General features: G+C 29.5%; 9 protein-coding genes across 19 annotated transcripts; 4 read left to right on the forward strand and 5 right to left on the reverse strand.

Annotated features, from left to right (window-relative positions):
- Positions 1–307: 307 nt before the first annotated feature.
- On the reverse strand, positions 308–14,444 carry LOC130898942 (zinc finger protein 420-like). The gene is made up of 13 exons (XM_057808560.1): positions 14,303–14,444; positions 14,154–14,240; positions 13,043–13,278; positions 12,819–12,984; positions 8,800–9,047; positions 8,561–8,717; positions 7,854–8,503; positions 5,974–6,081; positions 5,265–5,918; positions 5,038–5,200; positions 3,919–4,137; positions 1,518–1,924; positions 308–1,258 (listed from the first exon to the last, which is right to left on the reverse strand). The coding sequence occupies exons 3-13, from the start codon at positions 13,244–13,246 to the stop codon at positions 995–997; spliced, it is 3,240 nt and encodes a 1,079-aa protein (XP_057664543.1). The 5' UTR covers positions 13,247–13,278; positions 14,154–14,240; positions 14,303–14,444; the 3' UTR covers positions 308–994.
- On the forward strand, positions 14,146–15,957 carry LOC130898946 (protein artemis). The gene is made up of 2 exons (XM_057808573.1): positions 14,146–14,303; positions 14,378–15,957. Exon 2 carries the CDS (start codon positions 14,491–14,493, stop codon positions 15,874–15,876), a length of 1,386 nt encoding a protein of 461 aa, XP_057664556.1. The 5' UTR covers positions 14,146–14,303; positions 14,378–14,490; the 3' UTR covers positions 15,877–15,957.
- Positions 15,958–17,464: 1,507 nt separating this feature from the next.
- Positions 17,465–25,997, reverse strand: LOC130898948 (cell cycle control protein 50A). Of its 2 annotated transcripts, none has more exons than XM_057808575.1 (6): positions 25,707–25,997; positions 23,378–23,670; positions 23,132–23,324; positions 22,726–23,073; positions 21,151–21,316; positions 17,465–19,567 (listed from the first exon to the last, which is right to left on the reverse strand). In XM_057808575.1, exons 1-6 carry the CDS (start codon positions 25,726–25,728, stop codon positions 19,522–19,524), a joined length of 1,068 nt encoding a protein of 355 aa, XP_057664558.1. In that variant the 5' UTR covers positions 25,729–25,997; the 3' UTR covers positions 17,465–19,521. The 2 variants fall into 2 exon arrangements, with proteins under 2 accessions (XP_057664558.1, XP_057664557.1); XM_057808574.1 differs by lacking the exon at positions 25,707–25,997 and adding an exon at positions 23,977–24,136.
- Positions 25,998–27,311: 1,314 nt separating this feature from the next.
- Positions 27,312–34,592, reverse strand: LOC130898949 (ankyrin repeat domain-containing protein 29). Its single transcript, XM_057808576.1, has 8 exons — positions 34,298–34,592; positions 33,012–33,122; positions 30,385–30,483; positions 30,191–30,289; positions 29,347–29,445; positions 29,093–29,290; positions 28,938–29,033; positions 27,312–28,804 (listed from the first exon to the last, which is right to left on the reverse strand). Exons 1-8 carry the CDS (start codon positions 34,307–34,309, stop codon positions 28,607–28,609), a joined length of 912 nt encoding a protein of 303 aa, XP_057664559.1. The 5' UTR covers positions 34,310–34,592; the 3' UTR covers positions 27,312–28,606.
- On the forward strand, positions 34,574–35,742 carry LOC130898952 (40S ribosomal protein S21). Its single transcript, XM_057808581.1, has 4 exons — positions 34,574–35,227; positions 35,288–35,346; positions 35,402–35,593; positions 35,652–35,742. The coding sequence occupies exons 2-4, from the start codon at positions 35,297–35,299 to the stop codon at positions 35,659–35,661; spliced, it is 252 nt and encodes an 83-aa protein (XP_057664564.1). The 5' UTR covers positions 34,574–35,227; positions 35,288–35,296; the 3' UTR covers positions 35,662–35,742.
- A 1,506-nt stretch (positions 35,743–37,248) lies between these two features.
- On the forward strand, positions 37,249–77,420 carry LOC130898943 (phosphatase and actin regulator 3). Of its 8 annotated transcripts, XM_057808561.1 has the most exons (14): positions 37,249–37,406; positions 40,384–40,497; positions 44,418–44,450; positions 48,081–48,146; positions 58,004–58,165; positions 58,259–58,360; positions 59,177–59,443; positions 66,749–66,931; positions 66,985–67,230; positions 69,416–69,671; positions 69,737–69,769; positions 69,829–70,190; positions 70,244–70,520; positions 74,190–77,420. In XM_057808561.1, the coding sequence occupies exons 1-14, from the start codon at positions 37,301–37,303 to the stop codon at positions 74,203–74,205; spliced, it is 2,223 nt and encodes a 740-aa protein (XP_057664544.1). In that variant the 5' UTR covers positions 37,249–37,300; the 3' UTR covers positions 74,206–77,420. The 8 variants fall into 8 exon arrangements, with proteins under 8 accessions (XP_057664544.1, XP_057664546.1, XP_057664545.1 ...); XM_057808563.1 differs by lacking the exon at positions 48,081–48,146; XM_057808562.1 differs by lacking the exon at positions 69,737–69,769 and having other exon boundaries at positions 37,250–37,406.
- A 1,698-nt stretch (positions 77,421–79,118) lies between these two features.
- On the reverse strand, positions 79,119–90,832 carry LOC130898939 (lethal(3)malignant brain tumor-like protein 4). Of its 2 annotated transcripts, XM_057808555.1 has the most exons (7): positions 90,076–90,315; positions 89,730–89,870; positions 87,208–89,383; positions 85,056–85,284; positions 83,050–83,361; positions 82,767–82,989; positions 79,119–79,761 (listed from the first exon to the last, which is right to left on the reverse strand). In XM_057808555.1, exons 3-7 carry the CDS (start codon positions 89,377–89,379, stop codon positions 79,248–79,250), a joined length of 3,450 nt encoding a protein of 1,149 aa, XP_057664538.1. In that variant the 5' UTR covers positions 89,380–89,383; positions 89,730–89,870; positions 90,076–90,315; the 3' UTR covers positions 79,119–79,247. The 2 variants fall into 2 exon arrangements, with proteins under 2 accessions (XP_057664538.1, XP_057664537.1); XM_057808554.1 differs by lacking the exons at positions 89,730–89,870; positions 90,076–90,315 and adding an exon at positions 90,703–90,832 and having other exon boundaries at positions 79,121–79,761.
- A 79-nt stretch (positions 90,833–90,911) lies between these two features.
- LOC130898945 (protein-L-isoaspartate O-methyltransferase domain-containing protein 1-like) lies at positions 90,912–98,347 on the forward strand. 2 transcript variants are annotated; one of them, XM_057808571.1, is made up of 6 exons: positions 90,912–91,939; positions 94,264–94,478; positions 94,537–94,639; positions 94,690–94,883; positions 94,932–95,166; positions 95,222–98,347. In XM_057808571.1, exons 1-6 carry the CDS (start codon positions 91,240–91,242, stop codon positions 95,524–95,526), a joined length of 1,752 nt encoding a protein of 583 aa, XP_057664554.1. In that variant the 5' UTR covers positions 90,912–91,239; the 3' UTR covers positions 95,527–98,347. The 2 variants fall into 2 exon arrangements, with proteins under 2 accessions (XP_057664554.1, XP_057664555.1); XM_057808572.1 differs by having other exon boundaries at positions 90,929–91,939; positions 94,699–94,883.
- Positions 98,348–99,476: 1,129 nt separating this feature from the next.
- LOC130898951 (cytochrome c oxidase assembly protein COX16 homolog, mitochondrial) lies at positions 99,477–99,883 on the reverse strand. The gene has a single exon (XM_057808580.1). The coding sequence runs from the start codon at positions 99,845–99,847 to the stop codon at positions 99,548–99,550; it is 300 nt and encodes a 99-aa protein (XP_057664563.1). The 5' UTR covers positions 99,848–99,883; the 3' UTR covers positions 99,477–99,547.
- Positions 99,884–102,004: the final 2,121 nt, after the last annotated feature.

Raw genomic sequence — 102,004 nt, forward strand, 5'->3', positions numbered from 1 at the left:
CTTATATTTATAATTGTCAGTTGAATTTTTTTTTAAACTAAAGTGAAAACAAAAATTTTTCGTCGTTTTTTAAATTTTTTATTGTCAACACTGATGAAATCTAATGAAAGTTATAATTTCTTTTTAAATAATGTGTCAAAAATCATTTCAATTATGAATAATAATGAAATTCTTACAGGGTGGTTCGATTTTAGAATATTTTTATTTTTTTACCATTAGTTAAATATTTGAATATATATATATATATATATATATATATATATATATATATATATATATTACAGGGTGGTATAAAAAAAGACGAATGTAATGTTCTAAAAATTTAATTTCATATAATATAATCTAGACACCAAACTAATTAGAACAAAAAATAAAAATACGCTGCTGTACATAACGCAATTTCATATATATTTTTTTTTTAAAAAAAAAACAAGAAATATCAACAAAATAATTTTAAAAATATGTATATGAATTAGAAGGAAGTCTTTGCCAACTAGATTATGAGCGTTTTCGTAGTGGGATTGTGGCAAAATTAAACACCGAAGTGTACTAACTCTAATATATATCCGAGCTTTAGATTACTTATGTATTCTTCATCGTCTGGGTATTAATTAATTACAAATTTCGTTGTTTTCCTTAAAAAATAATAAATTCAACGCTTGAATTCGAATATTGTTGTTTGAAATCAACGAATTTAATATGTTTTAAAGGAAACAACGAAATTTTTAACAAATTAATTCCCAGAAGATGAAGAATACATAAGTATTCGAAGGCTCGGAATATATTAGGGTTAGTACAGTTCGATGTTTAATTTTGCCACAATCCCACTACGAAAACGCTTGTAATCTATAGCCGACAGACTTAATTCCAATTTAAATATGTATATATACATATCATGGTGCTTTTTATCCTAATTTCCATATTTATAAGAAAATTTTCGATGGATGCGCTACCCAACATATCGTCTCCCATTTTTTTTGCGTTACGCCTAACATCAAATGTGTATCGGTACGTGGACGAGTAATTGAGCCCTATCGGTAAACACTTCGCTACACATTTCGCATTTAAAAAGACTCTGCGAAGTCGCGTTGGCGTGTTGCATTGATATTTCGGCCAATTCGTGCAACGGACTCGGATCTAATATTTCTTGTTTCACCGGTTGTTGTAATTGGATCTGATCCGCCGGCGATTCGTTTTCCGATTCGGATTTTTTGTTACGAGCCTTCGATACTATCATACCTTCTTTGACGAGTCTCACCTGAAATTTTTCCTAGTTCAACGTTGTACAAGAAAAAGAAAATCACCAACTCTACATTTTTTTCGACATTATTCTCTTATAGCAACATTAGTGAGAGGAATTTTGTTTTAAGTTATTAGAAATTTCTAGAATGATCTGGAAAGTTTCAAAAACGACTACAATTCATTATGATCGATTCAGAATGTTCTAGAAATTTCTAGAATGATCTGGGATATCCAAAATGAGTGCAGCTAGTTATAATAAATAAACTATGACTTACTTTACTTCCGGGTCCGATGACGTGCCTACCCGGTTTCAAACTATTACTGTTACCAAGATTCCCGCTCCTCGATCTCGTCGTAACTCTCCGTATTTCGTAAAATCTTTCCGGTTCCTGTGCGACCGGTGGAGGCGGAACCGTTTCGCTTTCGACAGTCTGTTCGGCGCCGACTTCTGTCGGATGTTCCAATTGATCCATGTATATGACTCCGTTATTATGTTGCGGCGTTGCGGTTTCCTCTATAACGTGTTCCGGTTGGACTATAACGTTTTCTTGTTTCAATAGATTATCGACGGCTTCTTGGGTGGTATCTTTATCGGTGGCGACGTCGCCGAACGTCGCGACGGGAAATTTCTCTTGCAGGACGTGATAGTTGACGTTTTTCGTTCGGGGACGAATACGTTCACCTAAATTAAAGTTTTTTGAAATTTAATGTGATCATTTTTCGTCGTCTAATCACTATTTTTATATTATTATTTTTTTATATATACTTCCGTGTCTACTGAAAACTCGTTGGTATATCGTTTTCGGTATCGTTGAATCCATTTATGAAAAATCAGTACTTCCGGTTTTTTACAATAACTGGATTCATAAATTAAAATAGAAATTTTGATTTCAGGGGGAGGTATTTCAAAAAAAGGAGGGTCTGGCTGAGACGTATTGGACAATTTTCACTTAATATCGTTAGATTAATTTCACAGACACGATTTTTCTTCGGTACTATTCATTTTAACGTAAAATTAAAGCAGATCCGGCTTCGTCAATTTTACAATTAATATACTATTGCATATTTTTGATCACCCTGTATAATTTTTTCATAGAAAACTGTAACAATTAGTTTTTTCTCAACTATCCAAATTAAAAATCAATAAATTTTAATTTCAAAACCCTCTGATAAAGATAAATGTGATTGAGTTGATTGTTCGAATTTTTTGCGGACACCCAGTATTGTTTTTACTGGAAATTATAATCTCGAGAATTTTTTTATTAATATATAAATGCAAACACGATTTTTTTTGGTATTATTAATTAAAATGTAAAAAAAGCAGATCCGACTTCGTCAATTTTGTTATTTATATAATATTGTATATTTTTGATCACCCTGTATAATTTTTTCATAAAAAACTGTGATAATTGGAGATTTTTCTTAACTATCCAAATAAATAACAAAAAAAATTGGTTTCAATACCTTCTGATAAGGATAAAAGTGATGTTTTGATTGTTCGTATTGTTTTTAATTGAAATTATAATTTCGAGGAATTTTTTCTGAATATACAAACGCAGACACGAGTTTTTTTTTCATAGAACAGAATTAAATAAAAGTAGTGGTGAAGAAGGGACTAGAAACAGACGGAAGACACAAAAAAGACAGACAGAGACAAATGTACAGAGAGACGGATAAATATAGAAACAGATAAAAAGAAAAACAACGGCGATGAGCAACTAATGAAGACAAACAAAAGGAACATAGAGAACGAAACAGATAAATAATCAAAAAGATGAATAGGTATGGAAACAGATAAAATAAAAAACAAGACGAAGAGAAAAAAATAGATTGGAAAAAAAACAAGAAAAATATAAACCTAAAGTAACGAATAGGAAAAGAAGGGAAAAACAAATAGACAAAAACAAACAAAAAGAAGTAAACAAGAAAAATAAAAAATAAAAGTGACAAATAGAAAGAGAATAGTGACTGCAAAGGAATAGAGAGGAAAGAGGGGAAAAACAAAAGGAATAAATAGAGAAAGTGGGATAAAAACAAGAAAAATGGAGAATAAAAATAACAATTAGAGACTGGAAAGAGATTAAATAAACAGAAAAAGACAAAGAGGAACAAATAGACACAAAGAAATACAAAGAAAAAAAGATGAGTGGAAAATACAACAGATAAATAATGAAGAAGACGAATAGATAAAGAAATTGGAGTATAGGGGCAATATAGTGGATATTACAGGGGGAGTATGTAAAGAAGAAATTGAAATAATGAATTAACTGAAGATTTTACCAAGTATAGGACAAAAAACATTCCAACTGGTAGAAGAAGACGATCGCCTTTTGGGAGGTTAGTCCATTGATTGGAGGGCATTTCAGTATATCGGGGTCTAAAACCTGGAAGCGTACAGGGTGAAGATTCAAGTCAGTTGAAAAGTAGCGATAAATGAATCGAAGATAGTTTTCGAAATCTGAACGAAAAAGAAGAAGATAAACGCATTTCTTGTTTCTAAATTAAACACGCTCCCGGGTACTAATTGATACAAGTCAATGTCATAAAAGGAAAACTATATTACTGACTTTAGTCTACAACATGAAAATAAAAAAAAATCCAATATTTCCATTTTTTTCTATATATATATATATATGTTTCATTCTAATCAAACTAAATCTTCTTCTTTTAACTCACCGGTAGCCGATTTTATTTCCGCCGGTTGGGTTCTGGTGATTAGAGTTTTCGTCTTGTGTCTTACGCGACCGTCTTCGCCGGCTTCGACTGGCACGCGCGTCTTTTGCGTATGTATCATTTTCGGTCGGCTCGGTATCGATTGGTCCGTTTTCAATTTCTTCATTTGCTGTTTCGCCTTCGGTGTCGACGATTTCGAATTTACCAAAGAATTTATATTTTCTAAAACCGATAAACGAACGTCAATAAACCCACTAATAAATTTTTAAATTCTCGCTAAACGAGGAAATTAGAATCCAGTCGGTAAATCGGGAAGAAAAACCGAACTTATTTAAAAGATTGGTACATCAAACCTTGTCAAAAACCATCGATACGTTCAATGCAATTCTCTCCAGTTGATCTATTTTTACAATGTTTACCGATGATTTTGACAGATATCTCAAGATTTGATATTACAACGGGTACACAACCTGTAAATTAATGCAGCGGAAATTATAAACGAAATTGAAGGTGGTTCAATCTATTGAATAACCGTTGAATTGTATACAGACCGCTTCTAAAATAACAAACAGAACTGGAATAGGAATTTACGGATCTAGAATCAAACCTGTATAACACACTAAACGTTTTTTAAGGAGAATTGTATGAAATCCAAATTCGTTTGGGATTAACTAGAAAAATTAAAGGATCTAGACAAGAAAATTAAAATTACTCTACAATGGAGTGAAGGGAACCGTAATATCGCTAAAGTGAGGGCAGACGAGCCCTGAAACTTTCTAAGGTATCAAATACATAAAAGATATATAAGAGGTAAACCAATTATTGGGATAAAGTACAGGGGTTGAGACAGGCAAATACTCTTATGGGAAACTATATATACTAACAAGAGTCTTATAGCTCAGTTATTCAAAATGTCTCCCGGTACGGAGACCGGTCGCATAAATGGGTTGTACTTATACAAGATACATTATTTCAATTTATTATTATATTTCTAGAAAATAAATATCGAAAAAAATGCGTGTGGGATTTTCCTCGACGGGCCGATTTTCGTCGATAGCTGTTTTAAAACATAGCGAAATATAAAATACAATAAAATTTGTGCGGTAATGTATCACAATTTACCTATGGTCGACGAAACGCTATTATATAATTCGGCGTAAGTATCAGGAACTATTTCCTTCGAAGATTCCGGCGATTGCGACTTTTTCGTCGGTTGTTGTTTTCTTATATATCTTCTTTTTCTTTCTTTTTCCTCTTCCGAATCGGTATAATTATCGCCTAAATCCTGTAACGAAACGAATGTTTAAATGAAAAAATGTATAATTAAATCGGTATGCGAATGAACTAACTTCTGATTGATCGTTATCCCCTTCTTCAACTCTAGTTATCAATTCCAATTCGTGCGGTTTCAATTTCCTTCTCCTTTTATATTTCCTAGGACCTATTTGAGGTTGACGTTTCATCGCTGTATTCATATCGCAATGATGTATCAAATGTAATATCAAATCTTGCGAAGTGGTGAACATATCCGAACAAACCGAACAACAATACGGCGTCATACTATTGGAATATTTTGGATCGGGACCGGAATGATGGGATCTTATGTGTTCCCTTAATACGACGCGTTGATTAAAAGCTCGAGGACAAACGGCGCACGCGTACGGTTTCTCGCCGGTATGTATGCGTTCGTGTTTGCGTAACGTACCGCCATCGGCGAAAGCTTTCCAACAAAATCTACAACCGTACGGTCGTTCGCCCGTATGTATCCTGATGTGTATTTGTTGGGAACTTCTCGAACCGAACGTTTTACCGCATTCCCTGCAAGGAAATTGCCTACCGGAAACGTTGCTGTGACTGTGTCGGTGATTCATCAACGAACGACCGTCGGGGAAATCTTCGCCGCACACGTCGCACGTTACCACTTTGTTTCTGTGCGATAACATGTGACGTTTCAATCGAGCTTTATTATGAAAAGTTTTGTCGCATTTCGTACAAGCGAATATCTGAAAATTTATTTATTTTTAATTCTTTAGGATAACTAAACTTACTTTTACATACCTTTTCTTTAGAATGTTCCCAGGAGTGTTTAAGTAAGGTCCTACGGTCTTTGCAGGACCTTCCGCACAACATACAAGTATTTGGCGGTAGATTTTTACCGTGTTTAGCCTAAAAATAAAACAAAATTGGAAAAAAAAATAATAAAAATAAGAAAAGCTATGAGACACAATAAAAAATGAATAGGAATAGTAACAAAGAAAAAAACAAAAGACAAATAAATAAAAACAGGAATATACAGATAGACATAAAGAAAACCGATAAATACTAACAAAAAACAAACTATAAGTGAAGATTTTCAAACAAAACAGAAATAAAAGGAACTGACAATCGAACGAAGAAGCAGAAAGAATCAAAAAAATTATAAACAAAGTAAAATAAACAAATATTAAAATGGAAAGAAGTACGAACATGAAGAGATTAAAAAAAGGAAAAAAAGAACAAAAATAAACTGTTATAAAACGAAATAAGCATAGAGAAACAGAAAAAGAAAAGACTAATAGTAATTAATAAATAGAAACTGAACAAAGAAAATAAATAAATAAAAATAGATAGTGACATAAACAAAATACGGAAAATTAAAAAGAAATAGATTTAAATGGATAAAAATAAAAAGACACAAATAAAATTAGTGATCAAAAAGGGAACGGAAGGATCAAAAAAGACATATACCTACAAAGAAATAAATAATGTTGCATAGGAAATTAAACAAACAAATATACAAAAAGACAAACAAAATAAACAAAAAAAGGAGAGAAAACAAAAAAAATAGTGAATATAAGTAACAAATAGGAAGTGAATAAAATAAACATAAAGACAGACAGAAAGAAATACTGTCAGAAAAGAACAGATACATAAAGAATGAAACGTATAAACATTCAAAAAGACGGATGGATATAGAAACAGATGAAAAGAGAAAACAGGCGAGGAGAAACGAAATAGACAAAGACAAAAAAGGGAACGTAAAGAAACAGAGAAAAAACAAGAAAAAGTAACAAATAGAAAGAAATGGAAAAACTAAGACTAATGGAGAGAAATGAAGATAAAATAAAGAAAAACAGATTGGAAAAGGAAAAAATAGAAATAGTAAAAATAAAAGATAAAAAACTGAAAACAGATCAAGACAAGAACACAAAGAAAAACGGATAGAAATCCACAAAAATAAGAAAAAAAGAAAGTAGAAAGGGGAGAAAAGGGAAAAATAAACTGATGAAAAGTTGAAGAGGGGCGAGGAGAAACAATCTAATAAAACCACACAAAAGGAGCATAGAGAAAAAGAAGTAAACAAGAAAAATAGAGAATAAAAATAAGTAATAGAAAGATAATAGAGATTGGAAAGAGAGAAGATAAACAAAAAAGACCAGATATGAGTAGGAATTGATTGAAACAAAAGAAAAATAGAAACGAAAATGCCTGATAAAGATTTATAAAAAATGAAATAGGAATAGAGAAAATCAAAATAGTCTGAGATAGATAGAAAGAAAGAAATTGAAAAACCAAGACTAATGGAGAGAAATAAAGACAAAATAAAGAAAGACAGATTGAAAAGGGAAAAAATACAAATAGTAAGACACATAATGAAAAACAGACAAAAAACACTAAGAAAAACGGGTAGAAATCCAAAAGATAGAGACAGAAAAATGGTGATATAATAAGAGAAAGAAACAAAGTCAGAAAAAGAGAAATTTGGAAACACAGATAATATACGGAGATAGAACAAAAAGATATAGACAAGGAAAGGAGGAAATACGAAAAAAAAAATAACATTGAAAATGAAACGGATGAAAATAAATAAAGGAAATTTTATTTAAAGGAATAAAATTTTTTCGAAACATTATAGGGAAATTAGAAACAAAAGGGGGATAAATAAATTGCTCAGTTACCTGTACGTGAACCGCCAAAACGTGCTCATCCTCTGCCAATTCTCCGCAAATCATACACCTATACTCGAGTGTCCTGGCGTGTACTTCGGCGTGCGCCAACAAATCCAAAGCTTCCTGAAAGGATTCCCCGCACACGTTGCAGATGTGACCGAATTCGTGTTCGTTGACAAATTCCTCTTTGACGTGTATCCTTTGATGTCTACGAAGATTATCTTGTCTGTGAAATGATAAGCCACACGTCGAACAATAATATGTTCCGTATTTGGTATCCTCTTCGGAATAATCGTCATCGTCGTCTTCATCGTCATCGAAGCCTTCGACGTCGCCGTGTTTCTCTTTGGCATGTTCCTTCATTTGAATCAAGTCCCAAAACATCTCGCCGCATCTTTGACATTCGAAAGGACTGTCGCCTTCCGAATGCATCCTAAGATGGGACATCATGGCTTTCTCTCTAGCGAATCCTACACCGCAATGTTGACAAACGAACGGTTTTCTAGGATCCGTAACGGGGTAACGGGATTCACTAGGTTGTTGCACTTCTTCTTCTTCTTCGTGTATATAATCGTAATCGTGTTTTATGTTATTAGACATTTGTTCCATCAGTTTTACGTCTTCTTCGACGTAATTGTAACCGCGAGAACTGGACGCCCCTAAAAAAAAATTAATTAATTAATAACATTAAATTCATAAACACGTTTGATATTTACCTAAATCATCTTCGTATTGATCATATTCCTCTTTGATTTTCTTCTTTTTCTTAATCTGTTTAGTTTTTTTCTTTTTATCTGTATTATCATCCATTTCGTCCATCTGTTGAATATTTTGTTCTTCTAGACCGTCTGCGTCTGGTATATAAGCATGAATCTGTAATAAATTATCAATTTTTTTACACTATTTTTCCCAAAAAATATGAAAAAAGTCTCATGTTTATAGGTAAAAACCTCACCTTGAGATGGTTCATTAAATCGCATTTTCTTATATACCGAACACCGCACAAATTGCAACCGTGCGGTCTATCAGTTTGATGTGCCACCATGTGATTCATGAGATTCGCTTTTTTCCTGAATCTCCTACTGCAAAAATCGCAAGGATAAGGTCTGGCTGCTGTATATTCGTCTTGGTCAGTCGGTAGAGGTATATCGAAATCTTCCCGGTTACCGTCTTCTGTACCTACTGCTTCTTCAGAACCCACAACTACAAAAAATGATAAAGGTACTACCAAAATTGGGTTTATTTAACTATGATATATAATATCCACAGAAGTTACTAGATTTGCTGCTAACGATGCAGAAGAACTTTATATGGTTTTAATTATAAATTCACAACATCAAATATAAAAAATTGGTCATATAGTCGCATAGCTTGAAGTCTCTCTACTGTTTTATTTTTCAATTCCTTCTGTTTACAGCTGCATTTATCCAGTTTACTATTTCTAGGTTGTGTAAGTCTTCCTTACATGAATTTATCCTCCTCTTCTTGTTAAGGCTCTTTTCTTCCATTTCTGGCTATATGCCCCAACAAAAGCAGTCTTTTTGCCCCCACTATATAGCGGATCTCTGCTTGACCATATTCGTTCTTCTCCATTAATCTTGTTCCCACCAAAAGTTTTTCTTAACATTCCTCTTTTAAATACGTTAAGTCTGTTTGATTCTTTCTTATTCACGACCCATCATTCACCACCGTTCAATATCATAAATTGATTAACTGTCCTGTAAATTCTAAGATTCGCTACCCTTGAGATATGTTTGGACCTTAATATGTTTCCTGGAGCTCCAACTGTTTTATTGTCTTTTGCCAATCTCTTATCGAATTCTTTCATTATTTTTTACTGTCACTTCCATCGTTTTGCTCTGTTGTGATTTTTAACTTTACTTTTTACAGAGAAAAACGTGTAAATCGAAAATTAAAAATTTTCAAGTCAAAACCGTGTAAATCGAAAAGCTTGCATAAAATGCATAATTTTGCTATTTAACAGTTATGATTTTTTTCAATATTTTTAGGTGTACACAGAAATAAAAATAAAATGCATTGACAGGTTAAAATAAGTAATATATTTTTATTTAATTACAATACATCAAACAGAATAACAAAAAATAAAACCAAAGGTGTTTTATTATCCTTCATCACTGTCAGAAATTACTCCATTCTTTTTTTCAGAATCGAAGGTTCACTTTCATCACTCGAAGTTATTTGTGCCGATTCGATGTTTGAAGCAGAAATATTTACATTATGAGAGATGGTAATAAAATCGGTTATTAACAATTGCTTCGAATTTTTTGTAAGATCTTTGTAAACTTCTTCATATTGAGCCTAGCAGCGATTTATGTCACGTTGGAATCGTAAAGCCCTTTCAACGTTTGTGTCATTTTGTATAAAATGATTACCCTGCTTTCTTCCCAATACGAGTCCTTCGCGGATGACTTTAGCAGTGGTACTAATTCCTCTTCATCAGATTTGTCAGGCTCACTTTCGCAAACTAAGTTAACTAAATCATCCTCACTTTATCAGCCATTAATTCTGTGATATCATCAGTAAAATCATCAAAACCTTCTCCGCCCAATGAATGCGCCATGTGTACTATTTGCGAATATTCATCATTTAACGTTGAAATGGAATATTCATTTTTGACTACATTTGGCCACAATTTTTTCCAACAGCTATTGGGCATTGTTTGCTTAATTGCAGTGTATGATAAGGTGATATGCTTCACACAGTCTAATATTGTAAAATTTTTCCAAGCACTTATAACTGTTAAAGATTCATTGTTCTCCATTTGTTCCAAAATATATGTAAAGGCTCGTTTTATGTACAAAGCTTTAAAAGTACAAATTATGCCTTGGTTCAATGGTTGTAATAATGAAGTTGTATTTTTTGGTAAAAATTGTACTTCAATTTTCTCATATTTTAGATCATGTGGGTGCCCAGGCGCATTGTCAATTAACAAAAGCACTTTAAAAGGCGATCCCTTTGAACTTAAATATTTTTTGGCATCTGGGATAAAACATTCATGAAACCATTCAGTAAACATTGCAGCAGTAACCCACGCTTTCTTATTAGCCCTCCAATAAACGAGAAGATTATTGATGTTTACTCCTTTAAAGGCATGGGGCATTTTTGATTTGTTAATCACTAATGGTTTCATAATATAATCTCCTGAAGCATTGCTACAGAAAAGAATTGTTATGCGATCTTTTGCTGCTTTATGACCATTCGCTGATTTATAAAATTTTGAGACATAAGTTCTTTCAGGGGTGTATGAATTGTCGTTAATAATTTCTGCAAAATTTGCTGGATATTCTTGGGCATATCGCCAGAAGCAAGTTCACCTTTTAATTTTAAGCTGTGTAAAGAATGTCTTATTTTAAATCTTTCAAACCAACCATGACTTGCCAAAAAATTTGGCTTCTTTTCAGTTGAAGAAGAAGATGGTAATGCTCCACAATTTTTTCGTGAATTCATAATGCTTTATTTGTCATTGCGCTTGTATCAATGAGTACTCTTCTATCCAAAGCATTAACGCTTTCTCCATTTTTTCCATTGCGTTATTTCTGGTGTATGATGTGCCCATACTCGTGGTATTGCTAGCTGCAACACTCTTTCTAATTGTGTTTTCATTTGTTCTAATAGTTCTTATTGTAGTTTCGTTCATGCTATATGATTTTGCAACATCTACTACTCTATCTCCCTTTCGTAAGGGATCCAGAATTTCGATTTTAGTTTCTAAAGAAATAACTTTTCTTTTAACTTCTTTCTTAGTTTTAAGCCTATAATTTTTTTTAATTAATGCTAATTCGGCTGTGATTAAAGTAAAATTCAGAGGGAAAAAATGCGGGAAATTTTGGAGGGAAAATTAAAAACTTATTAAATTATTAATATTAACATTAAATATTTATTTCTTTATTATATTTTTAATAAAACTTTATCAAAGCATAAGAGAATTCTATCTAATGTTTATTGAGTAACTAAAGAAAATCAACAAATTATATATTATAATAATTGTTTTTTTCATTAAATTACAAGTACTAAGTGCCAAATAAGAACAAATTTATACCTTTAATAAAAGAGCCAGTTGTTTTAATTCACCATAACTAGACTGTTTAACAAAAGTTTAATAATTAATTTTTATTCAAATTAAAATGTTTCAATTTTTTATTTTAATTAAACCTATTTGGTAAATTGCCATCATTTCTCTTCAAATTTCCCGCATTTTTCCCTCTCATTTTACTTTAATCACAGCCATTAATTTATAATAATCTAAATTATGCACTCACTTGTATTTTACGAATATGGAAAATTAAATCTTTCTGAAACTGTGAAACTTTCACTCAAATACAATTTTCCATAGATTAAACTTTAATTTTATGCGAAGAAATACAGACACAGTGTGCGTGTGCACCCTGTGGTACACCAACTTCACATGAGCTTCGATTCATTTAAACTTTTCTTTAAACTTTACCTTAAACCACATTCGGCTTTGTGAAATTATCAAATATGCCTTTGGGAGTGTAGCTGCTGCTTCATGGTCTGCAGAATCTTATTTTTTCAGTATATGATTCATTCAAATTTTTTGGTTTCTTCCCTTCAAATAAGGCTCATCAAATCCTAGATACTGCAGATTTATATAAAGATCATAATTCAATACATCAAACGCATTTAACTAATCTAGGGCTCTTATTATGTTAACATTAAGAAAGCGGATCATTTTTACATTAAAAAAAGTCCAATCTAATCCCTACTTTACATAAAGTAAATGTAACATATTTTCAGTTTAAAACAGGAATTAATAAATAATATTATTCATCGTGTGTAAATGTGTCATTTTACGCCCCTAATAGTTTCAAAGTTTTGTAGCACTCCTTCAAAACTATTATGATATCTATTATATCTTCCTAATGGCTAATAACTGTTTACTTGCTCAATGTTTGAAATGAAATCATTTAAAGATAGGAATTTAGTTAAACTTACCAATTTCTTCTGCACAACTTTCCCCCCATTCCCCAGTAATGATCTCTTCAGAAACTTGACAATCCATTATCTGTCCTTGATAATCACTTCTGCCTTGATCATTAACTACAAGCATATTACCATCTGGTAGGTACATAATACCATGATCAACATTTTCTTGTACTTCCTAAAATTTAATCCACAATTGTAAAAAGTAACGATATTTAATTGTTTACTTTTTATACCTGTGTTTCTTGTATATCCGGTAATTCAATGACTTCCTCTTTTTCTTGTATTTCTATAACTTCGTCTGTAACTGTCTCTTCTTGAACACCAGTGAATTCGACATTTTCCGAAGGGAGGATTTCATTTTCTATACCACAAATTACCTCTTCGGTTTGTACTACTGTGGATGAATCCTCCCATGTTAAGTCAAATGATTCTTCCATTTTAACGTTAAGTTATAAGAAGCATTATTGAACTAAACATAATACAGATATATAAGAATGAATTTAACTTATATATTTTATAATGAATCATTAAACAACTTAAACTCAACAAAAAATGTCATATTGATTAAATTACTACTAATAAATGTAATAAAAGACGAATGTATATAAAAATGTTACACCAAAATTATTGAAAAAATATAAATTGACTAGTTTGTTCTCGAGATATTTCAAATTAAACAGAAGCATCTATTAACTTCACTTCAGATACAAATCAATAAGCTAAAATTGACAAAGGAGTTCAGGATTCGGCATTTAAAAGTTTGATATGCATAATATAAACCTCATTTAGTAAAAATCTATGATATTTCAACCCAATGTAAGCTAAAAATAGCATAATTTTTCGTGATTAGTAACTATTTACGAGGAAATTGAAAATAAAAAACGCGTACATTAGAACACACCCTGGCGAAAGTCTTTGACCGCACGTATCAAAAACTTCTATGTATAATTTAAAATATCGCAATAATAATTTATAATAATGATAAAATAAATATTAATGGCCTAATACTAGATTTAAGGTTATTGATATTTTGACAAGTATAGGTTATGCTAAAAATTGAGGTTAGTAAAGTTTACAAATTTCTAGAAATGTAAACAAAAAAAAATCATTTAATTATGTTAATAATTTTATATAATTTGATGAATCATTGCGCCATTGAACGCTGTCGTTTTTAATTCTAGAACTGCTACGCACCTTAAACCTCCATTACACAAAAGGAAAGGAAACATATAATTACATCACGTTACTTATTTATTGTAATAACAGCTCAAATAGGTAATATTATAAGCAAATTATGTTATTTTTCTTATTAAAACTAAATTAATACACTATTTAGATACTTACATGTTAAAAATTATATGATTTTGACAACCTAACCAAGCTTTGCGATAGGCTAACGTCGACCTTCACTTCGTTGGTGGCAAATGGCCGCTGTTACACAGAAACCTTCGTTAAGTTTACACATAAAATCACTATTTGAAATTTATACAGACCGTGAGTATAATTTTATTATTTGGTAATTAACGCACGTAAATAAAAATTCGTTATCAACAAGACGATTTTTTTAGTTCTGAAGTTTGGAATAAAAATAGGTTAGCGGATAAATAACCTACAACTTATCTACGACCGCCAAAACAAATGCTCATTTCCGGTAACGAACGCGGTAATTTCAAACTACAGGATGAGGACTTTTAGCGGGAAAATACAAGAAATTCCAAATATTAGCGTCGATAGATTTGTTGAAGAAAATCTAAAATCGGAAATTTTTTTTCTATCGCATTGTCACACTGATCATATGGTGGGATTAGATTCGTATAATTTTAAATCCGAATTGATGGATAATAAAAAATATTTATACGCTTCGGAAATATCCTGCACAATATTAAAAAATATGTTCCCTCATTATGGGGATTGTTTGAAAATGTTACCATTAAATACTCCTAAGATATTTCAATTAAAAAATAGTTCTTTTGCTGTTACGCTCATACCTGCAGGACACTGTCCTGGTTCTGTTATGTTTTTATTTGAAAATGATAAAAAAATTTTATATACGGGGGATTATCGAGTGAATATTAATGATATAAAAAAATTTGCCGCTTTTTATAATACATATGGTTCCGTTAAAATAATGGATAAAATATATTTAGATACTACGTTTTTTTTGAAAAATTATCCGAGTTTTCCTAAACGCGACGAAAGTCTTGAGCAACTGTGTGATATTTTAAAAAAGTGGTTAGAAGAAAATGCCAGTGTTTTTGTACACGTAAAAACAAGTGCTAAATACGGTTATGAATATGTTTATAAAGAGATATTTAAAAAAATCGGCATGCCAGTACATGTAAACAAAGATGTTTACAAATTTTATAATCTCGTCCCTGAATTAGATGGTACTGTAACTTTAGACCCAACTAAAACTCGAATACACGGTAATTGCGGTACAAAACTTGCATATAACTGCCTTTCCGATGAAAAACTACTCGAGATAAAAACCGTTAAATTATCGGCAATGATGTGGAATAAAAATAGAAATTACGAACCTAAAATCGGAACACACTGTATATGTTATTCTACGCATGCTTCGTACGAAGAAGGCGTGGCATTAATAAACTTTCTAAGACCTAAAGATATCGAAATATGTGTCGAACATGAGAATGTTTGTATAAACAATGAAATAAGAAAACTCGTTCAACATCATTTATTAAAAATACGAAATGTTGAACCAAGTAATCAATCTGTGGAACCTAAATCATTCAACACCGGAAAACGAGAAGAATCTTTGAAGAAAAATATTAATTATGAAATATTTGAAAGTTCGAATTCTGAAAATTCTTCAAACACAACTGATTTAAATGTTGTAAAACACAATGAGTCACAAAGGGAAGAACAGTTTTTAGGTACAGTGCAAAATAGTGATGACGATAAAAATGTGTTATATAAAATAATGTTTGGATCACCTGAAATTACCACAAATAAAGTAGTAGACATTATTCCAGACGTATCTGATGAAGAAGATAGCGTAATATACAATATCGTTAATTGGTCCCCTAATAAAAAGAAAAAATTATAGGATATAGTATATTATAATAATTTACTAAAGAACTGATTTTGTACCAGTTGTATTTTTACTTTCAATAAAGTTAAAACAAAACTTTTTTTTATTGACACGTCAAATAATATTTTTCCTTGTTCTTGTTGATATAATAAATGAACATAACGATCATTTGAACTCGGAATAGATTTACAGTGTTGCCATGAGATGTAAAAAGAAATGAGATTGTAAAAAATCGTTTAAACGAAAAAAATTATATATAAATATATAATAGTTTCACTTTTTTTGTTCATAATAATTATAATTTAATAATATTGAGTATTTTTTATAGCTTATTACAACTTTTTTGGTACTGTTGAAAATTTTATTGGGATATGGAATAGGAACATGGCAACGTTGTTTTAGTGGCATAGAATATGAAAAACGTCATTTAAAACGTTGACCATAATTGCAAAACGTTTAAAATACTAAAATTTGAAATCATCTAAATTATTTATATAGATCAGTATTGATTTTTTTCATAAATAGTGTTATTTAAAATTTTTATTATTTATAATTGGTTTTATTTTTACTGATTGACATTTTCATTGTATATTGTCAATTGTCATAATCAACTGCCGTGGGGTAAACAAATGCTTCTACCATAAGTTTTTGTGTAACCTACTCATGTTTTATAAATATAAAAAATATTACGAGAAAGATAAATATATACGAGAAAATCAATTACTTACCCCACGGCAGCTAGCTTGACGTGGATCAGCTTTTTTGGATTCTCTAATTAGGAAATACCGAAAATAAATATAAATATGTCAACACTGTTTTATTAATCATAAATGAAGTTCTTTTAACAATGAGAATTGGAAAAAAGGAGATTAAAAAACAATCCTCACAGCATTGCCTAGAGTTGAGTCGTAAAAAGTAGTAAAATTTATAACCATACCAAAAATTATAAATTAATTCAACTATTTGTATCAATATCTTTATTATACCGGTTCTAATAAAATCCATTACAAGTTAATGTTTATATTTTTTAAAATAAAGTTTTACGAATGACATTTTTCCAGTTACAACTTACTTTATTCAAGATCTCTCTATAATTTCAACTCAATCCAGCCATTATTTTGGTAGATATGATTTTTTAAATATGCGCATGTTTTAAATCGATATTTGTGTACAAGTATTTCCGAAAATGGTTGAGCCTGCGACTTATTGATTTTTCTCCATTAAACATTACTAAAGTAAGACTCTATAATTTCAACTCAATGCTACAATTAGTTTGGTAGATATGATTTTTTTAACTCTATTTGTATAAATATCTTTATTATACCGATTCTAATAAATCCATTAAAAGTTAATGTTTATATTTTTTAAAATAATTTTGATTTAATTATTACTAGTATTCTATTGACAGTTTCTTTGTAATAAAATTTTGGTAATAAAAAGTGAATATGACAACGCTGTGTTGTCTACACAGAACCATAAATTGTTTATTCCCTGTTGCAGCCTTCCCTACGTATTAGCACGTCGCATATTACTTATCAAGTAGTTGAAATGTCCAAGATTTTTTTTAGGTTTTTGTTGTGAAGGATAATTGAAACATGTTAAAAAGCATTGTAACCTTTAATAATTATATTCCATAAAATATACAAAATATGTACAACAAAAAATATTATATCTAAAATCACAAATACATAAACGAATTCAGCTACAGCTAATAATAAATACATTTTTTAAAATATAGCTAACGAGTTTGAAGTAAATCTAATAGTTTCGCAAATTGATAAAGAAACACAGGATAAAGTGATGGAAAATGCAGATGAAAATAATTATCGAAGTATTAGTAATACACTGAAAATGATTTATTTTTAAAATAAAAATTATTTACTCAGATAACAGGCAAGTACATGTCAGATTTGCATTATTTGTTGTAATAAAAATAAAATTGTAGTCAAGTCAACAATTCGCCATATTAATTATTTTTTTTTATAATTTGTACTGAATCTATAACTAGTTTTAAATTGTTAGGAAACTTTTTTTTATCAAAAATTTTGATATTTAGTTATACCAGGAATTGTTAACCGATTTAAAAAAAAACCAGATCAATTATAATTTAAACTGTATATATATAAAGTATTTTTTTATTATACCTATATCTAACATCGAAGGCCACTTTGTGTTATCTATAACCTAGAAATGCGATTTAAATATAGATTAAACTCACGATAAATTTATTTAATAAAAACTATTGGCTTAAAATATTAAAAAACATTATTCTTATATTAATTTCTACTAAAATCACGTTAGTTTAACGTTTTAGAGGTAGCAGAATCCATTTATCGACATTACAGACCTCAGATTCTTCTAACAACTTGATTATTGAACTGGAGTTATGAATTGAACGAAAGTTTTATTCGGGGGATGCCATTTTAAAAAAATGGGGCTTGGGTTTTTATAATACACGTTAGTTCAACGTTTTCGAGGCAGCAGAATCCATTTATCAAAACCACAGAACTCACATTCTACTAAAAATTTGATTCTTAAGCTGGAGTTATGCATTGTACGGAAGTTTTATTCGGAGGATGCCATTTTAAGAAGATGGGGCTTGGTTTGTTATAAAAACACGTTAGTTTAACGATTTCAAGGTAGTAGAATCCATTATCGATATCGCAGAACTCAGATTTTACTATTAATTTGAATATTGGACTTAGAGGTCGGTTTCTTTAACTGGAGTTACAAATTAAACTAAAGTTTCATTTTTGTAGAACTATTTCGAGAAATAGTTGCTCAGTTGAAACGTACATTAAAAAAATTCAGTTATTTTCATTTGAACATGAAATTTTCTCTTGATATTGTTAAATATAGCAAGGAATGGATCCATTTTCAGATTAGGTTAGTTAATTGATGAATAACGAGGAGAATAAAAATTTTTCTATGGAATTCCATATATTTTAATAAACAAAAGGAACTTTCGTTGCATTGAATTCATAAAAAAATGTCAAAAAGTCGAATCGGAAGATGAATAATTCAATAATTGGTTAGTACAAACATCTAGACCCTCCAAAACGCCATATTAACCGTGGGGAATTTTATTTTTCGCGTTTTTGGGAACAAGAAGAAAATTACTATTCTTTGAGAAACAAAAGGCAAGTGGAATTGTCTAATAGCCCGATTTTCTTAAAAAAAAATTGATTGAGGTATTAAAATTTGGGTTCCGTCATATGAATTAACGTATTTAGAGAGTTTGGGATACAATTGATTCAAATATGATGGAAAGCTGGTAATGTCGCTGGAGGTAAATAAATAATACCAAGTATAAGTGGAATTATTTGAGATAAAATTGATTGGAAATGAAGAAATTTTTCTGTAATGGAAGTTATTTCATTTTTGACTAAAATTTTTTCTGTAGTGAAAAATTAAATAAATCTATCGAAGTGAAATGAAAATTTGAATTATTCCATCTAGTACCTTAAAAAATAGGTCTGTATGCCAACAGTTTTTTTACAAAATATCAGTTTTAAATAAAGAAATTTCGAATCATTTTAGTTCGTGTCGGAACTATAAATTTTTTCAATACTGGCCTAAATAATTTATTGTAAAAAAGCGCGGCAATAACAGACAAATAAATATTCAAAAAAGTCGAAAATAAAAACTTTTCCAAGTTTTCTATTGATATGGCGTTCTAGGGTTTACGTTTATCATTTCACTAGTACTGAAAGAGAAAATAAAATCGTATTGTTAATTCAAACAAATATTTTTTATAAAATCTTCAGTATAATTCGTATTTGTTATAAACAGAAAATATTACAAACAAAAAACGAAATTGTAATAATCATACTCGATTAATTCGGATTATTGCATCTTTGCCAGTTTTATTTGACTATATTTGGAAATATATTGTCACAAATAATAGAATTCGATATATTTTGTAAAAATATTTTATATTATAGTGATGAAAAATTGCGATTTGATTCAAATGATTCCATAAATTTCACATCATTTGTGGAATATTAATTAAAAATCAATATTTAATAAAAAAAATGTAAGGATGTAAAAATAGTAGATATGGCAACGTTACGATCTTAGTTTAGGAATTTAGATGTTACGGTCAGTAACCTTCTAGATAATGGCGGAGGGTTTGAGAGAGAGAAGACGAGAGAAATACACGTCATTGAAGGAAAATATAAGTAATGTTTTAACAACGTTGCCAAATTTATAAAATAACAAAAATTTAGTAAATGTAAAACAATGGGGTTATTGAAAATAACAAATTTAACGAAATATTAACACACAAATAATATGTATAAATAACGTAGTAGAAATAGTAGATATGGCAACGTTACAATCTTAGTTTAGGAATATCCAGATGTAGTAACATTGACCGGAGGTCAATAACCTTCTGGATAATGGCGGAAACTTTCAGAGAGAGAGAGAGAGAGAGGACGAGAGAAATACACGTCATTGAAGGAAAATATAAAGTAATGTTTCAACAATGTTACCAAACTTCAAAATTTATGAGAAATTGAAGAAATATAAAAAAACGGGGTTATTGAAAATAAATTTAACGAGACTTGAACTGAATTGACTTGAAAAAATTATGTATAAATAACGTCGTAAAAATAGTAAATATGGTAACGTCACAATTTTAGTTTGAGGATTTATATGCTAAGTTCAATAACCCACGCGAAAAGAGGAAATGAGATGTATATACATGTCATCGAAAACGGTTATAAAATCACATTTCAACAATGTTGCCAAACTTCCAAAATATAAGACACATTGAGTAAATTTTACGAGAAAAATAAACTAAAAATTATTTTAGAATTCATTTATAATAATCCGAAACTTAACCTCAAAATATTCAAATCGATTCGTTTTTTACAATATGGCAATGTATAGTCGTAGAGTAGACAATAAAAAAACGATTTTTTTCGTCGCCATTACAGAAAAGTCGCCATCTTTTACAAGACCCACCATTATTTTATCAAAGTGACGTCATCTATCAGAATCAAATGGAACGTACCTTATAATTGATTAAATTAAAAATTTTGACACTTTTAAGTTTATGACAGATTTAATTCTTGTTTCGATACTGGCCTAGAAATTTTTTTATATAATTCAACTTTATTGATATATTTTTTAAAAATGTTGATAATTTAACGAAAATATATGAAATTTTGTGAAAAATAATTTGATTTAATCATGATTTTAAACAAAAAATATAAATTTAATTGAATATGACGATTTTTTATGAAATTATTGGAGATTTTATTAAAAAAAATGTATCGGACTTACCTTTTTCCGCATTTGATGTGTATAAACAACAATCCGATACCTAAAAGTAGACAAACACAACCGACAACAATGTAAGCTATACCGAGGAAAGGATTCTTTCCACCCAATATGGAAGTTGTACTAAGGATCATCCGTTTCGTTGAACTAAACGTAGATACATTATAATCTGTAAAAAATTTCACTACTATAACACATTTTTCCCATAATAGAAGGGAGAAATAAGAAGATACTATAAAATAAAATCGAATCCGATAAAATTAAAAGCTGCTTTTTGAACCGTCTCATGGATTTGTACCCATGGGACAAGAACCCGTCCTTGGTGTAGTCTAGTGACCGGACACTGTCATCTAAGACCTCACCTTCAAACCATGGGCATCACGGATGATCTGGAATGCCTGATCAGCTTCTCAAAGGACATCGGACTTAAATAAAGTCAAGTGGGGTATCCGAAGGCTTCTCGACCGCCCAGAACTATGAACTATAGATATGTATGACTACAACCTTTACACCTTTACTGTGTACCTGGACGCTACAAAATGGAAGAAAAATTTAAAGTATATATATATATATATATATATATATATATATATATATATATATATATATATATATATATATATATATATATATATATATATATATAGAGGATAGGATATCCAGATAAAAATGATTTTATAATATCTCGAGCAATTTGAGCAAGGATCAATATAAAATAACGAATTCAAGATAAGATTCCTGAATGAAAGTTAAGTATGAAAAGACTGTAATGGAGAAGAAGAAGAAGAAACGAAAATCTGCTTTGTGTTGACGGAAAAATGCCTGGGAACGTTATTGTAGATAGATGAATCAGACATAAAAAATGAGAAGAAAAATTGAAGATGGATATGGCAACGCTGTTTTATTAGAGACGAGTAATTCAAATATCCCACCAACCGAACACTATTCTATCAATAATTCTGTGATAAATTTATATCAATATCCGAAAAAAAAAGAAAAAAATGGATTCTAAGAAACTTTCATGCAATTTAATTTGTAAAAAATTGGAGAACAAACATTTTTAAATGATTTTTTTTCAAGATGTTTTGTATGTAGATTACTAAAAAAAATTTATGAAATTCATTAGATGCTTTATATAAGTTATTTTTAAAAAAAAAGTACATTTATGATGAAAATTGAAATCTCCAAATACGATATGTCCCATAATTTTTTTCATAAATCCGCAAATCCGATAATTTTTTGAAATCTAAAAAACCGCAATAGGATAACTTCATTCAAATTTAATCTAATGTTTCATATAAAATTCAATCTAATCAAATTTATAGCGCCCCACTTATAAAAATCGTTTAATTAATATATTTAATTATTTCTACACATCCTGTATAGCTAGAAATAATTTTGAATTCCCCTTAAAAGCTGTACAAATACAACTGTCTCACTCTGTAAAAATTGTTCAATTAAGTTATTTGATTATTTGGATACATCCTGTATAGCTGAAAATAATTTCGAATCCTCAGTAGAAACTGTATGAATATAAATGGTTCACCCTATATATAATAATTAAGAGAATTCACTTACTATATTCAACTTGCAAAATGTAAGTTCCTCGCTTCAAACCATTGGTAAAATTTGTCTGAGAATGATCGACCCTGCGGTATAATTTCCTGAAAGTAGGCAAAGCAGCGGTTCTCATCCAAACTATGAAATCCTCGTTTTGGAAACCGTTATTATCAGGATCGGTATCCAATTCCCATATTTGTTTTTTCCAAGCTTTCGGTTTGGCGTAACCAGCAAAAGCTTTCTCCAAATCATCACCTGGCGGATTGTGAAACTTGATCTTCTTATCAGATTCCCAAGCGATGCCTTTCCTTAACAAAGGAACCGGTTCAGGTTCGTCGTTATTCAAAATATATAAAGTCAAATTATCTGAAATATATAAAAAATTAAAAAAAAATAAATAATGATTAATTATATTTTTACTAACCGTTAAACATGGAATTGGCAATGGCTCCACAGGGTGCTATAGGGGTTTTATTACCATCGAAAACAAAAGGTAAACAATCTCTTGATGGTTCTTTGCTTAATATACCTAATAACTGACTATCATCCCTAGATTTTACGTACCTTCTATGATTCTGATAATAATTAGTTAAACCGTAATACATATAAACCGTACCCTAAAAGAAACTGTAAATAATCTTTAAACAACATCGGGAAATAATTATCTTACATTAAAATCACTGGTGAGGTTAAATTTAATCCTGCAAATACAAGTTTCACTGCTATTATTATTAATAGCGTCAGCGCAAGTTTCATTAGATTCGTTCCAATTTCCAATATAACCGGTGGTTTTATTACAATTTGTATAATCGATGACATATTCCATTACTTCGTCAGAAAAATATAATAAACCTATACCTACAGGTATAAACGCAATACCGATTATAAAAAACGATGGAAGGACTGTGCCTGCCGTTAAAATAGGTTGCCATGCTGGAAGCCGTTGTTGTTTAAACGCACTATCTAATAACATTAAAAAAAATGAACTATATTAAATATTTCTTTATATATAAAATCGTACGTAAAGAAATTCCCATAGACGAAAAAATTATTGATCAGATATGATTTTAATAATTATTATAGCTTCTAATTTATACCAAACGAACGTATCTATCGGTCGACGAGTTTAAAATAAAATTTAGATATCCTGTATAATGATATTACTACCTTATTGAATAATGTAAAGTTTAGTTTCTCAAATCAATAAATGGGAGTAAAAATATAGGTTCGGCTTTTTACAAATTTTATAAGATCCATTTCGGTACTCACCGGATGGTTTTTTAGTTTTAGTCGGTTCTGGCGTTTCCTGTGCCATAATTTTGAAATCTAATTACTCGATTAAAACCCTTTAATTACTAATAATAAATTGAACCCATTTCACAAAAAAATGAACATAAATGTCAAATTTTTGATACTGTCATATGTCAAATAAGAACACCAAGTTTAAATCGGAAGGGTCAATGCAATGAATTTGACACTTATGACGTCAAACATCTAAATATTTTTTTCATAATCTAGTTCGTTTAGTTTATAATAAAAAATCACCTCACAAAATAACGGTATTATCAAAATCAATTTTTGAATATTTGTAACCATTTTCAAAAAGAAAAAATATTCATGGTTATGTCAAACGGATCTTGAATAGAGCATTAAGTGCAAATAAACACACGGAATCTTAAAACTTCTTTGTGCAACCTAATCTAACTTAACCACAAAAACAAATAAAGATATATATCAAAAAATGTGAGCAATAAAAAACGTGCCAACGTTTCATCGGTGTTACAGGTTTACCTGTAACCTGAAAAACTTATTTATCAGTAAAATGGCCGATGCAACGGAAGCTATAACTTTCCTTACACATTACACCTTACTCAATACAATCCAAAAATTTTTTATATCGACAGGGTATTGCGTTCATTGAGATGAGTTTGCCTATTTCAAGGAAATTCCTGAAATATACCATATCCCGCATAAAAATGTCCCTATTTTCCCCAACTAAAGAAAAATAGGTTTGTTCTTGGTAGCTGCACTGGACCAGTGTAGACCAGTTCATGAGTGTATAGTTCGATCGGATACAGAGAACGGTATAGTGCAGAGAGCAATTGAGCATTTGTTGATTGTACATTCATCTGATGACGAAGATGTAGTGCCACCGTTTCCAGATTACACTTATTGCACTGTCTTGCACTGCACTGGTTGAACTGACTCTAGATCCAATGCAAGCAGTATAATGTACTGGATGAACTAGTTCTCTTGCACTGCTACTAAGAACAGTGACACTAGGGCTGGTTCTACTATAAAGAACGCTTTAGTGTACACTTCCCGAACCAGTTCTGCCAGAGCAGCTACAAGAACAAACCTAATAGCTTTTGATTGGTCAGTTTTTAGGCGCTAAAAGTTTTCTCGTTTGTCTACGTTGCTTTTACCAAATCAGCATATTAAATAACAGTGTAAATAAAAGCAAATTCTGTTTATCTAAAGAAAGTATTTTAGAAAATTTAAGGTTGGTTAACGTTTTGATTTTAGTAATAATTAACAATATTTTAGTAACATCTCTTATATCCTAACCCTACTTAATAAGTCTTTACATAATTATGTTCTTAGAGAAATGGTCCTTTATGTGTCATTAAGAAATTGATATATTGATTAATTTCTGCAAAGTATGCCAGATCTAATAAATGTTTTAATTGTAAGCATTTTCAAGGATATTTATGAGAATACAAACTAATTAATAATAAAAAACAAATATTTTTAGTTATTCCCATAGGTATTTGTAAAAATCTAATTATGAAAATGTTTAGTAAATTAATTTTTGTTTGGTGTATAAAAAAATGATTTGTACGACGTATTTAGAATAATAAAAATTATGCAGAGAAAAACCTTGATATTTGTTACTTTATTGAACAAATTGATTTCTAACAGTACGACCTTGTTCAAGCATAAACGTAAATAAGTAAAAACTTATTTTAAAACATATTTAATAGATATTTCGTACTTACATGTTTCGTACAAGTTAGTCATCTTCTTTTAAACATTCAAACATACTTCATTTAAGTATTGCTTCGTATATTTCGTTATTTAGGCAAATTAAAATTTTTTAATCACTTGAACAGATTTAACACGCAAGTTGTATCCGTATTGGTATAAATGTTGTAAAGATACGGTATGTAAATATATACAAGGGTATAACAAAAATTATAACTAATAATACCGCACTTCAATAAATTTAGCACTGTGACATTATTATTTATTAAAACTTACATGAAAATCTTGTAGCATCTCCATTCGATATCGGTCTTTTCGTAACCATTTCCAGAACTATTGAAATTAGACAATTTCATTTACGATTTAAATGATTCGTTATCGATTTTAGATTATTTGAAAAGAAAGTTTTTCCATCCCTGGTTACAAACAAAATGAAACTAATTGATTTCTTTGACCTAGAAGAGGAATCTCATTCCTTCACAATATCGGAACATTAAAATATTATTAGATTCGTCAAACGTATTCGATTTAGAAACTTTATTGCAATAGAATATTGATTATTTAAAAAGTTTCTCGTAATAATACTGATTGTTTCGTACTTTGTTAGTCGTTGTCTTATTAAGTCGATAGATTTTCTTATTTTTTAGGTTAATTTTAATAATTATTAATTTACAAAAAAAGTTAAAGAGTATTATAAATTCGGCTAATATCTGTTGTACATCTTTTATTATCATCAATTAATGATAGTGGAATTATTGAATCTTTAAATAACGTTTATATTCTCAAAAGTTACATAAAGCAAATAAAATCGTTTTTAATAAAAGTCTAATTCTCTTTGGAACAATCTAAGTTATTTAAGGGTAAGTTCGCATGTTACCAAAGTCATAAATTAGTTTGCGTTGTTGTAATGTTGTTTAATAGAAAACATAATAATAACATACCTAAATTCTGTAAAATTCAATTGCTTTAATAAAATGATTATAATGAGAAAAACAGACTAATCAAAAATCATTTAGTTTACTCAATAAATTTATTTAAATAACGTTTATAGTTTTAAAAATCACTAAAACAATTTGACACCGCCGCGGCTTCGCTTGGAATCAGTCCAAGTTCGTATGTAAGTTCGCATATTTTAAAAACGTTTCAGTTTTTAAAAGACGACGTTATCATGTTGTGTGAAAAACTATACATCAACTACAATGTCTAAGTCTTAATATTTAAAAAAAAATTGCATATTAATTTTATTATACTACTTATTGTTTATTATCTGTATTCAAATATAGGAGGCTGAGTACGAAACTAGCAATTTTTTATTAGGATCGAAATTAGGCAAAATTGCAATTTTTATATGCTTATCTATGATAATTGGATAATTTCCCCAGACCACTGGAGGAAAGCAACACCGTAATTTGTAAATATTAATGTATTATAATAAGAAACAACTTTTCTTGTTTGAAGAAATAATTTTTTTCGATATCACTGCGTATTACGTCAGTACGTTAATAATATTGTATCAGCTGACGAATTGGCAGGTCCGGCCTTACTTGATATCACTCACATTGTATGACACAGACGAATTATTGTTTTGGGTACGTGTAAAATGAAAATGCAATGAGTCAGTAAACAACGTTTTTAATACAAAATTGCGTTAATAAAACTATTTAGCATAATAAATAACAGCACCGAAAATAATTCAAATATTTACATAACTAACAACTTTTATGGATATAACAAAAAAAAATATTTAACCTATATAGATATAGGTTCATAACAAATTTATTTCGAAGCAGTACTAGTAACTGAAAAAAAAGTGTGATGTCAAAAATATTAATATATAAATTTCCGTGATGTAAAAACAGCTGGTTGAATAAAAGAATATTGTATAAAGTAACAATAATAATACTGGGAATTGACAACATGGCGGTTAAACATATTTTTACTCGTGATTTGTCCTAAAAGATACATTTGGCAATACCGCAATGTATATATACGTTTGTACACATTTGTTTTAATTTCTCTATATTCGGGAAAAATGGGAGTTTGGCAATATCGGAACCTCTATACGGCCGTCTCTAACTTTCCCTAGATCTGAAAAAAGTTACATTTGGCAACGGTACAAATCGAGGATAATAGTAGATAATTTCTTAGATTATACAAAAAATTACGTTCAGCAACACCGCATTTCCTATTTATTTCTGTATGATGATTTCTAGATTTCCGAATATATTATGAAATATTACGTCTGGCAACATCGCAATTCCTATATATTTTTGCACGATGATTTCTAGATTTTCGAATATATTATGGAAAAGTACGTCCGGCAACACCGCGATCTATATATTGCATCAGTTTAATAGTATTTCAATTTTTCCCCATATAATATGAAAAATTCCATTTGGCAACATCGCAAAGTTTATATTATTTGGATATTTCTTCGGGTCTTTGAAAGAAATACTACAACGGCAACGGCAACATCGTGATATATCTGTGCATTTGATAAAAAATCTATCAATTCTCCCGTAATTCTACGAAATATTACATCTGGCAACATCTCAATCTTTGTATCCTTCCGAATAAAATATCCTATATTCACACTACTATACTATTTATAAAAAAAGTCCGGCAACACCGCTATATAAATTTTATGAGAGTGCATGAAATTATTTGTTAATACTGATATTAGTATGGGGAAGGCACGATGACTAAGTCTTAAGTACAGTCTAATTTAAAAATTTTCGTTATTCACATCAAAAAATGAAAAATTTTCTCCTAAAAATATTTTCCCTGACATATAACATGGATCATCAACTCCCAGCACCGACACAAAGATGGCACTGCAGTGCTATTTTTTAATTATTAGTCCGGGGGCTTAATGACCCATGCGTATTAAACAAAAAACGACAAGACGTAACTGTTATTTCTTAGTGTGGCCACGATTTTCACAATTTCTCAAATAATCGGCAACACCGTTGTATCTGTGCATCAAAGCTATTTCTGCAGGAGTGTGATTCTCTTGATTTTTCTGACAAGGATTAGCTCCGGCAGCTATTAGCTGTTTACAAACAGGAAGGCTACCTGAAAAAGCGGCCGCGTGTAAGGCCGTTTCTCCATTCTGAAAAAAAATTATTTATATGCCTATCAATTAATCATCACTATAGTACTTGTCAATTTCCCCCAGAGGTAGAAAAAAAATAGAAGTTTGGCAACAGCGCTGCATTATCACTTGATTTATTACGTATACTTACTGGTAGGACATCTAAGGAAGGTTTGTATTTCAATAATTCACCTACTACTGCCGAATGACCTTTGTGCGATGCTTTGAAAAGAGGCGTTGCTCCATCCTGCGAAAACAAAAAAAAATTCGTAACAAATAAGCATAAATCGTGATTTTATTTCTTACATGCCTGGCAGCGTCAACTTTTGAACCGGCCCTCAAAAGCTGCGCTACTATGTGATCGTGTCCCATTTGCGCCGCTATCCACAATGGCGTCGCCCCGTCCGTTCGTCTCGAATCGATTTCGGCTCCTTGCGCCAATAAAAATACTAATATTTTATAATGACCGTTTTGAGCAGCTATGAAAAGGGGACTCGCTTTATCCTATATATAAAATAAATAATCGATATAATAAATATTAAAATTTAAAAATTATTTACCTTCATATGAGTATTAACTTGGGCCCCTCTATTGATCAATTCTTTAACTACGTCTATGTGACCGCATTGACAAGCTACAAATAAGGGACTACCACCATCCTATAATAAAAATCAACGTGTAGTATCCTTTTTTAACCACATCAAAAACTTCCTCTAGTTATACATAGATGGCAGAAGCGAAGTGAATATAGGTAATTATGACTACATTACGTTCGATTCGTGGCGCTACGGTAGCGCTGCGTATTATGACGTGGAATTTTTTCTAACTATATCATTAATATATATTATATAATGGTTAAATAATTTGAAATTTTTTTTTAGAAGGAAATTACGCATTTCTATTTTCCGATAATTAAAAAATTGACTTCAGGGATATAAAAATATTTTAAGTATGGAAGTCATTTGTCAAATTATGTCATAAATATTCATTCCACATGCACAACATCGTTTGCAAACATTTTAAATCGGTTGTAATAGGAAGAATTCCAGTGATAATTTTTAGAAATCAACAATGTAGTGAAGATTCGTTTAAAAAAAGAGGTAAAGCCTTCGAGGAAACTTACATGAGGAAAATAACTGCTCAACAACTTGAAGATTTAAGAAAGAAACTACACGACAAGAAAAAACAATATATAAAAGAAAAAATACTCAAAGAAGTAGAAGAAGATATCAAAGAAACAGATGAAACGCCAAAAAATGAACAGTAAAATACATATTCATTCAATGCAATAAAGAATTTATAAAAAACGAGGTGAAAAATTTATTTTTTACGGCGGTTAAACATAAATATTTTTAACTATCTTATTTATTATTTTGCACGGGTCTATTTAAAAAAAATACTTACTACGCTTAAAGAGTCTACTGGAGCTCCTTTATCCAATAGATATTGGACAATATCCAGAAATCCTCCTTGAGCTGCGAAAAATAATGGAGTTGTGCCTGTCTAAAAATATTTTACATGTTAATTTAATTATTTTTTACAAATTCACCACCTCTGTATACATTTTGAACATAAAAAAGTGTCTACAAAAAGCTTACTATTCTTTTTGATTTCGGATCCGCTCCCTGTTCTATAAGCTCTTTTACGCATTCGTAATGTCCATTGGCAGCCGCTAATATCAACGGTGTCGTTCCATCCTATGAAAAACCGACAAATCAAAAAGTTTCAATCAAAACTCCAGCTTCAAAATAAGCGTATCGTTTTAGGCTAGTACGGACCTGTTTAAAATACATTAAACAGTGTACTATCATTCTTAATTGATTCCCTAAAATTTTTCTCTTTCCACATACTGCTATGTGAATATTTTTATAATCTTAAACGTTTTATTTCGTTTCAAAGGACGTCAACACATTATATCAACAAAATACAATGAAGTACAAAAATCTCTAAATTGACTTTAGAAATTACACTAATGTTGCCAGATTTCTGTGACGACCTCCTTTTCGAGGAACAGAAATCTTTCACATTTCACATCCTTTAAAACCGTGGTAGGTGGACCGACACTCAATAATTTGGTAACAAAGATCCATTTTGTAATTTATTACCTACAGTGGCATTTCGTATTTTGTTTTGTGCAACTAGTTAATTGAGTACAATCAGTTGGCTAAATTATTAGCATATTGTAGGAAATTATTTAAATCTGGCAACGATGAATTATGATTTCCAACTGTCAAGGATACCGTATAATTGGTTGCCTACCTATGAAAATAAACTCTAACTGTCATTATTAGTGGAATATAGGTATGCAGAAATTAATTGAAAACAATTAAAATCTATTTAACAGTTATACGTAAAAATATGGTAAATGTATTGTTGTTACGAAAATAACGAGGTCAACAGCGTAATAAAATTTGTTATCAAACAGGTTTGTTTTTTCGATGTCTAGTATTAATTAATTTACATTCTCCATAAACCGTCAATTTTTACTTTCCAAATTGAGTGTACAGTTATTTATTATCAATTTTTTCGATCAAAATTATTTCATATATTTGTGAAATAAATTTAACAAATAAAACATTCGTAAACAAATAGTGACTTTTATGGTTCCTTAATTACTAACAATAGAAAGTTGTCTTAAAATAACGAGTTATAGATACACGCAAAAAAATGATTTGTAGCTCTAAAATATATGTATATAGACAACGTTTTTGAATTTTAGAAGTTATTGATGAATATAATTTATATAATGATCAAAGTTATACAGGGTTGATTGTTTCTTTTTTAATTTTTCTGAATTTCAAAATGTAATGTAATTAATTAAGGAATATGTTAAAGATTCCTATTATTACTGAATTGATACAATCGGTATTATTTGCTATACTATTTTTATTATTTTCTGTGTAAGAATGTACAAAAATAATGATCGACATCCTAGAGAAATCAATGGAGCGAAAACATAATAAAACAACCTACATAAGTAGGTATAAGATGCGATATGAATAATTGTTTTCATTTGAAACCGCAATTATTGACATGCATTCGACTGAAAGTAGAATGAATCAATTGCTGTTTATTTGTTGAGAAATCGCTTCCTGTACGTGCGTCACGAGCATAAAAGTTTAATTGCATAGATTTTTTTTCTGAGTCTAGTGTTATTTAAAACATAAACATTGTGTTGCTATGTAAAACATTATTTTTCATCATCTACATGTACCTCCAAAATACAAAAAAAAAGCAAATACATTTTATTCCTTAATCTGCCAATTTCTATTAACGAGTTTGTTCAACTAATTCATTCTTTAAATATTTACACATTTTATGACCTTACAATTTTCTCAGTCATGCGAAATGATTTCTACATTATCGACGCGGAGCGCGGCAAAATTTAGAATTCAACCCTGTTATTGACGTCACATATTTTTAAAAATTTCCTGTTTCATCAATACCATAAACTAAAAACGTACTTTGATTTTAAGTTTTTTTTATGTACTTAAACATGTATGAAAACCTAATACAGATTCAAGGTATATTAAAATTTTAAGTTTTATTCCATTATGTCAAGTTTAAAGCAATATGGCCGACAGGACAATGAAATACCCGGAAACTGTGCATCCGTAATTTGTGTAATGAATTAAATGAACTACAAGTGCCTTTGTGGGATTAAAAGCAGTGTTTATGTATCTATATATGTATTTATTTGGAATACCATTATTCTGGCTAGTTTCACCGTTTCGGAAATGTTTAGTTGGACTCTATAAAATATATTTAAAAATAGAGATGGGATTGTAACCTTGAATTTGATATTGTAAACAAACTGACGTTAGTATAAAACAAATAAACTTTTTATTATAAACATATAAAATAAAACTTTAAATGTTTTTTGAGTTCAGGTATAATATCAATATTTAACGGGATCAAAGTTCACAATCGACAAACCATCTTTTTAAGTGCAGTTCTAAGGCTTCTAGATTCTATGAATATACGGGGTGATAATAGAAGATTCAGTAAATTTAAATCGTTATTTTTTTAACGTCATACTATACAGTATGATAATAATTGATAATTTATGTTAAATAACGATTGAATCAAGTTAGTTTCGATGTAATGTTGCACAACTGTATATTAAGAGAATATTTAAGTATTATTATATAGGGTGATTTATCTATAAGTGTGGAATTTAAAACAATTTAAATGTAAAAAATATACCATGTCGACTGAAATTTACCTTATCTCTGGAATCCACGTGGACTTTTCCACTATCTAAAATTTTTCTAAGTAACGAAATGTCTCCATTGAGCGCGGCCAAGTGCAACTGTACATCTGATAAAGATTCTTTCTGAAATAAATCAAAATTAACTTGTTAATAATAAAAAAATTATAGTTGAAATGTATTTTTATATATTTTTTTCGGTGTATACACGTCACAAACAGGAAACTTGAGTAAATACCAACTTTATACATTCTATCTCTTTCTATTGGCATAGAAACACGTTTATTTCAACTAGGTCCTGTTAGATGGTTTTGTATAGTGTTAAAAAGAGATAGCTACAAATAATTTTTCATTGTATACAGTCGATTACGTCACGTTACTAACAAAAAACATAAGCAAACACAAACTTTATATATTCTATCTCTTTCTATTGGCAATAGTGTACATACAATACGTTTATTTCAAGTAAAAACATACGTTCTCTTAGATGGTTTTTTTATTATTGATAATAGATTTACGTACGTTCCTTTGGATAGTTTCTTATAATGTTAAAAAAAGGAGTACAAAGAATCTTAATCAAATGTATTACTTGTGATAGACGTCACTTTGAGCTGTCAAATTTTCAAAACGTTTTCTCGTTTGAATTGAGATAGATTCTTATTTTAAGTTGAAATAATAACCTCAAAATATTTATTTTGATTCGATTTACATTTAGAATTATAATTTATAAACATGATAAATATTTTAATATGAAAAATCTGTTTTATTTTTATTTAAATATGTTTTTATCCGATGTAACCTCAAGATATTTATTATTCCTTAGAAATACGATTATTAACGAAGTTTGTTTAGAACATTCAAAACTGATTATATGACGTAATTTTTTCTAAAAATATCTATCCACAACTAAACTGCGGTGAAAGGTGTGCATAAATCCAATGATTAATTCCGTTTTGATTAATATTTATAGCAACTCGTAACATAAATTATAAATTGAGTTCGATCGAGATTTAACTTTAAGTGTTATTACTCATTTTTTTACCTTGAATAGACTGTATTTCAAAAATGACTAACATATCCTGTCTAAATATGAACACCCTTCACGTAAAGTACCAAAATTACATACGTAAAACAAAATAGTGCAAAATAAAATTTAAATTAAAAACAATACACAACAAAACTTTCACTGTTCATTTTATGACTTCTACAAATAACTTTGGACTTCCTTCAATTTCTATTTTAATATTTTAAACGCGGATAAACGTTAATAAAACAAAAATAGAAATTAAGGAGAAACTAACCTTTAGAGACATATTTATTAAAAATATATCTGACCCAGTTGTGTGTTCTTTAGTTCATGTCTTGGGTTTACCGGATCTACACGTCTCGCTAATATAATACAACTACAATAACACCAAGTTACGTTTCACCAATTTCTTCGTTGTTTCTTATGCAACGGTAAACTCTAGACTACAATTTTTAAGAATAAATGCAATTTGTATGTTTATACCACGTAAACTGGTGAATGAGGATAGTATTTCGCGTAGTAGTGGTACAATATCGTGTTGTGAATGTGAAAATTTGTTCGTGCGTATTGAACTGTAAGTCCACGGCGCGCGTATTTTCAAAGATAATTTGCGCATGCGAGCTTTTATCGAAAAAATTTCATTTGTTTTGGATTAAAAATGGATGCCATAACATGGAACCTTGCTTTGACCATCCGATAGTAGATGGCAGCTCTGAACTTTTATAACTATTGTTCATTGTATTGCTGGGAGTAATTTTTTTTTATAATTAGTATCAAAAATAAACAAAAATATAGAATACGATTATATCTATTATGTTACAAATTACACTACGAAATATGAGAGGTACAAATATTTATAATAATATCTTAAACTAAATTTATATACTTCACTACTTTTATGAACGATACCTATAGTGTGTTAGTTTGTGATTTAGAAATATTATCAATTTAATTGAATGACTATTGCAATGTGTTACGTACTGTAAAAAATGTATCTCGTTTATATAAAAAATATAAACAAACAATAGTTGCTTGGTTATAATATTAATTTCATTTTATATTGGAAGTGCTATAGTATGTGTTTTAAATACACAACGAAACGTACTTTTTATTGACAGTCGACATACGACGCAAGTTATTTATCCCTTTTTGAAGTCTATAAAGTAAAAAAAACCTTGTTTCTCCATTTTTTAACAAAATAAAAGTAAGTTAAACTTTTAATTGTCTTAATTTATCAATTTAATTCTATTCGTTATAATTTCAGGTATAAAATATGGAAAACGACGCTGGAGAAACTGTTGATTTATACTGTCCAAGAAAATGGTGAGGTTACTTTTAACACGTGGTTGATATATTGTTATACGTTTCCTTATTTTAGTTCTGCTAGTAATAGAATTATTCACGCTAAAGATCATGCTTCGATCCAACTAACCATCGCCGATGTAGACCCAGTAACTGGAAGAATGACCGATGGTTCGAAAAGTTACGCTCTTTGTGGAGCTATCAGAAGAATGGGAGAATCAGATGATTGTATCGTAAGGTTAACCAAAAAAGATGGAATTCTAGCCAAGTGAGGAAATTTATTTGAATTGTTAACTGGATTTTACTAATTTTTTATTTTATTTCAGGAATTTCTAATGTCTTAAGACTTTGATGAAGAAGTTGTTTATGGAACGATCTGTATACTGATTTCTTCATTTAATAAACGTATTTTTAAAAGTTTTTTGTGTTTTATTTTTATCAAACCACAACTCTATATTATTGATTAAAATTCAAAATTTGATTATGATGTTTTGTCGAAATATCCAAAAAAAACTGAAGACCAAAATTAGCTACCTGAAATATATATATATATATATATATATATATATATATTATATTTACAACTGAAAATGTTTATTGCCAATAAAAGAAAACTTGTTAATAATAAAAAAAGTTATATTTGAAATGTGTTTTATACACACATTTTAATGTATACACGTCACAAACAAGAATCATGAGTAAACACTAACTTTAAACATTCTATCTCTTTATTGACATAGAAAAACGTATGTTTTAAGTAATGACATGTTATTTTAGATGGTTTTGCATAGTATTAAAAAGAGATTGTTACAAACAATTTTTTAGTGTATTGAGTCAGTTACGTCACGTTAATAACAGAAAACAAAAGTAAATACAAATTTTATACATTCTATCTTTTTCTAGTTATAACAGAAGTACATTATTTTAGATAGTTTCTTATAATGTTGAAAAGAGATAGCTACAAAAAAATATTAATCAAATTTATGACAGACGTCATTTTGAACTGTCAATTTTTTTTTGCATTTAGACAAATTCTAAAAACTAACCCATTTAATTGAACCCTATCAGAATGTTTAAAATCAAGCTCAAAATTTCATGTAAATTTTAGTGAAATTTACAAAACAAACTGAAGATTATTTCCTTTACTGTATAATATACCCTCAGGACCAAATAGCAAAAATCTTTTAAAAAGTAGATTTCAAAAAAATAATTGATTTCTCAAGTATTCATGTCAAAAGAAACGTTCTTTATAAGAATTTTTCTCATATTTTTGTGGATATAACTTGAAATAATCATTTTTATGCTGTTCGATTAATTTTGTTCTAAAAAATAATTACGTATATTTATTGAAAAGTATATATTTGAAACTGCAAATACTTATTGCATTCCTTACCACTCCCACTGTATATAAATCGCATATTTAGATTAGATCGTTTAATGATTCGATTTGAAAAAAATATATACTAGTTTTGTAAAGGACAAATTGCAAATAAAAAGTGAAAGGACATACAATTTGCGACATTTCTTAAGAGGAATAGTATCTTTATTCGAAATTACCAATTCACAATTAAATGAAGTGTCATTACGAAAAAATTCATCCCCGAACGAAAGTTATATGATCTGAAATATTCCGGATGTTTCATATTATTTATGATTATTATATATATTTTATTATATTTAAAAACCTGTACATATTATATAAACATTTAGATAAAAACAATTAATTATAAGTAAATATGTCATTGAAATATTTTCCTATTAAGACATTTTTGCTTCAATACTTATTGAGATATATTTCTTATGGGATAGCGAATTAATTATTTTTTTATTAATATTTCCAAGGGACAATCCTCTTAATGATACCAAGGAAGTTTTCTTTAAGACGACCTAGTAAGTGCCGACCCCTATCTTAAGTCAGCAATAACTATATTCAAAATAGCCGAACAGTTGCCAAATACGGAAGTTTAAATGAAAGATGGCCGCGTGTAGTGTTGGTGTAGTGTCAAATGACATAAATACGAATAAACAAATAAATCCGGTGGAAAATTTGGAAGGAAATAAAGAAAATAAAACAGATAACGGTAAGTAGAACATATTAACATAATTATTATCTTTCAATTACTAGATAATTGTTCGAACAGATGTTTGTTTGTGATATTTTAAAAACTTTAAAACTAATAAAAAGTTGGACGTCGTATAATTCGGAAGGCAATGCTATCTTTTTAATTACGTATTTTATAAATTAGAATAATAAAAAACACCAATATGAATAATAAATTAGTCGACAAAAAATATAGGTTAGATTGTTGTATGACTCATGTTTAATTGATAATTTATTTATAACCTAATAATTATTACTAAATCGGAATATAGACGTTGTAAAAACCCAATAAATTATTAATTATAGATTATTTTAACGCTGTTTTTAATAATATTTGAACAAAATACGATGTAGAAAGTGTTGCAGAATCAACAGGCTGTTGTTATTATATATACAGCGCGTTGACTCACAGATTTTATTATAAAATAAATTTTACGTAGAAATAAAATGACGACATTTTATTTCAGCGATGGATCCTATATTTATCGATGATTATCAAAACGAAGAACTACCCAAAACAATACGATACCTAGTAAAATTTTTAGAAGAATCGGAATCGCAAGCTTCAAGAAACGACATCTTAGCGGGCTTGATCTATATTTTAATGTTAGAAACTGGGTTTGTTCCTTCGGATTACGAAGAAATCACAATGAGAGGATTCGAATTGAACAAACTTATCAAATACGTAAAAAAATTACCGAGCGATTGGAAATTGTGTTCTTCGTATCAGTTCACGTTTTACGAGCCCGGATACAAACAGCATCTATGTAAAATCGTATGTTGTCCTTTAATAGACGATCTAGTAGTGAACTGTTACGTGCAGGATATTGAAAACGCCAAATTCACCGTTTACTTAGATACTTTGTCGTATTTTTCTAGTTCTAGTGTATCTGTGCGAAATTTGAGACTACAAAATATGCGCGGACTCTCGTATAAAGTTAAAAGTGCTATATGCTATCCAGCTAGACAAGCCGTATTAAAACTATATTCGCAATTTGATAAGTGCTTGGAAGCCCTACCAGACGAGCTGATTATCTCCGTAGTGGATAAATTAGACACTAAAAGTTTCGTTCGATTTGGTACGACTTGCAAAAGGTTCAACGGCATTATGAAAATGCCTTTCCTGTGGAATCGGAGGATGAGAAGAGATCTGGGGCTACGGCTTCCCAATGGAAAGAATATCAGTTGGTCGCAAATATACGAATTGTACCAAATGAGGAAATCTCATCACAATAACGTCATTACTTACCCCATTTTTTGGAAAAGACTCTTCCATTAATTTTTTGTATTTTAATAACGTGTAAACTAGTCAATAAACGATGTTCAATTCAATGCCATTTTATTCCAATATTTTAATCGAAAATCAACTTATTTTTTCAATATCTCCTGTATTATAACCATAGAGTTGATTTTAAAGATAGAAATAGACGCATTTAAATGGAATTGTACTATTAAAAGAAAGAGAAAGAGCATCGGTTCACCACTCCCTAATTCTATTTTTCCTCCAATCAAATCAAATCTTGTTCTCCTCCTTTACCGATCTCACCTCTCGAAACTTCAACACCAACGAGATCCAATCGGAGTAAAGTAAAAAGAGATAGAAAGTGGTATATCCATATATGTAATACTCAGTTGGCATGATAAAAACGTCTCTACGTTACGGTGCCGTCAATATTCATTTTCTCTTTCGTTCGAGACACTTTATCTATACTGCGCATGCTTGAGAATGCGCAGAACCGAGCTGGAACCTCCTTAGAACAGTTTCCATTTATTATTATTTAAAATCATTCGATTTTCAACTTGAATTTCATTATCCCCTGTATTTTATTATAATTGACCAAAAAAATGTATTAATGACGATCGTAATATTTTGGCTTACGTGAAAGTTAGGTTATATTATTAGTTTTTTTTATGCGATTTTAATTCATTTTATAGAAATATTTCATTAAAAGAACAATTCAACTAGAATTTTAAGTTCGTTTCAATATCCCCGGTATTATAACATGATTAACACGAGAAAATGTATTAATCACATTCTCTAAAATTTTGACATAGGTGAAAATTAGATCAATTAAGAATATATAGAAAAAGAAGAATTACATACGAGGAGCTATCCAAAAAATAATCGTGGATTATTGTAATCATAACAAATAACCTCTAACTCATACAATATTTTATGTAAACAGTCTTCAAAAGCAATATATTATAATAATTATAAATAGATTTGTAAGCTTTTTTGAAAATCTAAACTTGTGTAATATTCAAAATATTTCGCAACAGTTATTATAAAGGATATTTCACTATAATAGCCGGTATGAATTCAACGTACGTTTTTGATTATAACTTGTATATTATATATACGGTGGTATTAAAAGTGCTAGTTTAGTGATTCAAATTTATACGTTTAACAGAAAATTAAATATATTTTGCATTAAAATATTATCACGACTATTAATTAAGAAAATATTTTATGCCCCTCATTAAAAACAATATGATATGATAGTCAATACTGAGATGTACATATACATCATAGATGATAAGTTTGGTTGAAAGTCATTAGTTTGATTATGAAAAATTCGTAATATTCCTATAATTATCTTCAATTAAAGGAAAATAAGTTTTTCTTATTTCACGTCATTGATTATGCGCGTGCGTTATTACTATATACCTATCAATATAATAGATTTTAAACGTTGACTGAATAGTATATAATGGTATGGTCAATATTGAAGAAATTTTATAGGTTAAAATATGAAATAACAACTTGTGAAGATAGTGTCTTTTGATAACGATTTAACGAATAAAAAGTGAATATTAAAATTTTATATATCGTAAATACATTGCGTATTACGTTAATTTTGTATATAATTTACCGTTTTATCGAGAAATGGAGAGTTCCTTAGATGACGATCGTTAAGCGTAGTTGCCACTTTTGTGACATATGAATTTATTTACAGAAAGTGAACCGCCTCCCGTTGACAACATTTTGCAAAGTCCGCCTCACGCGACAAGCACAGGAACCACAGGTGCCATCTTGGATGTTCATTTAAACAAAACTAACGGAGGTTCGAGTAAGTACAAATTTATATAATTTCGATTGATGAATTATATATTTTTTATAATTGATTTATCGTAAAATTAACCGATTTGGCAACGTTAAATCGTCGACCCATATTATACGACCCATTTATGTTTTACATCTACCATTGATCCACTATGGAAATTGAAAATCCTTTTATTCCTTTTTTTACCTCTAAAATAAAAATTTTATGTCGCCAATTCCAAAGTCAATTATTTAGGTACTTTTGTAATTTTATTGACGTTGCTACTAGTCGTTATATATATATATATATATATATATATATATATATATATATATATATATATATATATATATATATATATATATATATATATATATATATATGTATATAGTGTGTCTAAAAACTTTTTCTTCAAAAGTGAATGTACACATTTAATTATTATTGGGTTACACATACGAGGGTTATTAATATATTAACTTCTAAAAATTGTAAATGATTTTCTTAATAAAATAATTGATATGTATGATTTGGCAACGTTGATCTTGAGAGGTAATCGGCATATTCTAGCAGTAGAGCGCGTTGCATCGTCGTCGCGTCACGCGACGGTGGGCTGAAGCTGGGCCATTTTCTTTTGTTGTTGAGAACGGGGTTTGTCTCGCTGGATTTTCCACAGTTTTTATTATTTTTCACGACTGTTTTCAATGTTATTCAAACATTACGAGCTAATTTTCTAATTTCTCAAGTATTTCAATTGAAATATTTGACGAATGAAACAGACATTTGATATCATACAACGACTTGGTTTTGAAGATAATTATTTGTAAACCGGTTTCGTCCTTACTGAACCTCATCAGAGCATAATCTCCATATAAATTCTTAATTTGGAAAGAAAATAGTTTTAGAGTTGAATTTCGCTGCGATTCTGATGAATTTTTGTAATTAAAAAAATGTGAAAGGTTTAAATTTCATTAAAACTCAATACAATGCTAATTTTTTTAATATTGTAACAAAAAATGCGATCTATTCATCATTTTCATAACATAATTCAATAAAAACAAAAATCTATTATTACTAAAGCGGTTTCGACCTTATTGAACCTCATCAGAACATATTCTCACTCTATAAACTTCTAATTTGGAAAGAAAATAGTTTTAGAGTTGAATTTCGCTGCGATTCTGGTAAATTTTCGTATTTAAAAAAAATGAGAAAGGTTTAAATTTCATTAAAGTTCGATACAATGCTAATTTTTTTAATATTATAACAAAAAATGCGATCTATTCATCATTTTCATAACATAATTCAATAAACAGAGAAATCTATTATTACTAAACCGGTTTCGACCTTATTGAACCTCATCAGAACACATTCTCACTCTATAGACTTCTAATTTGGAAAGAAAATAGTTTTAGAATTTAATTTCGCTGCGATTCTGGTAAATTTTCGTATTTTAAAAAAATGTGAAAGTTTTAAATTTCATTAAAATTCGATACAATGCTAATTTTTTTGATATTATAACAAAAAATGCGATCTATTCATCATTTTCATAACATAATTCAATAAACAGAGAAATCTATTATTACTAAACCGGTTTCGGCGTTATTGAACCTCATCAGAGTATAATCAAAATTATGATCATTATTCGAAATGAAGGTAAATATTCAATAGCTATTAAGTCCCACTTTTGATTTTATTTTTCCATTAAATTTCATTTATTTTTGATTGAAAATTGAATATAACATTTTGTAAAACTGAAATTTGTGGTCTTACTTCGTATTTCACGAGATTTGTTTTAATTAAATAAGCTAAAACAAATGAGAAGCCTTTTAAATGATATATGTAAACCTATTTGTATTTATAGTCAATGAGCTACATGGAAAAATTATCTTTTGTTGAAAAAGTTTTATTTTTCAATTTGGTTTCCATTTCCAACTATGTTAGCAATAGATTTTCGAAATCTAATTTTTTATTCCACTATGTTTTCATAGAAAGAGAAATCTATTCTTACTAAACAGGTTTCGGCGTTATTGAACCTCATCAGAGCATATTCTCACCCTATAAACTTCTAATTTTAGAGATGAACTTATTTTTAGTAAACCGGTTTCGGCGTTATTGAACCTCATCAGACCGTTTATCTATATACAAGGTCATGGCGTTGGTTTTTTTTTTCATTAAAGCAACGTCAGATTTGACACATTCATATCGGCGTTGTCATATTTCAAAACTTGAATGCAATCTTCGTAGTTTTATTTGTTTCTTTATTTTTATCTTTTATTTTTTCTTCAAGTTTTGTTATCTATTATGTAGGTGTTTTCATTATATACATTTGTATAAAATAATTACGTAGTAATTAACCTTAACATAATCCAAACAACGAAATAACAACAAACAATATATTTTAACAAATTATTGTTGTATTGGCCCACATACTAGTCAAGTGCAAACATCAATCTTGAAATAAAATTTAAAAAATAAAAAAAGGAACGAAGATACCGAGTCGTTTATTATAGTTCGCGACGAGATAAGATACAATGAAAAAAAGTAGATTAAATATTTAGTGTCGGTTTCTAAGGTGTGAACACAGGTGTTTTGTGATATGTGATCCACAAAATGGCCCAATTGATGAGGAGGATATCCAGGAGTAGAAAAAATCTGAATAAGATCGATTCCCAAGATGCCCTAGACGACGAAACTCAATCTAACATCAATCAAAGTAGGTTTCTTTTATGATAAAATCTAAAACTGAGTTTTAGAAATCAAAGCATCTGATTGGCTTCTCAAATAACGTCAACTGGGGCCTATTTGAAGGCATACGTGCTCAACGACTCCTTGCGGGCGTTGGAGCTTCGAAATGCGGGTTAGAGCAATCGAAAATTGACTATTTTACGTTCAAACTATTAAAGAAGGAAATGTTCTATATGAGAAAATATAGAAAAATTTTTGAGTTATTAATTTGTATGTTTGACCGTTGCAGACCCTTACAAATTATTTTTTTACAAGGATACCCTTAAAGATATGAAAATGGTGTTTATTCGGTTGCTTTTAGCAAGGCCAGACGTATTTGAATCTATGTTGAAAATCTTTACATTTTATATAGGGTGTGTATAAAATGTGTTCAAAGTTTAACTTCATAAATATCAAATTTCTCCATTTTTTTAAATGGAGCCAAACGGTTTTTTCTATTTTAATGCATTTAAGGGTAAAAAATAAGGCAAATTCATGTATACTTTCCTATACCTAAACCTTACCGTTATCCAGATATTAAATGCTTTCTGTAAATTTTTAGAGACGTATTTGGACACTTTTTATACCCACCCTTGTATAAAATGAAAAATTTTTCAACTATTTAAGTTTCAAATACGTCTGACCTTGCTAAAAGCAACCGAACAAATACCATTTTCATATTTTTAAGGGTATCCTCATAAAAAAATAATTTATAAGGGTCTGCAACGGTCAAATATCTTACAAAAAAATTAATAACCCAAAAACTATGCATTTTTTGAAAACAGTTTTTAGACCAAAGTATACTAAAATTTTATGTAGATTTCAAAAATGTATTAATATGCAGGTTGTTCCATTCAAAATAACAAAGTTACAGTCGACTTCCGGTAGAACCGGAAGTCGGCCATCTTTGAATATATGTTTTAGTTAAAAAGATCGTATCCGAAAACCCAAACGTAGAAATTTTCATGATTTTACTATAAGTAATTTACCATATACAGATAGTTTTAACTCTTCGTGGGACATCTTGTATAGATTATATAAAAAAAACATGGTTTCTAATATTTTTGGGTTAACAGTTAAAAAAGATATTTTTTAAGTTATAAAAAAAATGTCAAGATATATTAATTATTGTAATTGTTTGGTCAAAGATGTTTTCTTATTCAGATCGAACTTTTTAAGTAATCCCCGTATTTATAATAATAACAACCATCTTCGTTTTTTTTTAGGTACGTGTAGTGACGAATCATCGACAACAGACGGTGAGTTTTCTTTTCGTTAAGAAGCTTTTGTTAAGGCCGTTTGACATGATGCAAGACGTGATATTTCTTGATCATAAGCATGCGCAAGTTGAAATGATTGTTTCATGCAAGATCTTGACATTATCGGTTTTGTGCTATTTTTATTGCGTGCAAGTTGCATTTCTAGGGAGAAATCTAGTTACTTTTCGCTTAACAGATCAGCTGACTTTCGACTTTGTTATTTTCATTGTTGAATTGTGTACAAAATATCAGATAAAATTTGAGGTTAGGAATTTGTTTACTTTTACTGTTTACAGAGACTTGCATTCAATTCCTTTTCACTTTACGTATAAAATTCATATTATAATAATATATGAAATCACGAGATTGTTGATGCTTTACAGACGAGATTATTATAAAAAAAAGTTTCAATGAATCATTCGACTAAATGTGATAGAAATTGCTGCTGCGCCAAGTAGAATATTGAACAGAACCGTACTGGCCCAATAAATAGTGGTAATTCAGTCTCGAAATCAAATTCGTGAAATATATAACAAGTAAAACCACATAAAACCAGAAAATATATAATTTCTAAACCTTATCCATGATCCTTTAATATACATTGAAGATAACATAATTTTATTTATATAAAATTAGTAAATAGAATTTTTACGACATATTAATTACATATTTTTATTATTATTTATAATCACACGTTTTTTTGTAATGTCTAGTTATGAAATAAAATATTTTATTCTAATACGGGGGCCATACATAAAGTAAATAAAGTTCTGGTAGAAATAAAACTAGAAGATAAGATTTGAAAATTGATATTGGAGAAATTACGTCGATAGAATGATGGAAGATCGATGGAATAACTAAAGTTAACTTTAAAGAGACCTTCCGGTTGTCCTTCCAAGAGATGGTACGACATCTACTTCTCAAGAACCTGAATAGTAGAAGAAACAAGACCAAGTCTTGAGAAAAGAAGAAGAAGACTTAATATTATTAAAGAGTGGGGTGCTTTTTATGAATTTTTTATCCGTGTTGGGCCAGGTACTTCTCGAACCATCCTCTTAGGTCCATATACCAAAGGCACTTATGTATATTTCACCGCCTTCGTGTATTCAACATAATCTTTTATTATTAAATCTTCTACCAATCACTTTCGACTAGTAGTGTATAAAATTATAAAGCAAAAAAATGACGATAAGGATTATATATTGGATTTTTAGCTATTTTCCGACGTTCGAGGTCGTAGACTTTTTAGGGGTAGCTCGTTACCCTAAGGCATATCTGCTGATATATAACTAGTTATTTCAGGCGGAAATGGGGAAAATTCTACAAGGGTACGTCTGTTTCTAGATATTTTCAACACGTGTGGAAGTTTTTATTATGTCTTCATTTAAAAATATCTGTCTGGAATATAAATAGCTATTCGTTTCGTTGTTTAAATTTAAAACATCTGAAGTTAAATTGAAGTAGGCAACATCGCATTTAAATTATGGAAACTAAATCTTTATTACCGGTTTTTTTATCCACCCGGTATACTCGGTGAATTGCGAAATTTCCTCGTGTAATAATAATATAATAAAACTTATGGAACTTCTCCCGTATACTGAACTATCTAATACTAGTTTAATTAATCCTATTAAGCCACGCCCATCGATAAAGTAGCTTTTAACGGTCACCAATTAATGAAAAACAACGTCAGCGTTTTCTTTGGAAATTTATCATTTTACCGTCGTTTGTACTAAAATAATGATTATTTTCGAATGTGATGGTTCCAGACAAATTTCCACTTCCTTTCGGATACATAAAACGAGTTTCAAATGCTTATATTTAGAGGAAGAAAGGGAAAATGAAGTGAAAAGTATTTCCCCTCGAAAGACGAATATTTCTGTCTGGCGGTCCATCACAATGAAAATGCATATCACCATAGTTACAGGCAATGTTGTCAACACTTAACTAACTCTGATTGATGTTCGTAGAAGACGTGGAAAATCATTGATTGCATTTATAAAAAAAATTGTATACAATAAAAGAGAAATTACGTGATTAACTGTCAATAAAAAGTTTCACTTCATTATATTATACTTATAATTATAATTATTATTAAACGAATTGATTTTTTAATACCACTGAATTATTTAAAATCCGGCAACGTAGCGTACGCATTTAGTATTCTTGTGTTCATCATACACGTGCCTATTGTTTGTTGTCTCTGTCTAATGGTAATAGAAAACAAAGACGCAAAATAACGCTTCAGAGAATTCAAAATAGAATTGATGATGCTACAGAGACGGACCGCAATAAATCAATAACATTTTATATTTAAAATATATAAAGAATTTTATTTATATTGATAAAATATACTGTAATAAATTGAACAATGAATTAGATAAATATAAACATATTTTTTTTATCAATCTTGATTTTGGGGCTATTTTTGACGTTTTGATATAATTTGATATTGATTATTACATGATCTAATGTCAAAAAATAATATGTTTTAACCGTACAAGGATTTGCTATTCTTAATTGACAAATTTTTATATACGGAAATAAGCAGCTGTCAATTCAAACTATCGATACGAACTCGTCCACTGATGTATGTATGTGTGTGTGTGTGTGGGAGTAGGGATGACAATAGACTAAGTCTAGTGGCAACAGACTTTTTTATATTCTCTCATCCACTGATAAATATTTAAGCCGGTCCTGTTCTAATATGTGAATCGAATTTTAAGTTTGGTGAATGCGCCGGATAATTTTTTTCTCTGTTTATGTATATTTTTGTTATCTGTTTACATTATGTTTATACAGGGACAAGTTCTAGTAAGGTCTTTTTGTTGTTTGTATCAAGAATCCGAATTATCTAGAAAATTTTTGTATATATATACATATATATATATATATATATATATATATATATATATATATATATATATAAGCCATAAATATTTATAAAACGTGGATCTTCTTTTGTAGTTTTTTGAATGCTATAAAAAATACAATTTCAGGCTGGAACGTTCTTTAGCGATTAAAAAATATATATATATATATGTGTGTGTGTACTGAAAATTAAATTTCTATTTGGTTTTAGTCCGTCCCTTGCGTATATTTCCCTCGGTCGTGATCGGCCTCCGTGAGCTTGCCGCCCGACCTCTTGTCTCTCTCGTTTGGAATGCACCGTTTACCCATTTCATACAACCACATTTTGCATTTGACATTAGTTCGAAATCTCTTTTCGTTTGAAGAGTAACCGGAGGTTTCACACAAAAACATGATATATTTAAAAAAAACAAAACAAAAATGTGAATAAACGTTCATTTAATTTCTAGTGATATTTAATTTTACGGTGATGCCGTTTTGGACTAGTGACCGTTCATTATTTATTTTTACTACAGGTGTTGTTCACATTTTGATTTAAAATGGTGGATATGTTTACCTGTTGGGAAATTCTAGTTTAACGTATACGATATTTTATGTGATCTAGTGTTTAATTATTGAATATGCACGAAAAAAATGGCAATAATAATCCTCCGAAACAAAAAACGGTCGCGATCGTCGCACCGACTAGGTCTAATAGTTTGGATTATTTAAATTTCGAAGAAAAACGTAAATTGATCGCTTCTTCTTTATCTTTATCAGATTTTTTGACAGTTGGAAATACCGATACCAAAGATTTTAAAGATGGAGTTACTACGGTTATTGTCGGTAAGTACGATAATTTTTAATAAACATAACCTCAATTTGTTAGTGTCATTGACTTATTAGGAATACTCAATAAACGATTTGTTTACAAACATATTCGTGTTTTTTATATTTTATTATAAAATTATTAAACATTATATGAAAAGATATTTTGGTTTTTACAAATAATTACACGCATATTTTCAACGATTCAATTGTAGTAAAAGATTTCTGTAATTAAAGAAGAACATTTTAGTTTTTATACAGGGTAGGCGGAAGTTTTTATTTAATTTAGTTTCTTTTTTAACTTTTTCACGTTTTTATTAAAAATTCAGTTAAGGTTTTTTTTGTATTAAAATCTTGTATGTTATAATAATCACATTTAAATATTTGTTGTAAATGAACACAACTTATCATCTATTGTCTTTTTATTATCTTCATTCTTTGTACATGTTAAAAATTGTTATTGTAGGTCGATACAAGATAATTTCTATCAATAATTTTTCATAGTTAGTCATAGATATGGATTTATTTGTTTGTTTCGTACAATATTCCTCGATGTTTCTAATTTTAGAATACAGACGATCTTGTAATTTATTAATAGCGAACCCCGCAGTATAGAAGCGAATTTCCTATGTTACTTTTAATTGTACGTATCGTTTATAGAAATCTTTCGTTTGTTTTCAATGACCGGAAACGTTGCAAAAATCCCACGGCTATATTATACCAGAGATTGTTTTTTATTCTTTTCATTAGATGAATTAATTCCATGATTGAACGGGTGGGTAGCGGAAACGTTGAGAAAACAATAACGGGAAAATTACGATAATATTTACGAGAAAAACATTTTTATTCCGATGGATTTCCTTGAAAAATTTCAAATACAGAGAATTTTCATTATACATTAAAAAAATTATTTTTCTACTGTATCTTCTACAGAAATGTGAAACATTTTTCTTTTATTTCCATATCAAAAAGGAACTCGAGGCCATTGCTGAGCTTGTACAGTATTTTTTTCATAAATTAACAACACGAAAAAATTGTTTTGAATCCATTGTTTTGAAAATAACAAAAGAAACTGTCAATTTTTTCTATCTAATCAAAATTTTACACATAGTTTTTACAAGTTGGTACTTTGTATGGATTTGACATTGACAGTGCCATCTGTGAGACAGTTCTAAGACTTATTGAGTGATGTAATGTATAACTCGCTTTGTATGATCAAGAAAAAGTTGTCATATTATTTCTATGATAGAATCGACATTCCTTTTCGGATTTTCTTGTATTGCAACGTTGCAATTCCACTGCTGTAGTTACTGTGAATTTAAAAAAAAAATACTCAATGTTTAATCCTGTATATTTCTTACAAATATTAAACTGAAGGAATCTAATGTAAAAATTAAGTTGGAGATTGATTTTTTGGATTGATTCATGTCAAAAATAAATCAATATCTCAAATGGTTTCGGAAATATACAATTTTTTTATACAAACGTGTCAATTTTTTTTTTAAATTAAAAGTATGAAAAAAACTATGAAAAACTATGTATTTTTTTCCAAAAATCTCAAAAATTATGATAACTTTCGGATAAAACGTATAGTTTTCCGGATAATCTAATTTTCATTAATTTTTCCCAATTTTTTGCCTTTAAGAATTTTTTTGAACCCCTCGTTTAAAAAAACTCCTTTTTAGAGAAATTTAACGAAAAAAAATATGACAGGTTTAAATGTCAAATTCTTATCAGTCTCTAAAAATTATAAAAATATAAAAAAGTTATTTATATGTAATAAGTATGTAAAGTAGCCTTTTCTCGACGAATTCGATAATCAAATGAGTCGAAGAAACGCCTTTACACACGAATTGCATAAAATATTTTTCGTACTGGCGAAAATTTATCAAAATACCGAAAATTAATGATAATTTTTTTCACGCACATCTCTTGTATATATAAATGTCACTTAGAAATAATTTTTACTGCATAAGTAGAAAAAAAAAATTGGAATGAGCGTGGTTTGAGCCCCGTATTCTAACCACTACACTACAGAGACCTTAATAATACGTTTTTCCCCGAGTTTTACGCACTCGAAAGTGTGTTTTTTACGCACAGTAATAAAAAAACTGATTAAATCAGAATATACCTAAAATCAAGTCGATTCAGAAACATTAAAATATTCAGTTTAGTTTCGACGGTTGATTTACCATCGTTCGAGTAAAACAGAGTTAATTATTTTTTGTATGTGTTTTATGGTTTGTCCGTACGAGATTTATTATTTTTTCTAATGGAATTTCCCCATAATCAATTCCTAATATAATTAATGACTCACGTTTTTGGTTCGTAATCTTTTGTTGTTGTGTAATTTTTGTCGCCGCCTTCGTTATTGTTTTCGGTGGGAGTATGAATAAAATAAAATTCGTGTCGATGATCCCGTAAATTCTAAGAAAGTTTTGTTCATAATTTTAATACTTTTTTTATCAAACCAAACCGAAAGATATAATGTTTCTGATATATTGTACAAGGATTGTATGAAAAGTTTACGATCACAATTTTTGAACCATTTTGGACTATCCTTTGAAGTTTTTTCGTGAAAAAGGGAAAAAAACAGTATTTTTGAAAGACAGAACCCCTATGAAAATGAAAGTAAAGGGTCTCTGCATCTTTCTGAATTTAAACGTGGCTGATTTATGAAACGCCTTGTTTAGAGATCATATATATCGACTAACTAACTAATAAAACCCCAAAAAAAAAACAAAAGGCTTTCAGATTAAGACAAAACACCTTACAAAACGTAAGTAATCCATCAGTTTCTGTCATCTCTTCTCAAATTCGATGTTACCTCCATTTTGTTTTCGGCGTGCCTTATCCCAACCAATATGAAAGCTGAACTAGTTTCTAATCTGGGTGAGGCTGCTTCTAATCTAACCTAATGAGATGATGACTCCAGAATCTGATCTCAAATAAGGTAGATTTAGCCCCATCGGATTATTTTCAGTTCCCACACTTGGTGGTCAAAGATTTTCCAACAATGAAGGGCGATGTCTGCAGTTAATGATTCTTAATCTAGAAAGGGTATCGAACTTCTTATACATCGCTTGGAAAAGTGTATGGAGCTTCTGATACCTCTAGAACTATCCTCCTAGTACAGTCTAATCATTGTTTATTATTTAATTAGTATCACACTCGTATTTTTATATATTATTTAATGGAATCTTCAATTTAACCTCTACTGAGGATTTTCCATTTACAATTTTGAAAAAAATTACACCACAAGACATAAATAACGAAACAGCTGGCAAAACAGTAGGCTTTTTATAGTGAATCGATCGCAATGACCACCAAGGAATGTTTATCAACCAATAAAGCTATGAAGAACTTTTTTGTGCAAATCACCAAGACATTGTGAAATTTCCATGGCAAAAATACACGAAATCGTCTAAAAATTGTTCTTTCATCCGCACTATCGTCAGGATTTAATCTCAAGTGACGGTTTCTCATTTCCAAACTCAAAGAAATGACAAATCGTTCTCTCATCCACAATATTCGAAGGATTTAACCTCGAGTGATGATTTTTCTTTTCCAAACTCAAGCTGTTGAGTTTAAGAAGATCTTCGGAATCGATTCTAATATGTAGTAACAACAACTGATGTGAAGGATCTGATATTGTGGACTTGAATTTTATATAAATCACAGGACATGATATCTTCATAAAATAATTTACGAGATTAGTCATTAGTCAAAGTAGGAATGGCGGGAGCTGCTTGTAATATCACTGTATTAGAAAGACGTTGTTTGGTATTTGTTTGGCAGCCATTGATAGTGACCTCAACCCAACCAATATAAAAGCTAAAATAGTTTCCACTCTGGGCGAGACATTGCGGTACAGGACCAGCATCGCAGTTGTCGACCAAATGAAGTGAAGAATCCGAAAATGTTGAAGAAAATCCACAAAAAGTAACTGGATGTCACAATGGAACAAAAATAGAGTCGCGAAGATGTTTCCATCGAATGTTTGTCAATGTTTCACACCCGAGGGTCCATCACTTCATCCCCAAACCAAAAGACCAATTAAAACAATGAGCTGAAAAGGGAGAAAGAAAACGAAGATTGTTCTGTTAATTGCAATGGCCAAAATTAATGAATTAAAGTTTGAACTGCTACCTCATGCGCCCTAGTCACCAGATTTAGCCCCCTCGGATTTAACTTGAAAAAATAGTGTTTTGATGTTTTCTTTGTTGTACCAAGTACATCTGTAGTTGTTAGCTCTTCTGTTATTGGTAGATTAGGTTTTAAAACTTTTTAATTGGTTATTAATAAATCGAAGAGCTATTACTATTATTTTATAGACGCTCTGTATAAACAATTAAATTCTAATAGTAACCAGATATTAACGCAAATATTAATAAGATTTATTACCAGAATCGAGATATAAATAGATATAAATGCAGTAAATAATCAAGTTAAATTGAATTTACGACCATGACCAATTATGAATACGATCCCCATCATGTTTTATTGAACGTTTCCTATTTCAATGTCATTCATAATACAAAAGATTCTTTTCCAAATTGTCATTACTAGTTTCAATAGTGAAGATTTAAAAAATTGTTAAAACCGTTTGGATCTTGACAGTACAGAACGAAGGACATTTTTTGGGGTTTAATCTAAACAATCGTACCCAAGCTAACGATGCCTGTAAAACGAAATGCCGAGCTCCTCGTCTCCCGAGAGCTCTGTGTAAACAACTAACCCCAAAGTATCGATATCGAAACTTTCACCGGTGCTTTTGACAAGGCTCGCAACATCAGTAGTGCCAAGAAATAAGAAGAAAGGAGTACCAACAGTAACGAGACTGTTTCGATTTATAAAGGATCTTAAAGTTAGCTTTCAAATCTTCCTCCTCCATGCAGAGTTTCCAGTTCAATAAACAACGAGTTGATTTCGAAAGATATGAAACAGCACCCGCGTTTCAATTTGCTTTCAAATAAATTCGTGAATATTATGTTTTGAGATCGAAGTTTGATATATTATTAACCTTGACTTTGTTTCTTTCGAATGGACGTATCAAAAATGTGTAAAATTTGCTATTTCGTAACTAACAAATTGTTCTGTTTGTACAATCACCCAGTACACCCACGCCTCCTCTTAATGACGCCAAGGTGAATTCGGTGAAAACATAAACAACATTGTACTTACAATGACCGGATATTTCGTCCTTGATCTATATACGACGAAATTATCAAAAAATAAAACATAGTTTTCCAAAAAACTGCATGAAAAAAAACTATTTTTTATTGTAGCTCGATAACTTCATCAAATCGTAGAATTATATTTTTATTACAAATAATCCTGAAGACGTCCCAGTCTAGAATGCCCTCTCGGAAATAAACTGAATATCATACTAAAAAAATTAATATTTTTCATTGTAGCTTTCAACCTTCATTAAATTATATTTTTTACGAATTATCATGGAGACGTCCCTGTCTAGATTGCCCTCACACAATTATTCAATTCAAAAAATGACAGTAAAAAAACGGTAGTCGGTCATATCTTAGGAAAGGTTTATATTAGATATACAGAGATGGCGCAACTAGTAATAAATCCATATGATTTTCAATTATCGCCAACCTTCAAAAGTCACATCAATAAATTTGAAAGCTGTCATATTATTAGTTTAAAAGTTTAATTAATTTGAGAAGTAACACACAAATGACGCAACTAGTAATAAATCCATATGATTTTCAGTTAGCTATAACCCTCAAAAGACACGTAAATAAATTTGACAGCTGTCATATTATTAATATATGAGTTTAAGCAGTCAAAAGTATATGAGATGGACAATTTCGAATCTCCCTCGTAAAACAACTTATTAAATATCTGTATATTTATAATATATTCACGTTGCCGATGCATCGAGTATTTAAAAAGGTGGCAAACATTTTTTTCGTGTGTTTGTTGCGCAAGCAAACAAATCCAACGTCCTCGATGACGTCACGCATTCCACGGTCGGGCGGTACATATACACCAGAAGCTGGTTTTGATGACCTCCGTTGCCGAGTCGGAGTTTATGATCATCATAGGTAGAATTTAATGCAAAGACCATTATACTTAATCAACTTTTCGTTTAGAAAAAGTAATAATTCATAAACTAAGCGTACAAAATGTATCTTTAACACGTTAACTACCGCGTGGATCATAACTTATCGGTTAAAGTAGCCCCCTAGTGTACGAGAATGACCCTTGAAGTACCTGGCGCAATAAAAAAACTCAAATTTATACAAGAAACCTTTTTGTGTCCGGGTTTCTGGTTGGTACACTATGTATATTAACCATTTGAATAGAAAATGAGATTTTCTACATCGATAGATAAAAATACCCATCGCGTGCCTCAACAATTTAAAAACATAAACGTAAATTTATGTCAGCAGATGATACGACAATTTATATTACGAAATAATTATTGTATTTGTTTAAAACAAATTTTATCGAGATAATTTTTAAATATAACGAAAAAAATTATCAACAAATTACGTTTTAAACGTAAAAATATTAAAATGATTAGTTTTAGGTTTAGTTTCCCTGTTTGGTAGGAAACTTTTCTGAAAATATAATTAATATAAAATAATATTCGTTGTCTCTCTCGTTCGAGAGACTATACTGCGCATGCTTGAGAATGCGCAGAACCGAGCTGAAACCGGAGGATAGAGAAAGCGTTATCATTCTGTAATAAACTTATGTAGTAGTACTTAACCGCGTTCGGTCCTTACACAATGTACGATTAGAAAATTGATTAGTCCAAAATAACAAGCAAAGTTCTATGTAAAGGTGAAACATTAGATGAAATAAATTGAAACACATAATCCCTCTTAATTTTCAATAGATAAATACCGATCTTAAAAATATTCTGGAGTGGGCTGGGAGCAATCTGATTGAGTTTAATGCAGCAAATTCTTTGGTTGGGTGTCCAGGTTGGAATCAATATGTCCTGGTATAGTCACGGGAATTTTCCATTTTTTTGTGCTTGGTTTTTTCAAAAAAATCTACAAGCACTTGATTTAAAATTTTTCACGTATAGTTAATATAGCTGACCAATTTTGTTCGTAGTTTTTTTATAAATTCATCAAACAACGCGAGATCCTTGTAATTAAATGCATGATGTGCAGCTTAACCTTGTACCTCGACTTTGAAATAACCGTAAAAAAACTACAATTTTTTTTTATCAACTATATACGTCATAATCAATTCTTATGACTTATATCCATAATTTAAAGTCACGCCGATCCTGCCTATTTACACTTATAGAGAAGTTATCAACGACATACGTACTTCACAATTTTAGTTATTTAGTTTTGTTATTGTTATAATAATTCTCCATTTCTTCATTACCCTCTTCATAAATAATTAACATTTGAATAAATTTATATACTGATAATGAATGTTTAGTTTCTGAATATCGTTATCCATATATAATAACTATGATTTAATTGAAAGTTGGCAACATTGATGTGTATTCTTCGAATATTTTTTAATAGACCCACTATTCAATTCTTTCCACGAAAAAAAAAATCAAGGAATGCAACGAAACGCAACTAAGATATATTCGTCAAACAGTTAATCACTTAGAGCCAAAATAAAAAAATAATCGCCGTTTCTATTTTCATTTGTTTCTAGTGACACATTGTGAAACGACAAGCGAATGATGTCGGTCGATTTACTATTCCACCTACGATTAATATCATCGTGTACTTGGGGTCGAATGTTAAGGAATTAATTATAACAACCTACGGCTGTAAATGAACGAAGCTTGTATTTTGAAATAATTTTTTACTCTTTAAACTATCATCTGAAATTTTTCATCTAAATAATTAAAAGAATACTTCTTTGTAAATCTGACTAATTTATCAGGTAAAAACGTATTAAAGCGCATGCGTTTATCGGGAATTTCATCTACGGATTCAAGTGACGTCGTCAAGGCAACACTCCACTTATTCTTCCTCATGGGATACATACACTATTACAGTGTTGTTAGAATGTGATGATTTTCTCAAATAAGTATAAAGTAAAATTTGTATATCATAGAATTGAAGGTTTTTATTTATATTTTTCAAGTTATAATTGTGTAAAAAAAGTTTTTATTAAAATTTAACAATTATTTCAATAAAACGAAATGTAAAACTAACTTTAAACATTTACAAGTTTTTTTCTTTTCAAAAATTTGAAACTAGGTACATCGATGTCAATTAAGGGTGTATTACACGATATGGAAATTGTGACAATTTTATGAGAAAAAAATATTCTTAACACATGCAAAATAAAAAGCTCGATGTTAATTAAAGGCTGACTACACGGTACGGTGGTTTTGACGTTACATGATTTTTATTAAGTTCAAGAACTGCAAACTGAATACTAAAAATGAATTAACCAACTCAAAGTAAATATATGGATGTCTATTAAGGGTTTATTACACGTTGCAGTAATTTCCGATTGTGCAATGGATTTATGAAAAAATTTTTTTGTTTATGGTGTATTATATGGTAATTGCCTATTCCCAATTTATAAAAAAAGTTTTTTTCCTTTCCAACAATTGAAATATATTTGAGTAAAACAAATTTTAATTATTATTTCAATAAAACGAAATAGATCGTTAAAATCTTATTATTTTGAAGATAAAGTTGAAGGAAGATTGTAGAAAAAGTTCGGCAACACTGTGTAACAGAATCGAGTTTCCGATCTCGTTGGCGCTATCTGGATAGAAAACTTCTCCACCAACGGTCGTTTAAAATCGAATTTCATTAACACTTCCAGATTTAATCAGAAATATATAAATTTGTGGAAATAATAGAATTTTTTTTAAATAAACACTAGAAATCATTAACTAGTATAATTTACATATCTGGATCCAATAAACATGATTCTAATATGACGTATTGACATCAATATTCTGGTTGTACAATTTTTCTGCAAATACTCGAGGCTGGAGACGAAAATGTAAAGGATTTAAATCGGGAGATAAAGTTGGCAACTATTTTCTCAATTTTTTGATGATGGAATGTGTCAGATCGATACATCAAGATGATTTAGTTCGTTGTTTTTAAGACACCGTGTATATACACTTATATTAAATAAAGCTATAGAAAATGTTTTGCTAATTGTTTATTTTCCCCGTAAGAATTAAATTTTATAATTTCTGCGAGTATATTAACAATTTAATGATTTATAAATACTTATATGGAATCTCGTAAATATTTAATGACGATTCTATACAAGCTCTAATTCCTTTTTCTACTAAATAATAATTAAAATAAACTATTCATTATCGTGGTAAAAAGTTAAACATAATAACATAGATGTTTTAAAATAATGGAACCTACAAACTTTCACAATCGCTACAACCACTGACTATGACTTAACAGTCCTATCTTACGACTTGTTGAACATGGCGGAAGATAATAGAATCGATTTAGACAAAGAGAAGCTCAACTTTTGAAGGTCATACAAAGTTAATTGTTATTCAAAATGGCGTAGATACCATGCGACCCCACATTGCTTCGCCATATTTTAGAGCTCTATTATAACCGGACAGGACCGGCTTCACGGTCCACGACTTGGACGAAGTCGTAAACATACTTTATAAAGGCGCGATTCCACATTGCCCAGATTTAGATCCGATAGAACATGTTTGGAATGAAATGCGACGATCTTAATTATTTTTGCATCAACTAGAACAATAAACAGACGTGAATAACCTAAAAAAATAACAAAGAATTATGTAAATTACTTTTTGTTCGAGAGTGTATTTTAAATAATTTGTTTCCTTGGAAAACTCATTTTTTTATTTATTCACACTGTATGATGAAAAAGTGATGATTCTAGAATTTTTATTATAGCTAAAAAACATAATGGAACCGCCTTTAGGACCAACAGTCTCGGTAGTGGTACGCGTAGTCCACCAGTGGAAAGAAAAAGCAAATTTTCAATAGGTAAATTACTGAGGCCGTGGAAATGGAAACGGAAACGGAAATCAGACAAGATGGAAGCCGTTTCCAGAAGTAAGTTTCGCGTTTTGATAATAAAGTATCAATTTTTTATAGAAAATTTTTTTTTTTCATATATAAAACATTGTTTTTTTTCCGTTATTTCAGCTTTAGAAAGAAAAATATCAGTCCGAGCCAATAGAGACGATTTAGTAATGAAAGGTATTCTTTTACCAGAAAGCCCGATGACTCCCCCAAAATCCGACCTAGGTTCGTAATTTTTGACTAACATAGGTTGTTAAACATCATTAACCTCTATATCGAATACGAAACGCCATCTATCGTTCAAGATATAAAATTTTACGCTCGTCGGTATGAACAGTCACTGTACATTTTATTATAAAGTTCGTTCCAATGTTCGCCGATAGATGCTACCATTAAGTTGATTTAACATCAAAATTGAAATATCGATGTCTATTAACCGGTATATCACACAGTACGGAAATAATGCCGTTATATAATTCACGTTAAGTTTATCAAACTAAAAATTTATTAATATGAAAAAAATATTCTTATTAGATGAATGAAAAAATAATTTTTTCTTTTCAAAAATTTGAAACTAGATACATCGATATCAGTTAAGGGTGTATTACACGATATGGAACTAGCCGCGTCACGATTTACGACAAATTAAAAAAAATATATTTTTAACGCATGTAAAATGAAAGCATTGATTTTAATTAAGAGCCTACTACACGATACGGCAATTGATGTTTCTAATTTATGGAAAAAAATTTTTTCTTAATTTAAACGACATCTATTAAGGGATTTTTACACGGTACGCTGATTTCCGCGTTCATTTAATAAAAAAATTTTTTTCAACAACTTTAAAATAGAAAAATCGACGTCTATTAAAAGCGCATTACACGATACGGTAATCACCTCTTCTAAATTCACTCACGATAAGTTTATATAGAAATCTTCGATACGTATTAAGGACCTATCACACGATACGGTAATTACCGCTTCGCGAGAATTTTACATAATTTAAAAAGAAATTAGGTTGTCAATTTGATCGTATTTCAGAAGAACCTCCATTCCCTCCGAGCGCCGCCCAACAAGTACCGAGCGGCGACGGCGGTAATATATCTACAGGCAACGGCTGCGGTAATTTAACCCCGCAATCGAATCAAATCGGTACCGGCACGTTACCCCAACCGCCCCCTTATCCCGTAGTACCGCCATCAATAGCTCAAATGATGCCCATCAATTACAACCTCCTCCAGCAACAGCTACTGCAGAATCCTCAATTTGCACAGGCCAGCGCCAACGCCAATAGTATTAGTAATACAGGTAAGTTGTCCCCCTTAAAACTATCTAATATCAAGTTTCGTTTATGTTAATGTTGTTTTTCAAATTTTTTTTGATATTTATTTAGAATTGACTCTCCAAAAATTTTTTCTTCGCGTGGAAACTATTTTATTAGGTAGAGGACATATGTTTAATGAGGTTTTATAAAAAAACAAAACGATTTTTAAGTTAGGTTCGGTCGCTCCCAAAAAAAAATTCCCATCTTGTCATTTTATTAATGATATTTAAGCTACTCCTATACCTGAAAATCGTTTTTTTATCAAACCTCATAAAACATGTCTCCCCTACCTTTTAATGACCTAAATGTACGTAATTCTATCAAAATAAAATATTATTAAACATATCTGAAAAATAATTAAATGTGGCAACATAGTAAACCCATATAATTATATCGAGCGTTATAACCTAAAAATTATATATATAATTAATAAGTATTAGAAATTATATGAAATAAAAAAAATATTATATTTCATTTATTAATTTTCAAATAATTAAACTTCTATTTTTGTATAAAAAAGATTTAAAAAAACTACTGTAGAATATATATTTACATATAAATAAGAAAGTTTCTGTTGGCGCCTTTAATGCGCTCGTAAACTTTCTCTTCCCACCGCTTGAGGTCGCTCTACGCCAACTTCGGATGTCTCGTGATTTCAACTCCCGCAGTCTCGTTTCTGCTGCCCTCGCGAGATTTCCCACAAAATTGGCGCGTCGACTCGCCGTCATCAGCCACCGGTCGATTCGATCCTGCAAGAGACCAACGATATTATCATCTGTCGTTAACCTAAACAAACGTCGTTTATTTTTGTTCATTTTCTATTTCGTATAAACGTGAAAATGTTGAAAATGTTGGTGAGTCGCTTAAAGATGTTGTAGTGGTTCGTTATCAGGGCCCTCTCGATGGGGGCGAGGTGTACAAGGGCCCCACGTTGACAAGAGACGGGGTAGCCCCGTCTGGGATCCATGATGGGCTACATCATGGGGTGTACGTGCTTTAAAGGTACATCATATTTTATTTTTCGAATTTTTTTTCAAAGTATAAATAATTTGGCGCTAATTATAGTTGTAAAATGACTAAGTAGAATGTTTCGGTAGTTCTAAATACTTTCTAGTGTTTTCGAAGTTTTTTGGAAATGTTATTTGGACAAATTTAGTTAAAAAAAAACAACAGACTGGCCCGGAGGCGTCTGACATCAACATTTATATAGTTGTATTGCATTTTAATCGTAAATAGAAACAAATTCTATTTGTTCTATTACTGAATTGAAAATTTTCAACTATCGTTGTTTTGTAACGTTGATATAATTGTTAATGCAACTTTCCAGAGCGTTTTAGATGTTATATACCCGGTTCCTGTTGATTAAGTCTAACGAACGTCTTCACAGTTATAACTAAATATCTCCTAAAATATTAACTTATTTTTTTGGTTGTTATAAAGCAAAATATCTCGTCTGGTGTCAAATTGACTAACCTAACCTATTTTCTTGCCGACATATTTTTTAGCCAAAAAAATAGGTTTACGAAAAAAATGTATAACAACTTTTTTGTAGATTTTCTTATCTTTTTATTTTTTGTTTAAAAATTTTTTTTCTAAAATTAATATTTTCGGAAATATTTAATGAACATTTCATTTTTTTTACGTTGAAGTTATTTAAATTATTACTGTGACGTTCCAGAGCATTTTAGATGCTTTTTTTAGAACATTTTTTTAGTAAACCTATTTTTTTGGCTGTTATGACGCAAAGAATGACTAACCTATCCTAACCTATGCTCTTATCGAGATATCTCCGAAAATATTGATTTCAGAAAAAAATGTTTTAAACAAAAAAAGAAATTCATAAAAAGCTCTAAAAAGATGACCGAGGTTTCCATGGACCTCTAGGGACTTGGATCACGTCACCCTTGTTTAACTTCCCATCGAGATAATCAAAAGTCTTTATGCCCTTCCAAAGCCACAATTATTCAAATTGTTGTAAAAATTTAAGAAATTTGTTACAATCTCATTAAATAATTATAACTTGATGATATTTTCGGATTAAGATATGGCAACAATGCGATCTTGCATCACCAAATTAATCGCGGCATTCTAACTCACCCTGTATATGAGTCATCAGTTATAAAAAAAATTTTTATGTGATAAAAAAGCAATTGATACAAGACACTCCTTTAATTATGTTTTTTTTTTGTTTATTCACTTTCGAAAGTAATAAATTTTTTTCTAATTATATTAATATCGCCATATTGCCAACGAAAGTATAATTGATAAACATACGCGGGCGATCAGATTGTCCAACGCGATCTGATTAAACACCTGATCGCTTTCTATAAATTTTATTGTTTTTTAATTTTAATTACTTATACGACCGCGATTTGTGACCTTAATGATGACATTCCCGAACGTAGCAAACCCAGAAAACGAACTTCCCTTTCCTCTACTTCATTTCCGGTTAAGTAATTAACATTCCGAACCGTTAGTTACAAATTGGTATTCAACGATAACGTAGTACTTATTAAAAAATAATCGTTTTAAGAATTGTGTATATGAAAACAAACAATGAATTATCTAAATTAATATAACAAATTCATTTCTTTTTAACATTCTAATTACGTATTGTCTTCTCAAACATCTCTCGATCGATCGGAAGAAAAGATTCCTACTTTATCAACGTGCAATTCAAAATCGTAGTAAAACATTTTATAATTTGTGTTATCCGTAAATTGATTTAAATACGTTATGAAAATTAAAATTAATGAAAATAACATTTTTTTATTTTATATAAACGGAAAAAATGAATACAAACATTTGTTTTAATGTCAATAACTCAACCACTTAATTAATCTAGCAACCCGCGAAACACTTGAGAAGTGTTATTATAACATAGAGTTTAAAAACCAGGACCGTCTTCGTTAATCTTTCATCAAGGAATTACGTGAAAATTATAATATTTAATTTTCATATTGGATAATTATATACAAAAACGAATATTATTATTCATTATATCGTTTGCTATGGTGCCAAATGTATCTATTATTTCTAGGTACTTTATCACAGTGCAAACTAAAAATTAAATCGCAGAAACTGTTTTGGCATTTCGTTGTCTCTACAATTATCCGTAAATCGTTCGTGCAACTACCTATTGTATTATAATAACATTAAAAATAGATTTTAAAGGTAATTAGTTTTGTTAGTGTACGAAATAACAACAAAATTTGATAACGGGCCAAATTTCATCTGCAAAGTGCATTGTCGATATCAGATCTATAATTAAATATCGACTCTAAATCAAACCGAATATATTACGTGATTATATTTATAAAAAAAATTCAAATGCATTAAAAATTGATAGTTAACATCGTTCTAAAATTCGAAAATATAAAATTTTCAATAATTTGAACCAAAATTTTAAATCTCTTCATAATAAAAGTACTTTTTTGATAACTCTTACGTTCAATTATTGCAAAAACTCAACAATTATTTTAACGTAATTTTTTTAAAACGAAACACTTTTTCTATTCCACTCAAAATTCATAATACGTTTTCTATAAAATTAAATCTAGGCTAAACCAACACTGCGGTTATAACAAACAACGAAAGAGGCAGAGAGAGAGAGTAGCAATTGCACTACTAAGCTACGTATCGATCCCCTCCCTGTACGTGTAAGGAAAGAGAAAGACAATCAAGAAATGCGTGCCTAGCTATTTAACAATCGTGGACCGTGTCCGCCATTTTATTCTCTCTGTCAAGGAAAGCCAGGGCTAACTAGATTTATGTGAACCTCCCGCGGAGTTTCGTATTACTAGGTGTAACCCGATGAAAGATGTTCATAATGTACAATATGAAAAATTATGTATATATATATATATATATATATATATATATATATATATATATATATATATATATATATATATATATATATATATATATATATATATATAATAAATACAACAACAATTGAAGAAGCACTATTTTTAAAATATTATTTCGAAAATATACTGAATATTTGACGTGTAGTTATTTCTTGATACATCATTCTGTCATTTCTTCTTTTTTATTAAATCAATGCGGCTTCAATAATGTTAGTGTAACAAAAAAAAATGGAAATTTAAAGATTCGACGTGCGTTCAAACGTAACTTTGTTAGTAAATAGACAGGATTATTTGAAATGAATGCGTCCAATCAAACGGCGAGTTTGACGTCACGAGAATTGGCTGCACCAAAAGCATCTCTATGTGTAACGATCCTGGGCGTTACAGGCGATGTTGCCACTACTCTAGTTTTCTAGAAATATGGAAGTATGAGGATGTGAATTATTCAGATCTCAAATCAGGAATATTATAACGAAAAGAATTGTATGATTAGGAGGAATTTGAAAAAAAAACACAAATATATTGTTTTAAGAAAATATAAAATAAATAAAATAATGTTTAGAAATATTACAACGGAGGTTTTTGTAGTTTTACTACAGTGGTGATTAAAATGTTTTTATATGTTTTTGTATTTTATTCGGAAATATGGCAACGTTATATTTTCTCACCAGCTCGCTTACACGAACTTTTCTAGCTTCCAGTCAGTGGAAATAGAGTTCGCGACGTGACCTGTTGGGCGTCGCGACGATCGCGTCGTATTTGTAAATAGTAAATAAATAAAACAATAAAAAATTAGCGGATTTTAGCGAGATTATTTAATAGAACGAATCCGCATGCTATTATTAAGTTTGTAACATATCGAGTTTAATTTATCGTTTTTATACAAGGTGTGAATATTTTCGGGTTAAATAAGGGTGAGAATAAAGTGACCTTGAGTTTTGTTGAAATACCTTGTGTTATGTAATCACTTGAATCAACTTAATTACGTGCTTTTTTTCGATTTATGGAAGGTAGTAAATATTTTGATAATGATGATTAATTTTTTAGTAGAAAAGTATGGAAAAAAAACATTTTGGAATTTGGATAAATGATTTGAATTTTTTAAAATGAATCATTCGTATAAATTCAAAAATATAATTCGAAAAAATTGAACCCACAAAATTTTCTGAAAATTATGAGAAATTCCCTCTCCAAAATTTGTCAAATGCTAGTAAAAAATTGAAAAATCTCAGAAATTGTCGCAAATTCTGATAAATTTAGAAAGTGTGTCTAAAAAACTGGAATATTTTCAAATATTACTTTGAGATTTGAAAATATACGAAAATCCGTGAATGGAATTTCGAAAATTTTTCAAAATTATGTAAAAATATCCTAAATTCTGAACTATCCGGGAATAATTTTCCTAAAATTGAAAAATTAGTGACAATTCGTTAAAATTGACAATTCAAAAATTTTGAAAATTTTTTCTGAAATTTCAAATAAAAATACGAACAAATTGAGAATTTCAAAGATATGAAAAATTGTCTTTAATATTGTTTAAGTTTTGAATAATTCGCGAAAAATTGGAAGAATTCAAAAAATTTGAGATCTGGAAAATCGAAAAACCAAAAAAATTGTCGAAAATGCTGATAAATTCAGAAATAATTTTACGGAAACTGGAATATTTTCAAAATTTCTTGCAAGATTGGAAAATTGTGAAGAAAATTCAATAATTTAGAAATTTTCTGATAGAAAGTTTGAAAATATTTAAAATATATGAGAAATTTTGTGAAAATTACAGATTGATACGGAAATTTTGAATAATTCGCGAAAAATTTAAAGAATTAAAAAAATTTGAGATCGGGGAAATCGAAAACGAAAATTGATAAATTCAGAAATAATTTTATGGAAACTGGAATATTTTCAAAATTTCTTGCAAGATTGGAAAATTGTGAAGAAAATTCAATAATTTAGAAATTTTCTGATAGAAAGTTTGAAAATATTTAAAATATATGAGAAATTTTGTGAAAATTACAGATTGATACGGAAATTTTGAATAATTCGCGAAAAATTTAAAGGATTAAAAAAATTTGAGATCGGGGAAATCGAAAACGAAAATTGATAAATTGAGAAATAATTTTATGAAAACTGGATTATTTTCGAAATTTTTTGCAAGATTGGAAAATTGTGAAGAAAATTCAATCATTTAAAAAATTTGTGAGAGAAAATTTGTGAATATCTTATAAAAATATGAGAAATTTTAGGAAATTTTGGAAAATTGGGAAATAATTTTGACATTTTAAAAATTCGCGAAAAATTGAACAAATTGAACGAATTAAAATATATATGGGATCTGATAAATAAATAAAATGAATTAAAAAATCTCAAAAATCCAAAAAATTGTCGAAAACGTTGATACATTCAAATTTCATTTTACGAAAACTGGAATATTTTCAAAAATTCTTAATCGGAAATTGTGGAGAAAATTTGATAATTTCGAAAATTCTTGAAAAAACATTTGAAAATCGTGCAAAAATATGAAGAATTGGTAAAAAAGGTTGCAAAATTAGGAATACTATAAGGAATTTCAAAATTCGGTGAAAAAAAATCTTTTAATAATCGGCAAGTTGAGTGAAATTCTGGAAAATTATCGTACATTCGAAAAAATACAAAAAACATTCTATAAATTTTTCATTATTTTTTCAAATTATCATTAGTTTCGAAAATCCCGAATCATTCCAAAAAAATTGAGAAATTCCAAGTGCCAAAAAAAAATTAATTGAATGACCCCCCTATTCTGACAATATTTTATACATTTCTCATCACTTTCACAACCAAATTTCCACCACAAAAACTTTTCTTCATTTTTTTTTCAACTCTCATTACATCGTCAAATTTCTAATCTCAAATGCCCGCATCGAAAATATTTTTGCATACTTCGAATCGATTTTTTTTCCATTTTTACAAACAACTTTTCATCTTCACGTTTCTAAGGTCTTAACACGTAAATTCCCGAGGGGAAAACTTCGAATGAAAGCGGTTCACATTATCGAAAATTCCATTTCGTATAAAATAAATATTTACATACACGAAATTTACAGCTTCAATAAAACCTAAAACGTAATTAATAGCAATAAAAAATCACTGCCAGATTTATTATAAACAACAATGAGCGGTGTCGGGTCCCTCGTTAAGAATCTAACCTCGTCGGGGCGCCGCCGCCGAAAAACGAACGATTTACAACAAAAACTACAATTACCAGTAAACGACGATGTAAAGGAACCCGATAAAGTACCTCAATGGGACACCGTCCTTCCCATAACGCCCCCCGCCGCTTTTTTACCTTCAGGACATCGAAAATCTTTCACAAACAAACACGGTACAAAAAAAATATAAAAACGTTTCCGTGGTAATTTAAACGTTTTACTTCAATTCCAGAGCCGAAAAAAGATAAGACTGATGGAGTGGCACACAACGGCGCTCTTTCTCCGAACGGAGAAACGCATTCGCACGTAACGCAACCCCCAGGAATGGAAAATATGGGCGGGAAACTCGAAAGGCCGAACACGCTGGGACACGGCAAATTAACCAGGAGATTGTTGTGTTATCACAGCGAACACTGTACGTGTTTTATCGAATTTTCTAATTTTTTTTTACTTAATATTTAATTTCAGTTGCAGATTCGCAATGTATGCAACCGAATAACACGCCGCCGCCTCAAGAAAAACATCTCCACAATATCCCGCCACCGCATTTACCCGTTGGCGGGGTACCGGGATTTATGTTGTCCGAATTACCCGAACCGCCCATTCCCGTTTCCGAAATTGGTCCGATTCCTCCGCCGCCTATGTTCAGTTCCCCCAGTCCCGTACCCAATAGATTATCGCCGCCACCCAATCATCACAATTACGATTACGACGGTAAGTTATAAATATTTATTCCATATATCGGTCGAATATATTAAGAAGTATATTAGAAATATTAAGTTGATAGCTCTAGTATCGCATTTAGTAAAAAAGCTGACCATACACGATAAATATATGAACCAAATTTATTAATATTTGAAAATAATTTTTTACGACTTAGAACTTTTTATATATTTTAATTTATCTTGATTTTAGGTCTTTTTTAATAGAAAATAATTTAAAAAAAAAAAGGTAAAAACTGACATTCTGATCTTTTATTAATATAATATTTATCTGTTTTTATGAAAAATATTAATGCAAATCCGAAATTTTTAATTTTGGACATCATTAACGTGGCAAACATTGGAATATTGATCGTTTATCATAATTTTCAACGCATAGACGTACAAAAAAAAATTAATCATTAATAACTAATTACCGGAAAGAATTACAAAAAATAGGTCTGGTAGTGGTGCAGATGGAATTTAATCGTTCTTTCATCGTAAATAAACACTGACGACCTAATCCAAAATATTGAAAATATTGATATTGATTTTGTATTGTCGAAAAAAATATTGTAAAAAATATTATTGATCCTGTGTGGTCTGCTATAATGGATAAACAGCGTGATGTCACGGCCGCCATATTGTTATTCTAGGTTATATTTCTTTACCAAATGAAGTGTACGGTGTATCATTTACAAATTTAGTTATTTTATAGAGTTTTAAATACATTGTGCATTTTTAAGAAATTACTTGAGTGATTTTTAAGTGTTAATCAATTTTATAAAAAATCAAATAAAGTTTTAAGTGTTCCAAATAATAATTTACAAATAGTGGTGCGTTTTTTTAAGTAAATACATCGTGGGATCATTTTTCTAATCCCAAGTTAAAAGTTGCTATTTGAAAATATGTCCTGAACTACTCATGTTTCCAAGGAACTTTTATCTTACCGAGAAAGAGGTTTGATTAACGTTTTTTCATAAAAAAAAGTAAATTTGTTGTTTGTGACTAATTTATTTTATAATGGCTTTATCAATAAGGATTTTGATTTTTGGTATACTTTCTTTTCTTCTAGAAACTATTCAATAAATTTGTTAAGTCTAGTTTAAAAAAAAACAAGTTTTACAACAAAATTTCTTTCCATTTTCCAAGATATTTTCCTATATAATCATTCTCTACGCTTTTTAAAACTTTCCATGTTATTTTTATAAATTAATTTGTATTTGATCAATTTTCGAAATAATTTTATGGATTTATTGGTTCTCAAGTTTGGAAACACTCAGTTGTCGCTAGACGCCAAATCTGGAGAATATAGAAGCTTCATTTAATTGAATCTTTATGAACATGTGTTATCATAACAAAAAAAATATTTCTTTTGTATACGTAAACAAGTTGGTGTTTTTTCCATTTTCAAATGACTCTGTTAATTAATTTACGGTTTTCCAAATAGTATCCTATATTTTAACCTTTCCAATTATTCCCAGTATCATATTTAAAATGTGAGATACGTATAGTTCGTGAAACACATTTTCCTTAATCTAATATTGCTTTTTATGAAACACTAAGTTTATTAGTTCGGGAGATATGAGCAAAATTATAAATAATGTCAATTTCAGTAATTCTATAAACTTGGAAGCCCTGTAAATTGGAATCCAGAGATAATCAGAGTTTGAAATCCACACATTTTGAGAATTGTTATTTGCTTTTTCTATTAAGCTGAAATATAACGCACTAAAGTTAATAGTTCAGGTGGTGTGGTCGAATTTAGCGGAATTATATCAATAAAAAATATTATTAAAAACTTTGATGCCTTATATCTCATAAAATAGAAACATTTATAAAGTAAAATTAACACGATTCGTAAGGCAATTCTTCCTAAATCTACTACTACTTTTTATTAATCCCAATTTCTATTAGTTCCGGAGATATGAGCAAAATTAGAAATAATGTCAATTTCAGTAATTCTTTAAATTTGGAAGCCCTGTATATAGGTAATCAGAATTTTAAATCCACACATTGGAGAGAATTGGTATTTGGTTTTTCTATAAAATTGAAATGCACGCATCTTTGGAAATTTTACTCGATTTTTTTTTCTATAATTTTGAAATGAGAATCGCCGTTACCCACGTTACTAAAACTCGAAAAAACTCTTCATCTTATCGATGGTAGATCGTATTTAAAGTACCAATTTAAAACAGAAAACGAAGACGAAGAAGAAGATGACGATGGTGAATACGACGTCGATCAATATTTCAGAATGCCCCAACCGGACCCGTCGATCGACACCAGTCGAATCGACGAGATACCGGCCAAGGAACCAAAATTCCACGCGATGCCTCTCAAATCAGCACTGAAGAAAAAATCGAATAGCGGACCAGCGACTCCGCAAATTACTCCGACTCAAGAAAATAGACCGTTGACGATGAGACAACAAGAATACAATTCTAGTTTCAAGTAAGTATTTTCAAAACAAAACTGAACCCCGATTTTTACATATTTTCATTTCATCGTACTGACAGAAGGTCGAATTTGAGACCTAGGATCAGAATCTGGTAACTATTTCGATAATTCTCGCTCCCGTACGAAACGTTACGAAAAATTTCAATTTCAGCAGCAACAAACCGGTCACGTTCGGTCTACCACCTTCGGTCGAAAACAAAGAAAACGCTCGACCACTCGTCATAAGAGAAGACGAAAGCGATAGCGATTCGAACGACGGTCCGATTCCTTATCGCGACGACGATTCCACGTCGGTGGAAAAACGTCTGGCGCTCAAAATGGCTAGAAAAGAAAGTTTATCTATCAAATTAGCGCTCAGGCCTGATCGACAGGAACTCATCAACAGAAACATCTTGCAAATTCAATCGGATAACGAAAGACAAGAGGCCAAAGAAGCCATCGGAGCCAGATTGATCAGGAGACTCAGTATGAGACCGACACAAGAAGAATTAGAAGAAAGGAACATATTAAAAAGTGAGTTGTATACAATTATTTAAATAATTAATATTAATCTGTTTTCTTTTTAGAACAAAGTCCGGCGGAAGAGAAGAAACAAAAAGAAGAAAAGAAACGTTTCCTTTTACGTAAATTGAGTTTTAGACCGACCGTGGAGGAATTGAAAGAGAAAAAGATAATCAGATTCAACGATTACATCGAAGTGACTCAAGCTCACGATTACGATCGAAGAGCCGATAAACCTTGGACTAGATTAACACCTAAAGATAAAGCGGCCATCAGGAAGGAATTGAACGAATTCAAAAGCTCCGAAATGTCGGTACACGAAAACAGTCGACATTTGACCAGGTAAATTTATCATTAAAATCGTTAAAATTTATTATTTCTACATTAATTCCTTCTTTTAGTCTTCATACATTCTTCTTGGTCGTTTATTTTCCATTAATTTCCAATTACGGAAACTGGGAACTGGTTTTTAAGTGTTTGAACCTCTTCAGCATCTGGCACTTTATAAATTCAACTAATTCTTCCTATTCTTCATTCATTTGCTTCCTATAATCATTTTTGACCAATTTTTCTTTTCTTTCGTCTTCGGAATACGTTTTACGAGGCAAATTTATCATTAAAATCGTTGAAATGTATTATTTCTACATTAATTCCATCTTTTAGTCTTCATACATCCTTCTTGGTCGTTTATTTTCGATTAATTTCCAATTACTGAAACTGGGAACTGGTTTTCAAGTGTTTGAACCTCTTCAGCATCCGGCACTTTATAAAAATTCAACTAATTCTTCCGGTTCCTCATTCATTAGCTTCCTATAATCATTTTTGATAAATTTTTCTTTTCTTCTTGATATTTTTCTGTTTTTTTTTCTTTCGTCTTCGTAATACGTTTGACGAGACAAATTTATCATTAAAATCTATTATTTCTACATTAATTCCATCTTTTAGTCTTCATACATTCTTCTTGGTCTTTTATTTTCCATTAATTTCCTATTATGGAAACTGGGAGCTGGTTTCAAGTCTTTGATCTTCTTCTGCATCTGGCACTTTATAAATTCAACTAATTCTTTTAGTTCTTCGTAAGACGTTTGACAAAGTAAATTTATCATTAAAACCATTAAAATGTATTATGTCTCCATACATTCTTCTGGTTGTTTAATTTCCATTGGTTTCCAATTACTAAAACTGGAAGATCTTCATTAACTAACTTAAAATGAATAAAAATGTTCATTAGCTAGCCTGGGACGATTAAAAAAGTTCATTAGCTAACCTGAAATGATTAAAAAAGGGTCATTAGTTGCCTAAATGATTAAAAAGGTTCACTAGCTAACCTGGAATGATTAAAAAGGTTCAATGACTAGCCTGGAGTAATTAAAAAGGGTTATTAGCCGCCTGCAATGATTGCAAAGGTTGATTAGCTAGCCTAGGATAATTAAAAATGTTCATTAGCTAAACTGGGACGATTAAAATGTTTATTAGCTAACCTGGAATTATTAAAAAAGGTTCATTAGCTAACCTGTAATGATTAAAAAAGGTTCATTAGATAGTCTGAAACGATTAAAAAGGTTCATTAGCTAGTCTGAAATTATTAAAAAGGTTCAATAGCTAGTCTGAAATTATTAAAAAGGTTCATTATCTAACCTAGAATGGTTAAAAAGGAACATTACTTGCTTAAGATTATTAAAAAGGTTCATTAGCTAGTCTGAAATGATTAAAAATGTTCACTAGCTAACCTGCAATGATTAGAAAGGGTCATCAGCTAGTCTGAAATGATTAAAAAGGTTCACTAGCTAACCTGCAATGATTTGAAAGAATCATTAGCTAGTCTGAAATGATTAAAAAGGTTCATTAGCTAATCTGGAATGATCCATAAGGTTCATTATATCCATCGTGAAAATATTTGATCCATTGGTTTGTCACTGATTTCTACTTTTATCGATTCTGAAACCCTAATATGCCCTATCAAATTTGTTTGTTTTAATTTTTGTTTGGTTTATCCCTTGGGAAGTGGCTAAACTTCTTTTTTTCTTCGCTGTAAAGTAACAGGGGGTAGGTATAGGAATATTCCAAAAGTTTTAATAGATCTAGTATATTCATCTCATTAGTCCTTATTAATTCGAACGGTATCTGTACATCCTCGTATATAAATATAAATAAGCGTTTTCGTAATGGGATTGTGGCAAAATTATACATCAAAGTATACTAACTCTAATATATTCCGAGCTTTCGATTACTTATGTATTCTTCATCGTCTGGGAATTGAATAGTTGAGAATTGCGTTGGATTGTGGCAAAATTAAACATCGAAATGTACTAATTCTAATATATATCCGAGCTTTCGAACACTTATGTATTCTTAATCGTCCGGGAATTAATTACGGAGTTTTAAATGTTACAAATTGATATTGATGCTTGATAGACAAATTGATTGACATATTTTTCGTAGAATACATAAAAAAAGAACTAGAATGATCGTTAAACGTAGAAAGAGGAGTATCGAGGGGGGTGTTAGTTCGAATTTGCAAAATTACTTGATGTACAATGTACTAAGTCAAAGAAAGAAAATACCCAACAAATTGGACGTAACTGTAGTCTATTTGGATGATTGGTAAATTAATGAAAATTTAATTTTCAGTAAGTTTAAAGGAAAATTCGTATCAAAAATAAAACTAATGATGTGAATAGTTTATGCTTATTGACTTTTATGTTTAATATTTAATCGTATGATTCTGAATCGCCACCAAAATACGTAAAATAATCTCAAATGAGGCTTTTCTCCACTTTCCTAGGTACTATCAGTACTATTTCAAGGTACTTGGACCTTTTACAGATATGGTGTCATTTTATTGGTTCTATCGGTTACTTATCTTCTACTACCATATCTATAATCTTTGGATGACTTGTGAGAAGAGTAACAGTCAGTTAAATATCATTTATGGCTTTTTTATCAACACTATACTACCTCATTGCTTGGTGGTCACAAAATTTTGTTTCTGTTGACGTTTTGGTATCCGATCCTCTTGTCGATATCAACATCTTCAATGGCTAGCGATTGCTAGGAGAGTTTGTAACTACTGACTAGATTCGACGGTATTAAGTCTAATCAGAGTGGTATAACAAACTCTTGTTTAATTTTGGGAGACCCTAACGATATATTTGACATACCTCATATGCTATCGGAATCTATATGTAAATATATTGAGGTTATGTTTATCAAAAACTGTTGAAATGGAGTTTGTTACGTATCGAAATAGTCTTTTAATGAATATGTGAAGTTTTCAGATAAATTTCTCATTTTCTAAGTTTTTCTAGTTTTGTTTGTTTATTGAACCTTTTGTCTATGTTCAACTCATTTTTCATAAATGTTCGAAGAAAACTAGTTTCTTTTGGGCTAAAACCATGTTTAAACTTGTTTTATGATTTTACCTACGTAAAAAATCCTATGACTCTAAACAAAGGTTGTCAAATATCAAAAACAGTACAGGAATCGAGGAAATGTTGAAACATTGAGGTTATGTTTTTAAAAATCCGTTAAAATGGCGCTAGTTATATATGGAAATGGTTTATTAATGAAAATGTTGGAATTTCAAAACAAATTTTGCAATTTTCTTATCGCTTTTGTTCGTTTGCTCAACATTTTTTCTATGTTCAAATTTTTTTTCAACAATTTTGAGGGATTTGAGATTAAAATAAATCCCTTTCGAAGGAAAATACTTTTTCATAGATCAAAACAAGTCGTTTCATGATTTACCTCACATAAAAACCTCCTGTGATTCTCGACAAGGTTGCCAGATAAAAAAGTAGAAAAACAGTATAGGAATCAAGGAAATGTTGAAACATTGAGGTTATGTTCATAAAAAACAGTTAAAATGGCGTTTATTATGTATTGAAATGGTCTATTGATAAAAATATTGAAGTTTTAGAACAAATTTCTCAATTTTTTTAACGCTTTTGTTTGTTTATTTACTAATATTTCAAAAACGAATCAAATGTTTTAACGAATATTTTGTTTCAGATTCCATAGGCCTTGACAATTGCAAGGCGAATTAGAAGAAAAGAAAATTACTGTGATGGGCGTAGTTGTAGTAATAATTCCCATAATCGCTTATTATTAATTGGATAAATTGCAAAAAAAATAGAAAAAAATAATAGGAGGACTCATGTTAGAATCATTAAAAAAATCGTGTAGGTTGTTTTTGTACATAAGTGATTTTTTTATTATGCAATGTTTTTATTATTAATTAATTATTAATTATCAAATTATCGATTTGTATATTATTTCACTTCTTTTTTTCGTTCACTGTTAAAGGACACTGTATATACATGGCGCAATTAAAGTAATACATCACAATAATTAGAGATCCACAGCTGACGTCTAATAATCTTTATTTACAATCACACACTGTATATTCAATTTTTTTAATTTTAGTGTGGTTGAAAATTTTTTCTCTCTAAAATGATATTAATCGAAAATAATGTTCGGTATACCCTCATATAAAAACCTGGTTTAATGTCTTGAGATCATCGATTAGTTATGAAAATTTTATTTTTTCTTAAAAAAAACCCAAATTTGAAAATGACGTTAAGTTAAGTATTTTACTTATAGTAGTTCAAATGTACTTTCGATTAAAATCTTTGTTAGCAAGATATTGTACGTTTGGCAACAGTTATTTTTTTTAATTCTCGTTTTATTCACCACATTTTCCACCAAATTTTTCATTTCCATAGAAAATTAAATGAAAAAAAGAGTCTAAATTAATATTTTTTGAAAAATTTAAATTCGGGATGGTGAAATTGATCAAAAATACAGAATTTTCTTTGTAATTTTTGGTATACCCTCGTATTAAAACTCGATTTAAAGCCTTGAAATCATCGATTAGTGATAAAAATATTTTTTAACAAAAAACTAATTTTTTTTAGAAGTTTTTATAATAATTTTCACATAACGATCAAATAATTTAAATTTGACTTTTAAAATAGAAAACTTCCCGTAGAAAAATATTTTATCTAGAAAAAAATTCTCTTTTTCATATTCGGTCAAAATTTCCAAAATTAATCATCACCATATCCAATACCTTAATATGATATTACTTGTTGTACGTCCCTCGTATTTTTTGTTTTAATTACATTTTTTTTTATTAGAAAAATGTCAGTTGGAAATCTAATTAACCATATTAAAGATACATTTGTTCAACATTTTCTAATACAACGTTAAATTGTTGTTTTACTCGAAGTAGTTCAAATGTACCTTCGATTAAAATCCTTGTTATGATGATATTGTGAGTTTGGCAACGGTTATTTTTTCTAAATTCCGTTCTATTCACCATATTTTTCACTAAATTTTTCTTTTTCATAGAAAATTTGATGAAATAAGTGTCTAAATCTAACCACAACGTTTTGAGATACTTTTACCAAATAATAATCAAATTACAAAAAAAAATGATGAATTTTTTAATTCTAAAGTATCTTGGTGTTAATTTGTTACAAAACAACTAATGACAATAAAAAAATCATTTTTCTCGGTTTCCACTGAGATAACTGAAATTTAAAATTTCTCTCCACTTTTTTCAGCATATTTGAAAAAAAATCTCCTAATAGGTACCAAAAATTGCTTCTAAAAAATATAAGCTTCGTTGTTGTGTGAAGAATACCTCTTACGATTGTTTAATCGGTTGGAATAGAGACATTTTCATGCATATTCTAGAATTGTCCCCGATATAGGAAAAATTTTCTCCTGTAGTGTAATTTTGTATAAGTTTTTCTTCCGTATGTTAGTCACTTACTATACATATTTATGTCCATTAGTTTTGATAGACCATACTAGGAGTGTTTTTAGATGATTGCGGGTGGGATTTTCCCCTTTGGTCTGTCATTTGACTAAAAAAAACTTTCAATGCCGACGAATCGTCTTCGAATAGTTAAAAATTACTCCGGTAGGAAATGCAACATTCAGAATCACCAAATGTAGAGTTTTACACACCGAACAATCACATATTTCGTATATAGAGGATATTCTTGAATACTTTTCTAAATTTGTTTGATTTCCAAATCCTATATTAATGAAAAATGACATTACATTAGAACAATTTACTGTTCTAGAAGTTTCTAAAAGGACCTAGATCTTATCTATATATTATATACCAACACTAATATATTAATAATCCAAATAAACGTGTTTCACCTCGTAAATAGGAAGTTTTAATTCCTTTTATTTTAAATTTTGTAAACATATATCAATTTACTGGGGTTTTTATATAAAAAAAATAATGGATGGTCCTGAATATAAATATTTATAGTAAATTATTGAAAATATTGGAAAAATAATATAGATCAAGTCATTTCTTAATTATTTGAACGGTTAATTAAATAATTAAATTATTTAATATACTTTTGATATAAATGTATTGTTAGGGCGTAAAAAGATGAATCGCCTATAATTTTCATTATTTTTTTATTATTCGTTGATATAAATATTATTTTTAATAAATTTTCGATTCGTTTTATGTTTACAACAATAACAATTTATTTTCTATTTAGAACGAATTTTTCATATCAAAAATAATTTTTTTTCTAAATCTACAAGAAGTCCCAAATTTTACATTCCGATGCTTCTAAATTTAATTTAGCGACTCAACACTCTTTATTTATTATAATTTGAACACTAATATACTTAAAATTTAATAAATACATATATATATATATATATATATATATATATATATATATATATATATATATATATATATATATATATATATATATAGGGTGATCTAATTATAAATATATTTAGATACATACAACGTTCTTTTAGTTATTTCTATCACTAACAAATCAATTTAGTGTCTAATCGATCATGTTAGGAAATATATTAATCCAATGGTGTTAGATCTGGTCGAACTATCGGTTAGATGAAATAATCGTTGCTGATATGTAATTTTTTTTAAGTTGTTTTTATATGTGAAGTCTGCTTAAGGCGCGAGCGAGACCTTCCTTTTAGATGTTTCCTTAATTTGTTTTTTAACCGATTTTAGAATTTGTATTGTTGACGTAAAGGATGTGTTTTATACATACATACATATATATATATATATATATATATATATATATATATATATATATATATATATATATATATATATATATAATTATAGTGTCAAGAGATGTTCTATTTATAAAGAAAACAAAAATATCAATTGATTATTATCGAGTTCTTATTATTTCAGTATTACTGGAAATAAATCGAAAAGGGAAACAAAACAAGACATTTTTGTTATTTATTACCCACCCTGTATTTCCTTTCGATGCTAATTTCGATTTAAAACGTTATTAGTTGATTCCGAATTGATTTATTTGAAATTTCAAAATATCAAAACTTATTTTTCAAATCGATATCAAATTAAAAAAAAATCTTTGATAGTATGAAAAATGTCAATTTTTTTGACAATAACTTATCTTCAAAATGCACTTATAGTACGGTTAAAGATGGAAACGACTTTACATTCAAAACATGAACATACAGCTGTTTATAGGTTACATAGTATTCTGATTAAATTAGTAATTGATTTTAAACGTCAATAATCATTTCAATCAGTCATCTACATACTAATAGTGATGTTAAATGTGTCATGAAACAGTAGATGATTAGTTCCCAAAATCGATTATCTTCAAAACGCACTTATTACGGTTAAAGATGGAAATAATTATCGAATTGACAGATTCAAGTTCGGAAAGTCAACTGTCTTAAAAACGTTGACACAGAGCAATTATTGAGAAATAATATTGAAAGAATCGGGAATCGGTTCAGCCGCTTAATTACATGCTCATAATGCAGTTAAATCGGAAGGTAATGATTAAAAATACTCAGAAATATCGAAATAATGACCTGAAACAGTCAGTGATTAGTTCCCGCACTTGATTATCTTCAAAACGTATTTATAGTACGGTTAAAAATGGAAATAATTATTTCGAATTGCGTTTGCGATTAACATTTCTGAAATACAGAGCGTTAAAGTACACATCAAAAATCAAGTTCAACTTTGAAATCTTATATCTCGAAAAATAATGACTTTAGAAACATGAAAATTTCGCAGGATCTACACATTCTCTTTATAAATCGATGGAAATTAAAAGAAATTAAGTGGAATGAATCGTACTGAATTTTTCATGGTACTAAACCATTAGGTGATGAATTTGCAAAACAAAAATACAGGATTTTAATTGAACTCCTACAAAAGAAAATAACAAAAATTTTGATCTGATTTTTCAGTTTAATGTTCTAAAGATATTAATTTATTTGTGAAAAATCGAGTTCGCGTTCCCGATTAAAATTTCTGAGATACAGAATGTTAAAGTAGACATAAAAAATCAAGTATAAAAAATATGTTTAACTTTGAAGTCTTATATCTCGAAAAATAATTACTTTAGAAACTTAAAAATTTCATAGTTTCAAAACAAATTCTTCATAAATCAATGGAAATTGAAAGAAACTACGTGAAAGGATTGGTACTGAACTTTTCACAGTACTAAACTATTAGGTGATGAATTTGCGAAGAAAATACATGATTTTATTTGAAAAATCCTACAAAAGAAAATAACAGAAATTTTCATCTGATTTTTTAGTATAATATTCTAAAAATATTAATTAATTTCTGAAAAAATCAAGGTTGCGTTCGCGATTAAAATTTCTGAGATACAGAGCGTTAAACTAGACACATCGAAAAAAAGAATATTCAATTTTAAAGTCTCATATCTCAGAAGATAATCGCTTTAAAAATGTGAAATTTTCAAATTTTGTATATAATTTAGTACTGAAACCATAAAAAATAGAAGAAAATATGTGGTACAATTTTTGTCAATCAGAGGAATTAATAGTTACGGTTCAGCATAAAAACAATTTCTCATTCATTTATTGTATTTTTTTTTTCGAAAATAAGGAATAAAACGATAAAAAAATGAAAATATTTATTATTCGTGAATAAAATTCGTAAATATATGTATATATTTATATGTATATATGTACAATAAATCAAACAATATGAACAAAACGATGAATAATAAAGAAAAAAAAAATTTTTCACGAAAACAGTTTTTTAAACACTTGCTGCCTTAATAAAAGTATACTGTTGTACAATTTCAGTGCCGGACCGACTTTTATTTTCAATATAGTTAAAATGTCCTTTTGGCTCAACAATAACAACGCCTCGCCGTCGATGTCCTCCCTTCGGAACACTTCACTTATTTTATTACAACCCGGTATATTCGACACGAAACTCACAACTTCTCTGTTCGACCACAATCGGGGATCGAAATCGGTTTTTATGTATTTTTGCAAAAATTCCGAATGTTTCGCCCAAGATTTCCGTTCGGCCGGAACGATGTTCGCCCTTTCGATGAATTCGCGCGCGCTCTGCTCCACACTTTTCACGTCCAATTCTTTTTTCACCAGTTTCGGCGTTTCCTTCGTCGGTTTCTTTTCGGGCGGTTCTGCTTCTTCTTCTTCTTCCTCCTCCTCTTCTTCTACTTCGTCTTCGGACGCTGGTTTCGGTTCGGGTCGAGGGTGTTTCGGAGGGCGACCTGGACGAGGTTTACTGGAAACGAAAAATATCGTGAAAAGTTGGAAATTTTTGACAAAATTATTTCAAAATGTCAAAGATGTCTTTTATAGTATCCATACAATGTAATAATTTTCAACCCTGAATAATGGGTCGGAATTTCTGAGGAAAAAAACACGTTTTTATTTGCAAAATCCTAAAAATCATAAACAACAAAATTTCTATCTGAATTTTTGGAAAAATGCTCTTATTAAACAGGTCTATAAGAAAAAAATCGATATTATAAACATAGTACAAATTATTTTAGAGCTTTAAAGTTGAAAAATGCAAAATTAATGATCAACTTTATGGTCTTATATCTCAGAAAATATGAATATAAAAAATGAATAAATTTCACAATTTATATACAATTCTTTTATGAATTAATGATAATTAAAAGAAAATTTCTGGAATTGAACGTTTTAAAATTTTTCATAGGTGGAATAGATTGAAAAAAAATACAAGACTTCACGTAAAAAATCGCACAAAAGAAAATAATGGAAATTTTGAGTTCATATTTTCAAAAAATATTTTAAAAGGATCAATCTATTTATAAAAAAAATCACTTCATCCTAAAGTTTGAAATTTCTGAAATACAAAGGGTTAAACTTGAGATTTGCTAAGTGTAGAGAAAAAATCAATTGTTAACTTTACGTTTCCATATCTCAGAAATTATAGATATAAAATAGGTGCAAATTTCATGATTTGTAGACAATTCTTTTCTGAATCAATGGAACTTGGAAGAAAATTTCTGGAACAGAACGTACTGATATTTTTTATTGGTTGGAAATTTTGAAAAAAATAAAAAATACAAGCCTTCATTTAGAAAATCGCAAAAAAGAAAATAATGGAAATTTTGGGTTGATATTTTCAAAAAATTCACTTCATCCTAAAGTTTGAAATTTCTGAAATACAAAAAGTTAAATTAGACATATTCAAAATCGAGAAAAAAATCAAATGTAAACTTTACGTTCCCATATCTCAGAAATTATAGATATAATATAGTGCAAATTTCACAATTTGTAGAAAATTATTTTCTGAATCAATGGAAATTGAAAGAAAATTTCTAGAATTAAACGTAATGATATTTCTCATTGGTTGAAAATTTTGAAAAAAAATACAAGCGTTCATTTGGAAAATCGCAGAAAAGAAAATGATAAATTTTTTGAGCTGATACTTCAGAGAATTACTTTAAAAAGATAATTATTCCAAAAAAAAACTCCAGTTTGCCCTAATGGTTTACATTTCCGAGATAAAGAGTGTTAAAGTACACACATAAAAAATTGAAGAAAAAAATTATATTCAGCTTTGAAGTCTTATATCTCAGAATATATTGAAATTAGAAATGTGAAGTATTGAAAAAAAATTTTTCAATGAATTGATATGAATTCCAAGAAAATTTCTTTGCTCCGACATTTTTTATTCAAAAAACTATTAGTTCAAATTTTTAAAAAATAATACACTTTGTTTTAAAAATCATACAAAGCAAAATAATGAAATTTTTGAATTCTTTATTTTAAACTTTAGCTCTAAAAAGTTCGATACATCACGAATAAAATCATAATTGCCTTAACGACTAAAATTCCGGAGATACAAGCGTTAAAATAGAGAGATATCAAAAATCAAAGACTAAAATGGTATTCAACTTTAAAGTTCCATATCTCAAAAAATAATAACACTAGAAACTTGAAAATTCACAGTTTCTAGACAATTCCTTCCTGAATCGACGAAAAGTAAAAGAAAATTTATAGGTCAAAGTGAGTTGGAATTTCTATAAAATTCCTAAACCATTATTTGAGAAAAAACATGATTTCATTCGAAAAATGATACAAAAAGCAATAAAAAAAATTTTGACCTGAAATTTTAGAATGATGTTCCTAAGATATTATTGTATTTGTAAAAAAATCAAGATTACGTTCACGATTGAAATTTCTGAGATACAGAGCGTTAAAGTAGATACATCAAAAATCAAAGAAAAAAATGATGATCAACTTTAAAGTCTCATATCTCAGAAAATAATGACTTTAGAAACTTGAAAATATTACACATTGTAGACAATTTCTTCATAAATCGACGGAAATAAAAAGAAAATTCATGGGTCGAAGAGTATTCGAATTTTTATAAGTCTTAAGCATTATTTGATAAATTTGAGAAAAAAAAATTATTTTATTTAAAAATCCTACAACAGGCAATAAGAAAAATGTTGATCTGAAATTTTAGAATGATATTCCTAAGATATTAATGTATTTGTAAAAAAGTCAATATTAGGTTCACGATTGAAATTTCTGAGATACAGAGCGTTAAAGTAGATACATCAAAATCAAAGAAAAAATGATACCTCGAAAAATAATGACTTTAGAAACTTTTAAATTTCACAGATTCTAGACAATTTCTTCCCGAATCGAAGGAAATTAAAAGAAAATTTAAAGGTCGAAGAGTGTTGTCCTAACCCATTTTTTGAAAAATTTGAGGAAAAACCTGATTTCATTTGAAAAATCATACAAAAGGTAATAAGAAAAATTTTGATCTGAAATTTTAGAATGATATTTCTAAGATATTAATGTATTTGTAAAAAAATGAAAGATTACGTTCACGATTGAAATTTCTGAGATACAGAGCGTTAAAGTAGACACATCAAAAATCAAAGAAGAAAATTATGTTTAACTTTGAAGTCTTATATCTCGGAAAATAATGACTTTAGAAATTTGAAAATTTCACACATTCTAGACAATTTCTTCCTGAATCGAAGGAAATTAAAAGAAAATTTAGAAGTTGAAAAGTTCTGAAGTCTGAAGTCCTAAAGGAAAAAATGATGTTCAACTTTAAAGTCCCATATCTCAGAAAAAAACATTATTAATATCGTAAAAAACTTGTAGAGATAAAAAAAATTCTTCCTGAACCTAAGGATAATATAAAAAAGGTTCTGTAAGAAATAATTGCGCAATAAATTATTAAAAATAACAAATAATCTAATTTTCGTACAATAAGATAAAAACACTTACATTTTACACTCTTTCGGTTCCCTGGAAACGGGCACGACCGCTGCCGGGCTCTTATCCGGACTGAGCAATCTATCGGGCACGATTTTTTCGATATCCAAATTTTCGTCCGAATAAGGACAATATTTTGGCGTGGAATGAACCGCGAATTTCGGTCCCTTTATATGCCCTTGTCCCCTACAACCGACAGTCGGACATTCCAGAAAATCGTACACGTCATCGGGAGCTGAGGAGAAAAAAAAAACAAAATCAAAATACGGGAGACGCACGCGATGGAGCTTCTTACTTAGAGGAGGTTCTATGGGATGTCCGGTTTTTTGACACCAACCCATCGGGTGTATGTCTGGACTATCGTCATCCACCCAATAGCTGTAACGATCCGGCCAGCCGTCAAAATGTATCCTAATTTGATGTTCTTTGACGTCGTCGACTGTAGCCACCCTGATTAATTGGGGTACGCGTCGGTCGACGCTTTCGAGGCGCATGCCTCTCTTAAAACCGCAAGCGGGTCGTTGTTTAAACGCCCTTACCGGTGCAGCTACAGCTTTACTTTCCTTCAAGTAAGTTTCCCAAGAAAACGACTCCGGATTCGGGTAATCTGGAAGACAAATCGCGAAAGGTCGCATATCGTAACTATAACGACATCCGAGATCAATATGGCAACGGCGCATTTAATTTGTAATCAATAAAAAGTAAAACTTTCAATTCGAAATATATGTAAAATTTATGATCCCATATCTCAGAAAATTTTAGTATACGTAATGTGAAAATAATACAATTTATAGAAAAATCTTCCCAGAATCGATGGAAATTGGAAAAAAAATTCTGGAATGTACCGTTTCGAAAATATTTACTTCTAAACTATCAAATGAAAAACTTTAAAAAAATACTTGTTTTCATTAAAAAAATCATACAACTGGCAATCATAGAAATTTTGAGTTCATGTTTTAGAAAAATCCTTTGGGAATAACGATATATAGAAAAAATAATAGAAATTGATACAACAGTTAAAATTTTTGAAATAGAGGGCTTTAAAGTAGAGACATGAAAATAAAGAAAAAAAAATTATAGTTAACTTTGAAGTCCCATATCTCAGAAAATAATGGCAATATAATTTTGAAAATTCCATAGTTTACAAACAAAAGGATCAATACACAAAGGAAAAATTGAAATTATCCTAAAGATTCGAGTTTATGAGATAGAAGGCTTCAAAGTAGAAGCATGGAAAATCAAGAGAACAAAATTTAAAGTCCCATATCTCAGAAAATAATAGAAGTAAAAATGTGAAAAGTTCACATGTTGTTGACAAACGGATCAATACAAAAAAATGAATATCAATTTTGTCCCAACGAATGGTATTTGTGAGTTACAGGACATTAAAATGGAGATGTGAAAAAAGCAGAGAAAAAATTATGATTAACTTTTAAGTCCTATATCTCAGTAAATAATTAAAATAGAAATTTGAAAATTTCACAGGATATAGACAAAAAGATCAATATAAAATTATAGAAATTAATTTTGTCCTAACGGTTGGTGTTTAATTGGTGAGATACAAAGCAATAAAATGAAGATACGAAAAATCTGAATAAAAAATGACGGTTAACTTTTAAGTTCTATATCTCAAAAAATAATGGGATTAGAAATTTGAAAATTTCACAGGATATAGTCAAAAAGATCAATATAAAATTATAGAAATCAATTTTGTCCTAACGGTTGGTGTTTGTGAGATACAGAGCAATAAAATGGAGATACGAAAAATCGAAGAACAAATAATGGTTAACTTTGAACTCCCATATCTCAAAAAATAATAACAATAGAAATATGAAAATTTCACAGAACGTAGATAATTTTTTTCAAAATCGATGAAAATTAAAAAAATTTGTGTCACAAAACGTTTTGTTTCAAGTTTGTATAACCAAAAAAACAATAATTTTTTTAGATTTATGTTAAAGAAACTCAAATATGAATATTCGAAACTTATTATTTGACGTACAGATAATAATTATTGCATTGGCATTGTAATACGAATCAAATATCTAATCTTCAAACCGATAATAAAATAATTACAAATACGAATCACTCAATCTAATAAAAACAAATTGTTAAATTCATTATTCAGATAACACAAGTCGACACATCGCACAAGAATCGAAAAAATCCATAAATCATGTGTCAGCGATAAAACAAAAAATATTTTAATGGTTTTTCCGAAGTCTTCCTGTCTAATAATCAAAACATAAAGCGATAAAAATCGTTTCATTATCCACCGGTGATATGTTGTTGAAAACTTACCATTAGGAGGTGTCAAGTTGTGCCCATATTGATCACACCAACCGACAGGATGGATATAAGGAGACGTAGGATCCGCCCAATAATCGTAGATGTCGTCCCAACTATCGAAATGCACTAAAATTCTATTATCCATCATGTCTCTGATTGTAGCTACACACACTAGTGACGTATTTTTCCTATCGACTGCCTCGAGCTTCATTCCCACTCTAAATCCGTTCGGACAAATGGCCTGAAAATGTTACCACGTTTATCAAACTATAGAGCTCATAGTCTGCATTCCATTTGACAACATTGGTTGTCATATTGACTATGTATTGACAATTATATTGATTATTTGTTTATGACTATATTGGCTACAATGTTCACTATATTTTGACTACTATGTTGGTTATAGATTGACTATTAATTGAAGACTATATCGGTTTTGTATTGACTATAATTTAGACTATACATTAATGACTATGTTGCCTACAATGTTCACTATGTTTCGACTACTATGTTGATTATAGATTGACTATTAATTTATGACTATATCTGCTATGTATTGGCTATTAATTGATGACTATATTAGATATGATATAGGCTATGTATTGACAATTATATTGACTATAATTTCGACTACTATACTGACTATAAGTTTACTATTAATTGATGACTATATTGGCTGCCATATTATTATGTTTTGACAATTATACTGGCAATATTTCTGACTACTCATCTTCTCTAATATTGGTTATTTATTGACGACTATGTTGGTTATAATATTTATAATACATTAACTAATATGTGGACTACAATGTTCATTATTTTTACTAATATAATCGCCATAAGTTGACTATTAATTATTGATTATATTGACAATTATATTGGCCATAATTTTGATCATATATCAATGATTATATTGACTGTGTTTTGACTGTAGATTAATAACTATATAAACTGTCATATAGTCTATGTATCGACATTTATATAAGCCAGAAATTTGACTATACATTTCACTATATATAGACTATTATCATGGGTATATGTTGACTATGATTTGATGACCTTATTGGCTGTCATATTGACTTTGTATTCATATTTATTTTGACTATACGTTTTTTTTGTGATATCGACTATATATTAATGATTAAAAAAATTATAATATTGACTATACTAGCTATAAAACTGACTATACATCGATGATTGTATTGACTAGGAATTTATAATTGTATTGACTACCTATTGGTGACTTTATTGACAATAATTTTAACTAAACATTGTCATTATATTGGTTATAAAACCCAATGTATATTGATGACTATGTTGCCTATAATATTAATTAAGAATTGATGACTATATTGACTTTAATATGGTCTACATTTTGACAACTTTACTCCAATAATAATTACTATAAATTGAAGATTGTGAGGTCTATATTATTAACTATATATTGATGACTACATTGGCTATAAAACTAACTATATTTCAACGAATATGTAGGCTATATTATTGACTATGATATAGGCTACATTTTGACAACTTTACTCCTATAATAGTCATCATAAATTGACGATTGTGAGGCCTATATTATTGACTATATATTGATGACTACATTGGCTATAAAACTGACTATATGTCGACGAATATGTAGGCTATATTATTGACTATGATATAGGCTACGTTTTGACAACTTTACTCTTATAATAGTCATTATAAATTGAAGATTGTGAGGCCTATAATATCGACTAAATATTGATGGTTACAGTGACTATAATATTGACTACATTGGCTATAATATTGACTATAAAAGGTGGAAATTGAAATATAAATAAAAATAAAGGTTTACTGATTAATTTTGAAGAATGAGTGTGCAATTTGAGTAATTTTTGGAGAAGAAATGATCAAGTCGAGGAGAAAATGTAACCAAGAAGAATAAAAATAAGAACGAGGATAATGAAAAGGAAATTAAATATGCAATTTACATGGAAATAAATAAAAAAAGAACAAATAGAACAGTGGATGTACTAATTGAGGTTAGATAGTCGTAGAATACGTGGAGATGTGAAGAATAGACAATGAAATGTGTGAAGGAGAAAAAGTAATAAAGGAAAAAAAAATAGAAAAGGTAATTTTCGGTATATAAGTGAAAAAATCGAAAAAGGACACTCACCTGTCCGGCCCTATTGGCGAAAAGATGTTTGGGCGCCGCGGTACTTTTCGTATATTTCAAATACTGGAACCAATTGAAATTATCGACCGTATATCCGGAAGGAGGTTGCAACACGTGTCCATACTTTTCGCACCAACCCATAGGGAAAATATCCATACTATCGGCGTTACACCAAAAATCATAATTATCAGGATAGCCGTCGAAATGTAACCTAATCCTGTAACCGACAACTTCTGCTACGGTAAGAACACAAAAATAAGAAGGGTGTTGAGGATCGACTCCTTCGAGTTTCATTCCCGGTCTGAAACCGTTTCTCGTATAAGGAAATGGATCTTTGAATAATTTGACGGGCGCCGGTTTGGCTTTGACGTGCTCCAAATATTTCGACCAAGAAAAACCTTTCTTTTTACACGCCCACGGATACGACATGAACTTATCCTGGGAAACGTTGTTATCCATGGAATCCTCTTCACTTTCGTCTTCTAATTTAATTATATCCGTTTCCGTTTTCGTTTTTTTCTTTTTCTTTTTGAACCTATCCGCTTTTTCCTTCTTCATCAATTTGTTTTGATAATTATCCCTACAATCGTAGCTGCAAAATTTCGGATTTATAAAATCCGAAGACAGACCGTAACAACCGCATTCCAAACAACGCATCTCCTCTTGATGATAATCAGTCTTCATTTTTTCTTTAGCTTTGGCCATTCTCTTATCGATGATCGCTTTGTATTCTGATTCGGTTATATATTCGATTAAATTGAATTCGTTTAATATAAATTTGATTTCAGAACCTGGTAAAGTACCAATACCGTCGTCCCAAGTCAAAACTTTCTGTAAATCGCAATCTTCCAATTTTAAAAAAGGTTTTTCTTTTATTAATTCGATTTCCACTTCGCTTGTTAAATTTTTCTTCGATTCCTCCTTTGTTATTTCGATGGAAGACTGTTTACTTATTATTTCGTTACCGTAACCATCTGTCGAAGTTACTTCCATTTCATCGTAACCTTTAATGCAAGTCAACGTCGATTTTCTTCTACGTTCCTTTTCTTGTGGTTTCTGAGGGGCTGGTATACTTATAACCACGCTATTATCGACTTCGCAATCAATATTCGTTTCTTTATTATCTGAAATTAAACCTGCGTTATTATTACTAACTAATAAATTACTAGTTTTGTCCGTTTTACGATCTAAATAATTGTAATTCTTTTTTAATATCGATACTCCGTGCTTGGGAAACTTCGTCGGTAATTTATTTAGTATCACAGAAGTTCTTATTTCGCTTTGGGACCCAACCGAATCTTCGGTAATACTCAATTCGTAAGTTTTGTTAGTCAGATCGTTTTTTTCCGGGCTATCCAAATCGATTACTTCATCACACACTAATTTTTCTTCACTATTACTATCCCCGTCTACACTATTTTCACTATTACACATTACCATTGATGGTTCCACTTGTATTTGACCATCGCTTATTTTAAAATTGTTGTAAACTTTCGGTTGTGTAACAACCGGTTCTGATATTGGTACAGGCATCGGTAATATGGCTAATTTTGGTTGAACGGTGCTTGTAGTTGTTGTAGCAAGTCTGTTTGTTGTTAATTTAGGCATTGGAGCGAATAGGAATTTTTGTTGTTGATTTTGCGATTGTATAAACGTATTTACGTTGTTATTATTTAATATAGTATTAGTTTCGTTTAGTTTATTTGACGGTTTTAACATTGTAAAAACCCCAGCGATTTTTGTTCCACCCGAAACTGTAACCGGAACTAAAGGCACCATATTTCCTTGAGGTTTATGTATAACTAAAGGAGTTTGTCTATTTGTAGTAAAAATTACGTTAGGATTTGTTGTTAAACTAAGCGATGTAGTTACATTTGAACTACTTTTGCTCCCATTATGATCTACTGTTGCTAATTGAAAATTATTCACAATTACGTTACTATTTGATTTATTAACAGAAGAAAACGACGTTTTCGAATTATTTTGTATGTAAACTAAAGGTAAAACTTGAGTTTTCATTGTAACAGAAGTTGGTGGATCACATTTAGAAATGGTTACATCTGGAGAATTATTTTCTATAATAAGGTGATTACTGTTTGAATTAATATTTATTTTCGAGGTATCCAAATCTTCTCTAGAAATTGTTAATTCTGTAGATGTGAATGAAGACATTTCTCTGCAAAAACCGTAAATTCCAAAATTACTTTTCTTTTTTTTTTTAAAGAAAAAATAGAAACTACTACATAATTATTAAATTAGAAGTGACTCGATATTCTAATCAATTATATTAAAAGTACAACTAAAGCGAAAGAAAAAAAATATACCTTATTAACAAAATTCAAACCCTAACTATATAAAAATATAAAATATATTAGTTCGATACAGATATAAAAGTCCTTGTCTGACGGTTGTGACTGTTCACTACATCACGAAACTTTTCTATTTTATAAAATAAAACTCAAGGTAAACAATATATTACTTGTATAAACGAAATAAAAATATTAAAATTTAATTATAAATACCTTTACAAATACTCCATAACCACTACACTATTAAAAAACTTAAATTTTATGACAGAACCAAAAAGTATTCATCAGATTTTCACAAATATATGTAAGATTATGAACTCGCATGCGCGTTCAGTGAGTGGGGAGTCGATTTCCCTAAAATTTTCGCGCTTTAACACATTTCAAAAAATTTTTTAATATAAAAACACATTTTTCTTCAAATTTAACTGAAATCATAATATCATAAACCTATTTATTGATTGATTTTATAAAAGATATAAAAGAAGCTTGTCCTAGTTTAAATTTATATCGTTTTTTTATATGACACCATTTACTTATTTAACATAACTAGATAACTTACATCACACGATGAATGGAATGTTAAATGTTATTTACAAGTCGACTATTAAAATAGAAACTAAAATATAAAAACAAATATTGAACTTAAAATTAATTATACGATTGATTATTCGATACCTTAATTCAATAATATTAATATACAAAACAATTTACGTTAAAGGAAATGGAAGCCATTATTATAATGAATGTCAAATAATGATTTTAAAAATAAACATTCTTTTAAAACCAAATTACTAGTAATAAATACGATATAATAACTATTTTAATAAGTAATATATTTATTTTAATCGTATTATAAGAACAAACACGAGTTTTTAATATAATTTAACATGTTTATATAGGTATAAAAAATCCTATCATCGTTTTATATATAAAAAAAATACGTGCAGGCTATTACAATAGATTTATTTAAATAAAAATAAATCGATATTAAAGTTATAGTTTTGGTTTAATAATTTTTAAATATCTATTTAAAATGTCAAACCCATAAAATTATTTTTCGATATATATTATTTGCAATTGATATTTAACGAATTATTATAGATTAATTATTCTTTGATTCTCCGAATTTTTATATTTAGATAATATATGTTTTTGTAATGTTCTATTAATTAGATAAATAAATTACCTGAATAGATGTTTAATTAAACGCTTGCGCGGATTTCTACGTAGTTGCCGGATTTCATAAATTTAAATATATATATAATATTTATCACTAAATCACCTATATCTTAGAAAATATTTTTTGACTACCACTTTTTATATCTGACATTAGTAATAAATAAGCGTGCATAAAATCTTTTATATAAATATAGAGTAGATTTCAATTAAATAAATAATAGAACTGGCAACATGTTTGTGTTATGAAGGAGAAAACGAAAACAGCTGGTTGATCTCCCACTTGTATAGTTAATTCTAGGTATTCAACGTTCTAAAATACATTATTTGACGCTAGTGATTGTTTTGAACTATTTAGTGTGAATGTTCTCGATAATTAGTTATGCATTCGATAAATTTTAATGACTATTTTAATGTATCGAATAGTGTTTAAAAAAAGATTAGAAACCACCATTTTGTGAATGTACTTTGTGTTGTTTTGTTCTTCATTTTATTGACGTAGAATGTCAGTGCTTATTTACTAAAGATATTTTTCTGTACGATAAAAATGGGTGGCGTTGTGAGTTCTGGTCAAAATAACGACGATCTTATAGACAATTTACTCGAGGCAGATTATATCAAAACACCTCTAATAGAAAGAGTTTTTCGCGCAGTTGATAGAGCCGAATATTTTTTACCAGAAGGTAGAGCTAACGCTTATAAGGATTTAGCATGGAAATTCGGTAATCTACATTTATCGGCCCCGTGTATTTACAGCGAAGTAATGGAAGGACTCTGCCTAAAACCCGGATTATCGTTTTTAAATTTAGGATCCGGTACTGGTTATTTAAGCACCATGGTGGGTCTCATTATTGGTCATTACGGTATCAATCACGGTATAGAATACCACAACGAAGTCGTTCAATACGCCAACAAGAAACTTGAAGATTTCAAAAAATATTCGGGAAGTATCGACGAATTCGATTACTGCGAACCGAAATTTATACAAGGAAATTGTTTGTGCCTTACCACTGAGTGTAACGCTCAGTACGATAGAGTTTATTGCGGCGCCGCTTGTCCCGAACAATACGCAAGTTACATGAAAAATTTACTCAAAATCGGCGGGATACTCGTAATGCCTCTCGATGATCAATTGATGCAAATTAAACGCAGTTCAGAGACTAGTTGGGAAGTTAAATCCTTGCTACCGGTGTCTTTTGCTTCACTTATCCAACCAACAGAAGGAAAACAAGATTGGGTGCAATTAAGTGAGTCATTTATTTCATTATTACACTAAATTTCTGTTTATGCGAATTTTTTTATTGATACAATTTACTTATGCCCTTTTTTACGATTTCTATCATTTAAGCGTTTAAATTAACTGATAACAGACGTATTTTACTTTGTTGAGATTAGTTTTTGCGACATTATTAGTTCAGAGATGTTTTTTGTTATATAAGTATTTGATATCTATTTTAGTATAAGAATTATAAATCTTAAAGTTCGTTCCAACCCATTGGAATGACATCTGTCTTTTGATAACTTTGAGTTATGGCCACGCAGGTGTTTTGATTAAAGGCATAAATATCTTTTAAAGCACTACACTTGTATATTTGTTTCACAATTTTAAAAGTTTCTATAAGATCTCCTCTTAAACATCTGTCTTCTAGTCTAGGTAGATTCAGTCTGATCAACCTTTCCTCATAGGACAATCCATAAAAACCAGTGGGTAGGATTTTTGTGGCCCTTCTTTGCGTCTTCTCTAAAAGATCAATATCTTTTTGAAAGTAAGGTGACCAGATCTGGAATCCAAACTCCAAAATAGGGCGTATGTAAGATTTGTACATTTTGACGAAGAGCTCTGTTGTGATGTGTACAAATGCTTTTTTTATTAGATAAATTAATGAATTGGTCCTTTTGACAATTTTGATGATTTGTGACTCCCACTTTAAGTTGTCAGTAATAGTGACACCTAAATCTTCTTGAACAGACACCACCTTCAGTGGGCTACCATTTATTAGATATTCTATATTTGGATTGGTTCTTCCAATGTGAAGCACAGTACATTTTTGTATATTTAGGTTTAATAGCCACTTTTTGGTCCAGTTGAAAATGTTCGTTAAATCATTCTGTATGGTTTCACCACTTGTAAGAGGATTGTTAGATATCTTGGTATCATCAGCATATGAGCTTTTTGTTGACTGAATTAATGACAGCAGGTCTCTGGTGTACAAGATAAAAAGTACTGGGCCGAGCACTGAACCCTGTGGTACTCCGCTAACAACATTTCCAAATTCTGATACTTTTTGCCCAACTCTAACGTAGAATTTTCTGTCAGTCAAAAATGACTCAATCCAGGATAACAGTTTTCCTCTAATTCCAAGATGCTCCAGTTTTATCAGAAGTCGTTTAATTGGGACCTTGTCAAAGGCCTTCTCAAAATCGAGATATACAGCATCAATTGGATTTCCTTTGTCCCATTCCTTAGTCCAAACGTCTAAATTATGAAGCAGATTAGTGGTGACTGACCTTCCAGGGGTAAAGCCATGTTGTTCGGCAGGCAGAATATTTTCTTCATCCATGAACTTCAGTAACTCATCCACTATTATTCTTTCCATAATCTTACATGGGACTGATGTAAGGCTAATGGCTCTGTAGTTGGAGGCTATCTTTTTATCACCTTTCTTGTGTATGGGGGTTACTGAGGCCATTTTCCAATCTCTTGGTAGTTGTCCAGACTCAAGCGAAGTCTGCATTAATAAACATAAAGGATGGGACAGGCTCTGCCAACAATTTTTTAGGAAATATGGACTGATGCAGTCTGGACCTGGTGCTGAGTCGCTTCTTAAATTCTTCAAGGTTTTTTCCAATTTTTCAACTGCAAACTCGATACTGTCAAAGGACCTCTCTACTCTTGGCATCTCTACTCATCAAAGGCTGGAAGTTCATCTAGCGCTTCAGTAACATACTGCTTACAAAACTGGTCTCTGAATACATTTGCCACAGCTGTCGCGTCTTGTACTGTATGATTCTCATCAGAGTTGATAACACAAGGAACAGATGATTTTGAACAGATTTGTTTCCTGATGTGACTGTAGAATGTCTTTGGGCTTCCAGTTTATTTCATACTGTCGCCGAGATTGTCTTATTTTGGCTGTTAGTTGGTTATTATTAAGTCTGTAGCGAGCAAAACTTTCTTCTGATCTGATTCTGGCATGTTCGTCCCATAATCTAATTTGTTCCATTAAGTATTTTTGTATGATGGTTCTTCTTTAAATGGTACAAGTGACGTTTTACTGGGGTTGATCGTGATTTATTCCTCATCACTACATGTTTCGTTTGTGTTTAGGGGTAGAAATTATATCCTACTAGATCATCCGTGTACTCCAGGAATGTAAATCCAGCGCTGCCAAGTCTATTGAGGATTTGGTCCACTACCAATGTCCACAGTAGGAGTGTTTAGACTCCTTCTTGAGGACAGCTTTTTTTTCAGTTTTATACCTACGATAGCTGAGACTAAAGTTTACAAAAATATTTTAAGCTACAGAAAATATATAATTTGTGTTTTTTTGATTTTATTCAATATTTCTAGTGGAAATTGAGCCTCAATCACTACAAGTACTCTGTAGGGCTACAATAAGAAACATTTTGAGAAAAAACGTAGAAATTGAACATCCCCCGGTTAAACGTCAATCGAATATAACCACCAAAGCCCCAAAGAGAAAGAGAGCCCTAAGAAGATTAGTAGTACCCTTATTTGACTCTGAAGATAGTTCGGATGATGAAAGACATGTTAGAATCAGCGCTGTATGTAATATGTATGAAAATAATTTTTTTTTGTTTTAATTGTTAAATTATCCTACAGGGTAGAAACCGTGATGGTGGTCGAGCTTCATTCAGAGAAGACAATGGGGGTTTTTTCAATTTCGTTTTAGGTTCGGTTAGAGATGGTAGAACGTTTTTTTCAGGTATATACCCAGTAATATTATCAATAAAAAAATGATTGTTTTCTATTTAGCTTCTTTAGATGAAAGAAATAACAGTAGCGGTAGAGAAAATAACACAGAAACCGAATTATCTAGCGAAGATAATAGAATGGAAACCGATACTGCTGAATCCACCGAAGAATGTAATAAGAAACCTAAAATAGAAACAGAAGCTGTAATAGAACACAGACCGAGTACAAGAAATGAAGAAAGTACTAATGGAGATGTAAGTACAGTTTCCATGTGGAAAATGAGATTAAGGAAATAATTTCAGGTTACTGATGGTGTCGAAGCCCAAAATGGAAGTTTAATAAATTCGATGAACGAGATCCACAACGTTTTCGTCGACGTTATAAACGTATTGAGGAATGAAAGCGACGTTAACAGCGAAGAGGAACCTCGAAGCGGTCCTAGCGAAGAGAAAAAAAAAAGGGAAAAATTCGATAGCGGATTAGGGGAGGACATTGCTTTTAATCACGCAGTTTCGTCAGAAGATGATACGGTTGAAGGTAAATCGAATCGGATTATTCGAAATATTGTTTGAATAATTTTTTTTTTCTGTAGATGCCCGTTGTAGTAGCGACGAAGAAGGTAACCATAACGAAAAGGGGAATAAACGTAGTCAGTTAAGCGAAAATAAAAGTTCTTCTTCTATATTGAAATGGCGTCGTATTGAGAGCGATATTCAAGGGATGTTTATCGATAGCAGTAGCAGTAGTGATAATGAAAACGATACTCAAAGGAAAATCGACGATAACGATATGAGGATGTATAAGAGTCCTTATACCGAACATATGAAAGCTAAAATTCAACAGTTACCATTACCGACTATTTTGAAGAAATATATTAATTATTATAGAGACTTTTAGTGAGTTTTTTTTATTAGTGTTTATAACGCGGTTGTACAGGTAGTAAGTGTTTTTATGTTTTTGTTTAAAAAAACGTCAAACTAGCTTCCGGAATAATTATTTTTTACTAATTTTATGAGAAATGGTTGTGGTTTGTCGAATTTGTTAAATATTTCGATAACATTTATTTGATTTTGTTTACAACTTCGTCTTGATACCGATTTTTCTATATTTTTTTACTTATTCATCTAAATTTTTTTTCCTAATATATACTTTTCTTTTCAATCAGATTCTTGCTATAATTTTATAAAAAATTACCCTATTTTTTTAAATTGATTGCAAATATTCTACCCTATTTTGCTTTGCTACCAATTTCTCTATAAACATCTTAGGAACAATTTGTTTTTTCACACTTTTCATCTAAATTTCATTTTCTTCGATCTATTTTTACTATTGTTTATATAGTAGCACTATATTTATGGGAAATTGATTTGTAATTTCATAGTAAATCTTCTTCATTTTCTTCCCTATTTTGTTTATAGCTTTGTTTTAGTGCCAATTTCTTCATAAATTCTTCATTTTCTAACGGGTTTACCTAAATTTCTTTTTCTGGTATCTACTTTTGCTTTTGTTTGTATTGTTACACTATTTTTATGGAAAATTGGTCCATTTTTGGAAACTTATAGCAGATTTTCTTCATTTTTCTCTCTATTTCATTTCTAGCTTTGTTTTGATACCAATTTCACTCTAAATTCCTTATTTTCTCACTCATTCATCCAAATTTCGTTTTCTGGTATCTACTTTTACTTTTGTTTGTATTTTTGCACTATTTTTATGGGAAATTGATCTATTTCTCAAAACTTACAGCAAATCTTTTTCATTTTCATTTCATCGTTTTGATATCAATTTCTTGCTCTAATTAATATTTATCTTCTTTAATTGATTCAAACTGCATTTTCTCTTGCTTCTATTCATATTACTGTTCTTATTTTATGAAAAATTGCACTATTTTTTAAAATTTATTGCAAATCTTTTTTATTTTATTTTCTATTTTGCTTTGGTACTAATTTCTCTATAAATTCCTCATTTTCTCACTCATTTACCTAAATTTCTTTTTCTGGTACTTACTTTTGATTTTGTTTGTATTATTGCACTATTTTCATGGGAAATTGGTCAATTTTTGGATTTTTATAGCAAATCTTCATTTTTCTCCCTATTTTGTTTCCAGTTTTATTTTGTTACCTATTCCTCTATAAACACCTTCGAAACAATCTTTTTCTCATACTTTTATCCAAATTTCATTTTCTTCAATCTACCTCTACTTTTGTTTATATTGTTGCACTATTTTTATGGGAAATTGATGTAGTTTTGGAATTTTATAGCAAATTTTCTTCTTTATTTTTTTTTATCACTCGTTTATCTAAATTTCTTTTCCTAGTATCTAGTTTTGATTTTGTTTATATTGTGGTTCAGTTTTAATGCATTATTATTTGAGATTTATTTGAAATTTCCTTAATTTTCTCCCCTTTTTTATTTTTAGCTTTGTTTATCTAAATTTCATTTTCTTTTATTTCTATCCATATTATTGTTCTTATTTTATGAGGAATGAAGCTATTTTTTGAATTTCATAAGTCTTATCTATTTTCCCTCCTATTTTGTTTCAAACTTTGTTTTGGTACCAATTTCTTCATAAATTCCTTATTTTCTCACTCGTTCACCTAAATTTCTTTTTCTGGTACTTACTTTTTCTTTTTTTTGTATTGTTGCACTATATTTTTGGGAAATTGGTCCATTTTTGGAATTTTATAGCAATTTTGTCCATTTTTCCCCGTTTGTTGTTTTTAGCTTTATTTTGGTATCAATTTTTCTAATCGAAACTCTTCACTAGTTTATCTAAATTTCATTTTCTACTTTTCTGTAGGTTCAAATGAAATTTATCCAACTTGTTGAAATTTATTGCATTTCTTCTTTATTTTCCTTTCTTTTCAAGTTTTGAATAATTTTTCATTTCACAGTTATCTTACTATCTAATCTTCATTTAAAATATAAAACTGTTTCTCATTAAATTTAGTGTTTCTAGAAAAATAATTCGCTTTTAAAATCTAATTAAAAAACATAAAAACATTTTTTAAAAATATCCCAATTTATGATATTAAAAAAATTTAAAATAAAATTATTTTCTCAGTTAGCTAGTTATAAAAATAAAATATAATTTGAGTATTTTGTGTTTTCTAAATTCCTTATAACGAACAAAATTAATTTAAACCCAATAAATATTGCTCAAATATAGAACTTAGATCAATTTTATGTGATTTAGATGGTTATGTATGACATAATTCGAATTTATACGTTTCCGAAAAAAAAATACAAATTAACAAATTTTTACAATATTTCTGCCTAAAAACGTCACTTTCTTCCATATTGAATCAATTCTAATTCCAACTTATTCCACGGAAAATTATTCTGTCCTAATTTGAGTTTTCATTTATATTTTCATGTTTTCATACTTATTATGAAAGTGAAGTTTGTTATATTTTCAAATTTTAATGATTTTCCGAAATAATACATAGGACAAACTAGCATAAAAACGTTATTAATGATCAAGGAACATTTTGATAATTTTTATATTTGATAATTTATTGCAATTATAAATGATAGTTATATTGAAATAACCGAAAATTACAACTTTATTTTTGTGAAAATATAAGAAAACATGAGAAACCGTTTTACCTACAATATTTATTCATTACGTTACATGTATTCGAATAGAATTTAATTTTTGTGGAATTTTATGTATAAGTCAAAAATTTAAGTTGGGAATAATAAATTAGATGAAAAAACATGTTATTAGTTTCTTTTTGACCCATTTTGTCCAATTCGATTGATAAAAAAATTATTTCATAAATCTTCAAGCCATCCAAAACTTTCTTTCTATTCCAATAAACCAATTTCCTCTTTCAGACCCCCTTATTAAAATATTTTTCCATTTCGATCCGTTCATAATGAATTTTAATTATAAACTCCACTGCGTATTTATACCAAAAAGGAATTTTTCGAATCGTTCTAGAAAATAAATTAAATTAAAAATGCCTTTTTTTTAAATTGGTTAAAAACAAATTATAAACGAATTTCCGTTATCATTAAAATATGAACAAAAAAACGATGATCGAAGATCATCGCATTCGCCAAATTTTAAACTATTCCATAACCGAATCACGGTCTATGTCGTGGACTAGTTCTTAACAGTATTTTATTCCCTCTTCAGTTTTATTTTTCGTTCTATTTGCTTCTATATCGACTATTTTGTCTTCCTAATGCAATATTTTATCTTCTAATCCTCAATTTCTGATGCCCCCATTTTGTCATTTTATATAGTTCCTCCAAATCCTACCCTACTCTTGACTGTAGCAACATCCGATGTTATCTTTCCTATTTTCATCTTATTTCTTATCTGGTTGAATCAAATCGTGCCCCATTTGCTTCGACTCGTTCCCCCTTCTAGTCCTCCATGTTTTATTCCAAAATATTCACTTTTTCTCCTCCATTTGATTCATAATTGCACATTCATTGTTCCTTGTAGTCATTACAACCTAGCAAAGGCTTTTGATTCTCCTCTTTTGTCCTATTTTCTTCTACATTTCCTCTTTTCTTCTTATTTACTAATCCACGACTCATCCGTCCTCCTAAATCCTACTTTTCTATTAAATGTTCAATCCAATAATTTTCTTGCTTCTCTTGATTTTTTTCTTTCTCTTCACCATTTTCCCTTCTTTCTCTTCCTTTCTATTTTTCACTACATTTTTCATTATTCCTTGTATCTTCACCTTAACTAATTTTTTTTCAAGAACAATAATGGTTTTGATTGTACAGGTAAGTACTTAATATTTCATATGTAATAACATAAAATAAGTCATACATACTTACCCAATATATAGATTACATAACAATCAAGTTTAAAGAATCGAACAAACTTAGTTAAAACTACGAATTTTATATTTACAATTATCACAGGATTATTTATTTTATTAACAAATAATACTAATTATTTTACAATCGGTTCTTCCCACGGTCTTGGTCCTCTAACTTGTTCCCAGTTATCGATATCGAGATTTTTAATTTTCTCGTATTCACTTTCCAAAGTCACCTCGCCGGGTTTTTTCATTTCTATACCTAATTTTTCCAATTCTTCCCTTTTTACTAAAGATACCCTAGAAAATTGGTATCGAAGATTAGTAAATTCTCTTAAACCGAACGAACCTCCAATCATTAATACGAAAAACGGTAATCCGAATTTAACAATCCTTTTGTTTAACAATCTTGAAATTTTGGATACTTGTGCCATTGTTAAATTTCGATTTCAATTAAGGTTATGCCATTATTATCGACAAAAAAAGAAGAAGTGCGAAATTAACCTACTTCACACGTCCATAAATCATTTTACGTTAATATGGTTGCCTATCTTATAGTAAATAATTAATAAATATAAAATAATCTATTTTAATACATTATTTTGTTTAATTTCTATACTAATTTTTATTAAATAATCTGTAAATAACCCCAGATATAATGTAATATAAATTTGGAGTGTATCATTTAAATGACTGATTTCAACTTCTAACTAGTTACGTAAATTTTATTGAAACCGAAAGTAAAATAACCATAGAGATATTACAGTAATATCTCTATGGAAATAACTCGATCGACGTAGATGCAAAAGCTGTAGAAATATATATAGGCGTAGATAAATTAAGCTCGCATTGAAAAAGAAAAAGAAGAAGAAAATTTATAAAAATGTTCGATTTAATATAATCATCACAGACCACACAGTGTGGTCTGTGATAATCATAAACTTATTTAATTTTAAACTCAAATGTTATTAAGATAATGAAAAAATAAGTGATATATTTTTAATTGATAATATGAGGTTATATTATTTTTTTGTTTTCTCAAATACAAAAACCAGTGTTTTCATAACGTTCTTTCTTAATAAAAATGGAAAAATAAATTCGCACTTATAACTGTTATACATTTTTAAGTACGTCAATGTTATTTAACATGAAGTACATTCATTAATGACTCAATCCAACACGAATAATGAAGTAAAACATCTTTTACTTATTGACAGTTGACAAAGAAATGTGTTCTGAACTGTATGTACACAATAATCAAGATACCTCGGTTTTAAGGAGCTTTTTGTGTTTCATTTACATGTATATATAAAGCGTGTCTCGAAAACAAACACGTCATATTAAAACGAATTCACCCAGTATAATGACTATTTTTTATTAAATATGGGACATGTTTTAAAATTAGTTACGGCGAGACTTATTTCGGTATTAATAACCTGATTGACCTTTAATTATTTATTGACAAAATTACTCCGAAACAAATTATAAAATAGTAATAATAATGTGATTAATTTTTCAAGGTCGTATTATATTGAGTTCAAATGTTATGTCGAAATAATTAATAGAAATAACTAATATTATTCGAAAATAGAAAGAATCATAGTTTGAGCTAAATTTCGAAATTCTTCGTATGAAAAAAAATCAATTTTTTGCAGGGTAGTAATTTCTTCATTTAATGTCTACTTTAAACAAAAATTTCGTGAAAGAGTTTAATGAGATTTTAGACGCAGTGTTGCCGTTATTTTCAAATTTGTCTCATAAATATATTTTATGATGAACCGAATGAATCGTTCGTTAAAAATTTAAATAAATAATTTATATAGCAACCGATAAATATCAAAATTTCGACATTTATTTATTATTACGAATTTAAAGTATACAATGTTTCTTATTGATTTTTTTTTCGTGATTAATATCAAATTTTTTATACCGATTCGGTTATTTGATAATTATCTAATTCCTATTCTAAATATTTCGTATCTGTATATAATTACTTATAAAAATAATCATATACTTAGAAGGTCAGTTCATTAAAAAAATGAATATTAAATTAGTTATAGAATATTTAGCTGTGACTAAGTTATATTAGTCGGTATTGTACTATATTAACGAAGCTATTCATAAAAATAGAAAAGGTTCCATACTTTCATGAAGCGAACAAATTATTTATTTTCATATAAAAAAGTTTAAATATTCGTAGTAGGCTTACGAAATCATTGCTACAGTAAAAGAATCCTGTTTACTGAAACGTTTTGTATTTATTGTTACGACTCTTGATATTTTAGCCACAACCGATTTTAGACTGGACGTTTCTATTTACATCTGAAATTGTATCAATTATGACATTTTTTTAATTGGATTTATACGCCCACTAATTTTTATTGAAATACCTAATAACCGAAAAAAATTGGTTTACATTTATTTATAATATAGTTATATTATTAAAAGCAAAAAAAATACTACGCAAAGCTTCTAATACAAAATGGCTGCATACAGGACATGAGTTCCAAATGTAGACCGCGAAATTTGAATGGTCGACGCACTATCATATAATGAAATTTATATTCACACACTAAATTGCCAAAATTGCC

Source organism: Diorhabda carinulata, chromosome 10 (genome assembly GCF_026250575.1).
Source record: "Diorhabda carinulata isolate Delta chromosome 10, icDioCari1.1, whole genome shotgun sequence".
Taxonomy (NCBI): Eukaryota; Metazoa; Arthropoda; class Insecta; order Coleoptera; family Chrysomelidae; genus Diorhabda; species Diorhabda carinulata.

What these genes read in the sequence shown, in the direction of transcription:
- LOC130898942 (XM_057808560.1), bottom strand. Translation starts at nt 13,246, where the DNA reads ATGGAAGAATCATTTGACTTAACATGGGAGGATTCATCCACAGTAGTA. An exon ending in ATTTAATGAACCATCTCAAG is followed by an intron (nt 8,718 to 8,799) that starts GTGAGGTTTTTA and finishes AATTTATTACAG; the next exon opens with ATTCATGCTTATATACCAGA. An exon ending in GGGAACATTCTAAAGAAAAG is followed by an intron (nt 5,919 to 5,973) that starts GTATGTAAAAGT and finishes ATAAATTTTCAG; the next exon opens with ATATTCGCTTGTACGAAATG.
- LOC130898946 (XM_057808573.1), top strand. Translation starts at nt 14,491, where the DNA reads ATGAGGACTTTTAGCGGGAAAATACAAGAAATTCCAAATATTAGCGTC.
- LOC130898948 (XM_057808574.1), bottom strand. Translation starts at nt 24,022, where the DNA reads ATGGCACAGGAAACGCCAGAACCGACTAAAACTAAAAAACCATCCG. An exon ending in TAAAACTAAAAAACCATCCG is followed by an intron (nt 23,671 to 23,976) that starts GTGAGTACCGAA and finishes TAATGTTATTAG; the next exon opens with ATAGTGCGTTTAAACAACAA. An exon ending in ACCTCACCAGTGATTTTAAT is followed by an intron (nt 23,325 to 23,377) that starts GTAAGATAATTA and finishes AGTTTCTTTTAG; the next exon opens with GGTACGGTTTATATGTATTA.
- LOC130898949 (XM_057808576.1), bottom strand. An exon ending in ATCCGAAATCAAAAAGAATA is followed by an intron (nt 30,290 to 30,384) that starts GTAAGCTTTTTG and finishes AAATATTTTTAG; the next exon opens with ACAGGCACAACTCCATTATT. An exon ending in CAGTAGACTCTTTAAGCGTA is followed by an intron (nt 29,446 to 30,190) that starts GTAAGTATTTTT and finishes TTTTTATTATAG; the next exon opens with GATGGTGGTAGTCCCTTATT.
- LOC130898952 (XM_057808581.1), top strand. Translation starts at nt 35,297, where the DNA reads ATGGAAAACGACGCTGGAGAAACTGTTGATTTATACTGTCCAAGAAAA. An exon ending in TTATACTGTCCAAGAAAATG is followed by an intron (nt 35,347 to 35,401) that starts GTGAGGTTACTT and finishes TCCTTATTTTAG; the next exon opens with TTCTGCTAGTAATAGAATTA.
- LOC130898943 (XM_057808561.1), top strand. Translation starts at nt 37,301, where the DNA reads ATGGCCGCGTGTAGTGTTGGTGTAGTGTCAAATGACATAAATACGAAT. An exon ending in AGTTACTACGGTTATTGTCG is followed by an intron (nt 48,147 to 58,003) that starts GTAAGTACGATA and finishes TTTTTATTATAG; the next exon opens with CTAAAAAACATAATGGAACC. An exon ending in GAATACAATTCTAGTTTCAA is followed by an intron (nt 69,672 to 69,736) that starts GTAAGTATTTTC and finishes TCGTACTGACAG; the next exon opens with AAGGTCGAATTTGAGACCTA.
- LOC130898939 (XM_057808555.1), bottom strand. Translation starts at nt 89,379, where the DNA reads ATGTCTTCATTCACATCTACAGAATTAACAATTTCTAGAGAAGATTTG. An exon ending in TCCCATAGAACCTCCTCTAA is followed by an intron (nt 82,990 to 83,049) that starts GTAAGAAGCTCC and finishes TTTTCTCCTCAG; the next exon opens with CTCCCGATGACGTGTACGAT. An exon ending in GAACCGAAAGAGTGTAAAAT is followed by an intron (nt 79,762 to 82,766) that starts GTAAGTGTTTTT and finishes TTTCGTTTCCAG; the next exon opens with TAAACCTCGTCCAGGTCGCC.
- LOC130898945 (XM_057808571.1), top strand. Translation starts at nt 91,240, where the DNA reads ATGGGTGGCGTTGTGAGTTCTGGTCAAAATAACGACGATCTTATAGAC. An exon ending in TGGTAGAACGTTTTTTTCAG is followed by an intron (nt 94,640 to 94,689) that starts GTATATACCCAG and finishes TTTTCTATTTAG; the next exon opens with CTTCTTTAGATGAAAGAAAT. An exon ending in AGAAGATGATACGGTTGAAG is followed by an intron (nt 95,167 to 95,221) that starts GTAAATCGAATC and finishes TTTTTTCTGTAG; the next exon opens with ATGCCCGTTGTAGTAGCGAC.
- LOC130898951 (XM_057808580.1), bottom strand. Translation starts at nt 99,847, where the DNA reads ATGGCACAAGTATCCAAAATTTCAAGATTGTTAAACAAAAGGATTGTT.